Source organism: Rhinolophus sinicus, chromosome 7 (assembly GCF_057876585.1).
Source record: "Rhinolophus sinicus isolate RSI-liver-muscle chromosome 7, RSI-T2T, whole genome shotgun sequence".
In the NCBI taxonomy this organism is placed as follows: domain Eukaryota; kingdom Metazoa; phylum Chordata; class Mammalia; order Chiroptera; family Rhinolophidae; genus Rhinolophus; species Rhinolophus sinicus.
In genome coordinates this window covers 43,061,562-43,203,984 of record NC_142507.1, presented here as the reverse complement: position 1 = coordinate 43,203,984, position 142,423 = coordinate 43,061,562, and the positions used below count along the sequence as shown (strand labels likewise).

The 142,423-nt window shown below is 48.5% G+C and overlaps 3 protein-coding genes across 5 annotated transcripts; 1 reads left to right on the top strand and 2 right to left on the bottom strand.

Annotated features, from left to right (window-relative positions):
* The first annotated feature begins 37,320 nt into the window (after positions 1 to 37,320).
* ALX3 (ALX homeobox 3) lies at positions 37,321 to 48,245 on the top strand. Its single transcript, XM_019730571.3, has 4 exons — positions 37,321 to 37,927; positions 43,071 to 43,387; positions 46,562 to 46,690; positions 47,091 to 48,245. The coding sequence occupies exons 1-4, from the start codon at positions 37,651 to 37,653 to the stop codon at positions 47,397 to 47,399; spliced, it is 1,032 nt and encodes a 343-aa protein (XP_019586130.2). The 5' UTR covers positions 37,321 to 37,650; the 3' UTR covers positions 47,400 to 48,245.
* Positions 48,246 to 53,763: 5,518 nt separating this feature from the next.
* STRIP1 (striatin interacting protein 1) lies at positions 53,764 to 70,873 on the bottom strand. Its single transcript, XM_019730478.3, has 21 exons — positions 70,653 to 70,873; positions 68,214 to 68,283; positions 67,406 to 67,480; positions 66,903 to 67,037; positions 66,686 to 66,806; positions 65,841 to 65,909; positions 64,676 to 64,782; positions 64,439 to 64,566; positions 63,365 to 63,547; positions 62,832 to 63,049; positions 61,798 to 61,863; positions 61,610 to 61,673; positions 60,436 to 60,507; positions 59,910 to 59,984; positions 59,585 to 59,682; positions 58,222 to 58,348; positions 57,916 to 58,016; positions 57,158 to 57,224; positions 56,549 to 56,653; positions 55,722 to 55,926; positions 53,764 to 54,723 (listed from the first exon to the last, which is right to left on the bottom strand). Exons 1-21 carry the CDS (start codon positions 70,830 to 70,832, stop codon positions 54,476 to 54,478), a joined length of 2,514 nt encoding a protein of 837 aa, XP_019586037.1. The 5' UTR covers positions 70,833 to 70,873; the 3' UTR covers positions 53,764 to 54,475.
* Positions 70,874 to 76,432: 5,559 nt separating this feature from the next.
* AHCYL1 (adenosylhomocysteinase like 1) lies at positions 76,433 to 112,502 on the bottom strand. Of its 3 annotated transcripts, none has more exons than XM_019730479.3 (17): positions 112,100 to 112,502; positions 90,542 to 90,653; positions 88,148 to 88,291; positions 86,934 to 87,034; positions 86,426 to 86,528; positions 85,156 to 85,250; positions 84,463 to 84,569; positions 83,535 to 83,651; positions 83,214 to 83,277; positions 82,331 to 82,419; positions 81,801 to 81,871; positions 81,330 to 81,424; positions 81,146 to 81,244; positions 80,687 to 80,755; positions 80,474 to 80,552; positions 79,021 to 79,141; positions 76,433 to 78,493 (listed from the first exon to the last, which is right to left on the bottom strand). In XM_019730479.3, the coding sequence occupies exons 1-17, from the start codon at positions 112,217 to 112,219 to the stop codon at positions 78,487 to 78,489; spliced, it is 1,593 nt and encodes a 530-aa protein (XP_019586038.1). In that variant the 5' UTR covers positions 112,220 to 112,502; the 3' UTR covers positions 76,433 to 78,486. The 3 variants fall into 3 exon arrangements, with proteins under 3 accessions (XP_019586038.1, XP_019586040.1, XP_074175234.1); XM_019730481.3 differs by having other exon boundaries at positions 90,542 to 90,650; positions 112,100 to 112,300; XM_074319133.2 differs by lacking the exon at positions 112,100 to 112,502 and adding an exon at positions 102,435 to 102,633.
* Positions 112,503 to 142,423: the final 29,921 nt, after the last annotated feature.

Sequence of the window (142,423 nt, the reverse complement as noted above, 5' to 3'; positions counted from 1 at the left end):
GGGTGATTTTGTCAGGGATCCTCTCACCTCTCCCAGCTGGCTGTGCTCCGCTGCTGTGCCTCTCCTCTCCGCTCCCTCCACCCCTTCCTCCCTTACCCTCCAGCCTGGACTACACTTGAATGATACTGTTGCCAACATCCCTGGACTTTCCAGACGTTGCCAGTCCACGGCCCCTGGCCCTGAGCCCTCACCGGGGGTCGCTCCAAACTCCACCCCTCTCTTCTGGCCCTGGCAGTCTTGGATAGTGGGAGAAAACACCCACGGACACCACAAACTTAGCTGGCCGTCCCCTCTCCCCGTCCCATGCCCTCACTCTGGGCAGGTGATCCAAATCTAGTCCAGAGAGAAACGAAGCTCACATTTCAGGAATTCCCTGACATCTTGTCCCTTTTCTCACCTACCAGTGTGCTGCCCCATCCAGCTGCACCTTCCCCACCTTCCTGCTCCTCTCCTCTCCTCTCCTCTCCTCTCCTCTCCTCTCCTCTCCTCTCCTCTCCTCTCCTCTCCTCTCCTCTCCTCTCCTCTCCTCTCCTCTCCTCTCCTCTCCTCTCCTCTCCCTCTCCTCTCCTCTCCTCTCCTCTCCCCAATGAGCCCTCTTGTTATTTCCATTCTCCAAAATGCACAGACCCCCTACCTCTGGCTCAGAACTCATGGTTCGCCTTCTCCTTCCGGCCCCACTTCCTCTTGTCCACTCCTGCCGCAGCCAAAGGGGGCTTCCTAAACCAAATTGAGGTCAAGCCACTCCTGTGAGTAACATCGTCCACTTGAATCCTCTGCTTTTGTAATCATCACCAGCTCCTCAGCCCGGCCTCCAAGGGCATAATGGCCTGGTCCTGCTTCCTTCCCCAGCCTTCCTTGCACCCTCCACTCCAGCCACACCCACCTCCCATTTCCTCTACTTGCTCGTCCCCTTTGAACGCTTCCATTCATCCTTCCAAATGCTCGTGAAAGATCACCTCCTCCATGAAGACTTCCCTGCTTTCCCCAGTCCTAGGTGGAGGTAATCCCACCTCCGTAACCTGTGCAAACATAACTCCCCTTGAACATCCCTGTGTGGGTGCTCCCCGCACACAGCTGTGTCTCCCTCACTGACTCTCAGAGGCAGAAAGTGGGTCTCATCCATCTTTATCCCCACCTCCCACATATACAACCTGGTACATAGAAGGCCTCAAAGGCATGTCTGTTGAATGAAGAAGATAAAATTTAGACATGCAGAGCCATGCAGGTGGGTGCAGGCTGTGGAAAGACATATAAACCTGCCTGCAGCCTCTCCCTCACCGCCCCCCTTCTTCCTTAGAGAGATGAAAATCCAAAACTACATTAAAAATGAATCAAAATAATTCCAGTCTTTACCAAAGGATCTTCTATAGTATTCTTTAAATAACCAACTCCCTTGGTGCCTTGGAAATAAGATAGAATTTGCGGATGTGCACACAGTGTGTAGGGGCCCTGCGGACTCCATGACGGCAGGGCGTCTGTGCAGAGGGAGCAGAGGGTGCACGAGGTTTTTGCGCTGCCATCTGGGAGCTCCCAGCCTCTGGCGGGGAGGACCCTGTCGAGGACAAACCATGGGATGAACAGGATTAGGGAATATACCACGGGAGGCGCCCAGGAAGGCTTCCTGGAGGGTGGCGGTTTGAGTCGTCTTCAGCAGGAGAGGAAAGGGAGGTGAAATGAAGAGCAGAATCTGCCATCGCTCCCAGGCTTTGGGACTTCTGGGGACGGGGCAGGAGTTCTGAGCATGGAGGAAGATGGGAACCAGCCACCTGCCTCCAGTCTCTCCTCCTCAGACTGGTCTGAGTAGGACACTGGCAGCCATTGGGAAGACATGCTGGGCCGGGGCTTCTAGAAGCACATGAGAGCCACAGCTCAGGTTTGGCTCTCCAAGGCCAGTGGCTGCTTGTAGGCAGCTTCCTCTGTGACAGGGGCTTTGAGGGCCAGAGCTGCTGGGTCACACTTTCCAAATCAGGTTTCCTGGCTTAGAGTCCCGGTGTCCTACTGGACCATGAGGACAGATGCTCTGGAATTAGGGGTGTCCCAGGAAGCTGAGAGAGATGGTCACTACTTGGCCCCTACCTCTGTGCCTGGAGCTCACATTGCCCTCCCCGCGGGGAATAGTGGGGGCACCTTGCTGGGCCCTCAAATCATATTTGGAGCTTGGAAACGTCATAATTTTCCCTATGTTATTATTGCTTGCCTTAATTATAGAATTAGCATGAGAAAATGTAATTGTATAATCAGCCTGTGCAATCAGACAATGATTGCCATAATCAGAGGGACGATTAGCAGGAATGAGTGAGCGCTGCGACTTGAGGGCAAGGAATGAACGTGTGCAGAGAGAACGCTGGCTGGTAGTGGGCTCAGACCCCTCTCTAAAACAACTGCAAATGCAATCGGGTCATGGAAACAAGCACAGTGTCTGGGTGGAGGGGGGAAGAGGGGGTGCGATGGGACAGGTCTGTGAACACTCAGCTGCCTGCAGCTCTGGGCGTGCTGCTGGGGCCTGACTGGACGTGGGCACACTGAGGCTGTGACCTCCGGAGGATCAAAGCCAGGTGTGCAGCTGCCAGCCTGGGGCCTGCCTTGAGCAAGCTTGTTCCTTGAGTCTCATTTGCCTCCTCTGTCTCATGGGAGTGTGGTCACTGCTGAACCTCCATTGCAGGGCTGCTGTGAGGGCCAAAAGAAGCAGACCATGCCCCCAGGACCTAGCAGAGTGTCTGACCCCTAAAGACATTCACGGTGTATTTATACAAACTTGTAAATGTGAGCTCTGTCATCCCAACTGTCAGGGGAGACCCATGGCACCCAGAAACATGCCCAAAGTGTGATTCCACTGGGCCGGGGTGAGCTCCGCTTGCACAGGTAAGCAGGCAAAGCAGCCATCTGCAGACCTGGCAGCCAAGGGGCTGAGAAATGCTGGCTGACAGCGGGGTTCCAGGCTGCGGGGAGCCTGTGCTACTCCTGGGGTGCATGAAAGGCTCATTAGAAAGATATATTAGATCTCTGCCCACCTCACACCCTGGTCAAGTTTTCAAGTTATGGCCCTTTAATAACACCAGGCTGGCCTTCCAGGGTTGGTTTGGGGAGAAATCAAGGGACACTGGCAGAGCAACTGATGGAGACAAAGAGAGAGGAAGACAGACAGAGTGACAGAAACAGCAAGAAGGGAGGGGAATGGAGAACAGGAAGGCTGAGCACAGGAGAAACTTAGAAAGGGGAGGAGCGCAGAGGCAGAAAAGGGAAGGGGAGAGGAGGGAAGGCACAGGGGCGAGGAGCAGCACACGAGGCAGAGGACGAAGTTATAAACAGACACTGGGCCAGGAAAGGCAAGGTGGGGGAAAGAAGGAGCAGGAAGGAATCATGACTGGAAAATAAAAGGCACAATATCTCTGTAGGCCTCCCTGCTGAGGACAGTGCCCTGCTTCCCCTCTCTGATAGCCTGGATATGCTTCCCGGGAGAACTTTGGCGGAGAAAGTGGAGTCCAGGAAGCTGTTCATTGACAGGGGGGTTGAGAGCCTGAACCTGTGGTTCTGGCACCCCTGCCGCCTCCACCCCATGCCAACCCCACCATTCATCAGCATTTCCTGAGCGTCCATGACGTGTGGGCACTCTGTAAGACCCTGAAGGAGAGACCACTGACTAACCAGCAAGGGCTGCCCTCAGGCCCACCAGCATGCTGCCTGAGACCCCCATTCAGACTATGCTGCCTCCTGCAGCTGCCCCTTTAAGGAGAGGTCTCTCTGGGCTGCTGGGTGCTGTCTGGCCTAGTCCAGGACAGGACAGGCAGCTCCTTGGGCGGCCTCTGCCCCGGCTGCCCTCCAGAGTGCATGAAAGGCTCGTTAGAAAGATCCATTAGATCTTTCTACTATATGCCTGGCACATAGTAGGTGCTATGTGAATAAATGAGGCCCATACCCACCCCTCACCCACTGGCTGGCCCTGGCTGTCTCAACAGCTGTACCAAAGTGGCTCTGTGGCTGTTCCAGGTGGGACCCCAAAGCCCCCCTCCCCCCACGCAGGTCTGAGGGAGCTGAGGCTGAGGTGGATGGGCCTGAGCCTGGAGCAGAAGGGCAGCAGATGGCACAGGGCCACCGGAGTCATCCCAGCCTGCGCTCGCTGAGTGTGGCTGGCCCAGCATCTCTCCAGACCTTGGGCCCTGCACCCAACAACCTAAGTCCTGCTCTGCCCGGAGAAGTCGGACCCTCACTGGGGGTAGCTCAGAAGCCTGGCCCAGAGTCTATGGGAAACTCAGACTCCCACCTTCTGGAAAACCTCCTGGGGCTGCAGCGTGCTATGACCACTAGATGTCACTGGTGACCTCCCAGGCCGGCTCCCGCTGCTGACACCACCAAGCGTCAGGGCGCTCCCTCCCTCTAGGGGCCTGGGCACACAGAACTGGATGGGTCCAGAGGCTCGTTCAGCGCCGAGCCCCTCCTCTGCAGACTGCCAGTACCCCCTGCCTGCCCTCATGGGGCATGCTCCGGGCAGCCATACTCTGGGCACAGACCAGTGCCCGCCCTGAGCTGGGTGCTGTGCCAGGTACTGAGGTCAGAAGACAAGATAGTAAGACACGTCCCTGTGGTGGCGACACAGATAGGTAAAGCCATCATTTTCACCTGTGCATAAACCTGCCCACGGAGGGGAAGGAACTCCTGATCCAATAGGAGGCGGGGCCAGGTCAGAGAAACTTCACCAAGGAGGGAGGCTGATTGAGTCTGATAGAGGAGCTGCCCCAGTGAAGAAGGCGAGTAGGGCATCCTGGCTGAGGGCCCAGCATGCTCAAGCCCACCTGGAAGAGCGTGGGACGTGGTGCAGCAGGAGTGTGGTGGGGGACGGGATGGGCAGGGGGTGAGACAGGGCAGGACAAAACAGGCAGGGGCCAGTCACCTTCAGAGAAGTGTTCTCTACTGGGGACAAAGCTTCTCAGTTAAGCACATCACAGCCTAAATCCCTGAGACGCACACAGGAGTCCCGAAAGAGCAGCCCAGAGCTATGGCTCGTTCCCTCTTCTGCACACGCGCACACACACACACACAGACACGCACACACACTCTGCCAACCTATGCAGGGGCCAGTGAAGGAGCTTTCTTTCCTGCATTGTCTCTGAGCTCTACCAGGGCTGTGGCAATGCCAGGACTCCACCCAGTGCTACACTGCCAAGGGTGAGTTACCTTCTCCCTCATTCCTTCTCTGGCGGGCCCTGGAGGAGACGCTGCCCATGGTGTGGCTGGGGCTCATCTCAGTGAGGGGTACTTCAGCCATGATCCACATGGGGCAGCCCCCAGGCCCATTTGCATCCTGCGCTGTGTGATTCCAGCTGATGAAAAACAGCCTGCTTCAGCCTGTAGCCGTGGTACAGTGACGTTCACTGAAACATACTAAATGTACTCTGCACTTCAGGGTGATGGTCTTATAAACCCTCGGGGACTGCGACTCAGCAAGATGACTCCTCAGAGAAGGGACCATCTGAGTGTACTGGGAACCACACACACGTCCGTACTTGTGATCCACAAATATGCATTACACACTAAGTATGTGCCAGGCGTTTGCACTAGACTGTGGGCGAGTAATCTGCTCTGCAAACTACGCAAGAGTAAGAGGCCGTGCTCAGGCTGGACTTGGACATGGCAGGCAGGGCGGTGAGGGGGGAGAAGCACTTTTCTTCCGTCCTAGAAAAAGGGAGAGGTGTGTGAAGCTCTGGGGAGAAACTGAGGCAGAACCAGCATTGGCCATCTCATTCGTGTCCCTTGGGGTTGGACGGCGGGACTAACTACAAAGAACCTTGTTCCAGGCCAGCTGAAGAAAGTGCTCCAGGAGTCGTGGCAGCACCCACTCAGACAGAGCCAGAGGCTGGGGAGGGATCTTTGGGCCGACCAGGAAACTGCCTTCCTCCCTTGGGGCCCAGGAACGGGAGAGCTGAGGGGAGACGGACGTCCCAGGCCAGGAGGAGCGTTCTGGGGAAGATTCTGGTTCATTACGACTGGTGCTCTGTGACCACCCTGCGTTCTCTAGTTCCTGAGCACTATTTTCCCCTTGGTTTCCTCATAAAGTGCTTCCTGAAAAATCTATACTCGTCTCTGTTGCAGCAATAAGAAAAAAAACACGTTGTATTCACATCTAGGCCAGATTACGTGGAGAAGCAAAGCGGCTGCTGGGTCAGGCGGAATGGTGGCAGCTACAGAGATCCAGCTGAGGCTAGGGGGTTCCTGGAGGGACCTGGCATTGGCGGGTACCTCCCTGGGAACAGCTGTGATGAAGGCTCCCCTCACTCCAGGGGTGACTGTTCCTTTGAAGATTTGAGTCATCAATCAGAGTGGCAGGAACCCTCCACCATGCAGCAAAGATCAAACATGATGCATGAAAAGTGAGGACAGAGGACATACCCCCGGAGCCCGGCCCTGAATACCTCCTGCTCTTGCTGGTCTTACAAGTTCACAGCCAGGTGTGGATGGAGAAGCCTCTGGCCACTCTAAAGATGCTGCCACACTGATTCCACAGGACCAAAGGGGCTCCTGGTGGCTCCTGGAAAGATGCCAAAGCTGGTCCGTCATAGGGCAGGCAGCGTGTGCCATCCTTTCCGCCTGGCTGTTGGCCTAAGGCTGCGAAGGCCAGTCCTCAGATGAGACCAAGCTGGGTTCTTTGCTAGACAGGAACCAATGGCCCAAAACTGGGGTCTGGTGGGATTCCTGTGGGTTGGCAGATAGGCCCTTCTCTCCAGGCTGTTTCAGGGGGCACAGAGTGGTTGGTGCTAGAATCCGCTGAGCTGTCCCAAACCACAGTGTACCCTCTCAGGCTCCCACATATACCTGACCCATCCCCAGCCCCCTGCAAGGACAAGGCTAGGGAGACGGGTGAAAGGAGATCCGCGTGCAGAAGGATTTCGGATAATATTAGGGAGAAATTTCTGATATGAGGCTGGAGGCTGCTTCCTGTAAACGCTAGTAATAAAGAGAACAAGCCCTGTTTAAGAGAACCAATTAGCCAGAAGCAGGGGGATGGGCAAGATGACCTTGACCAGCAAATGACCTTGACAAGCCTTTGTGGTAAACTCAGGCAGGGGTGCCTGGACAGAAAGACCTCTGCACTTTTGTCCACCAGGCCTCACACTAACGCAACAAGGAAAGGCCAACTGAGGTGTAATTATAATGTTTTGCCCGACAAAGGAGGTGGGCAGATGAGCCTAGCCTGGGGACCCTGGGTTGTAGAGTCATGGATTGTCAGAGGGGAAAGAAGGCTGAAAGAGCAAATTCTGCCACGCTCATGAAGAAACTGGGACCCAGAGAGGTAACTTGCTCATGTTAGCCCTATTTTGGAGGGGTTTCCATGCCCATGAACCCCTGGGGAGAATGCCTTCCAGAAGAGAAGCTGGCACCACGCCCAAGGAAGTAAGACAGGACGACCGTGGAGAGCTGGGTTTGGGGAGTAGTCCCCCAGGCCCCAGACAAGTTTCTAGGCCCCAGATGAAGAGTGAATCACTGGTTCCCATTGGAGGGGAGTAGTCAGTCACTCCATAAAAGTTTATTTTTATACATGTCTGATCTATTTCACATCCGCTCTGATATTTTGACACACATACAGGAAATGTAACTCTCCCTCATATGGCAGTGTTTGGTTGGCCAGACCTGGGGAAACTCAATAGGGTCACAGAGGAGCAGAGGGGAGTTGCAGCATCAGGAAAGAATGCCAGAGTCCTGAGGCCGCGGTGGGCACCTGAGGTCAGCAGGCCAGGGATGGGGGTCATGGCGAGGTCAATGCAGAAACGCCCCTGCCTGGGAACTGGCCACAGGACCCCACGCCTGGGAGCCTCCGTGTGCTCTGTCTGCTGCTCCCCAGAAGGGACGGACTGAGGATGGAGCACATGCAGGAGAGGGCAAGCAGAGTGAGCAGCCCTGGGAGGGATGGTTAGAAAGACAAAGACAAGTCAGGAGGATGTGTGCGGACCACCTGGCATAATGCCTGGCTCCTGGCGTGGCCAGCGACCTTGGTTCTTTCCTTCAGTTCTAGTCAACAGGCGCCGAGCTCCGTCTAGAGGAAGAGAGAACCCATGGGGTCCTTAAATGAGGCTGACAGGCTCTGCAGGGGGTATAAGACCAGGACAGTCATGGAAGAATAGGGAGGGGACTCTTTCTCCTCTACATAGGTCAAGGAGGGTCCTTCTCAGCTCTTCCAGAGAGAAAAGTAAACTCACTCATGACACACTCATTTTGTGGGGCTTTTTTTTTTAACGTTTATATTCATGGACATCACATTCCTACAGGTGCCCCAGGGAGACAGGTTCATGGAAGGGCCTCCCTAACAAGTGGAGTCGAGAATGGGGGCTGATGCCCAGCTCTCCTCCCATGATCCCTTGGTGCTGGCATCAGACACAGGGTGTGGGTAACATGGGCCGTCGAACAATCTCTCCAAATGACACCTTTATGATAGTCCTAGTCTTATACCCTTAAAAACCACACAGGTGGCCTGACCTCTGCCTCCTGAGAGCTCTGCCTCTGTCTCCAGGGAACTCCTTCCGCCTGGCTATGGGCACTGCTGGCCTGGAATATGTCACTGCCTCAGTCACCACTGCCCCAGGGAGTGGGTTCAGGATCTCAAAGGACCAAGGAAGAGCCTCACAGTCCTGGCTTGGTAAGTAGAGTGTAACAGCCAAGAAGTTGCTAAGTACCCCCTTCCTCCCTTCTCCTCTGGACCCCCGGCTCCTCTGGGGAAGTGTGAGTAGGTGGAGGCTGTACTTGGCCTCACCTCACCCCATCTCCCCACCCACCTCCTGTAAATTCTGGCGACACAACAGGAAGGCCCTTTAACTAGCACATAAAAGTGCTTTGGGCTTTCAAAGGCCCACTCTGCATTTACAGGAGCCTGAGACTTTTATGGGCCACTTCCAGTCCCCTGCCTCTGACCTACTGATGCAGCTTGGTTTCTAGCTGTGGTGTGGGGAATTGTCCCAACCCAGGCCCAGTGACCACTGGGCAGGGAAGAAGGAGGAGACACCCCTGAGCCTGGGAAGTGAGGCTGCCTCCAAAGGCTAGGTAGGCTACCCACCCACCCTCTACAGGCCAGATCGTCTGTTGCATTCCCTCAATTGGCCCCGTGTCCTTCACAAAGGGCACAAAATAATGTCTCACTAAGTTATTTGACAATTGACTGATTTGCAACCACTGTAACTGCAGATCAGTCTTGGAAGGAGCCCAGCAAACACCTCTGAAGGGTAGTGAGGGTCTTGTCCTAAGAGACAGTCCCCCCATTCTGGGGGTGGCCAGGCAGGGGAGCTGTCCAGGCTAGGAGTGAAACAATGGATCTTTACGATCTCGTTTAGTCTGAAAGACTGTGAAACTAGAGACTTCTGAGTACTTGCAGGAAAGAATTATTAAGTATCTCTCCAATGCAGAACTAGAACTTCCCCAGGCCAGCAGCCTCACAGAAAGGCCTGTGATCCTAGCTGCTCTGGGGTCCTCTCTGGCTCTAAGTTGGGGGGCGGGCAGCTTCCCAGCCTAGGAACTGCCAGAAGCCCAGTGGAGGGGAAGGAGCCCAGAGACCTCAGCTAGAAAGAAATCCTAGCCCTACAGGCTCTCAAGGTAGACACCAAGACTCCTCCCAGCGGTCTGCTAGCTGTCCCCTCTCTCTGGGCCTTTCTCACCCTTCTCCACAGCCGCTCCATCCTTGACTCTCTTCTTTCCAGGTCTTTCTTTGTTTTTCTTGTTTGTTTCTGGTGGGTGTTCCTCTCCCTCCTCATTCTTTCCTTTTCATATTTTTTTTTTTTTTTTAAGATTTTATTGGGGAAGGGGAACAGGACTTTATTGGGGAACAGTGTGTACTTCCAGGACTTTTTTCCAAGTCAAGTTGTTGTGCTTTCAATCTTAGTTGTGGAGGATGCTTTTCAGCTTCAAGTTGTTGTCCTTTCAGTCTTAGTTGTGGAGGGTGCAGCTCAGCTCCAGGTCCAGTTGCCATTGCTAGTTGCAGGGGCACAGCCCACCATCCCTTGCAGGACTCAAGGAATCGCACTGGCAACCTTGTGGCTGAGAGTAGGCGCTCCAACCAACTGAGCCATCCGGGAGGCAGCTCAGCTCAAGGTGCCGTGTTCAATTTTAGTTGCAGGGGGCACTGCCCACCATCCCTTGCGGGACTCAAAGAATTGAACTGGCAACCTTGTGGTTGAGAGCCCACTGGCCCATGTGGGAATCGAACCGGCAGCCTTCGGAGTTAGGAGCATGGAGCTCCAACCACCTGAGCCACCGGGCCGGCCCCTCCTTTCCATATTCTTTACTAGTCTCATTCCTGTTCTCATTCTCCTAACCTTTCCATTTTGTTTTTAGCTTTTCTTCCTCCTCTTTCCTGTTCGGTCTTTTTATTTGATCTAACCATCTTCTTCCATCCTTTCTTGGACAAGATTGTCACTTAAGATCTGATTTAACAGTGAAATCACATCGTGTTTAAGATTCAATAAACACATGCCACACAGTATTAGGCACTGTCATGTTTATTATTACATTTAAACCTCACTGCCATTCTCTGAGGCTGAGTTTCCTCCCATTTTACAGGTATAAAACTGAGGCTCAGAGACCAGGCATGATTTGCTTAGAACCACACAGCTAATAGATGACGGATGTAAGATTACCTCCACTTGCCTTCAATAATAATAAGAATCAAGACTTCCAGTAGTAGCAGTCCACAGTACCGGGTCAGAATATAATACAGTATATACCAAAAAGATAAAATATTTAGTACAGTATACAGTACAGTGCCAGATACACACGTGTTCACAACAACCTTGTGAGGTAGGTAATTCTACTGCCCCCATTTCACAGATGATGAAACTGAGGTGCAAAGAGATTAGAGAGCTTACCCACAGTCACACAACTAGTGTGTGGCAGAGCAAGATGGAACCCACGCATTTGGCCTCCAAACTGCACTGTCGCTGGACGCTCCCTCTCCTCCATGCCCTAAAACGGGTGGTCCCTCCATCCGGAAACTCAGCCACTGGTTCAGACAGTAACAGAGTTCTCGGGGGCCTGTGAGTCCTGCCTGTGAGAGGAGAAGGCAGCCACAGTGCATGTGTGGGTTTGTGTCCTGAGGAACTCCAAGGCCAAGTGTTGAGGAGGGAAGTCATAGGAAGAGGTCAGCTGAGACAAGAGGATCCTGTCTTGTTTCCAGACTAGAGAAAATAAAGGCCTCTATTCTGTGGAGCCTCTGGCCCCCGCTTGGGAAGGCCCTGGAGAACTAGCCCTTCCTCCTGACCTGCCCTGGGAGCAGCAGCTGAATCTTGCTCAGGGAGGGGCCCCTCCACTATCATCAGGCAGCACCCCGCTTGGGATTGGCCTCCCTAGCCTCTGGGGGCTCCTTGGTCTGTACCTGGGCTGGCTCTCACCCCCGGCACAGCCAGGAATGTGCTTCTGTCATCCTATCCTCCCTCCCCGACCCCAGCCCAGCGCAGAATTGGATTAAGAACAAAAATATGAGCTGTGTTTGTTTTAATCAGCTTCAAGACATGGGGGCTTTTCAAGGGAAGGAGAGCAGGCCGGAGCTGGCCCCAGGGCAGGCGGGCTAGGCGGCACTGCCATCCAAGGGTCAGGAGCACGCTGAGCAGCGAGGGCATCTGTAGGTCAGATCCTGGGGCAGATAAGGGCTGAGAGGGAGAAGACCCAGGGGCTGAGGGCTGGGAGCAGGAGGGAGGGAAAGACACAGGTTTTCTCGGAGAGCGCCCACCATCCCACCCTGGAGGGAGGCAGGAGGGGAGGGGAGGGAAGGCTGAGGGTGCCCTGGAGGCTTGAAGAGCCAGCAGGACGTCAGTTTTTCCAGAGGAGGGGCTTTCTCCTGGTCTTGGAATTGAAGGATGATGGGAAGGGGGTGAGGGAGGATCACTGATGGTGTCCCCCACCCAACCCCAGGAAGAGCGCCTGACAAGGGCTGCCATAGAGCCCAGGCAAAGATGTCTGCACTTGAGCTGCATGCTCAGAGGGCACAGGTGCTAACATTAAGTTAAAGATGCGAAACCCAGAGCAACATGGGAAGCGTCAGGGGCTGGATAAGGGAACAAAACCCTGATGGAGCAAGAGGCTGAGAGAAAAATGCCATCCCTAGGCAGATTTCAGCTTTGGTGAAGACCTAATGGCTGTGGGGTGTGGAGAGAGGGCTCTGACGCGGGAGCCAGACACCTGGGTCCTCTGAGATCCTGGAACGCTTAACAGCTTCTTAGAAAGAAGCCCCTCTGTCCATACAACTGTATACTTGCTATATGAGTGGCTACACGCACATTAGCCCTGCCCGCCAAGGAAAGGGGCCCAGAGACGTTCAGGAACTGGTCCAAGGTCACACAGCCAATGAGAGAAGAAGCTGGTACAATTACCTAAGGCTCAGGTTATCTGGCCAGTTTGGCAACTCTTAGGAGTTGAACAGCCTTGGCTAGTTCTCAAGTCAAGCATTTTGATAAAAACAATGAGGGCAGGAGGGCAGAGCTCCCAGAGGCCTTTCCCACAACCCTCCTGCCCACCCCTCCCATCAGGCACCAGGAGAAGGGCTTGGATTGGCTCTGGCCACATGCCAATCACACTCCAACACTTTGAACCACCCTTGGGCAGAGGGGACGGTGAGGGGGTAGCTGGAGGTCTGGGCCAGTCCCTACTTCCCCTGGGGTCAGAGCAGGGGCTCCTTGGTATGCACCTGGGTCTTCTAATTCATGTCCACAGAAGGGTGTTCGTTCATGATGATGCTTTTACCTGTCTGAGGTGAAGGAGAAAATTCAGTGATGAATTCTTTGTATGGTTATGTTTAGTCAGCGTTGAAATTTGAAATATCATCCCTTTTCTGATGTAAAATGCTCTTTCTTGCTACAAAACATGATGAAAGTAGGCCTTCTAGGAAGTCTATTCTTGGCCAAATTAAAATTGTCAAACCTACATCCATTCCTTCTGTTAAAAGCAATTTTTAATTGGTCCGTCAAATCCACAAGGTTGGAAACAACTGTGTGTTGTTGTTTTGGAGACATTCGTACCTGGCCTGAGGCACAGTTCCGAGTTCTGATGTTACAAATGCTTCATAAATGAGGGTTACAGTCTGGGTAACAGGGCCTGGGATGGGGAGGTGTGGAGTCTAGAACCTGAAATGGCTGGAGGCCTAAGCAAAGTGCTGATGTTTCAGCATCAGTTTCCTCTTCTGCAAAGAGGAGGAGACGACAGGACCATCAGGCAACCTCTAAGATGAGCCCCAGTGGCAACATTCCCCAGCTCAAGGAAGGGCACCTCTGAGCTCCGGAAAGCAGAGCCGAGGCCAGTCGCAAGCTCTGAGCAGGCAGCTGTACCCCAGGCAGAAGACTTAGGGGGACGAAGGGGATACCCATGTTTGGCCGGCCCACATGAGAGAAGTCCTGGTAACAACAAGGTCTGCCGACCAAGACAAAAGAGCCTCACTGGACATGAGCTGGGACTTAGGCCCAAATCAAATGAGTGGCCACTTGCCCATTAGCTTAAGTCCCTTCATGCGTCTCTGTCACGCAGGGTATCATGCAGGGTTTCTAGTCCCGCTCCCCACATAAGAACACAGGATATGGTGAGGCCAAAAAGGAATACCCACGGAGCCATAGATAGGGGAGTCATACCACTATAGTCTCGCTGGCGACTGGGCTGGAGACACAGGAAGCAGGAGCCACACTGTCCGCAACCCTCACTGCTCCACTTGCTAGCTCAGCCACCATCTTCTTGCTAGCCCCCATTTTCTGTTAGCGTAGCCTCAGCAGTTATATTAGTGGCCAATGGCTCACTGGTTACAGCTGACAGCCAACTAGCCACAGCTGATGGCCATCCAATCACAGTTGATGGCCATTTACTACCTGAGCCAGCACCTTTCCACGTGAGGCCGAGAGCCTGGAAACTGCACTCCTGGCTCTGTCCCCACAGTCTCCCAGCCCCTCCAAGCTGGAATCAGTCTCAGAGCCTCTCTGTCACCATGAGTCGTGCCACCCCTTCTAGGTCAAGCTGATCCAATCTAATGCAACAAAACTTGGCTTGGCCCCTGCTTCGTGCCAAGGGTGGGGATGTGCACGCGTGATCCAGGAAAACAGTACATACAGTAGTGCTGAGTCATTTAAGTTTAGAATATGTGTGTTCATGTGTATCTACTGTATCCAAGCCTATTAAGAGGCGATTAGACTGAATAAAATATGACCAGTCTCTGTCCTCAAGGACCAGTCCTTGGAAAACAGCCCTACTGACCTGAGGGGGCGAGACAGACCCAGTCCTCTCCCAGGGAGCATTCTGTTATCATTCTGGTTATCCCGTGTCCTGCACAGAACCGGCAACAAGGTAAAACCAGAGGCGGAAGGCGTGGACTGTAGGCCATTGATGGGGCCTGGGATGAAGACACCTCTCTGAATGCTGGAGCCAGATCAGAATGGGGAGGGAGGGGCCAGGGCCATTCTGCCTCTTCCTGAAGCAGGGCCCTCACACCACTAGGGAAGGGAGCAGGACTCTGTCATCCCAGGCACTGTCTCCAGGGTGTGGGTGACTTTTCCAGCCTTGGTCTGGTTGATCTTTTTGTAGCCTTTCCTGGAAGCAAGAATGGTCCCTGGATGCAGGGGATGTGGGCACAACTGCCTCCATTAAATGTGGAAGGGACAGGGGAGCTGTGGGGGGGTAGCCCTCCCACCCCGTCGGGCGGCCCAGCTCTGCACAGTCTCAGCCCCATTCCCCAGACACCGAGGGACACCCGCTGCTGACACCATGGCATTGGGTTTCCCCTGGGCTGGCTCAGGCTACTGTCACCAGGCCTGCCAGGAAATTGCTGCTGACACTCAGGGAAGGGCCGGGGGAGTGGGGAGGCTGGGATCATGAGGCCGGTGAGTTCTGAGCAGGCTGGATCAGGGCAGACAGCTGTGGGTCTGAGGGCGATTCTGGCCCAGCAGGGTGGGGCCCTGACTCTCCATCTTGGTCCTGCGTCTCCTGGGCTTCCCCAGGCCAGGGAATCTTGGAACTTGTGGCCAGCCTGGCTTTGAGGGGTAAGACAGAGGGGAAGGGGCAGCACTGTCCGAGGGTCACAGGACCCCCCTCCAATCCCCACCCCCAAGGTTATACAAATTTGCCCCTTAGCATCCATCCAGGAAGAAACTGCACCACTCCCCCCCCCCACCCCGGACGAAAGCCCTCAGTCCTGGACTGTGGCATCTGCCATAGCTTTGATCCTAGATTGCCCGCCCTCCAACCCCATGCAGGAGGAAGAGGAAGGCCAGAGAGGGGAGTAGGTGCAGTGGGAGTGGGAGAAGGGACCAGGCCTGCCGGGGAAAAACTACAGGACAGCCAAGCCTGGCCACAGGATAAAGGCGATGATAGAGATGGGGCTGGGGGGCGGGTGGTGAGCATCTGTGTGAGTATGGGGTGGGGGCAGTGAGAGTCCAGCCAGGGCCCCAGAAGGCTATGGACAGGTCACGGTGCCAGGCTGGCAGCCTGGGCCGTTGACCTCAGCTGCCAGCACCTTGGAGCCTCTCTCTCAGGCAAAGACAGGCCTCTCTCCTCAAGGGCGGAAATGGATAGTCTGTGAGGAAGACCCATCCATCCATCCACTCATCAGCAGGTGTTTTAAATACCTTCATAGGCCAGACACTGCAACAAACATGCAGAACTGTCCCCAAAAGGCCGGCCCACTTCTCCCTCAATCTGGGAGACTCAGGAAGGCACTTCAGAGCAGGGTGAGATGGGGCGAGGGACAATGTCTAACTTGCTGGTCCCCAAATTGGGTATTAACAGACTGAAATTATAATTTAATGTTCTTACTTTTCACGTAGCCGAGTAAGGGTATTAAAGAACTGACAAAAGAAAGGGTTTTTTGTTTTTGTTTTTTTTTTAACATTTTTTCTTTTTAAATAAGGAGAATAAAAGAAAAGATAGTCCTTCTCAATATCAATGAGTGACAGAGGTTAAACTTGGGATTACTTCGGGGAAAACGGAAAGGGACACCGGGAGGCCTGGGGCACACTGGTCAAGGACTAGTTCCAGATCTGGGAGGTCATCATACAGGAGTGATATACACAGAAACGTGTTGAGCTGTACACTTGGGATCAGTGCACTTTGCTCATATCAGTTACACCTCAGTGAAAAAAGTCAGTCGTGACAGATTGGATGTGAATCTCATGGAATCTCATGGGCTCAGGGACCACGCTTCATAAATTCAAATTCCAGCTCTGCCTCTTGGTATCTATGTGGCTTTGACCAAATTACTTAACCTGTTTAGTGCCTCAGTTTCCTCATCTCTAAAATAAGAATAATAACTGGACTGACCTCAAAGAGTTTTTGTGAGGAGTACGTGAGTTAATACATGTGGAACCCCTCAAACAGTGTTTGGCATGTAGTAATTACTCAGTAAGTAGTATTCATTGTTATTAATATGTTCGAAGGAAGTAGAGTTACCAACTTTGTCCTGAAATATAAAAAGGGATTAAACAACTTCAAATAAAGAAGATAAAACACAAAATGACATTTCATAGTATAAATTATGTTATGTGATATTGCTTTCTTACACAAACTTATTATTTAGAGGCTCTATATTTGATCACTTATTCATTATTCAACAAATATTTACTGATGCCGCTAGCTTCCAAGACTGTTCCAGGCAGTGGGAACAAAGCAGTGAATTAGACAGAGGAAGTCCACGTTCTCATGTGGGAGACAGTACACAAATAAGCAATACAATGTATATAATACAGTGTCAACAGAGAACAACAAGCAGGGTAAACACCCAAAAATCTACACCTAGCCATACCACATTCAAACTTCAGAAAATCAAGACATAGCAAATCTTGAAAGAAGGCGGGAGGGGGTGGGGGTGTGGAAACGCTTTCCCTACAAGGGAACAAGGATAAGAATTACATCAGACTTCTCTTCAGAAACCAAGTCAGCAAGATGAAAATGGAACGAAACATTTAAAGTATCGAAAGGAAAAACAACAACAACCTAGAATTGTGTATCTAGTGAGACTGTCCTTCAAAAGTGAAAGAGAAATAAAGACATTCACAAATAACCCCGGTTAAAGAGAGAATGGTGGGGGAAGGTGCTAACTCAGGAAGGTCAGGAGACCTTGCCGAGAAGGTGCCATTTCAGTGGAGATCTGAATAAAGGAAAGCGGGGAGGCAGAGCTATGTGAGGATCAGAGAGAGCTCAGGGCAGAGGGAACAGCAGGGAGAAAGCCCTGAGATGGGAGGGAGTGTCGGAGCAACAGGAAGAAGCTAGCGTGGCTGGAGCACAGTAAGCTGAGACAGAGGGTGTGAAGGTGAGAAGGGAAAGGCACAGGGCATGGCCCCTGAGTCCATGAGCTTCATATCACTTCGGCCATGATTGACTTTTTTCACTGAGGTGTAATGTACATGAGCAAAGTGCACTGGTCATGGAAGGAGTTTGGATTTTGTTCTGGGTGCCATGAGAAGCCCCTGCAGGAATCTGAGCTGAGGGGTGACACAATCAGATTTATAGCTTCACGATACTCTGGTGTACAGAGTCTACAGAGAAAAAGGAGGAGCAGGGAGACAAACATGGTCCGGGCAAGAGATGGCGGGGGCAAAAGGGGTGGGGGAGTCACTGGATACTCGATACTTTGGGGAGGTGGAGCCAATGAGATGACAGATGGGTTGGATCTTCAGTATGAAGACAAGAAAGGAGCTGAGTGGGCTTTTTGGCCTGAGTAACTGGGGAGCACCGGTACCTTTCGCTGCGATGGGGGACCTGGGAGAGAAGCAGGTTTGGGGAGGATCAAGAGTTCCGCTTTGTTTGGACATGCTAAGTTTGAGATGCCTATTAGGCCTGTATGTGGAGAGGAACGATGGGCCACTGGACAGACACGTCTGGAACTCAGGGATGTGGGCAGGCTGAAAATATCCTTTGAGAATCCTCAGGAAGCAGGAAGTGTCACTCAAACACCCTGCTTGCTCCCACGTTTGGGCGCTTCTCATAACCGCTATGGAAAATTCCCTGTAGCTCTGCTAAGGAAAGTGGAAACAGTCTTTCTAGGGTTGTCTCATTAAGGTTGGAAAATCTGGGGCAACACCAGAGAAGGCGAGACTGGCTTCCGCAGGTCTCCAGCAACTCCATCTGTCCTCTCCCTGTGGGCTGAAGAAGATCGCTTGTGGGGGGGCATATCTGATGGCAGAGAGCCCCAGGGAAGGAATGGTCAGGAATGAGCTAATGGTCAGGATAGTTTAGGCCAGTGGCCAGGGAACAGTTCCTCCCAGGGAGACCCATTCAGTGCTCCTTGGCGAACCTGGAGACAGTCTTTGGTGGCGCCCTGAAGAGAGAGAAAATCATTCCTCTCCAATTCTCTTTCATATCTGATTACAAAGTGCCCTTGAAATAATAGGTGCAACTGGTCACTGAAAATATGGCCAACGGGGCTTTAACACGCTCTGACACTTGCTGGCCTTCCTGTTTAAGGCAAGAAAGCAAACCTTAGATTCCAAGGGTTCAACGGGCAGCAACTCTGGCTACAATGTAATCAGGTTGCTATGCTTTCATTTTATTTATTTTTACGGCTACCCTGTTTATGACAAGTGCTACTAGTGTTCCATTTATGGTAAGGATGTAAAATTTTCTCTTAAAAGATATTCCTGTGTGGGTTTGGGGGTGGGGGAGTGTACTGACTTAATTTAAAGAAAAATGTTACAAGTACAAATGACACTCAGATGTGGCCCAAATCATGAAGGTGCTACTCACATGACTGAAATCTGGCGGGGGTGTGTGTGTGGGGAAACATGGCTATAAAAGATAGAGATGAAATGAGAGCCCTGAGCCTCATATTCGTACACAAAGCTCATAATCACCCAAACCACCCCAAGATCAAGGGCGGGAACGTTTTCCTTTCCCTTCACCGTCCCTGCAGGCTGTGGGGGGATAACTCTCCCTGTTCCGTGCTGCTTTTGGGATTGGCCGTGATTGGATTTCACTAAAGGGGAAAATTCTCTGAACAAACAATTTCACCACCTCAAGGCTACAACATTGATTCTGTTACCAACGAGATCCCCCCAAACGCTGCCTTCTGAAGCAACAAAGATTACAACGTGCCCTTTAAATGACATCTGCATCCGGTCACACTTCTTCTGGACAACAATGTCCCCAAATGGTGCACTTGGCAAATATGAGGAGTGGATCTGGACAGCACATTGGAATTTGAGCAGCACCTGGTCTAAGCCAGACCTCAGGTGGTCCACACAGCACGGCCTGGCCGAGTCAGATGACAGTGGCTATATCCGGTCCACAGACCCAGGCAGAGAACAGAGCTCAGGGGGAACGAGGACAGACGGTATTCTATTCAGACACCAGTCCTGCTGACCTCGGGACTCCTGTAGAAGCCATCACACCCTTCCCTGGAGACCTTTTGGCCCAGCGATGTTATCCCAAATGTAGGAAGTGTGGGTCCTGGGTTCTCAGAAGCTCCAGCTGCAGCCAGGCTGAGAGAGGCACAGCTGTCTTGCCTGCGGCTGTGTCTCTTGTGAAGGAGAAACATCCGGCCAATTCCATCAAGAATGTCAGTCAAAACGCAGGGGAGGATTCAGTCAGCTCAGCCATCCTGTCCAGCCATTCTTGTGTCCTAGGAGCGGGCACGTGGTCCTCCGCAACCAGGCCACAGAGAGGCCCATCTCCCAAGAGCTGTGGCCTTTGCAGGCCCCTCGTCCCTACAGTACTCTCCCATTTAAAGCCTTGGGCTGGTGGCCTGAAGACTAGGGAAGGCGCAGGGATGGCAGGATGTGACCCAGGATATGGGGACCTGCAGGCTCCTTTGAGAGATATGCAGAGGTGAAAGGGCAAACCTGTTTCTAGTCTCCTTATCGAGAATGGCCGAGTGAAAGGGAAGTGGGCAGCCATGGAGGTCAGGCTGGGGGGTCATGACGGGGCCAGGGCTAGGCCCAGGGGACCAGAGAGGAGACCCTGCTGGGCAGGAGAAAGAGAAAGGGGGGAGGATGAAGGGAGAGCCAGGGAGGAACCAGCTGCTCGGCCCTTTCCCAAATGGAGCAGTAGCTAGGGCGGCCAACCGTCAGGTTTGCCTGGGGCTGAAGGGTTTTTCTGGGAGACAGAACTTTCAGGTTTAAACCCAGGGTCGTGGGTCACCCTAAGAGCAGCCCTGGCTAGGGGACTGTCAGACCGCTCCCCCATGGTCCCAGGCTCACCCCACCATCTTGTTTGTACACCTCCTTACTTCTCCCTACCCCGCCTTTACTCATTCAACAAACAGTAATGAAATGCCTCCTCTGTGCTAGGCCTGCTGTCATGCACTGGGGGCTCAGCAGTGAAATGACAGACAAGCTGTCATGCAGGGTCTCCGGTCCCGCTCCCTGCATAAGAACGCAGGATATAGTGAGGCCAAAAAGGAGCACCCACGGAGCCATAGATAGGGGAGTCACACCACTATAGTCTCGCTGGCGGCTGGGGGAGACACAGGAAGCAGGAGCCATAGGATCCGCAATCCGCCATCTGCCTCTCTGCCAACCGACCCACCTCACTTGCTAGCCACAGTCCGCAGTCCCTTCTCTGCCAACCAATCAACTCCACTTGCTAGCTGCAATCCACGCCTGCTAACCCAGCGACAGCAGTTATGATAGTGGCTAGTGGCTGATGGCTAACTGGTTACAGCTGATGGCTAACTGGTTACAGCTGATGGCCATCTACTACCCGAGCCAGCACTTTTCCACGTGAGGCCAAGAGCCTGGAAACTGCTCTCTGGAACTCTGTCCCCACACATGCCCCTTGCCGTCCAGAGCATGTAGATTCTGCATCCTTCAAAGCCCAGCTGGAATCCTCTGCCACCTGCCCAGTCTGCCCACTGCGTGCTACCTCCAGGCATGTTTCTGGAAAGCTCTGTTTTATCTATCACACCAAACTCCCAGGGTGCGGTCTGTGTCTAGTTCCTGGCTCTACCTCCCACTGAAGCGGGCACAGGGCCCTGAGCGGGACTGGTGCTTCTTATTCACCTTTGGATGGAGAGCAGGGTAGACGTGGGGACACCTCTGCCATCTGTGACTGACCAAAGCCCCTCACCCTCGCCAGCCCACAGCACACACATGTACTCACGTCTAGTCTTTGAACGGCATTGTCCCTGACGCAGCATAGTTGGACATGCAGTCTTCTCCCTGGGAGTGGGACGGGGAGACAAGGCCAGCTATGGGCAGACCCCAGCCTAGGAGCGGGGAAGGTGGTCCCGGAGATGAGGGGGGAAGGGAGCTGGTTTGTTCTCCTCTAGCTGAGAGGTCTCAACTTCTGGCGCCAGGAGGCTGTTTCCTCAGGGGTCTTACCTGCACGGAGCCCACAATAGTCAATGTACCCCAGATATGGCTGGGGGAATCATGGAGAGGCCAAGCCAAGCCTAGGCTCCCGTGGCCTTGGTTCTTGCAGCTGGAGAAGGCAGTGAGGACCGTGAGAGAAAGCCAGGCAGCTGGGACACAGGGGGGACTGCTGCAGGGAGGGGGAGGGTTGCTGAAAGAGGCTGGGATTCCAGTACCACCCACCAGACTCAGTTGCCTACTTAAGGGATAGGGAACTGTATCACCAAAGTCCCCATGGGACTGTAAGCTTCTTGCAGGCAGGGTCCCTATGCACTCATCCTCATCTACCAGGCAGGGCAGTACTTAGAGTGGGCTTGCGCACTCTTCCATGGACAAAGCCAAAATCAAGCCTGGCCCTCCAAGAGCCCAGCCCCATGTTTCTGTCCTGCCCCCTAGTGGCATTTTGTCATATTGCAATTCACGGGATACAAGAAAAAGCAAGGTGTGGGATTTCTGTGGCTGAGCTCAGCCCACTGTACTCCCCCTTCTTTGGGACCTGGTCTTGGGGTTTCATTAAGATAGGATCCCCCAGTGCTCTGGGAATAGCTGGAACCCAGCCACTTCCAACCAGCTGGGGGTGGGGGGTGGGAGAGCAGGATGTGGGAAGATGACGCAAAAAAAAAAAGGCAACCTGGGACCTAACCTAACCAGGAGCCTCAAGCATAGAAATCATACAATCGATCTTGGGATCTGTCATGCGGGGGACACTGCTCACTGTGCCATGTGTCACACGGGGCATCTTGTGGGGTTTCAGCTCCCGCTCCTCACATAAGAACGCAGGATATGGTGAGGCCAAAAAGGAACACCCACGGAGCCATAGGTAGGGGAGTCATATCACTATAGTCTCACTGGCGGCTGGGTTGGAGACACAGGAGGCAGGAGCCACAGAATCCGCAATCCACACTCCGCCACACTCCACCGCTAACTGTAATCTGCTCCTGCTCGCTCAGCCACCATCTTCTTGCTAGCCCCCATTTTCTGCTAGCGTAGCCACAGCAGTTATATTAGTGGCCAATGGCTCAGTGGTTACAGCTGACAGCCAACTAGCCACAGCTGATGGCCATCCAATCACAGTTGATGGCCATTTACTACCCAAGTGAGCACCTTTCCACGTGAGGCCGAGAGCCTGGAAACTGCTCTCCTGGCTCTGTCCCCACAGGATCTTTTAAAATCGAAACTCTTGTCCAGAGTTGGATTATGGCTTAATCGTAGTCTTTAATGCACAAGCACCTATGAACCAGGGATTTTCTTCCTTTTTAAGCAGCAGAGCCCCCTTCCTTTTCTTTCAGAGGACATGTCACAGGGAACCCCAGTACATAAAGTGTGGAACTGCTCTGACTGCAGTAGAGGTGGGGACTGGCTTGGCTGCCCCTTTCACTGCCCCAGCAGCCCCAGTAAGTTACCCCTTAGAATTCTGTACAACATGACCTGTACCTACAGTGCCCAGGAGAGTGAGAATCTCTCCTCCATTCCTATGCCCCAGTGCCCAGCGCATGCCCAGTTCAGAGTTCCGTTTCAGCAAATGTTGGGTGAAATGAATTGAATAAGAGAAAATTGCTCCATCAACTGCCCTGGTCAGAATTGGGGAGGAGACACCAAAAACTGCCTCTGCCTCCAAAAGTCTCTCCCATCAGCCTATCACAATACCTACTGTTCCCCATGACCTCGCAGTCTAACCCTGGGGTTCTCCAGGACCCCCAGAACACTGCCTCCTCCCTGAAGCTTTCCCAGATGTCCCCAGCCAGAGTCATCTTGCTGCCTTTGAACGCGGGAGCCACTTTATGACACCTCTCTCCACCAATTCTCACACTCACTCAGCCTGCAGCCCAAGCTATTTGCATATTTGTCTCATTTCCCCAACAATGCAGATGCTGCATTCCTCAAGGGTGGGACATGTTTGATTGACATTTGCATCCATCTCAGTGCCTCCGCTGTAATAGTCAATAAATTTGTTTGAGAAAGAAGGAAACTCTCCCCCGTCCTTAAGAAAGGACACTGTGTCTCCAGAAGGGCTTGTTAAAATTCTCCAGGAGGGGCACCTGGAATTAATTTGACCTACTAAGACCTTAGCATGGAGTGGTTTATCAACTCCACAAACTGTCACCAAGCAGAGAGCATGGAAGGGGATCCAGGAAAGGGATGTTTTGGTGGAAAAGAGACATCTAGGGCCCCACTCATGCCAGAGCTGTGAGTAGAGGAAGGTCCCTGGCCCTGAGAAGGAACCAGAAAGAATGGCCAAAGAAAAGCTGAAGGTAGAGGCGGCAAGAGGAGAGGAAAGCTGGAGGGTCCTGGGTCCCACAGCATTCAGTCTGCCTCCCCACGCCTGCCTCCAGTGCCACTGTCCCAGCGGCGACGAGTTCCCTTTTTCTCCCCCAGAACATCTGGGGCTGCATCAGGCAGACCGATCTGGTAAAGAAAATTGTTATGGAAATCTGTAACCGTGAGACGTTATCAAAGGCGTCTTTAAAGTCCCTTCTCAACCCCCAGCCTGGTGGAGGGAATTGGAAATTGGAAAACTGGGAGACGATTACAGGACCATCAAAGTGGCCGAAATTCAATCCAATCTGCAGGTTTAAGGACGGCTAGCAGACCCCTGCCCCGGCCCAGAAGGCTGCCAACCCACTGTTTAATAAACCAAATCAACGGCATCAGCAGATCCGGGTCTGGAGCAAACAAACGGAGCCCACAAAGGCTTCCCTGGATTTCCCTTGCGTTGGGGAAATCTGAGAAGCCAGGCCCTGGGGAGGCGCAAGCACTGGGAAGGCTCCCAGCTTCCAGGGCTTCTATCTTCTCCTCCCTACCCCACCCCACCCCCAGTCTGGGCTCTCGCTCTTTGTCTGTCTCTTCATCCCTCTTGAGGTCCTTCTACTATGTCTTTCTGTGTGTCCTCTTTCTCCTCTGTCTGTCTGTTTCTCTTCTTCTTCCACCTCTCTTCATCTATTCTTTTTCTCTTTCCTTTTTCTCTCTACTGTTTCCCTCTCATAATCTGTCTTTTTGTGACATCTCAGTCCTTTTTCTGTGTGTATAATTTCCATCCCTGTTTTGTCTTTCACAGCACAGTATCTGTCTCTTTTACGTGTTGTCCCCTTCCTCTTTCTTTCTTTCTTTCTTTCTTTCTTTCTTTCTTTCTTTCTTTCTTTCTTTCCTTCTTTCCTTCTTTCCTTCTTTCCTTCTTTCCTTCTTTTTTTCTTTCTTTCTTTCACACCAACAACCTCTTTTCCTTGGCCTCTCTTTAATTTTTCTGCCCTTTTTTCTGCTTGTGAATTTCCTGTAATTTCAGACTGTATGAGGTGAAATCCTCCTTGGCTGGTTTATTTATCAATGTGAGTCTTGGGTATTGCCCTCAGGTGTCCAAACACAAATGACCCTCCATGCATGCCTATCCAGGGACCCTCTCGCCACGTCTGTCACCAAGGAACTGTCCATCGTGGCAACATAACTGCCAGCACACACAGGCACTCAGAATAGACATGTGGTTTCACCTATGAGCAAGCTCCGCAGACGTGGAAATTTATGTCCCGGGGGTGGAATGCTACAGCACATAAAACTGATACACGCAGAGAACGTCCACAATTTACAATTCTTTTTTATGTGGGGTGAGAGAAAGAGACTATAATTTTGCTAGTAATAAAGTTCTCCATATTCATTCTCAAGATGTTAAGGGTTTATCGTCATTCACATTTCTCCTGGTCGTAACGTTACAGGCTGTTAGATTGCAATTCACACGTCTCACTGGAAACCTCAGGGAATTTCATTCTGACCTGCAAAATTTGTCAGGGACCACGAGGAAAAAGCTCCCTGTGGAGTCATTCGCCTTAGAAGAGTCGGGAACGAAAAAACACACGTGTGTTTATCGAAGAATGGAATTGAGAAAGTGCCGAAGAAAACGGAAGCAGACGCCCGCCAGCGCCGCAGGAGCCGGGGAAGGCGCGGGAGCCGGCGCGACGCGGACAACCGACCGGGTGCGGCGATCCGCTGCCGGCCGCTCACCGTGGCCTGTGGCCTGACAACGGCGGTCGCGAGTTGCAGCGGCGGGGACGGAGCAGCTGCTACTCGCCAGCTTGTCCCGCCGCCCTCCGAGCCGTCTGTCCTTCGCGGGCCCCGCGCGCCGCGCTCCCAGCTCCCGCATCTCGTCGGCTGTCGCCTCCCGCTCGGCGCGCAACCTGTGAGCTGCTGACGGTTCACAGGCCCCAAGTTCACCCGCACGGCGCCCGTTCCGCTCGCGTGCGTCCGACCCCAGCCGGAGAGAAGAACGCGCCGAGCGGCCGCGGACTCAACTCTCAGGGCTCGCGGAGTCCCAAGGCCCCCAGAGATCCCGGGAGAAACCAAGCGCCTGTTCCCTTTGATCTGATTTTATGGAGATTTAATATTGACATTAAACGTTGAATGCTTTTATCTATTTCAGTCTCTCTCTTTTTCCCGTTTCGAGAAGGGAGACTCCCGTGCCAGCGCGGCGAACGATCTCTGCGGGCTGGCGAGGGCGCGCGGGCGATACGCGGGCACCGGGAGCTGCCAGCCCCGCGGCACGAGGGTGCAGGGGGCGACACTGGGCGCAGCGCCTACCCACATCCACACACACATCCCCTCTCCCCCCACATGTCATTCCTTCCCGCTCTCTCCGAAAAGCCGGCGCGGGAAGCCGGTGCGAGAATTGAGGCGCGGCGGAGAAACGCGGGCTCGGGGAGGCGCAGGACGCAGAGCCGAGAGGAGCTTGGAGCCACCGCGGCCCCTTGGTCCTCCCACCAGGGCTCCCATACCCCTGCCGAGAGACTCAGTTACGTACTTAATAAATAAACCTTCCGGGGCAGGAGGCAAATTCTCAGGGGCCAAACTCAAATCAGTGGGCTTTGCATTCATAAAGAGGGGCTTCCCTAAAATCCCACACGGCTTTGGTGGCGCGAGGGGGGGGCGGGGAGGAGGTTCGCGAACAGAGGGTGTCTCTTCCTGGGATGATATTGTCCTGGGGGGACCCAGAGAGACTCTCTGTTCTGGGTACATCACATAGCAATCAACCATTTTTGGACTGAATCACTGTTAAAACGGCCAGAGCCCTGCAGCACCCCCCTCGGGAGACCCAGTGGAAACAGAAAGCTGTCTCTCCCTCCCTTCCCTTTCTCTTTCTCTTTTGTCTCCATCATCCATTGCCAAACGTTCTCTTGATCTGAGATTTCCAAACCTGGTTTTGCAACACTCCGGGGAAACTTCAATTGTTTCTAGGGCTTTGTGAAATGCTCAAAGTGAAATAAACTTTAAATTAACTTTAATTATTTAACTGCAGGTTATGGCCTCCTGATCCAGCAGGAGAAGCTGAGGTGGATGTTCTCGAACGAAACACACCATTCCAGGGGATCACAGCTCCCTGAAGGTGAAGAATGCCAGCTTCAGAAATTTCAGGGCTCCCGGGAAAAGAAAATCCAGCTCCCAGGAGGGCAGGGACTTGGTTTATGATGGTTTGGGGCCAGGGAAGACTTTCTCTGACAAGAGGGGCCAGGGTCTGTGTCCTGCCCTGGGCTATCTCTCCATCTCGGCCTTTGGAGTGGGTTTCTCCCTTCCTCCCCACTCTACTCCCATTTAAAAATCCATCAGTAAGGTCCAGCTTACTCTGGTCCCTTCCCTGTGTGCTAGGAAATTCAGACCAACAGAATTTTTGGATGAATTTCTCAGGAATATGATGTAAACATGCCATCTATTATGGTTTTACTCTTTCAGAAGAGTTACTCACCCCAAAGTCTTGGAGGGCCTCTCACTCCTCCTCACACCACTGACCTTCTCCTGAGTTCATGGATGGGAGCCCCAAGAGGTGACCAGATGGCCGTAATAGAGGACAACTTGCTCTCACCGCATCTGACGAGAGCCCACATGTTTCCCTTACAGAGAACAAATCTGCCCCATTAAAGCGTTACTCCGTAGAGGCAAACACTGATGCAATATTGAAAACATGCTGGGCGCACTGTGAGAGCGGAAGGAGAGGCAGGTCTTCTCAGGAAGGCAGCGTGAAGGCCAGTGGGCGAAACTAATCCTGCCACATCCACCCTCACTTGGCCTGGCAAATGGAGGGAGGGATTACTGACCAACACTGCACTGACCGAGCTGATGGGGCTGGTGGGGTAGTTACAGAGAGAGTATCTGGAGATAGACAGGGAAGAAGGTGCTGGTAACTTGCCGGCAGCTGGGGGTACGTGGCCTGACTGCCTGGGCTTGGGGCCCAAACTGGAAAGTCCACTTTCCAGAGACTGAACTTTATAGCAAATACCCTCCATTGTTTGGGCCGCTGTGACACTGCTGATCTAAATAGCTTATTAACAAATGGAAACTTATATAAACACGTAACAAGTGCCTCTAAGAAAAAAATTTATTAAAATCCCCCCCATGCTATTTGCAAACTAAATAGCTGAGACCATATGGGTGAGGAGGAAAGTGGCTGTGTCCTAATTAGCTGTATGCTCTTGGCAAAAGTTCCATCTCTGGGCCTCTGTTCCCTCATTTCAAAATGAAGATGACAGCCTGGATCAAGGTTAGATTGCTTCAGTATCACCCGGAAAAAAAATTTGTTAAAACAAAGATTGCTGGGCGCCCCCTCCCCGCCCCCCCAACAGTTTCTGGCTTCGTAGGTCTGAGGTTGGACCAATCGTTGGCCTTTCTTACAAGTTCCCTGAAGCTCCTCGGTTGCTCTGAAGACCACACTTCGAGAACCTTTGGACGGGACGATGTGTGCGGTGCCATCCAGAGCTAACCTTCTGTTCTGTCTCCAGGCCCCTGTATTTCTCCCACACCAAATACGAGAAGGGCTGATGTTTTTGGAACCACATATGAGAGGACTGATGTTTTTACACTCCAGTTTGTACCCGCTGTCATCAGTATAGCATAAATCTTTCAGCTGGCCAACAGGGGCTGGTCACCCTGCCCACGGAGGGATTTCTGACCTCTCAGTGCACATTTTCCAGTTTGAATTAACCCCAGCTGGCTGACGGCAGGGCCCGCATCCCCAACAGTGGCTGATGCTGGTTTTCCTCTGTACCAAGCAGGGCTGGGCTTAATCCCAGCTAAATCCCAAGCAGGCCTGTTGTGTAAAGGGTTGCCTTCAGAGCGGTTGGCAGGAGCCCAGGGTACATCTCCGGGCCCCTCGATGTGGCCTAGTGTCTGCCAAACACTTGTCCCAATACACACACATGGACACGCACACACTTCGCCACACACGGAACCCCTGGTCGTCAGGAAAACTCGTTTTACTTTGATGTACCTCTCGCTGCACATTTGTTTCAGCCCCTCTCTTGGAGCCATGGCCTTATTTATCTTCTTGGCATGGGTTCTTAGAATACTTCCATTCAGGCAGCAGCAAAATCACTCAGCTCCACCGTTTTACGAAGTTTATCAAACAGCAAAATATCCGGTCTCTTTGTCCAATGGATCTGGCGTGAATGTGCTTACAGAACTGCTTTTCCCCAAACATCCTGGGATCTGGGTGTAGTTACACATAACCTCCCCTGCACGGACCCCGCCAAATCCAGGGCTTGCCCACTTAGGCTGTAAGGGCCCCTCAAATCAGACACAGGGCTCTGAGGCTTCCAAGTAGGGAAACCCAGCCACACGTACTCCACACATGCACACACTATGCTCACACCCCACCAACAGAGCCTCCGACGCCCACAGCAGACTAACAACCCTCTACACCCTCACCCCTGTCCTCCAGCTGCTATAGCATCCTCATCCCCAAAGCAGGAGCTGCTTCTAAAATCATCACTGTCATTTCGGTCCCTAAATTTGGTACCTGTGTGGAGAGAGTCACCTCCCTTGCAGCTGAGGGCTTGGGCCCTCCCCATCCATGTAAAGGGACCAAGTGTTTCATAATCTCCACAGGTGGACACAAAACAGCCACAGGCCTGGTCTTCTCCACTGCTCCCCTGGACCCCAGCCCAAGCATCCTGCATGCTTACTTCCCAGGAATCATGCCAACCCCAGGGCTGGGCTGTTTACCTTTAACCCCACCTGAGGCCGCTCAGCCAGGGCTAGGGGTTGGCCCACACTCTGAGGGACCAGAGAGCCAGCAGCCAGGCCCACTCTCACTCAGCACCTGCTGTGCCCAGTGCTGTCACCGGGATGGCACCATCACAGGATTCCAGAGCCTGGCAAATCTACTTGGAGGTCTCCTCCCTCTGTTCCAAAGCCTAGAGAATAGCCTGGGGCTTCGCAGATGCCCTGACTTTGCAGCTGATGATGTATATTGAGTGAAGGACTCCTTTCTGGATGGAAATCTTCCTCAGAGGTTCAAAACGTCCCCTGAAAACCTATCTCCGTGTCCTTTCTCTGCTGCCCCCTTCTCTGGACTGCTGACTATCCAAACAGCCCCACCCAGTTCAGTCCTTCATCACCTTGTGCCCGGACCACTCTCACACACAGACTGCGTCCCCTTTTCCTATGTCCCCTGGATACCTTGGACAAGTTACTTACTTTCTCGCTGTGTGCCCTGTAAAGTGGAGGTAAGGAGTCTAGAACTAAATAAAATAATGTACTCAAAGGGCCTGCCTCATAGTAAGTGCTCAATAAATGTTAGGTATCACCATTACTGTTTCACTCTGCTCAAGCTGTGAACATTATCTTCTGAAAGCACAGCTCTCATTTTCCTGCTAAATAGTGATAACAACAACGATACTAATAAAGCGAAAATTGATCAAACATTTCTTAGGGACCAGGCCCTGTTCCGAGTGCTTCTCAACACTCTCCAATGGCTTTCCATTGCCTAAGAGAAAGTAGGCTCCGTTTTCTGCACCTGCCACAGTCCGGGCCTGCCCAGCCTATCTTTTGTTATGTCCGCTGCTCCTTCACAAAAACCTCTGCTGGAGGCAGATAAGGTCCCTGTGCCTGGACACGTCTTGTCCACTTGGCCCAGGCTCAGCCACTTCCCTCCTCTGCATCTGCACACATTTTGATGGCCTTTCGTATTTTCTTGGGCTACAGTTGGGAGATCTCCAAGAATTCTCTGTGATGGGAGGTGACCCCTTGCCTTGGTGCACAGGGCTGTGGAGTTAGGAATCCAGGGTTTGGTGCTGATATGCTTATGACTGCCCAGCCGTTTTCTTCTCCACCTGGAAGTGACCCTGGAGATCACCAGCCCTTCTTGCACCTGCGTGTGCTTCATCAAGGATAACCTGTCTCCTACTTAGCAAACGTCTTACTGGGTCATTGTTCATGTGTCCAAAGCTTGTCTCCCCACAGGGAAAAAATCTAGTAAGGAGGATCCACCCAGGCTTTGGAGTGGGGGTGCATTTCTAGCCTCCCCCCCATTCTGTCCCGTATAGCTCTGCCCCACCAACTGCTCAGATCCACTGAATGGCTGGAGAGAGAGCACGGCCCGTGTCTGTCTGAGAAGACAGGCAGCATGGCACGCTGGAGATGGTGCCAGCTTATGAGGCCACCTGCGGGGTGGGGGTGCGGTCCCTCTTGGTTCTATCATAGGAAGTATGTGACATGGTAGACAACTTAATTTCTCTGAGTTCTGTATTGTCATCTGTACAGTAGATATCACAGAGCTACCTCCTGAGCATATTATGTGAAATGTAAAAATGCAGAGTGCCTAGTTTAGACCGAACTCATCATGGGCTCCCAACACGCTCTTCCTTGCCTGTCATTCAGTTTAAGGTCCAAGGTCAGGGCTCCCTTTGCTAAGCTAACAGCAATGCAGAAAGGGAATTCTAATACCCGTCTCAGGGCAAAGAGGAATCTGCCTCCTTCCCTCACCCACATGAACGAAGAGCCTCCCTGAAGCCCTGAGATCAGCTCGCTGGCTGAGGGAACCCCCAGGAGTTTGCTGCTGTGACAACTGAACACTCAGGGTACAAAATAAAAAAATACCCAGGGCACAGCTTGTCCCCATTCTGAGACCTTTTCAGTCTTCCTCAGACAGGCAGCGTGGTTCCCACTGCCCTGTGGGCTTTGCCATTTGCCTGCCAGACACCATGTCACGCCCTTTCAGGTCCTCCTAACCCATCAACATGGCCACTCCTTTGGGTCCAACATTTGGCATTAAGACCTTCCCTTTGTCATCACGCAACGTGGGTTGGAATCCCGGCAACATGCAGCAGTGGTGGCACCCAGCGTATGGTAGCGGCCTCCATGAGGGCCCCTGAGGAGCCACACTGTGCAATTCTCTCCTACACGAAACCAGGACCGGCCTGCGTGGCCAGGAGAATAGGGCAGAAGGAACAGTGTGTGAATTGCAGCTTCCACCTCGGTCTCCTGGATCCGTCACTGTGGGGGGAACCAGCTGCCAGGCTGTGAGGACACACAGCAGCCTTGTGGAGAGGTCCATACGTGGAGGAAATGAGGGCTGCCGTCAACAGCCAGCACCAACCTGCCAACTATGTGAGCAAGCCACCTTGGAGTCCATTCCTACAGCCCATGTCGAGCCTTCAGAATACTGTAGTCCCATCAAGATCTGATTTGGGGTCATGAGACACCCCAAGACAGACCACTCAACCGTGCTACTCCTGAATCCCTGACCCACAGTCACTGACTTAGTTTGGAGCCACTAGGTTTTGGGATGCTTTGCTATGCCGCGTTAGATAGCTAACACACAGACAGGTCTGTGTCTTCATTGGTGAAATCGGAATACTGATATCAACTTGATAACCCTGGAAGGATGAAATGAGATGGTGTTGGCCTGCACATTGTAGGTGTTCTGTAAATGGTGGGTGTAATTCTATTATTACCCGTCCTATGCCTCGCCTTTGCTGGAGACTCCAGAGGAGGCTGGGCAGAGCCCCTTCCACCGTCTTCACTTGTTTTTCTCCAAGTCCCTTGTAAAGTTCAGGCCCAGTCCTGAATCTGTCCCTCCAACACGGGAGCAGACACTGGACTAACACGGATGTGTCTGTGACATGGCGGGGAGCTCCTTCGAGGATTTGGGGGTGGGTCCCACTCTCACTGCTCAGGGTGTTCAGTGGTGTGTGTTTGTATTTCCTCGGAAGGGCCCCAAATGTGATCATTACATACTTGTTAGCCCTGTAAAATAATAAATCTGGAATCTGCACTCTGGAACCAATGGATTTCCTGTTGAAATGAGTTCAAGGGGTACCCTGGCCAGCATTTCCCACTAAGAGCCAAAGCTCTGCTACGAAAGGCCGCATAGATCACCCACCCAGCCCGGCTCACAAGCTCCTCTGCCCTCTCCATACTCAGCTCCCGGCTAACAGATGGGCTTTTGTTGTTGTTGTTATTTTCATGTTTTCTTAATATCTGCCCACTGGGTGTGGGTTCTGGGTTCCCTCTTAGAGTAGGGGGACTTCTGGGGCCTGGGGCTGCCTCCTCCGTATCTCCCACTAGTGAATCCAGTGCTGGGCTTGGCAGATGCTGTGGACCGGTGCCTGTGGAACCATCCTGCCCTCCCCCTGGAGTTTCTCTTGATTCCTAGGGACTCCTCCAGTGTCATCTCTCTTCCTCCCAGCCCGACCCCAACTCTTCCTGCCCAGGCCCCAGCAACACTCAGCTAATCCCCATTCCCCAAACCTAGCTTCCTGTCTCTCATCTCTGGGCTGTTCTCTCTGGAATGTCCTCTCTCTCTGCCTCCCCCATACACCTTCCCCTGGTTAACCCCCACTCAGCTTTCAGGATTCAACTGGGAAGCATTCCATGAACAGCTGCCCCCAGCCCAAGGCTGGGACAGGTGCCCGCCTCACAGCCCCCACCTCCCACGTCATCCCTTGCTCTCCTACCAGTCTGAAAAAGCCCTGAGAGTACGTGGTCTGCGTCTCTGGCTCTCTCTTCACTGTGCAGCCCCACTGGCTAGCACATGGTAGGCATTCAATAAACGCTGGATGAACAAATGAATGCATACGATTAATTGATGAAAGTGTTAAGAAATCTAAACCTGCCCCTTTCTGTTTTACACCAAACATGAGTTCATCAAAAGCTCCCCCATAAAATGACTTCTCATGCTCCACGCTGGCACTTGCCACAGAACCATTTACCGTCGCACAAAGGCAGTGAGGCAGACATCAAGGCCACCCCGCCCTCAAGACACTGCCACATCCCAGACGTAGCTCCACCTCTCCACCCCTGCCCCCATTCCAGGGAGATGGGCAGAGAGAACGAGCAGGGAAACAGAGGTTCAGGGTGGAGTCAGGCTCAAGATATGTCTGTATAAATACCGTCTCATTCATTCCTCTAAAGCTGAACTACAGAATCATTTTTCCAGGGGAGTAACTGAGGTGCAGACAGAGTAAGTGGCTCTCCCAATGAAACAGCAAAGCAGCACAAGGAAAAAATAGTTTCCTAACTTCCCAGAAATTTTGCCCCAAATCACTGACTTCGGGCTGGATTGTCAGAACCACAGCCAAGGATTCTGGGTATTTACAGCACACAGCTCCCCCCACCCTTCTTTCTTTCTTTTAAATATCTTGGGTGAAGAGGAAGCACCGGATCTGAACGTTTATTTACCATTCCTTAGCCTGACCTTCTAGGAAGAATGTCACTAATGAGAAACAATCTACTTGGGCTCCCAAACCCAGAATTTTCATAGGGATCGATTTAGGATTTCAAAGTCTAAACAGGACGAGAGTGGTATCGACTGTCTTGCCTTCAAAGGCCAAAAAAAAAAAAAAAAAGGAACGAGTTTTTACTGACTGGAAGGAAGTTTTATATATGTCAAGCAAGGGCCAGAGCTGAGTTCCATCTTTCCCATTGTTCAGATCCCCTTTGGATCTCCAGTGAGAGAAAAAGGAGCGCCTTCACCTTTGTGTGGTGCAGGCTGAGGGAAGTCGAAAATGAAAGGAAAGCAGTGGTTGGGACTGACATTTCTCTCATTCAAGAACTGACCTCACAGTGGAGGCTAGAAGCCAGGCTCTGCACTCAAGAACAAATTCCATTCTCATTCACATCCAAAGGATGATTGTTTTCATTATGGAGCCCACATTGCCATTTCGGCCAAGTGCCAGCAAATATCTATCACATAGTAGGTCTTCCTAGTCAATGAATAAATTAAACAATTAGCCCACGTAAAACAGCTGCATAGGAACAGCCAATCAGTATCATTTCCATTTTAAAAGCAATTTTTCTCAGCAGGTGGAGAGATATTTTTCCTCAAGTTTTTCCAGGATAAGTCCCAGAAATTTCTGGTTCATCCTGTCAGCTCATCTCACTTAGCCTATGGACAAGACATCAGTGACAAACGTTGCTGTAATTCAACTGGTTATTAAACAGTGTGAACGGTGAACTTACAAATTCTCTTAAAACCCTGCTTCACATCTGGCGGTGTCAGTGGGTCGTAAAACCTCTCAGGTGTTAGACACTCTGTTTCATTTAGTCTCAGCTTAGCAGAAACCCCTCTGCACCTACTGCCGGATCACCACAGCTGGGCACTGGGAGGCTCCATGAATTGCCACTTGGGGTTCAGGAAAGCAGCAGTGAGGCTTTGTCTCGAAGCAACTCTGTCCCTGATCACTCTGGCCTCAACTTCTTGTCTTTCAGGAAGATGTCCCAACCTACCTTGGGAAACGGAGGGTGTGCCTTGAATGGTTTCAGCTTTGCTATGTTAGCGAAGAAGCCCTGAGAGAGTCGGTGTTGGGTGGGAGACCATGGGTCTGAGCATAAGTTCTGGTTCTCCCACTAAACGGCTGTGTCCACTGGGGACAACTAGCTCTCTTTTGTGACCTCAGTGTCTCTCTGTAAAAGGTTGTTGAGATGTTTAAATAAGCCAACGTACATAGACTATATGAGATAGTGCCTGGCACACTATGAGTACTATGTAAGTGTTAGCTATTGTTTTCACCTGTAAAATGAGGTTCTCCAGAACCTCTCAGCCCTCCTAAGAAGGAAAACTTGGTAATTCTGAGATTGCCAACTTTGCGTTTTCTATGCACCTGCCCCATCAAACTCTCTCCAGACCACATATGGATCAAGATGAGTTTGCACTAGTGGTTTAAAAGGGGGAGCAGCAAAGGCTCCTCTACAAACCCTGTTTTTCATGGTCCTGGGAGAAAAATCCTCCCAGGGGCAACTCCATCTACCCATCCAAGTTGAAGGTAATCTAGGGTGTCTGTTGCCTCAGTTCAATCGGCAGCACCATCTCAGCATGGAAATGGTCTGTTCAGAGAGTGGGACAATGGCAGGAGGCACTTTTGGGTTAGGGAAGGGGTGTGGGTCCCTAGGTCTCTGCTCAATGCCAGCCTCCGGCCCACTCAGTCCGGGGTCAGAAGCCTTCCACCAATTCAGTGACGCAGCCCAGAAATCCAGGCTGCTATTCTACATATCATCACATAACAATAATTTCTTAAATTAACGCAGTTCACCCATCAAAATGTAAGCGCTTCTCAAAAACCCCTTGCCCATGTGTGTTGCCCATTTTTATGATAAGCAAACAGAGGCTCAGAAAGGTTATCACCTGAGGCCAAAAAAAACAAAACAAAGCAAAACAAAACACTTGGCATTTCAGCCAGGCAGCCTTGTTTCAACTGTTGGTGGGGACATTTTTCCTTTGTCATACTTGCATCTTCCACAGTAAGCTGCTTGATTCCTTTGCTGAATAGAAGAGGTGTCTTGAATTGACACAGACTTCACTTAAAAAGAATGTAATACCCACTGTCCTGTCCCAGTAACTATTGAAAAACCTTATGAATGGGCAAAAGTAATCAACACAAGTTGGTGATCCAGAGCTGGGATCCACTGGATCCTGAAGAATGGATTCCCCAGTGAGGCCAAAGAAAAAACAATTCTGAGCTGAGCCTCCCTCTTGGCTGGAAATACCAGCCCCAGGTGCTCCCATCTCACTGCCTCAGTCTGCAGTCTATGATTAGGGGCCCTAATGGCCTAATGCCTCCAATGTGGTGTTTAAACCAATAAGGCTTCAGAGAAGTTATGGTATGTTTAATAATGGCTTAATGACTACTTGTGAGATGCAAGGCTTCTGGTTCCTGTTTCCCTTGATTTATAGCCCAACTCCGGCTGAGGACAGCCAAGAAACCCCCTCTAAGCCCCCAGCGGAAGAGGGAGGTGTTCACACCAGGCCTCTTGGATTCCTTTAAAAATTGAGAATTCAAATGAAATACAAATGATGTTTGACTCCCCACCCCTCTGTGGTCTCTTGAGGCATTGGAAATTAAAAACAAACAAACAAACAAACAAAAAATGGTGTGACCCAGACTTAAGTATTCCTCAGCACACTGACGTGAGCAGGGTCCTAGGGCCCTGGGGTGTACTTCTTCCCATATCTTAGGTAGAGTGGGGGATGCTTCTCTTTTCAGAAATTCTACGCTACTGTGCTAGTCCTATGCTTCCTTTGGGTTGGAGAGACCCAACTCTTAGAAGACGTGATTCTAGCCTCACCTCCCTGCAAAATGGCAGGTCTGGGGCAGCAGAGCCCTGAGGTCTGAGCTGCAGGCAACCTGTCTCCGGTGGTTCTCCAGGTACTTCCAGGTCATTTGCCCACTGCAAGGCATTCTCCATGCCTGCCGTTCAAAGGCAAAAACCCTCTACATATTTCTTCACCTGCTCCAAAGGTAGCCTCTGCTGGCCTCTCTCCAGTCCTGAGCTGGCCCTGCTAGTCTCACTGTCTGCTCTAGCCCTGTCTCTGCTTCTGAAACCCACCAGGAATATACAGACAGACTCTGAGGATTGACTCCATCCAACCTCCACAATTAGATGAGGACACCAACGGCTGCTTCAAGGTCCCCCAGCCAAGCAATGATAGTGCACAGGCCCCAGCTCCCCAGCCTCCATTCCCAGATCGGAGTTGTTTCTACACGACACTCCCAAGGACTCCTTTCCCGGTGAGAAACAAATCTCCACGGGAGGTGTTTTTTCTGGAGGCAACGGTTTCCCAGCTCCCAGCAAAGACTTAAGTGAAGTCCCAGCCCGTACCTGCCCCCAGCCTCTATCCCAGGCTGATGTCAGGAGACCAGGCCTACAAGTTGTTTTTTTTGTTGTTGCTTTTGCGGGGGTGGGAGTGGGGTTGGGGGGAGGAGTAGAGGGAAGGACTCTATGCCCGCCGAACTGCCTCACCCTTCTAGGGGTGAGAACCTCTAGACTGGGTATCAGGACCGAGGCTGTTGCTCTGAGCAAGGGACTCACCAAGATGGGCAGACAAAAGGTTCTTCTCCCCCTCTCCTCCAACTGCCTCAGATACGCGGGCTGGGGTGAATCAGGGGGCTCCCGGGCTCCGAGGGGTTAACCCGCGCGGGGCCGCACGTGACGTGGATGGTTCCAGCATTAAGTCAGAGGCGCTGGCCCCTCTCCTGTCCCCCGCCCCCCGCGGCGCACGCCGCTCCCGGGGGCTCTGCGCCCCCGCGCCCAGGTCCCTCCCCCTTGGCGGGCGCTCACAGGCCGCGCGGGCAGCGCGAGCCCCGGAGCCCCGGCGGCCTGTGCGCCCCGAGCCGGCATGGACACGGAGCGCTGCGCGCCTTTCGGCGTGGGGCCCGGGCCCGGCCCCTATGCGGCCGCGGGGGATGAGCCTCCGGGTGCCCAGGGGACCACCGTCGCCGCGCCTCACCTGCACCCCGCGCCGCCCCGCGGCCCGCGGCTGACCCGCTTTCCGGCCTGCGGGCCCCTGGAGCCCTACCTCCCAGAGCCGGCCAAGCCGCCGGCCAAGTACCTGCAGGACCTCGGGCCAGGCCCGGCGCTCAACGGCGGCCACTTCTACGAGGGCCCCGCGGAAGGTAACGCGCGGCGCGGATCGTAGCGCGCAGCCCGACCTGCTCCCCTTCCCTTCCCGGTCCGCCCCGGCCTCCCCGTTTCCCTCTCCCGCTCTCTTATTTCTCAACTTCATGACCCTCTCGCCCCGCGCGTGTCCAGGTTGGTCAAAGCCGGCGCGGTGCGGGAGGCAAAGCCATGCGTGCCTTTGGCGGCTAGAATGGAAGGCGGGAGGTAGAGAGAGGGTGGAGCGGCGACGGCCCAGGGCCCAGTCGGACCCGAAGGCGGCCGGAGCAGGGAAGGAGAGCTCATGTTTGGCCGGAGTGGCGCTAGAACTGACACCGACCCAGAAGCCCGGAAGGGGCCCAGGGCCCAGGCGCCACACTGAGCCCTTGGCCTCGAGGCCGGGAGAAAAGCGCGGCTTTTTTGTGTCTGGCGCCGCTTTCAGACCCCAAGCCTGGGACCAGACCCAGAATGTCCAAGCAGGGCTCCTCCGAGGGCTGCGGCCTGGCCTCCGCCGGCGTCTCTTCCCCAGGCCCAGCTTCCGCGGGAAAAGCGCTGCCTTCGAGTTAGGCGCTCCGCGGAATGGCCACAACTGGTCCCGCAGTGCCGGGGCCATGCTCAATATGGAATAACTGTGCTTTTATTTCTCAGACTAACCTGGCCTCCCCGTCGTTATGCACGGCGATGGCCACTCCTCTAGCAGTCTCGGCTTCGTCGCACTGGATCGTCACCGCTGGGCCGTCGGGAGCAGCCCCGGCGGCCCTAACCCCTGGGCGTCTCGGGCTCCTGGGCCGGTGCTCCGTGCGCTAAAGCCAGTTGGACCGCGCCACCTCCTGAGATCGCGCCTGAACGCCAGAGCCTGGCTGGCGTGTCCGCAACCCTTGCAGTGCTCGCTGCATGGGCGAACCTGTAGGAATCTTGGCGCCCGAGCCTGCCCCATCCGTGCTGCCACATCCCGCAGCTTAGGCCCAGAGCTGGAGCCTCCGAAATCCGTCCAACCCTCCTCTGCCCCGCTGACTCCTCCACCGAGTGGCCAAGCAGCTCCGGCCTTGGCTCAGCCAGAGGTGGGAATGTGTAGGGGAGGGCAGGAGGTGTGTGTGGGTCAGCGGAGGAAATGAGTGAGGCCGCGGAGCTTCGTGTCTGTGCCCTTTGAAAGAGGCTCTCCTGATAAAAACCACAGTTGGGACTTAATGAGAAGCAGTTGGCCTGGCTCCTCTGATCCCAGCCAGAGGCGGCGGTCGCGCAGCGCCGACAGCACCGCCGGGGACAGGTACCCGGCCTGGCTGGGCGCGCGGCGTCGGTCAGGACCCACCCCGCGGGCCCTCGTCCCTGCTGGGCGCGCCGGATCCCGCAAGGACGGCGGGGCGCCAGGACCGGTCCGGCGCCGAGCAAACTGCGAAGAGCACTGGGGCAGAACCAGCGGGGGAGGAACGCAGCGACGGTGAGGGGTCCACAACGAAATTCGCGGAAAGAAAACTAAAGAGTAAACAACAACCAGTAAGAGGGAAAAGGAAATTGAACAAAGCAACGGATGAAAGAAGCGAAAACGAGAGGTAGAGGCAGTCGGCAAGCTGAGCAAGAACGGAAAGGAAAAAATGAAGAACGAAAAAACAAAACAAACAAACAAAAGCAACCGGAGATCGAACGAAGCGGGTAACTGGAGACGGAGGGAAAGGACGAAGAGCGTAGGAGCAGACAAAACGAAAGAAAAAAAGGGACGGCTTAAAAGACCAGAGTGAACACAAGTGGGAGAAGAAAATGAACGATTCACGTTGAGCGGGGGGCAGGCCAAACGAAAAGGAGGCTCCGCGATTGCGAACAGAGCCTGGGAAGAGCCCCGGCCGCCGCTCGCCTCCAGGGTGCACGGACTGGAACTCTGCGGAAGGGCGGGCGCGCGGCCTGCGTCCCTGCGGCAGAGCCGGGAGGTTGGGGAGGAACGGCCCTGGGGCTCCAGCGGCACGGTCTACGTGGTGGGACGTGGCGGGCAAAGGGGGAACCCGCCTTATTCACCGGCTTTAAAAAGAACCGGCTCGGAGCGTTTCCAGTTCAGACCAGTGCGCGCGCAGCTGCGCCCCATCTGCGGCGCGATCTTGGCCGCGGCAGGGCAGTTGCAAGCCCCAGAGTCTGTCGCACCGCTCTCCTCTCCCGCCCTTGGAGAGCGCCCAGCCCTGCTCTGGACCCTGCCGAGTCCAGCCGGTGCCAGCCACCCTCGTGCCCTCTGCCTGTGCCTGCTCAGAGGCCCAGAGAGGTGCCGGGTCAGTCCTTCCTGCTCTGCCGGGGGCTGCGCAGTGTGTCCCCTCGTTTGGCTCCCTGACCTCGTAACGCGCCTGCCGCGGTGGAGGCTCGGAGCTGGTAACCATAAGCGCCGCGCTTCCCGGGCAGACCGTGGACCTTGAGTTCCAGCTCATACCCCCTTCCCTTCTCCCCACCCCCTTACCCCCCGCCGAGGCCTCTAGGTCAAGGCTGGGAAACTGTAGGGAGAGCACCAGGCCCCGCTAGGGTCCTACACCCGGTGTTTATGTCCACGCCGGCTTTGGGTCTTCAGCCAGAGCTGCGGGAGCCCAGGCCTCAGAAAGCTCTGTGGGTCGCTTGGGAAACGGCGCGGGCGCGGAGCAAGGCTGCCGCGAAAGCTCAAAGCCGGGTGGTTGGCCCTGCGGCCTCAATGGACGCCTTCGGTGGGGGCAGTGGGGCTCCCGGTAGGCGGCCCAAGCAGTGCCGCTCCACTCCCGAGCAGCCGCAGGCGGGGCTCCGAGGCAGCCCCAGGGATGGGGGAATGCGACGAGCGAGAGCTCAATCAGGAACAGGGCTCCTTCGCCGCCCCAGAGGTCCCAGTCCTGGCTCCTGTCTCTCAGGCCCACGGACTGCTGTGGGAGTACTGCGCGGTGTGCAGGCCGTGGACACCGGGTGCCGGGCCCCAGACCCCTAGTCTCCCACATGAGCACTCTCCCCTAGCCGCCCCGTGTCCGCACGAGCTGCAAGTGACACTTACACACCGCCTGTACACACCTCAACCGTGCCGCCCAAGCCTTACAGCGCATCTTTCTCCTACAAGCTTAAATTCAAACTGCTCTGCCTTTCCTTGATGGCTGCCCTCCGCGCATCCCACCTCCATCTCTTTGATGAGCACCTGTCCTCAGGGGGCTGCTTGGTGTTCTATGAGGTGTGCCCTTGTTCTTCAAAGCGGGGCAGTGCCAGCCTCTCCCTGGAGTCCTCCAGGGAGATGGGGAAGGTTTCAGGGCCATGGCAGTGAGGAGGGAGAAGTTCTCTGGTCTCCTGAGAGGGCTGTGGAATGGGCAGGCGTGGGGGCCAGTTGAGGCCAGTAGTCTTGGCCCTTTTGGGGGTAGTGATTCTGAGAAGTCCCACTGCACATTCATCCCTGACTCTGGCAGCTGGGCGGCTTACGGTCAGGAAGGCAAGTCCTAGGGTCCCAGATCTGGTCACTTCCTCTGGGCAGATCCTATTGGGACAGACACTGAGGGCAAAAGAGGCAGAAGAGCAAGCCCCAGAGTTTTGGGGAGCCCTCTGCCGTGATGCCACTGCTCTCCTGGCCCCCATCCCTGAGCTATTCTCACCCTTTTCTCCCAGACACCAAGACACCTCCCTCTCAGGCCTGCTACGTATGGTGTGTGTCCTTTCAGGCCCCCTGGTCACTTTCAGTTATTTGGTTCCACTTCCATGAGTCCTCCTTCCTAAATTCCTACCACATGGAATTACCCCTAGAACAAACAATAACAAAACATGTTGGGCAAGAATGGAAGCCAGGGGCCGGAGCTTTTTCTCCCGTGTGTTCCACCTGAGCTGTGAAGGAAACCTGGTGCTCAGGTTGTCTGCTCTGCACAGCCAAGGGCAGGCCTGACCTGACTTTCCCAGGCCTCCAGGACACAATGTGGAGCTTATTTCCCCGCCTGGGTGGTCCTGGGAGGTCCCAGACCACCTTCCAGCTGAGGGGCACCTTGCCCAACTTGTCCTCCCCACGCAGACAGGAACTCATCAGCCCCAGAACTCCAGAAGCCCATCTCTCCGGTCCCATCCTCCTCTGACTACAGCTGTGATCCTGACACCAAGCTCGGGGAAGAAATTGCCTCTTGGTGCCAGCTTGCTGGGCCTCCTGGGGGCCAGGCCCCCACTGGGGATGGGCCCAGGGCCAGGGAAGGGGCTGTGTAAGTCAGTGGGGCGTCTTTGTGGCGTCGCTGCTGCCATCTCTGCAGACTGTTGAGGGGAGATTTCAAGGCAGCGCTGCTGGGGGTCCTTGCCAGAGGGAGAGGGCGGGGCAATTAGGGTGACCTATTTTCACCATGTCCTGGTCCCGGCAGGGCTCCAACAAGCTTCCTGAGTGAGGGTTAGCACATTAGAATGGGGCTGCTGGGAACTGTTCCCAGTCTGCAATCGGGTCCCCTGTGCTTGTCAGAAACTCCTGGGGAGGAAGGGGGCAGATTCCTAGGAGAATGATGGGTTGGGGGCTGTGTCCTTTTTCCACATGAGTCACCCAACTCTCCTTCTCTGAGCATAGCCTGCGTCCTGCCTTTCTATAGCTGGAGCTTAAGTCCTTGGCCAAACATCACAATTTTGGGAGGAATAAGACAATCCCTCTGGAAGCTTCTGGCCCTTTGTACCCCAGGGATGGGAGATTTGACATAGCCCTGAGACCTGGGCTGCAGAGAATGAGGCACAGCCAGACCAGCCACAGGTTGTGTGAGCGTCCCTGTCAGCATCTACGTGGTGGGTACAAGGACATGGGGACCAAGGCCTGCAGAGTCAGACAAGGAGGCACTTCCTAGCAGGGGCAGGGAGATGTCAACCGCACCGTCCTCACCCCCTCCTACCGCCCACCCTTGCGCTAGGCCCTGCCATGGCGCCAATCCTGGCACCTCCACACACTGTGGGATGCATCACCACAGTGCACTTCCCCGAAATGAACCCCCTCCGGCCCCAGAGATCCGCCCAGACCACAGACAACATGGTTCCCCTGGGCCCCCTCCCCAGCTGGAGGCTCAGCAGACAGGCCTCCTAATGCCAGGCTCCCATGGCGGGTGGCTGCTGGGAGGAAGGAAAGAAAAAGGAAGGGCGAGGCGGGGACTGAGGCGTCAATATTTCCTCCCCTCCCTCCATTCCACCCACAAAACCCCTGGTTGGGTTTCCATCCTCCTTTTTGTGTTTCCATTGCAGCTGAGGAGAAGGCCTCCAAAGCTGCCAGCTTCCCCCCGCTGCCCTTGGACTGCCGAGGGGGCCCCAGAGACGGACCCTCTAACTTACAAGGCTCCCCAGGCCCTTGCCTGGCCAGCCTGCGTGTCCCTCTGTCCCCGGGACTCCCTGATTCCATGGAGTTGGCCAAGAACAAGAGCAAGAAGCGCCGTAACCGCACGACCTTCAGCACATTCCAGCTGGAGGAGCTGGAGAAAGTCTTCCAGAAAACCCACTACCCTGACGTCTATGCCCGGGAGCAGCTGGCCCTGCGCACGGACCTAACCGAGGCCCGGGTACAGGTGAGGGCACCCCAGGCGCAGGGCTCTCTGGCTACCTTGACCACCCAGACTTCTGGCCAGGCCATGGCAGGGCTGGGAGAGGTGGGCACGAGCGCCACACAGAGCTGCCTTTCCCAGGTGCCTGTCCCGTCTGCCGCTCCTGAGCGCGCCCTCCATGCTCAGCTCTGCTGTGGCCATAGGCTTGCAGCCCAATCGGAGGCTTGTGCAGAGGTCGGGGGTGACGGCCTCTGGGCATCAAAAGACCTGTGTGGGAGCTTGAGCTCTGCCACTTAGTGGCTCTCCAGGTGATTTGGGGCACGCCATTGAATCTCTCAGTGTTGGTTTCCCAACGTGGGAAGAGAGAATGGTAGTGCTACCTACTTAGGAAGGAGCTTTGAGGTGCACAGAGGGGGCAGTGGATGTGGAAGCAGTGAAATTCTGAATGTGTATCAGGAATGCTCCCCAGGTGGCTGCCAAGAATGGGGGATCCCCACTGGGTGGGGAAGGGTCTCAGCCTCAGTGATACTCAAAGCCACCCCGAGGCAGCAACCTTCATGTTCTGCCAACTCCCAGACCCTGGCAGGAGAGCCTGACCAGGAGCCCCTCCCCACCCAGCAAATTCTCCCCAGTGGAAATCAGATATCAGGCTTCTGGATGGGGCTGTGACCAGCTTCATGAAGGGTGGAGCCCACCCTGTGGAGATGCAGGTGGGGGATGGCGGGGTGCTGGGAACAGGGGAGAGAGAGAAGGGAAGGGAAATGCGTGTCCGAGGAATGTTAGAAGTAAGAATGAACTTGAAGCAGGCAAGCAGGGGGTGGGGTGGGAAGGAAGGAGTCTGGCTCAAGAGGAAGGCGGTCACTGTTGCCTGTTATGAACTGGCTTGGTACACAACCGAGCAGGAGGCCCTGGGAGAGGGGTAGGTGTGCACTTCTCCGGAAAGGTGAGGAGGTGACTTCTGGGTTGAGAAGACTTGGCAGGTAGGGGCAGAGCTCCTGCTGTCATACCCTGTGTAGGATTTCTCCATGGGGACTGGCAGGGCCAGTCTGTAAAGAGGCTGGCTGCCATCCAGCAGAGAAGGAACTGCCGCTAGATTCCACAAAGGACCTGAGGGGCCTGGGCTGTTTCCCCTTCTCTGCTGGGTCCTCCTGCTTCCATGTTCCACCCAGGTGACACCCAAAACAGACTTCTAGGACTGTCCCCCTGGGCTCCCCAGGGCCTGAGGCCATCAGGGTGAGATGGCCAGCATCACAACAACCCCAGATTATATATACCATGGAAGTTCCAGACGTCAAGTCTCCAGGGGCCTCAGCAAGCCTGAGGGCTGGGGTTTGACAGCTACTTCTATGGGGCTGTTCGGGGAAATGGACCACACTTCCCTACTCCTCTCCTGGGCCTTTTTTCCTTTCTCTTTCTAAATTTTATTGGGGAGTATTGGGGAACAGTGTGTTTCTTCAGGGCCCATCAGCTCCAAGTTGTTGTCCTTCAATCTAGTTGTGAAGGGAGCAGCTCAGCTCCAAGTCCAGTCGCCGTTTTCAATTTTAGTTGCAGGGGGCGCAGCCCCCCATCCCATGTGGGAATTGAACCGGCAACCTTGTTGTTGAGAGCTCGTGCTCTAACCAACTGAGCCATCCGGCCGCCCCTCTCTTGGGCCTTTACAACCCTGGAATTGTGCAAGGGTAGCCACAGAGCCTCCAGACCTAGTCCAGAAGCTTCTCCAATGACTGAGCACCTAGAGTAGGGATATTTTCTCTGACCGGAGCATGACACCCACCCAAAGGCCCTGCCCCATGGAGAGGAACAAGGCCACACACAGGACAATGCAGAGGGGAGGTCCAGAGTGTAGGCCTGCAGTGGGGACTCTAGGAGAATGGATGGTGACAGGGAATTCCCAGTCATCAGCTTCACTGGCTCCAGGGCCTTCACTGCCTGCAGGGACAGGAGAGTGGAGGAAGGAAGGTCAGGCAGCCTGCAGGTGGGGCGGCCCTTCCCTGGGCTCGTCCCAGGGCTATAGTGGGATCTCTGCAACCTGAGGCAGAGGGTGGGGGTTGCACCCAGCTTCTTACCTCAGGGCCTAACCTGTCTGCGTGAGTAGGAAGGACCATGGGAGAATGGGAGGGGCTGCGGAGGGCTTACTTTTACACACGCACACACAGCGCCTTCTGTTGTGGCTCCCAGCTAGTTCCCTGGGAAGCAGGGCGACAGTTTGGCTTGGTTTGGTTTTGATATTGCCAATGTCTAGCCTAGAGCCTGACACGTAAATATTTATTAAATGATAGAAATGCAAATGCATATACCAGTTCATATGAATGTAACAGTCCTGAGGCATATACCCAGTGACTATGCATCACGGATACGTACACAGATGTGCACAGCGCACAATACGCCACCCCCAGCTGCCAGGAGCTCACAAATCAATGAGAGAGAGACTCCAAAACATGGTGGTGGTAACAGGATGTGGTAAGTACAGGGGAGATTCTGCGTTATCCTGGAGCCCAGTAGAGGGTGCCCAGCTCAGATGTGTGCGGGTTAAGGAGACGGGGGACAGGGGACAGGTAACTCAGGCAGGGAAAACCTGGGCAAAGGCAGGAAGGAGCAAAGTAGCAGTGTTTAAAAGGTCAGCTGGGTGGAGGCAGCTAGGAAGAATGAAGCGGTGAAAGCTGCGGAGAGGGCCAGGGCCCAGGACCAAGGGGCCTGGCTGAAAAGCTGGGCTCTGAGCTGAGGTCTTCAGGAGGCCACTGAGAGTTTAAGCAGGGCAAGGACCTGAACAGAAATATCTTTAAGGTTCTTCAGATGCCATGAGGTGGGTGATTGGAAAAGATGAAGTGGGGGCTGGACACCCAACATATGTGACTGGGACACTTAGGAAGTGTCCAGTGCCTCTGGGGCCATGCACACCCATGGCACTGACCAGACACAGTCAGGCTGGAGAACGAGAGTGACTTCCCCACTGGGGTGAGAGGCAGGACGTGGGGTTAATAAGCCTGCTCCAGCCCGGGCCTCTCCGAGGCTCCATCCCAGGCCACTTGGGCCCCGAGAAGGGTGGATTTACAAGCTTCTGCAGCTCCAGACTCAAGATTCTCCAGCCTGGAGCCAGCTCCCCGCCCTGTATGACCCAACCACCACCTCTCCCCAGCAGGCTCCACTCCTCAGGGCCACTGTATCACCCCCTCAACCTCTCCCCTCTGCCCCCTTCAGGTCTGGTTCCAGAACCGCAGAGCCAAGTGGCGGAAGCGGGAGCGTTATGGGAAGATCCAGGAGGGGCGGAACCCCTTCACGTCTGCCTATGACATCTCTGTGCTGCCCCGAACGGACAGCCATCCCCAGGTGAGACCCCACCCCGCCGTGAGTCTGGGCCTGACTCAACACGTCAACGAGAATGTGACTTCTGGCTCCAGGAAACCTGGAACAGCATTGGGCCCTGTGTGACTGTGGGCAAATCACTTCTTTCTCTGCTCACGGGGGCTCTTACCCGTCTCCTCAGTGATGTAGGCAAAGCAGCTGACACAAAGGAATCACCAAGGAAAATCTCATTATGAGAAGCAGTGGCAGAGGCCTCCTGAGATGCCACTGCCAGTGTTAGGGTATGGGGGAGCAAATTCTAGACCTGGGCCAAATGGAGCTTTCTCAGACAGTGTCTACAGCCCGTAGAGCAAAGAAAGAGCCCCTAGGTAAGGAGACAGCCCCTGGGGCTACTGATTCATGGGCCTGCTTTCTCTCTTTTCAGCTGCAGAACTCCCTGTGGCCCAGCCCAGGGTCGGGGAGCCCCACTGGCCCTTGCCTCGTGTCTCCAGAGGGCATCCCCTCCCCATGCATGTCTCCGTATTCTCACTCACATGGGAACGTGGCTGGCTTCATGGGGGTGCCAGCCTCCCCTGGAGGCCACCCAGGCATCTACTCCATCCACAGCTTTTCCCCTGCTCTGGGGGGCCACGGCTTTGAGCCCTCTCCGGATGGCGACTACAAGTCTCCAAGCCTCGTCTCGCTCAGGGTGAGGCCCAAGGAGCCACCCAGCCTGCTGAACTGGACCACGTGATCAGATGTGTGGACACGCAGACTAAGTTGCCACCCCTTTTCCCGTTCCCAGCTGTTCCTACCCCACGCCGGCCTGGATACCAGAGAGGACACACCTGTGCCTCCAAGCCCCAAGTGGTTCCCTGAGGCCAGGCAGAGCAGCTGGGACTCTCAGCTTCCTGCTGATTCTTTTCCCTTAGAATAAGGCAGGGCTGCCCAGTAGAAAGGGGCTTCGAAGCTGGTTGGACACCTCCTACCACACACTGGGTTCCCTCACCCAAATGCTGGGCTGGAGGGAGGAAGATACTGCCTTGCTTCTTTCAGACTTCGTCCAAGTGTCACTGTCATCCTTCCAGCTGAAACGGATTAGTTGGCTCCTCATTCAGGAAACCCAGGAAAATGGGAGGAGAAGAACACAGAGAGGAGCAACTTGTGACTTCGGGAAACCAGTCTCATATGACCATGTAGGGTGGCCTCACTTCCCCATCCCACCACCAGGGGGCGTGCACCCAGCGTCTGGTGCAGACAAGGGCCTGGAAGATGGAGTTCAGTCTCAAGGGTTCCCAGATCTCCCTGCTCCAGCCATCCCTTACTTCTCCCCTGTGTCCCCTCCCCCAACATGCTATGGAGTCCTCTCCCCCCTCAAACGGGGCAGAAATTTCACCAGCAACCACCAGATATGGGGTTCTCTTCCATGGGGTCAGGCCAGAGCCATGCCATGGAAAACCGTAGGCTCCCTTGGTCTACACATTGAACGTTGGTAAGAATAAAATAGATTTCCACAGACTCGGAGGCCCTGAGATCCTGACCTCCACTTGTGTAAAGATGCTTTTGTAAAAAAAAGTGTGCTGCCCAGCATAATAATAAAGGTGGCAGTACTTTTCAGACCTGGTGATTGCGTATCCTCAGGGTTTGACCCTTGGTTGCTCTGAGGCTGGTCTGTGAGCAGGGTCCAGGCTGGGCCAGGCCCTCCGGAGAGGCCTTCAGGGATCCTGGAGCCTAGAGGAAGGTGAGCCTGCAGCAGAGCCCTCAAGGTTGATGCATGCCATGCCTGGACCTGTCACCTGCCAAGGTTTCTGTGGCTTTGGCTAGTGCAGGAGGCGGGACAGAGAGCCCAGCTCTAGGGTTGCTGGGCTCATTTAGAAGGGTAAATTGGGGGTAGGAAGGGGAGTGAGAAAGCTGAGATAAGCTTGTGGCTGAATTGACAGTGGAAGGGAGGCGGAATGGCAGACTAGGGAGCCCACTGAGGACTTTGAGCTCTCCTGGGCCAGGACCCCAGAGCTGTGGGGGTAGGGCAGCTCCCAGACACCCCAGGAGCCTGTCTGAGCTGCGGGGCAGAGACGAAAGCCAGGACTCTTTCTTGTGGTTTCAGAGTATTACCCATTCTATCCTTCATCCCCACTTTCTACCTTATCTCTGCAGCCTGGAAGGCAGGAAAAAGCAGTCCTGCCCGCCCACCCTCCCAGTAAATACCACCACATTGCTCAGAGGGCTCAGCCTCAGCTAGCAGCCCAGCCACCCCGACCCTGTGCCTCCTCTTCCAGGCTCAGAGAAAGCCAAGGACATATAGACACCAGTGCGGGCTTATCCGCAAACGGAGCAACTCCCCATCAGATCACATCTTCCCACCAAGAGAGTCGCTGTGACTAGGCTCCAACGTTCCCCCAAAGGAAGCCACTGTCCTCTTCATTCTGGGCCTGGCTTCCAGTGGTTTCTCTCTCAGTCCTGATGCTGGCTCTGAGGTCCAGGCAAGCCCTCTGTCCGGCAGGAAGGGAAGAGTCCAAGTGGGAGGCAGGGGCAGCCCCACTACCTCTGATGAGCAGAACTACCTCCACCAGCTGGTCCATGATGAACCGGGGCACAAACCCACTTTTCTGAGCCCAGGGCTAAGACCACTGCACTGGAGTTTTATTCACACAGGAGAGGTCAGCAAAATGTTGGACTTTCTGTCCCACAAAGTCAGAGAGATGCAGAGAGAGAGAGAGAGAGAGAGAGAGAGAGAGAGAGAGAGAGAGAGTAGTTTGTTTTACAAATACTGATTGAGCACCCACTCTGTACCAGGCATTGTGCTGGTGCCAGAGATAGAGCAATTGTCAAGAAAATCATGACTCCCTCTGTCTCACAGCTTAGGAAAAGAGGGAGGGAGGGAAGAGGAAAGGGATCTGGGAATGCAAAGGAAGCAGAAGTAGGGAGAAAACAGACAACAGAAGAAAACAGAGTCCGAGATCCCTGCAGCCAGAATAGGAGCGGCTGGCAGAGGCCAGGAGGGCCCCCGTGGGGGAGGGAGGCCTGGCGGGGGAGGGCACAGGGAGGCCGGAGACCAGCTACTGGCTCCCATCCAGGGGCATCTGCCCACAGCTCATATTTTTCTGTCCAGTGACAGCTAAATGAAGGGAAAGCTAACTTTACAACCGTCCGCTTCACACATAATGAATATGAATGGGCATCCCGGAGTCTGTTCCCTGGGATTATCTGTGAGCTGACGGGTTCTCCCACTGACTGGGCCATCCCAGCCTGCCTGTCCCCTGGCTGGGACACAGGCCGCCCTTCCACCTGCTTCCCATTAGCCATCTTCCCAACCCCCCTGCTCCACACCCTAGGCGGCTCTCCGCTAAGTCTCCAGATGCCCCTGCCCCAGCCTCACTCCAGAGGCGACCTCCGTCCTCAGCCTCGGCTGTGTTGTCCCGAGGCCAGGCTGGGGCTCTGGTCACCCCTTCTGGAAAAGGAAAGGGGCAGTGGCACCCCCTGGAATCCCAACTTGAAGAAACTTGCTAAGTTCAGTCTCCCTTTGCTAAGGCTCATCTCTACCCCACGGAGGCCCACAGAGAAGCCCCCAAATCTTGGCCCTGGCAGGGAGGTGCAGACACTAGGCCCAGAGTGGAGGGCCCCAGCCAGCAGGTTTTTCAGTCCCGGCTTCTAGCAGCCTCAGTCTGGCACCGGGAAATGCTTCTCATTAGAGGCATTCAATCTTCCTTCCCCACCTCCCCCAATCATTTACACATCAACCTGAATTACAGCTCTGAAGTGCAGACCCTCTGCAGCCCCAGACAGGATCCGTGTTCAGCATCACCAGATCGCCAGGAACCGGGCACTTCCTGTATCAGGCAGAGGTGTCCGTACCTCACCCCTGCCCCAGCCTCTGCCCTAGTCTCATCCTGCCCATTTTCACCAGGGGGACAATGAGCACAAAGCATCTGCTCTAGGAGCCCTTGTTCCGGAGGCTGGGGCCCCCTCCTTTCCCACTCCTCAGCTGCAGACTCCCCCCACCCAGTCTCTTCTCCAGTAGGAGGGCACTGGCTAGGACCAGGGGGACCTGTGTGGCCCTACAGATGTCTATCTCCGTACCTACCTAGCCCATTGCTGCTCTTATTTGCTTTTATGGCCGTCTCTCTATCAGCTGCAAGCTCGTCAAGTAAAGTGAGAGTGTGGTGTCCTATTCACCTGGACACTGGGGCACCTAGAATGGGACCTGGCCCATAACAGGCATTCAAGGTGTGATGGCAGGGGGTTGGGTGACTGGCGGACTCTTTTGAGAGGCTGCTGTATTCAGAGCAGTGAGCTAAGGATGAGTGATACAAAAAGGCCCAAGACATCTTTCTGGTTCTTAAAGGGGGTCTCTGTTTCCCAGGGGACACAGGAGATGGATGCAAATTCATAGAAGGTTAGAGTTGGAAGGGCCATTAGCAATACTAAGAATAGCTGCCTTTTATTAGTTGTGTTGTTTCTTGTCAGCCAGGTATGTAGGTCCATTTTCCATTATCTTAATTCAGGCCTCGTAGCCACCTTGCTGTTATTAAACCATTTTTACAGTGGAGTCAATGGACACTTAGAGCTTGATGGGCTCGAGGTGTCTCGGTGAGTAATGTCACAGCCTGGACTGAATGTCAGGGCTGTCTCACTCCCAGAGGGTGCTTGTTTTATAGCCAGGAGCCTGAGGCTAACTCTGCCAAGTGCCAAGTGAAGGGCACAGCTACTGCTTCTCTGAGCAGTCAGCACTTTATAGAAGACAGACAGGAAGCCCACCTCCCAGGAGATAAACCTAACAGGTATGGCAGAGGCAGCCACACAAGTCCTCTGGGACCTGGGAGAGAAAGACATTCAGGATCTAACAGAAAGGGAAGAAAAGGTAACAGCAACAGCTCCGGAGTGACCTGGAGGGGGGCAGCTGAGGCCAGACCAGTGCCAAGCTTGGATGGCCAGTTAGAGCCTAAAGCAACTGCCATCGGCCAAGAGGCTTCCCGCCAGGGACCACGCTTGAGCAAATATTAAGTCCTGACTAAGGTGAATAAATGAGCCCAGGAATGCTCTGGTGGTGCGTGCTGGGGAATAACAATGATTAATAGGAAAGGGTGTGTGGGGGGGTAGAACACACACACACATTGTGAACAGAGACCTGGCTTTGCATCCGGGCTCTGGCTTTCGTTATTCTGCGACCTTGGGCAAGTTCTTTACCCTTTCTGTGCCAGTTTCTCATCTGCAAAATAGGTATTGCAATAATATTACCTTTTAGGTTATTATAAACAATAAGACATCATACACCAAGTGCGTAGAGCAGTGGCTGCCACACAGTAAACATTCAACAGTTGTAAAACGCTGGCTACTGCGTAGAAAATGAGCTTTCAGGAAGCATCAATATTGGCCCTGCGGCCCAGTTGGCACCCAGTAAGTGGTAACTTTTTTTTTTTTTTTTAATTTTTATTAGTTTTAAGTGTGTTTTTCCAGGACCCATCAGCTCCAAGTCAAGCAGTTGTTTCAATCTAGTTGTGGAGGGCGGGTAACTCTTTTGATTAACAAGGGACAGTCCCCATCCTCAGTGATACAGTGACAGGGTAATCCATCCCTCAGTGGACGGAAGGACCTCTGGGCCCTGAGCCTGGTTAGCAATAATCAACTTTTGTGTAACTCAACCATTTACAAAAGGCCTTCACGTACCCTGCCCATCTTATGACCCAGATGAAATGTAAAGCCACAGAGACTGGGTGGCCACTTGCTCCAAAGGGTATTTCGGTATGAAGACCTGGGTTCAGATGGCCAATATGCCACGAGCACACACTCAATGATAAGGCTTGTCCCCTCCCAACTGGCCATGGGCCTACAGACATAGGGATCCCCTGGCCAGGCTCTGCGGCCCTTGCAGCTTTAATATTCTGTGTTCTTTTTTACACAGATTTATGTATAGTTACAGACCTTGGCAAACTAAGAGGAAAAATGGCACCTCTGGTTAAGGGCATCATCAGAGATTGGGGAAATCAAAAAAGGGGACGGAGAACAAAGCCTCAGGCAGGCAGGTTCAGTGGCAGCCTGCCTGGTGGAATAAGAACGTAAAAATCTATCTTATGCAAACTGAAACCTCAAGACACGCGTACATACTTCCTATAGGTCCTGGCAAGAAACAGCAGAAAATCCATCATGCACACAAGACTTGTATCAAATTCCCTTGTCCTGTACACGTTACTTTGGGGCAAAACACCAGTCAGTCGCAGGGACTTCCCATCTCACAGGCTGTGTGACTTGCTTCAGTGCACTGCTGGCCTCCACCCCTGCTGCTCCTCGCCACGCTGTCACATCAAGGCCTGGCCCCGAAACCCAGCTCAGGGCCTGGACCGGGACTAAGCAGGGCCCAGGCCAGGCAGACACTGAACAGAACCAACACAGGGGAGATTGCCCCAGAATCTGCTACCTTTCTAAGTCAAGACCTCTTGGAGACGTAAAACCCATACACATGGCCTACAGGTAAGATAAGGGAACTTCAAGAGGTTCTGAAAAGGAAACACTTCTTTTACCAGCGTCAGAATGCTGAGCTGCTCAGAAGCAGAGCCTCAGGATTGAGTGAGGAGGAGGCAGACGGGACCTGAAGGCCAGGTGTGGGCACCTGGCCTCACACTCACACCTACCGCAATGCTTTTCCTTGCTTCTCCCCCAGCCCTGGGGGCTCCTGGGCCCTGACACTCTTTTCCACCCTGAAGCTAACTCCTGATGGTCTGCTGGCCTAGCCTCTGGGCATGGAAGTTTCTTCTCAGTCCCAACCCCCTGCCCCAGCGAGGGCCCAGAGCAGCCCCGCCCTCCCTGCCTAGCACTGGTGTGGCTGAGGCCAGCTTAGGAGGATGACCCAGCGACACCGGGGGCCCTACTGCAGGTACACAAACGCCGTGGTGCAGGACGATGTGTCACTCCAGCAACCAGAGCCCTGGAGCTGGGCTGGAGCCACCTCAGCTTGATGCGAGGAGAGAATATTCTGGGTAAGTGCCTACAACCCCCTCTTAGTCCCCCCTCAGATGGGAAAGGTGGGCAGCTTGGCAGAGGACCAGGGGGCGACCTAGCAATGCTGGCAAGAAAACCCACGTGCCTGACTGTAGCCACATTTCCTGTAGACAAGACAATGGGGATTGGTTTTTGCTTCTTTTTAATGTAAACAGAATACACAAACACATTAAAAACCCCAACATGACACAAGAGAATCCACACAGATTTATATATAGATATTTACAGACGCTTGCAAACCAAGAGGGTGCCCTGGTTAAGGAAAGCTTCTCTTCCCACCCCAACCCTGTCCAAAACCAAAGTGCTGAGGCAGGTGCGGGAGCCTCTGCAACTCTTCTGGATGACACTTAGCTGGAAGCTGGAATGACATCAGAAATCCCCAGAGCAAAACCATGATTCTGAATTTCTGGCCCTGGCCCTAATCCTAAACCCTCCCCCTTGGCAAGCTGACCTGCTGAGGATTTGCATGTCTCAAGTAGAGTCCGTGTGACCCTTGAAATTCAGACGCAATGGGTTCCCATCCCATCCCAGCTTTTCCCAGCCTTGGGCTGAATGAGAAATGAGCTGCAACCATGTCCAGCGAGGAGGGCAGAGAGGAGTGAAGGACGAGAGGATCCCAAGCAGAGAGATGACTGCTCCTGAGCAGGCTGCTGGGATCCACGAGCGGCCAAAGCTTGACTCAGCTCAGTGGCAAGTGCAGAGCTGGTTGGGGAGTGCACAGCGGGGCTGTGCTGCCACCTGGCGGGCGATGGGAGCACTGCAGCGATGAGCCAGGACAGGTCCCGCGGCCCCTGGAGATCACCCCTTCCTTCCTCTTCAGCCCCCTGCCCAGGAGCCTCACTGAAGCAGCTCTTCCCAGGAAATGGGCTTGGAGAAGACCTCCCTTTCCAACCAGAGGTCGTAGTTCATCTGAAAGTCCTCGGGGAGGTCCACCCGCTGGCCCAGGACGCTCTGCAGGCAGTTGTCCACGGGCAGGAAGTCGGGGTTGCTGTGGGTGCGGTCGTAGCGCCGGGCATTGAAGCGTTCGATGTTGGCTCGGAGGGCACACTCCTCTGCCTGGAAGTCCCAAGGCCGGGCATCAAGATCTGGGACAAAGCAGGAAGATGCGGTTAGGAGCCAAGCCCTGGGGTCACTGCAGCTCAGGGCCAGGCCCACACAGGCTTGGAATGCTGATTGCGCACGGGGGCAGGAAACCTCAGCCCCAACCTCAGGAAGACTGACAGGACTCCTCTGTGAGATACAAAAAGAAAGTCAGGTAAAAGGAGAAAAGCCAGATCTACGGAGAAAGAGGTTACACTCCAGCCTATGTGGGCCCGGCGAGGGGTACAGGTGCAGCGCTTCTCTGAAAGACCAGAGGAGGAACCTGGAGAGCCTGTCAGCTCATTCTCTCAATTCCCGGACCAGGGACAAATTCACAGGGCCCTGGGAGTGCAGACGCAGTCACCTGGCTGTGGTGCGATGGGCTCAGGAAAGGCCGAGAACCCACGCTGCCCTGGCAGCCAAGGCGCTGCTCAGAGGGGCAAGGACCAAATGCAGATACAGAACAGCTAGGGGGGTGGGGAGGCACCCCGCTGGGAGAAGAACAGAAGTGGGGCCGGCCTGGCCAATGTAGGCCGCGGACTGAGTGCTCTGGGGGCCCAGAGCCCTGGGTGTGAGGGGCCCGGGCTCAAGAGCAGCTGGATCACACCGCAGAGGAGGCTACGTCTTGGCTCTGACTCCGAGGGAATCAGAATCTAATGAAGGGTTTTACTCAGAGGGGGAACCACCACCACATCTGCATTTTGATGATCATGGGGGCAAAGTCTGAGGCACTGACGGAGGGGAAGAAACTGGAGGCAGGGAAGCCAACAGGAGCTGTTGAGGATTTCAGTGGCCTGAACCAAGGCAGTTGCAGGAGGGGGAGAAAAGATGAGAGTCTTGTGACGATTTCTGGAAAAGGACCTGACTCTGAGGAGGGACAGGGATCAGGGGTGACCAGGCGCCGAGTCCTCCCCAGAGCTGCCATCCCGATCCTCAGAGGGCAGCTCGGGGCAGAGGGGACGTGTCAGCCCCCCCGCCCCCCCCACCCCGTGCCAGGCCTCACCGTTGCCGTAGGCCCAGTCGTCATTCAGCCGGTGCCGCACCTTCTGGTAGATCGCAGACATGGTCTTCATGTTGCTCTTCCGCCACTGCCGCCCCAGGTACTTGGTCTGCACCTTGAGCAGCTTCAGCACGTAGAGCTGCATCATGGCCTGTTTCACCTTCAGGGCCCGCTTCAGGATGGGGGCTGACTTGAACACCACCAGCATCTGGGAAGGGGCCCCAGACAGGCCACGTGCAGGGCGGAAATAAGTGCCCACACCACCACCCGGCGGCTCACTCCTTCTGGGTAAACAACTGTCAGTTTTCCCCAGACTAAGGGGTTTCCTAGGACATGGGACTGACCTCCACTGCTAAAACCGAGAGTCCCAGACAAACCAGGATCGTTAGTCACCCCAATTATGGATCATTCTGGAATATGAAGAAAGCTATGATCCTTCACCAGAAATACTGCTATGTGCGTGTACCTACGATTTCGGAGGATTCATGGACCTCTGCACCCCAAAGGCATCCACAGACTCAGGGTTACAGGAGACTCCCAGGACCCTGGTTATGGTACCAGTGGAGATTGAGAATAGAGAGAAATGCCTTTCGTAAGTGTGGATTTGTTTCAGGGCATAACTAAGCCTCTTCTAGCCTCCAGTTCAACTCGTCAAGGAACCAGGAATCAGCTCTTAAAATGCAAGATGTGGCTACAGGAAAGTTGGGAGAAGGACGTAGCCGCAGCAGCAAGCCCACCTGGGGACCCCTGCCCCAGGTACGGAGGTGGTACCGGGCGCGGCACTCTTCTTTCAGCCCCGGGTCCCATGCCTGTTTACCGCGCTCACTCACCATTGTTCTTGAATGCTTCCATTTGGTCAGCTTGTTCAAGATCCGAAGGAGATTGATACAAGAAAAGAGGTTCCTCCAGCAAAACTGGTTACTGTCACCTGCTTCCTGCAGGGCAAACCCGGGAACCATCACGATCCTCACAGCGGCAGGGAGCTCAGCAGTCCCACGGCACTCACGGGTAGGGTCTCAGAACTGCGGGTCTCTCTCTTCATGCCTGGACTAGGAACCTTCTCCTCTCCTCTGCCTCGGGGAACCTCCATCCCAGAAGTGGGCAGGGGTAAGGGGGGCTCTGCAGGATATTGGGGGCCGTGGCCTCAGCCCTCATAACCTGAGGCCCCACAGAGCTCCAATGTGGGGAGGAACAGCTCGACCAGGGGAGCTCTGGGTCAGCGAAGACTATGCTCCCAGAAAACTCATCCCTACATCCAAATCTTTGCACGCTGCAAGGCCGTCCCCCGGCCCTTCTATGCAGTTAGAGCGCTTTGAAAGCCAGGCACACAACAGTGACCTCACCTGTGAACACACCCCTCCCCGTATGGGGGGGCAGCAGGCTCTCTACCACCGACCCTCACGCCAAAGGGACAGCTGGGGAAGAGCCCCGCCACTCACCAGACTCTCGGCAGTCAGTTCTGGCAGTTCATGCACCACGCAGTGAGGGAAATCCAAGACAGAGATGCTGCAGGGACAAGAGGAGCCAGGCCCCCACCGTGAGCACAGGCAGGGGCCTGGCACCGCAGCTGCGACAGGCCGGCTCCTGGCTTTCCTCTTACTTGTCCGCACCACCCTGCTTTCCCCTTCGCTCAGGTGAGGAAATACCTGCTCCAACGTATCCCCAGACTCAGGGTTAAGGTCCCTCTGACCAGGGCGACTTGGAGTTTCGTAAGGGGTGGAGACCCTGTTTTCCCCACAGCAGTGAAATCTGGGGCTGGGTGTTGGTTTCTGAAGGCAAGTAATTTATGCCAAGCCCCTCCTGGGGACAGTGTCTGACTGTCAGTCATGCTGTGACGTACCACACTGATACGCAGGCACTATGACACACAGCTGGCACCAGGAGCGAGGGGTAGGGGCTTAGGAGTCAGCAGACAGGGCTTGACAATGCACATGGCCAGTCTCCTCAGGGAAAAAAAAAGCTCAGGAGGACCCTGAGGGCAGGACAGCACCGGAGCCCAGGATGAGATGCCTGTCACTAGACAGATTGGACACCCTGGCGCTGTGCACAGGCAGGGACCGTGTCGCAATCATCTCGGTGCCCTGATGCCTGGCAGAGCGCTGGCTCGCAGCTGCTGAAGGCGCTCAGTGGGAGGGGCCAGCTAGGAGCCCTGCCACCCGGCCACACCCGCCCCTTCCTCATCTCTGCTGCTCTTCACCTGTTCTTGGCAGTGATGTAGGACATGATGTTTTGATTGAAGAACTTTAGGATCAAAGGGATGCAGTTGGCAAACACGAGGTGCTGGGCCATGTATTCAAACTGAAACCAACAGGAAAAAATAAGCACGCCCCTTGGGACCTTACCCTCTTTCCTCCCTTGCTACAAGGCCCTGGGGTTGGAAGTCTTGGAACATTCACGCGGAGCTCGGGGGGCTGACGGCCAAGGCCTCTGCTCTTCAGGGTGGGAGGGACAGCACTGCTTCCGGCCCTGGCCCAGGGGACACGAAGGAAGGCCCTGCAGGTACCTGGTAGACGTGGTTCAACTTAAAGTGCTTGAGCAGCAGCAGCAGGACGGCAGAGATGGCCTTAACAATGACCTCTTTGTGGCGGTTCACATCCACCCCCAGCTTCATGCTCTGCAACACGGTGGTGCTGGAACACAATTACCTGGGTGAGCCAGCAGGTGCTCAGATTCCCGATTCTTCTCTGAGCAAAGGCTCCACCTCAGCAGGCGCCCACAGACGTCTGAGGGCAGGCCCACGGCTCCTCCACCCACTTCCTGAGCAATCTGGCTCAGCACAACTTATTTCTCCCTTGTGATGCCCCAGACACATTTTTATCCTATTTCCCTGCTTTGCCTCCAATAATTAACTTCTCCTCTTCCAGGTCTCCTCGAAGCTTCTGCCACCATATGAATGTGTGAGCCTCAGAGCGTGTTCTGTAGAATACCAGTACGTTGAGATGTCTCAGGTTATGGGGGAAAAGGGTTTCAGAGTCAGATAAGTTTAGGAAGCACTGAATTAAATCTTCTTTTTAAATTTATTTTTCAATTACAGTTGACATACAACATTATATTAGTTTCAGGTGTACAACATATTGATTAGACATTTAAATCAGTTTCTTAATCAGGACTTCTCATTTTAAATCTTTAAAACAGGAGACATAATATTTGACTCTGGAACCCTGTATTCAAGGACCATCACGCTGGACCAGTGCTCCGTGACACCACCTGCGGTATTAGCCACGCGTCCTCCCTCACCTGGCCCAGCCAGCGGGAGCTGGGCTCCGAGCTGGGCGGTTTGGCAGGCAGGCGGGAGATCAGGCAAGGCCAGCTCCCTCTCACAGCAGAACAGATCTCGGTCTATATTCTCACATCAAATAAATGAGCTCAGTGTCCCAGGGAGGAAGACTCTCTAAGGTTTCATGATCACCCTGAGACATTCACAAATACCCTCTCCGTGCCAGTTCATTGGCGAACAGGAAAGAACCCACGCCCAGCTCAGATTTAGCTGCTGGCCGGCAGGTTGTCCAGAAGCTGAACCTACACGTCCTGGGTGTCCCAATCACACAGCTTTCGAGGGAGTGTTTTGGGAAATGTCGCACGCAGCCCGACTCACTTCACAGAGGAGGAAACGACTTTCCACGATTCACTAAGTGGCAGAGTGTACACTAGAATCCAGGCTAACTGTACTAAGCCATCTCTCCAACCAGTGAAACTAAATATTTAATCCAGTAATTCTGAGCCAGGAATACTCTCAACTTAACCTACAGAGAATTTGAGCCAAAAAAGAAACCAACCTAGCGAATGGTGGGACTGAAAGGAAAGCACTTCCCTTTCCCCCTCTACTCTGCTGCCTGCCCTGCTCCGTTCACAGGAATGATACTCACGGCATCTCCTCAGGCAAGACGTCTGCTAGGATGTTGATCGAGTCTGTTTTGGCTTTTGAGGTGGGAGCTGCGGCCAGCAGGATCTTCAGCAGTGCGATCTGGTGGGGAGGGGACACGGAGCCAGCTTGGATGAGCGCCCAGGCGCCGGGCTAAGCCCTGAGAGGTGGTCCTTCCGGAGCGGCTCCGGCGCAGGAGGGGCTGGAGGACACTGGCAGGGCATGCTCTCACAGCCAGGGGTGGGGAGGGCGCGCCCGTGGCAGGGACCCATGCTGGCCACCGAGGGGTCCCCGACCCCGAGCGCTCCTGAGGAGGGCTGAGCACGCACCATGTACTGAGGCAGGCTGGGCAGCAGGCCCTGGTAGAGGGTTTCTGCGGGGACTTGCTCGACTTCCTCTTCTCCCTTTGAACACAGTGGCACAGATCCAAACCCAGTCCCGACCAGTCTCCGGAGCCAGCTTGCTAGCTGGCTGGGGAGAGTCTGCAGAACGGAGCTAAGTGGCGATGATGACAGCAGACTGAATAATGACTAATGCCAGCTGACAGGCATTAGTAACTAGGTTAATTCTTACCACAACTATGAAGAAGGTACCATTATTATTCCCATTTTACAGGTGAGGAAACTAACGCACAAAGAGATCCAGTCACTTGCCTAAGTTGTCACCTACTAAGTGGTGGAGTCAGGATTCACGGGCAGGTGATTGGCTCAGAGTCTGTGCTCTTAACCCCTGCACCAGTCATAAGCCACCGCTGCAGTGGGAGCAAGACTGGGAGCTTTTGGAGGGCAGGGCCTGGGGCAGCGCAGCGCCTGGGAACAGCTGGGGACCCTGTGGGCGAAGACGCCTCCCGCTCACCGCCGAGAGAGGAGAGCGGAGATACTCCTCCTCCATCTGCGCCTGGACCTCTGCGATCGACGTGTACTTGTGCTGGGGACAGAGAAGGGAAAGGAGGCACTGGGGGAAACTGCTCCTTCTCTAGCCAAACGCCCCACACGCTGGCAAAGACCCCATGGAAGTTTCTTCCAACACACTCTCTCAAAGAGGGCTAAGTCACCGCAAAGATCTCTAACTAAAATCCCAACCCCCAGGTATTTTTCTACGTGGGCACAAGCCTCTTAAAACCAATATAAAAGCACACAATAGATTAGAAAAAAAGCAAATTAAGGGAGAGAAAGGGGCTTTCAGGTAGGTGCAGCAACAGGAAACAGAACTAAGGACTCAAGGACTCAGAAGCAAGTACTCAAGGACTCAAAAAGCCAAGCAGCACGAGGCCCACTTAGTACTACCAACTTCAAAAATGTATTTCAAACACAGAAACACGTATGCTCCAGATACACTGTTAGGGGAGCCACCTCTTCCCCACTCTTGATGTGTCCTCCCCTGTGGAAGGACGTACACGTGCCCGACACTGCTGGTCTCTCTGGCCCTTCCCACACACTCACTCCTCCCCTCAGTAACGGGTGAGTGAGTGTGGGAGGAGGGACAGGACGTTCTTCACCCGCCCTTTCTCTTTTCTCTTTAAAAACAAGAGAAAAGCCTGTGCTCTCTTCTGCTCCTCGACCAGGCACAGCAAGGTGCCAGCACTGCCCGGGTCTGGGTGGGTGAGTCTAATTCTGGAAGGAAGGGATTAGGACACCTATTGTCCCGTGTTCTTATGCCTCATCGCCAATCGCTCTCATCAGCAATAAAGCTGGTGTTTCGATCTCCACCTACCAACTCCTCCATCTCAATTGCCTTAGAACTTGAGCAAGGAAAAGAGGGGACTATTTCATGGGCCCCTTGAAAACTCCAACCACTGTCAGGTAACATAATCTTCAATAAACCACCAGTAAATCCACAATAAAAGCTCAGCTAAAATAAGGAAAACTTATGAAGAACTGGTTTAAAAGGTACTGCCCTAGCCCACCCGTTCCTCCACCCCAGGTTCCTTCAGGCAGACGACAGCCTGAAACGGCCTCTGCCAACGGGCTGGTCTCACTTTCCTCACTTGGGACCAAACTAGGCCAAAAGCTCACCCAAAGCCACCTACCTGTTTCAGAGTCTTGATGCTTTCGTGGATTGGCCGGGGCAGCCCCACCACTGTGTTTGTGTCACTGGAGAATAAAGAAGGCTCTGTGTTAAGCCTAGCCATTAATTCACCTGGGTCCCCAAACACCAAAGGCCAGGAGAGTGAATTTCCTGTTACCTTTCTTCAAAAGGAACTCAGATCACACTCACCTGCCTAGAGTATAACCTATGAATTTGCTACGGCTGGACTCGAGGAACATCTCAATGTCTTTCTCTCTGCCAAAGAAAGAGAGCAAGGTTTTTATTAAACGTTACTGCAAGTGTCCTGGTTAATAAAATATAGAACGTCCAAAAATTGTAAAGCCAGAAGGAAAAGTCTCCCAAAATTGTTTTTCTTTTTGGGAAAAAAGGAAAACTGAAATCTTCAGACTATTTTAATGTCCTTCATAAAGTTGTTGGATCAAAAACCTGAAAAGATATTATGTGTAACTAGTTTACTTATAAAATTAAGGTGATACAACAAACTTAAAAACATATTTATTCAGATATTGATAAGTCAACAGAACTTCTCAAATATTAAAAATTTTTACAACAATTAGAGTTATAAGCTACTGATTTTTTTCATGACTCACATTTTCCTGTCTGAAACAATCAGCATTTGTATTCTTTGACGACCTGTTTTCTATTCTCACCATGGATCACTAAAAACTGGGGCTTTATCTGGATCAAGAAACTGACTTCTAGAGCCTTTCACATGTTCATCTATTTCTTAAGTTGGTGCCTTTTCAAACAGCTACCACTTACAAGTACCTTCCCAACCAGTGACTCATGCACATATATCTCAAACATCTTAACTATGAGTCTAAAAGAACTCTTCCCTAATCTGTAATTTTTCTGTTAAAAACCATATACAACCCTAGGGTGGGTGGGGATAGCATCACTTAAATGTCCTTGCTTTAATTTTCCCCATCCCCCTTTGCTACCATCATGTCTAACCAAGAGGTAACTCCTATTACTGATTCAAGAGCTATAGAGGGTCTCTTTGTGCAAGGTCAGTAAGGCCAGACCCGAGACCCCAGGCAAGCACAGCGCACTGAGCGAGCCTTACCCCAGAGCCTTATCCCAGAGCCAAGGTCGGCTTGCCCTGCAGAGGACCCCATGTGGTGCTGCAGGCCAGGGACAAGCCTGTGGGTGTGAAGGCTCTGGTTTCAGAAGCCAACAGTGCTCTAAAGTCTGACACTCACCTGACTTTGGGAGCCCATGGGAGACCCTTTGGGCAGGTAAGCCTGTCGATCTGGGGGTGCTGGAGTGGGGGAGGCATCACCTCATCCCGCTCAAGGGGGAACGTCTCTCCCTCCAGACTGTTGTCGTCATCATTCTCCTCTTCCTCTTCCCGAGAGTCATCGGCTTTGTAGGGGTCCCGCTCATTGAAGGCATCCAGGTTGTCCTGCTTTATCAGAGCCTGACACAGAGGGAGGGACGAGCAGACAAAAGAGCCAAGTGATGGACCAGGAAAGGGCAGGGAAGCTAGAGAGGCTGTAACATGGAAAGGAGGTAGGTAGAGAGCCAATCACGTCAAGGTTGGGCCCAAATGACAAATCGTTTCTTGCCGTAGTCCCTCAAAAGTGCCACCCCTGAGTAATCCCGATAAACCAGGCCCGGGAGGCCTGCCTTCTGACTCGCTGATCAGAGACAATTCCCACTTGTCCAGGGACCAGGCCGCTGCACGTGTGTGCCTTGAGAACCCTCAGGTCGCAGGGACCTCTGTCACCCTAACCTTGTGCTCCCGTCGGCCCCTTTTCTGCTGCTGCTCGATCAGGTCCGAGGCAGATGCTGGCGGAGAGGCAGCCCTCATGTTGCGGATCACTTTGATACTGTCCTCGGGCAGCGGGGGGAGACCCAGGATGGCGCGCTTCTCGGCCTTCATGCTCTGCAGGTCCTCAAAGCCACCCAGCGTGCACTGCGTCACACACAGGGTACAGAGCCAGGGTCAGACGTCACGAGCAGGTCCCTGATCACGGCGTCAGGCTTAAGAGCACCCATGACACTGCGACCCACACAACTTCTGAACGAGGAACTAAATCCACCCACAGGAGAGCTCCGTGACATCAGGAAGGGAGAGCAGAAAACAGTCTGGCGGAGCCTGCTGCACAGACACACCAAGCTCTCTCTGCACAACAGACTCTTCAGCAAACAAAGGCAGGCTGAAGAGCTTAACCCTTCAAGATCCTAGAAAAGTCAGAGACTCACATGCTTCAAAAGCTGTACCTGCCAGTCTTTCAAAGTCCAGCTGCGCCTGGAACAGTGTGAGGGGTGGGGTGCCGACACCCAGCGCAGTTGCAAGTCCACATGTAACTTAAATCAGCCCTCCTTACGTGTGGATTTAAAACCACAGACTGAAAATACAGCTGACACCTGAGCAACAATGGTTTGAACTGCGCGAGGCCACTTACATTTTTAAAATCTGCATATAAATGGACCCGTGCAGTTCAAACCCGTTATTCAAGGGTCAACTATATATTGTTAGATGTTCAAATAAAAAATAAAAAAGAAGCTTCCGCTAAACAGCCCGCTAGAAGCCAAAACCACAGCAGTGTTTAGCCATTTCAGGCCACTTTGTCTCACTGTTTCTGAGCAATTCAGCTTTCCTCTCTGGCTTCAGTGGGGCTTCGTGAGGAACCAAGAGGAAGTGTGGCCAAGATAAAATGCGCTGACCACTCGAAGGGGGTCCTAAACTCACTGAGCCCTGGCTCCACAGAGCTGGCCTATGAAAGAAGCGCTGGGAAGCCCCAGGGAGAACAGGAGTCCGAGCTTCCCCAGCCCCTGAGGCCCCCTTTAAGGAAATGCTCACCAACACTGTCTTCCAAAGCAGCAAGAGCACCTTCTTCATGGGGAAGTGAGGGGCATGGCCGCTGCAAAACTTGGTCACCATCCCAAACAGCATGATGGCAAATGGCTCATTGTTGTACAGCGGGGAACCTGGAGGCGACACCAAGACCTCAGGACCACAGGCAGGAACAGGAGCTTCCCGACGCCCGCCAGCTGCAGCTCCCAGAGGGGCCTCGACACAGGATCCCCAGGGTCCTACCCAGCTCGGCCCTGAAGGTCTGTCGCATCCTGCTCCACTCGGCCTTGTCACCCTCAGCCTCCTGGTGAACGGTCTCCACAATCAGGTACATGATGTTGACCAGGACCCTGAGGACGACAGCAGAGCGGACAGGGGTTCAGGGAGCACCTGTGCTTCCTGCCTTTGCAGCTACCATGAGAAAAGCCTGTGTACAAAGGCCGGCTGACGGGGGTGGGCTGGAACGGCTGCAACACTGAGCGAGCGCAGAGCGCCTCTTGGCGTTTCCTCCTCTGCCCCGTGTGGCTAAGGGGGGGACCAGATCGGGTTCTGTTTGTATCTCTAGTGTCTAGCAAAGTGCTTACTCAAAGCAGGTGCTGAATAAATGGTTGCTGAATGAATGAATATGAACAAGAATGGCTGGGCCAATCGACTGCCCTAAGCTTCCTGGAATGACAAACACAGAGGTGGGAGTGAGCTGGGGAAGGGGGTGTCGGGTCCACCAAGGCAGAGCAGGTGGAAGTGAGAGCAAGAAGGTGTTTACCACGGTGGAGTGGAAATCGGGAGCGAGCAGGGTGACGCCCAGGGACTCTAACGACAGTGGGGAACACCACCAACCCCCAGTCTGAAAACCTCCAAATGCACAAAGAGACATTCGCATCCTCACAGAAATGGGAAGGTGATCTTGTTGCTCAGCAATTGCTATTACTTGCTGTGCAGCCACGAAGCATCAGGAAGCTGTCTGGACCAACCCTCCACAGTTGGGGGGTAAGCTGTACACGAGAAGGTGGGAGCCCAAGGAGCCACACTGTGTGTTTCATCCAAATACAAAACGCTTCACTGCCAAGTTCTCCGCAGCGTGTGGACAGGAGGCCACACTTCACGGTGGCTCTATTCTGGGTGGCTTCACCCTGGATGTCTTCTGACAGTCCCAACCCAGAGTCCCCACAGGGAGAGCCCTCAGCAAGGCGAACTAATCCCACACTAAGCCCATCACACCTGCAGGTCAGTGTGTGCAGAAGGAATGTGCACACAGCAAAGAACGCCCCGTCTACTCCCCACCACACACACACACACACACACACACACACACACACACACACACACACACACACCCCTACCCCCCCGCCTCCTGCGCGCAATCTTACTCTCTGGCCAACACTCAGGCAGCCCATACTTGCGGCCTCACCTCAGATCTGTGCTGTCAGCCAGGGAGATGGCCGGCTTCCTCACCGCACTGCTGCAGGCGGCACTGTTGCTGCAGGAGAGACTGGAGAGTCAGTGCCTTCCCCCAGGAGGGAAGAGAAGTGGTTCCCCTCACAAGTGCTGCCCAAGGGGGAATGAAACGCTACATGTACTTAGACTGCACAAGAGGCCACAGGACCCAGTGGGTAAGGACGCAGGCCCCGGACCAGGCTGCGAAGGTCTGAATCCTGGCTCTAACACTTACTAGCTATGTGCCCTGGGGGTAAGGTACTTAACTTATTTGTGCCTCAACTTCCCCATCTGCAAAATGGGGATGATAATAGTACCTGTGTTATTGACATGAATTAGTACATGTAATGTACTCAGAACAATGCCTGGGACATACATGCTCTCAGTGAGTGTTCTCAGCTCTTTTTATTGATGGTGTTATCCCTAGACGGGCAGCAGCCGACCTGTCCACTGAACAAAGGACTAGTGGTGACAGAGGCAGGCTTTGGCTGAGCCCACGTGTCAGACTGCTGCCTGGCCTCCTGCTGAGGGGAACTGCAGTGCAAGCACAGTGCAGTCTGCAGGTTCAAAAGGGGGTTCAAAGGAGAGGCCTCCTTCTGAAGGGGCCACAGGCCTGGGCAGGACCTGCACCGTCTGGTGAAATCTCCGGTGTTAGTGAGCGGCAGGGACCCCTCATTAGTCATCAAGGTTTGGGTGAGCAACTCCCGTTATTCGAACTGGCTGGTCAGAACGGAGCCTGGGACCAGGTAGTTCTGTAAGCTCTGTCCCCCTACCCCGTGCCCCTGCCTCCCCTCCCTCCTCAAGCCCCTCAGAACTCACTCTATTTCCATGTTCAGAAGCTCCACCAGAGCATTGAACGTGCCCACCTCCAGGAGCAGGAAGACATTGTAGCGCATCCAGGACTGCACCTCAGCCTCCGAGCTACACTCCCCAAAGGTGCCTGCAAGACAGGGCGCGCTCACTGAGCCCCTCCTGTATCTGACTGGACTACGTCACTGACGGACGTGCCAGGGGGCCGTGGGGGTCCACTCAGTACCTTGGGCGACGTAGAGAATTGCCCGGGCCACCTTGAGTCGCTTCTCCCTGGCTGTGACTTCTAAGCCGTCCAGCAGCCTCATGGCATGGGTGCGGTGCTGGTTGGTGTCCAGTTCAGTCCACTTCTTGTCTGTCACTGCAGGGAAAGGGACCACTTAGTTACATGTGAGCCCAGAAAACTCCTCACAATGGAACGAACACCACGTTAAGGGATACGGTCACATACTGCTGCGCTATGAATTTGAAGTTTCAGACCGAAACATTGCTGTTTGGTGCAATTTTCATCACATAAAGTTTCTTTCCCCCCCCAATACGCACACTCTGAAAAGCCACCACCAGAGTACTTGCAAGCCCACCCTAAATGTCACATCTGGAATAATCATGGCCGAGCAGGCTTCACAGGCTACTCCAGGATGACTCGGGTCATTCAGATGACTAAGAGAAAGCCTGCATCGCTCGTGATGTGGGCTGAAAGAAACCAAGAAGTGGAAAGAATCGTCTCACCATGGATCCGGAAGTCCTCCTCAAAGCATTTTCTATTCAGCAGGAACTCTGGCCCTTCCGTGTAGCTGTACAGCTCTGTCAAGAACAAAGTCTCTCAGCTCCCAGTCCATAGTCCACGGCAGGTTTCACACGTAGCAGAGAAAGTAAGGCACTTGCCTCTAGGCTGAACTCTGCCCCTGAGCCACAGTCACTCCTGGACTATGTTTTCTAATTACTAAGGGAGCCTTAGTGCTGATGGACACGACGGAGAGAATGCCGACTCCCCTTGGAGCTGATACCCAGAATGCCAGTGACACGTAAGTCCAGGCACTTCCAGCCTGTGCACGTCGATCCCACCATGCCGCGCCAGAGGCTGACTGCCACCGCGAACATGTGTCTCTCAAGTGACTGCTACCTCCGGAAGAAGACCTGCGCTATGGAATCTAGAGAAGCAGCTCAGGCTAACCTGTCACCTATGAGCATCAGTGGCACTGACGGATGTGCACACAGGCTGGCATTCCTCGCGACCCACGGCTCTAGGACACACCAGTGTCAGGGGGCGAGCGTACGGCCAAGGAGCACCACTGTCTACACTGGGACGGTCTCAGGCAGCTGAGCTGAGCACGTGAGATGCTTCATCCAAGTAAAGGACAAGCCAAAATGATGAGATACACAGGCTGGAATCCAGTAATTCACAGGTTTTATTATATCAATACTAGAACTAATTCGGGGGAAAAATACGAAATCCAAAATGACATTCACTCATAATTTTACTAAAGACCAGTAAGGAAAACAGCACCCCCGATAGAATGACAGTCTGTGCTTTTACCCGAGAGCTCTGCAGTCCACTTGTCAGTGTCAGCGTACTCAAAGTCGAGGTCTGGGGACTCCGAATAGCCCTGTTGAGAACAGGAGAGAGTAAAGCCGAAGATCACTGTGAGTGTTTCCCAAAGGAAGAAACACGTGTTTCCACAGGTACTGTTGTTGCTACAGTACATCACTGCCTCATTTTTTCTGATGTTTCAGCGCAATATTTTGTCTCCTGGTTCAGGTCTCTCAGAGCACCTTGCACTTTTCCTTCCGAGCACTTATCATAACTTGTAATTATATACGGGCATGTGTATTTGTTAAGTATCTGCCTCTGTGAGACTGCAAGTTCCTTGAGAGCGGGAACTTTGTCCATTTTGCTCACCAATGATTTCACAATGCCTAGCACACTACTCGGCATGAATGAGTGAATTAATGGTCTATACTCAAATAAACACTTGTTGGATGAATGAACACAAAGCTTCCATGTATTCCGTGCAGTGAATGAGCATTCCACACGCTGCTAAGATTCCGGAAGCCTACTTCCTTCTGGCTAGTGAACTAGCAACAGCTCAGGACAGAATGACCTGACACCCTCAGCCTTCCTGCCCTTCTCTCCAATTTCAGTGAGAATGGACAGAGAAGGCCGCAGCTGAACAGAATGGCTTCTTTCCCACCCACAGGAGAGAATGTGACAAAGAGAATCTTTTTACTGCTGGAGATAGGTGATCATTGAGAACACACCATCTTGGAAGCCTTGTTCTGATAAGAGAGAAAAAGTGAAGAAATATGTGAGGACCTCAGGCTTAATTACAATCTGCTTGAGAAGACAAACGTCACCCACAAAATGAAATAACATACCCACAGACACTGAATAACACAAAATGAAATAACATCCACAGACACTGGGGATGACAAAAAAATCTATCTTGAAGGTTTTTAAGGACCAGTCGAAATTATGCAGCACAGTGTGGACTCTTATCAAGTGTCAGCCTCCCTGGCCTCCGGGCATTGCTGAGGACCCCAGCCCAATGATTTCAGCTATGATTCCAGACAGAGCTGAGCACAGCATCAGGATCTCTAAGAAAATGAATTTAGACAAGTCTCTCAGCTTAAATGTCCTCACTGACTGACCTCCCACGTGTTGAGTCTATATAGAAATGAAAGGGTTGAAAGAGAAGTTCCAATGTATCAGAGGTTATTTATTTGACCATTCATGACTACTTCAGAAAATGTAAAACTCTTTTTAAACTATAACTCCTCTCATGATGGAGGCAGGTTCCCCCCTGCCACTTTCATAATCTTCCACACGTGAAAAATTATTAAGAAGTCACTACTGATGTCCCATCACCCCACCATACAAGGGCTCCTAACAGGTCGGTTTCATTGCTTTTTTCAAATAATTCACTTCCAGCTCAAAGTATGTCTACTTTGGACTCGCCAAGTTTTGACGTGTTCTACCAAAGGTTTGCACTTGCCAACAAAAAACAAGAGCGTGAGAGGAACTGATTTCACGCGTCTAAAGCCAGTATTATCACGCTGGTATGACCTGGTACATTACGCCCGGACAGTGAGGAATTCCCTCTCATTAAGTGCCTGACTGACCGGCCTGGGAGTTGTTTCGAGTAAAGGAGATCTTACAGTAAGTGCTCTGGGAACCTGCTGATTAAGAAGCCCTAAAACGCTGCGACGTGTGTCTTCATTCATGAATTCTACGATTGGAAAGCAGTGGGAGGAATTCTTTAACTCGGGGTGAGGTGACTAGTCGGCTCCAGACTCCGGTGTCTCCGGAACAGCCCACTAGTAAGAGAGGAGGGAATGCTGAGCCCTAACTCACGCTTACAATGTGTATTTCTGATCTTGAACCGTTCAGCATGGGCGCACTTGGGTACACCAACCACCAGCACTGTCAACTCTGCACTGGCTCAGGTCACACTGACCAGGGAACGTCCCCCTCCTACTCTCACAACCTCTGGGCGCCGTAGTACCTTTAGTGATAATTAGCTCCGACCAGCCTCCAAGTACCTCCCAAACAATGGTCAGTCTCTTCCCTGCCCACACGCGCTGCGGAACCCACAGGACCAGAGGCCGGAGACGGTCAGGGATCAGGGGTCAGCCGCCAGGCCCCCTGGAGCGCAAGCGGACCACTGACACTTCACATCCGAACTGGGGCCGCGAGGCCGCGTCCACAGCTCCCGCCCCGGAGGAACAAACCAGCCGTCGGTCACTGGCTCCCGGCGGTTCTCCCGGGCGGCGGAGCTCGGGTCTGAGTCCCCGGCATCTCACCCCGGGCCCGCGGGGAGCAGCCTACGCCTCGCTCCTTTCGCTGTAAAATGACAATTCCCCGGCCAGGCCCTGTTGAACCCTCTGGGAAACCCATCGTGGACCCGAGACGGCCCCGGGCCCGGGACCCTGCCGCCGCCACCGCCCGGTACTAGCCTCGCCCCCCGAAGCTCCTGACCTCCGAGTCTTTGCGCTGGTTGCGGTTGAACTCCCGTGCTTTGCCCCCGGGCAAGAGGCCCCCGCCGGCCCGCGGTGTCCCGGGTGGAGGCTGCGCGGTCGCTGGCGGCGGAGGTGGCGGCGGCTGGGGCTGCTTGTTGTTCATGATCAGCGGGCCGGGGACACCGGCTGCCGGCTCCATCTTGGCTGCTCCACACCCCCGGCTCAATTCGCGGACAGTAGCCGTAATGCAACTCTCGCGTAATTTCTTCCAGGAACGCTCCCTGGTCGCCATATTAAGTGTGGCGGCAAGTGCTGGAAGCCATCTTGACTGCCCAACACCTCGCGAGATTCCCTCTGCTTGAGATCTTAGCTTTCTCAGTCTTTTTAGTTAATACTCCTTTTCAGTTCCAATTTAGATGTCGTTTTATCTGTGAATCCTCTCTTAGCTCCTTCAGTCATTTTAGTTGCCCCCCTCCTTCCTTTAATATTTTTTTGCGCTTGCCACTTTTACAGTCCTGTTCAAATCTTGGGATGTAGTTAGTGAACAAAATGGACACATTCCCTGTCTTCACAGAATTCATGTTTACATGGGGAAGATATGCTGAACAAATGAATCGATCGATAAAACAGTTACAGCTGTGACATTCATTCATCATTCACTCAACAAACACTTAAGGAATGTCTCCTGTGCTCCAGGCAGTGCTATAGAATGAGGAACAAATCAAGTTCCTGCACTAATGGTGCATTACATACTGCCTGGTGGGAGAGATAAACAATGAGCACACAGATATAATAGTGGAGAAATAAGTGCCGAGAAGAAACAAAAAGAAGTGTAAGGGAGTAGGAGGTGGCAGTGGTGATGGGGGTGGGGGGATCCTGGCTATGTTAGGTGGGCTGCCCAGGGAGGGTAGGCCTGAGAGTCAGATTTTGAGTGAGTTCGGAAAGAAATGAGAGCCATGCAAAGTTCCATGGAGGCCACGAGGGCAGAGGGACCAGCTCACTGCAGAGACCCTGAGGTGAGTGTGGCAGGAACTGAATGAGCCAGGGGAAGAACTATAGGAGATGAAGGCCAGATAATGGTGGGGTCAGATAAATGCTGGGCCTCGAAGGGCGTGGAAAGGAGTTTGCATTTTATTCTAAGTGAAATGGAAAACCACTAGAGGTGTTAACTAAGGAGGTGTTACAGTCTGATGTTTAAAAGACCAATCTAGCTGCTTTTGGAGAAGGGATTGAAGAGTTGCAAGAGTGGATGAAGGTAGGCAGTCTAGACTATATAGACAGAAACGATGATGGTTTGCACCAGGGTGGAGCGCTGGGTTGATATATTTTTATATAGTGTGGGTAGATTTAACAGGATTTGCTGAAAGGCTGGACTCCTATCAGAATAGAGAGGAATAAAGGATGAGTCCTAGATTTTTGGCTTGAACAACTGGGTGGGTGGTTGTATTGCTTATAAAAATAGGGCTATCTGGGAGAAAGAAAAATAGGTTTGTGGGGAAGATCAAGATTTCTATTTTGGACATGTCAAGTTTGAGATCCCCATTAGGTATCTTAGTGGTGATGTAATAATTACCTGTTACTACGCTGTGAAATCCGTAAAGGCATTTTATCCATCTTTGTCTCTCAAGAACTGCATCTTGGCTGCTCTGCACCCCCAGCTCAACTCTCAGAAAGTCTCTGTGATGCAATGTTCGCATGATTTCTGCCAGGGTTCCTCTTAAGCAGGTGCTTTAGAAGTCTTTGTTATAAAATAATGGGGAGGTCCAAAGCCACCATGTTGCTACTTCCTGTGTATCTTCCTGTCCGTAGCCCCCGTTCCTTCTCGTATCCAGTAACACACTTTGTAATCAGCTTTCCAGCCAAGCTGGGCTGGTCCGAGCTGATAGGAAAAACTAAGGAATTTGCAGGAAAAGGACTAATAGTGAGAGGCTTCTTAGATAAAATCAGCAAATCCCATAAAACCCATACACAACTGACATCTACCGTGTTTCCCCGAAAATAAGACCTGGCCCCAAAAAAGTTTTAATTAAAAAATCAATTGAACATAAATATATGTTTCTGAAAAAAATGGTAGGGGTTGCAGCATCTTCATCCTCATATTATTTAGTGATATCTTCATGATTCATTTAATTTTGAGGAGAATTAGAAGAGCGAAGACCTTGACTAGACATTAGCAAATCCACTGCACAGATAGGAACAGCCACAAGTGCTGGTTTGCTCCCCATTGTACATATGTGTGACAATTCCCTTTTCTTACTATTAGGCTTGAGGAAAGTCTTAACTCAAAAAAAATGTACACAAACCCATCCCGTTGACAAACTTCCATGAAAGCAAGCACCAAGAGGGCATCTAGAGAAGGCTGTGCTCAGCTGACCTTCCGTAGGGCCGCATGCTAGTATTTATCCAGTTCCAGCTCCTTAGTATACTTCCCCTGACTAGAAAACACCTCTAAGTGAGCCTTCGGAAGTAACATGCCCAGAGAGAAACACAAAGGCAAGAGAATCATTGAAGAGAATGGACCTTTTGTTTGGTGTTCATACACTGAAATAGTGGAATCAGTAATGAATGTGTGTGAGACTTTTGTGATTTAAAAACAACCAAATCCAGAGCACAAGGGCCCAACTGCTCATCAGTGTATCTTGGGGCCCCCAGAGTGGGTAAATAGACCCAGTTTGGCTCTGGCTTCGGGAAGCAGAGCTCGGTGCACCAGGAGGCAGCAGCTATCCTAGGTTGTCAGGGCTTTCACTCAGGAAGCATTAGGGAAGTCATGGCATCTGTAGAATGGGTCTTTTTTCCCCTTCTTCCGCCTCCCTTTCCCTAACTCCGGTTCAAGCCGTTGTTTCTGTCTAGTTGTGTAGCACACAGCTCCCTGGTCCATGCTGGTATTATGAGCCTTGTGCTCCCCCTGGCTGAGGCAGTTGGTTAGCAGCTGGCCACTGGCCGCTCACAGCAGCCCAGCTCTGGAGCTGTTGTTCGCAATCTTAGCTGTAGAGGGCGCAGCTCGCTGGCCCATGTGGGAAGCAAACTGGAAACTTCAGTGTTAGGAGCACGGCGCTCCAACCACCTGAGCCACCAGGCTGGCCCTGTAGTATGGGTCTTCGTGTCCATGCTGAGTTTTTTCTGGCAAAGAATCTTTGCTGAGAAATGAGAACCATGGGCAAACTGCCTGAAAGTACCCTTGGAGAGCCTCAGAGTGACTTAGAAGGGCCACAGGGAGCCAGAAAGACTGGGTTCAAATCCTAGCTCAACCTATCAATTGCTCTGGAGAGAGTTTAACAACTCTGGAGAGATAGTTAACTTCCCATGGTCCCGAGTTTTGTTTCATTAGGTCTGGGACCGGATCCAGGAATTTGTATTTTTAGCCAACCCCACATGTGACTCGACACTAGAACCCTAGTTTGGGGCTGTTTCCTAGAAGCGATATTGCCCATGTCAAGCATGGACCCTGGAGCCAGACTGTCTGGGTTAATTACAGCTTCTCCAATTTAGGAGTTGTATACCCTTGGGCAAGTTACCTCACCCCACTGTCAATCTTCCCATCTGTAAAATGGCGGTAATCGTAGTACCTATCTCATGGGATTACTGTGAAGATTAAGTATGCTAATTGTAAAAGCATTTAGAATGGAGCCAGAAACATAGCAAACATCTTACATAAGTATTACTCGTATTATTCCAGAGTTGTAAGCCTTTATCCATGACTCCAAAATTTTTTTTAAAGATTCTAAAAATCAAAAAACTTTTCCTGAAGTTTGGCACAAATTAATTTGGCAGCAAAACCTGATGGGAGGCCATTAATAGCCATTATTTATCCCTTACTCTGCAAATACTAATAAACTTAATTGAAGAAATATTAACACCTTTGTTCCCCCCCACGGAATAGGTATTACATAATATACTGTATAGTCGTGTACTTTCCTAAAAATCTGAAATATTCTCAATTTCATAACACGGGGGGACAGAAAAGGGATTGTGGACTTAAATTTATTATCCTTTGTTGGCCAGAGACCCTGTGTGACAACCACACAGAGAAAATTCGCCATCTGGTGGCTACAGTGGAGAACCGCGCTACTGGAAGGCAGGATGTGGGGAAAGGCCCCTAGGATCAGACAATTCCTCTTTGGTCCACAATCCAGAACAATTTCTTTTAGAGGACATTTAAAAATGTGTTCAAAAGCTGCTATGTAGGCAGGGAAGAGATTTCTTCACTTAAAAAGAAATGAATATTCCACTTATTAAAGCAACAAATTAAAAACATTACTTAAGTTTTTTAAAGTTCAGCTTATAGATCTTATTTATAAAGCTAGCAAATGTTAATCACTCTTAAGGAGTCTTCGAATATCCAATTTATAAGCTTAAACTCCTTTAAACATTTCCAAATGCATTTAATATATTTGATTTCCTCTTTGGGGTACTTTCTAAACCAAACGGAAACAAAATAAAAAGCAAAATATTATTAAAAGTTCCGACAGTGTATAGTTTCCAACACTACGTACATATGTGTGCATATACTGGGGGTGCCAAAAAAATGTATACACATTTTGAAAGATGTTATCTACGCTCAAGCAGTAATTCGTCATAATCAGAAGTGTCTGGACGCTGATGGTAACCACTTTGAGCACCTCTTGTAATTGCGGAAATCAAACGTGACTTGCATTCATTTTTGTTATCAGTATATACTGAGTATTACAATTTTAATAGTTTTTTCCTTTCTTAAAATGTGTATACATTTTTTTGGCCCCCTATGTATGTATGTGTGTGTATATATGCGCACTCATATAACATATATATAATTGACTGCAACGCAAAGTTGATTACTAAGTCTATATTTATTACTCAATTACACATTCTAAATTGGAATCGCAAATTAAAATAATTTTTAAGTTGCTTTATCAGTTTGCAAAGATTTCCTAACCCCAGAGTGACTCTTGGCCAGGATGCAGGTGGATTTAGCATCTGCTACCTAGGCTAGAATTCTTTTTGTTCAATATTCTTTACTTTCTAACACTTCCATTCTCTCAGACTCCTTCTTGCCTAATGGAATGCAAACCAAATGTCCTCCAACGCATCCTTCCCTTAAACCTAATACAACCTTTATGCCTGGGTCAGCAATCCACTGCTGTGAAGGGCCAGAGAGTAAATATTTTGGACTTTGTGGGTCACTTGGTTGCAACTCCTTAACTCTGCAACTGTAGCATGAAAGTAGCCATAGACACTATATAATGAGTGAGGCAGTGTTTAAAATTTCATTTATGGACACTGGAATGTGGATTTGGATTTATGTGCATGGATAAAGCCTCACAGTTAAAAGCACTCATTTTACCAGTCCGCATAGAAACCATCAACATTGTTTAGGGCCAATTTAACAAAACTGAAAAGGTATTACTTGCGAACAGTATTACTGATACACTGCCACGTCAGAAGACACGGAGACGACATCAGAGATGGGAGGAGAGCTTCAGCCCCCGCCTTTGCATCGTGGGAGGGGGCTGAAGCTTACACACTTTGGAGACATTAAGGAAAAGAATTAGACACAGGGTCTGAGAAGGGGACTATGCAAGTGAGGAGCCCGGAAGCTCAAGTAGCAGGTCTGCTTCTTGAAGGACGTTAAGAGTGGAAGTGCCTTGGCACAGAGCAGGCATACAGAACTTAACATATTACTGAAAAACCGATTCTGGCCTATTCCTCTACATATTAATCTCTAATAGATACTGCTGGCTGACCTATGATTTGTCCCGCTGTAGAAAACACATTCTAATGTAGTTTCGCTTCAATCAAGAATGACACAGACTTCCAATAAGGTCTTATTTTAATTGACTTTAATGATTATTGCTCATCTGCAAGGATTAATATTGCATTCATTAAAAATCATTCAATACAAAATAAACTTGTTCCTTCCAAGTTGCTCTCCACATGCTCCCTCTGACGCCAGACATTTTTCCACAGTGTCCTGCGTTCCATGGCTTGACAGAGACGGAGCCCTTACCTATTATTCCTATGGACACAGTAATAGATACGGGAGCAGGGGGCAGGCCAGAGGGCAGCAGAACCTCGGTTCCTTTCCTCTAGCATAGCTGACATGATGGATACCACTGATGGCCAGGTTACCTTCCCTAAAGGATGTGGTGTCCTGATTGGCTGGTTACGTGCCCTGGGAAAAAGGGCTGCAACCTTTTAGCATCTACAGAGAAGCAAGCATGGTCACACTGGCAAGGAGGGGGAAGGGACTGGGTGGGGAGAAACAGGAAAGGGGAGAGAGTTTTGGCAAGACCATTGTTCCCTGCTAGGAAGTTGCAGGGTGAAAGCTTTCCTTTTTTATATTCCTGTTTTAATGTCTGTCTCGCTAACCAATGGCAATAGAGAAATGAGAATGTCTAGTACCTAGCACTAACGCCTGACCCGATTGCGAAGAATCAGAGCTAGAACAAGTTGAGGATTTTAGAGTCCTGGATAATTACGTACTTAAAGCTCACGAGCATCAAGCTCACGTGACCATGCAGAAATGCTGGTAAGCAGGGCGCATGGCAGGGGAAGACAGCCTCTGATCTCTGAGGGAACCTAACTGGGGAATTCTTTCAGAACGTGAGCTAGGACACACGGGTCACTTTCTCTCTCACAAACTGCCCTTTAAGATCTCAGTTTAGAAACTTTTTGTGACCTGTGTCAATCAGAAGTTTTTACCGTTTCTGGAAACTAATGTTATATGGGGCCTAAAGTCCCAGCAAGTTATATGGACTTAGACTTCCCTCACCATGGCCCAAATGTATCCTTTCTCTTCCCGTCCACATCTACCTCCCTTTAAATATTTCAGGTTGCAGAAGCATAGCTGACCAGAAATTTGCCCTTGAAGGATAAATCCTAAAGATAGAGCTCAGTGCTTTATACTGAGTAATGGCTCAAGAAATTTGCCTTCAGCATAGCTGTACGGGGCAGAGCGAGAGAATTTGCTGTTATGGCCCCAGTTCATCGAAGCTATAAACTGTGGGCTAGAAACAGAGGGATTTACCAGAATTTGAGACCAGCATTTCTCTAGACTCAACTCTGCACGCTTAGCTCCAAAGGTTCAAAAGAGAAACTGATATCAACTAGCCACTCAGCTTCTCAGTGTTAACACTAAACATTTTTCTTTGTTTTTTTCTTTTTTTTCCTTTTTTTTTTTTGTATAACAGAAATAAATGCTACGGGACAAAATTCAACTTAACAGAGTGCAGTCTGGTTAAAAACCTAAAAAATGAGGTCTGGTGGGGGTGGAGAAAGGGCTGTACTAAATCCAAGTGGGCCTACTGGATCTTAACAAGCAACACTCACTAATACACATCTCTGAACCAGACATGTCACCTTTACACAGGAAACAGGGCTTGGAACATCTAGAGGAAATGAACATGCACTGCCTACATCTAACCTACCTGGCTGGTAGGTACCATCTCTGCTCCTCTGAAGAAGCCAAAGAGCACTGATTTTAGCAGCTAAGAAATGGGCTCTTTTAAGGCAATTTAGACATTGCAGATTGTTCCACATCGAAGGTACCTTAGCATTTCCTGTTAATATGGTACCCAATTAAGACTAAAGTCTCCAGAAATGGTAAAGAAAGAATCACCTTTCTGGGCTGGGAGAGAATCCTTCTTTAGTGACTAGGGTGAGGAACCTTGAATCTCAGTTTCATCTAAAGAGCCATGAAGCAAGTTCCTGTGTGGTCTGCAGAACTTGGATAACAAGATTGAAAAACAAAACAAGAATGAAATTATAGAAAAAAAAATCAGGAGGAAAGGAATAAGAAGAAAATAAAAGTTATCTTAAAAAATGTTTCTTTTCGAATTGTGTGGTTCATGTGCACTGGTCCTTGGTAATATGGTCCATTAGTATCTGTAAAGAGAGAGATGGATGGGATTGCTTAGCACTGTGTCTTTCGCGTGAGAGCTCCAAGAGAAGAATCAGAAACAGACACTCCCCCGGGGCCCTCCCCAGCCCAGGCTGGGGATCCCTGCAGTCACTCCGCAGGGGTCATTCTTCCCTATGTTTCCACAGGGCTTCTGACAACGCCACTTCTGGTTTCATCTCCTGCTCCTGGATAATATGAGTCAGTGGTTTTCAACTGTGGCTGTACATTAGAATAATCTGGGGAGCTTTTACAAATAAGCCTGGGCCTCATCCCCGACGAACTGTATCAGCAGCTATGGGGGTAAGGCCCAAGCTCCAAGATTTTAGAAAACTCGTACTTCTTTACATCTTCTACTAGATACACAATTTCTCTGCCTACTCTATTAGTTTGGAGCCAAGTTCTTGAACTCTTCCAAATCAGGTATAACATTAGCTTTCCTTAAGAAAACTGGCTAGTCAGCTTGGTTTAATATTGGGGAAAAAAGCTTTTCACTTGCTTTCCCCCAAGTTACCTGTAGTAATTGGGCTTGAATGGCCCATTTTTGTTGAGTCCCAGATATTTTGCTTGGTCATCTGTCAGCTCTGTCAGGTGGGCATCAAATGATGGCAGGTGCAAGCTGGCAACGTACTCATCTGAAAAGAACAAAGTGGCAGGGAAGCAGACTCCATTTCAGCTATGCCTCTCCGGGCATAACCTCCCCCGATTTTCAACTGAAGCTTTTTGAGAGAGAGGGGACAAGGGATGGAATAACTTTGAAAGAATCTACAACTTGCAAATCTGCTTAATTAAAAAAGCCCTCGACACTGCCTTTCGAAGCCGGGTATTGCTCCCAGCACATCCAGCGTGCACTTAGAAAGCCATTTATCAGGGGGGCAAACACGGGTGCGCTTGTACTTCCCCCCCCTTCTCTAGCAAAGCTTTCAGTTTCACCTCAATGGCCAAACTGCCAGGTACTACTCTCACCTTCCTGCAGCAACTTCCTTAACTGGATTATAGTCACAGTATGAATCAAAGTGGATACCAGAATGCTCAAAAGAGCCTGTGTCATTAACATTTAGAATAAGATCCATCAAGGCCTCAAATCTTAGGAGTAGGGATTTCTAAGTCAGCTGGCACAAATTTATTACTTTTCCATAGATAAGCTTCTTGGGCTTTACCTTTATGAAAATGAATTTTTTTTTTAATTTAAATTTTTTAACTGTGTTTTTCTAGGACCCATCAGCTCCAAGTCAAGTAGTTGTTTCAATCTAGTTGTGGAGGGCGCAGCTCACAGTGGCCTATGTGGGGATCGAACTGGCAACCTTGTTAAGGGCTCCAGCTGAGCTAACTGGCTGCCCCATGAACATGAATCCTTTAAAAAACACAAAACAAAACAATCTGAGGTAAGCTGTTGGAGGGAATGAGAACAAGAACTTTCTTTAGCTTTAAGAGGACAGGGGTTTGGGCTGACCAATTATAGATGGGCGGTGGGCACCACTATTCAGAAAGGTCATGAACTAGAGACGATGAATTATGTCTCATGAACAAGCACAGCTGTCCCCTGGAATGACAGGAGGCTGTTTGCATATCTACACAGAAGATGGACACTAAAGCCCGTATGTGTTTCTCGTTTCCTCCTTTCGGTCCCCGGCTGTGCTCAGTGGTAGAGGGTAGTTTGCTGAACTTCCGCAGGTTACACAGGAGAAGAACATCTACCCTAATCCGTCGTGCTAATAAATAAGCTCTTTGCTCAGCAGCCGTAATTCTTACTACAACTCTGCAATGTGTGTGGTGTCAGTCTCATTTTACTGATAAAGAAACTGGGGCTCATGGAGATTAGAACTTGTCCTGAGGTCCAAAAACCACTAAGTGTTAGAACAGGGATTAGAACTCTGACTCTAAACCCAGTCCGTTTCACGATACTCATTTTACCAAACCATGCGGCAGTCTGGGATCAATACAGGCTTCTACTGTTTCTCACTCACCCATTTTCTTAGGAAGCAAGTATACATCTTGTTTGTATCGTCCCTCAGGTGCATTATAGAGCTCTATCAGTGCCAAAGCCTAAGTTGGGGAAAGAGGGTCAGAAAACACAAAAACGCTTCTTAGGGACAGAGCAGGGCACACTGTCAGTGGAACTGATCTAGGGCCCGCTCCACGAATCTCAGTGCAGGATGAATAGACACGTTGTCACGTACCTGAGTGGTCGCTGTGATGGACAGAACAAAGGTGGGAACTGTAGAGCAGCTCAGATTGAGCAGACGACCCTGGAAGGTAAAGAGAGCCCTGGCATGAGCTGTGTTATCCCTCTGTCTCAGAGTCCACTGTCACACCAGGCAAGCAAATGCAGGGAAACTTTATACCCGTCTGGACTCAGCTGGCAGAGGGAGAGTCACAGTTCCAGATGAGGACTCTGGGTTTTATCTTATTTTCTACAAGTCTACCCAAGTCTGATAAGCCAAAGACTCAGTTGTGATCAGGAAATGGTATGCTATTTAGTAAAAAGTAGGTATTTTTTGAGTGATTCTATTTTGGGGACCAGACCATTTGAGAAAGCTATCTCTAGGAAGTATAGGCCCAATATTTGTTCCCAGCCTCCCTCTCCCTCCCCTCACTCCATGGCCTGTGCTACAGGGCCAAAGCCCTTCTCTGCGTACCTCTGCCAGGAGGACGACACGTTTGCCATCTGGCCAGATGACATGGTCCACCTGAGAACGGACTCGCTCCCACGTTAGCTCCGGGGTGCGGAGGCTGGTCTGCAAGAAAGACGGCACAGATGGCTGTGGCTATCACGGAAGGAAGAGGAACAAGGCCTAGCAATAAATGAAGGAGAAGCCTCACCACATCGATTTCCGTGTTGGAGTGGCCCATATTGCATACAATACAACTGTTTTTCATGCGGTCCAAATGCTCCCGCGTCACTACATTCTTATTTCCTACAAGGAAAGGAGAGTAAAGGCTGAAGAAAGAGATGCCAGGGGACAGAGGCATCGACACGTTTCTCTCCTGGGAGAGAGGCCTGCGGCCATTATACAGCATGTATACGTTGTGTGAAAGGAAGTGTGCATTGCATCACAGCTCTTTGGGCTCAGTTATTTGGTTTTAAGATTCAGCAGTATAGAAAGCCGTCAGGGAAAAAGGCCCTTTGCTCTGGCAAACATGTAAGGTTCTGCCAGCTCACTCTAGTTCTGAGAGTCTGACACTCAGCACAGGTCTTGCTTAGTTTCTATGAATGTCAGTCAGACCACGTTGAAGGCTTAGGTCCCGAGTGAGCACCCCTCCACGCATGCGCACCCAGGCACTGACACCCACCTGTGCAAGTTATCACCACATCGACTTGCCGGATGACTTCATTGAGCTTTACCACCCTGAAGCCATCCATGCTGGAAGAAAAAGAGGACACTGTGAGCAAAGCAAGGAGGCAGGGGAACGAAAGCTGGTCACAAAAATGAGACAACTAAATTCCCTTCTCAAGTCAGATCCAATGCTACCTCTCAGGGATGGTAAGTGACAAGCTGTGCTAAACTATGTACATGGCCCTCTTGAGACTCCCCAAGGTTCCATCCAGGTAGAGAAGACGCCAGGAAGGTCTAGGAGTGCCCTGGGATGGTAAGTGACAAGCTGTGCTAAACTATGTACATGGCCCTCTTGAGACTCCCCAAGGTTCCATCCAGGTAGAGAAGACGCCAGGAAGGTCTAGGAGTGCCCTGGGATTCCAATGAAGGGAACAGAGCAATCCTAGCTTTCTCCTTCGAGAGACTTCTGCAAAGAATGGTTACTATAATCAATCATGAACGCTCAGAAACATCAAGTACCTGGAATGAATCAAATACTGTTCTTACCAGGCCTGCAGAGCACAGATAGGGTCGATTTCTGTGATGTAGACGATTGCTCCGAGGGCCTTGAGAGCAGCACAGCAGCCCTTTCCCACCTGCAGAGCATAAGGAGGAAGTCAGGTGGTCAGGTCCATTAAGGCATGGGTATTGGGGCTCTTGGGGGCACGGGAATTAAACTCCCCGAAACCACCGATCACCTAGCGAGCCCCAGCAGGGATGCCCCAGCCCAAGCAGAACCAGATCCCAATGCTGTGACCCTTAGTCAGAGAAGTGATTTAACAGACATTCCACGTTTCATAGCAAGGGCTGGGGCTTGGGAGAGTAAAAGGGATCAAAGGAATCAGAAGTGTTACCATCAGGGAAACGAGGCCAAGGAAGGGCGATTATAACCTCTAGTTTCTTATTCCAGAAAAACCTGGTAGTAACTTTCATTTGAGATGCATCTAACTCAAGGACAGGACAACCTAGCAGCTCAGGAACTTCTGTGGCTCATCACTGATGACAACAAAATCTCCTTCAGCTCTTGTACTTTAGAGACCGTCACCAATATGCCACTCCAGACTTCACTCCCCTGCAAGTCCCTCATGGGGCTAAAATGCCACATATTCATTTGAGTTACATCTCATAAAAGGTTATTTTGCTATAAACGGGGGGAAATGATGCCAACGTTCCAGTCCACAAGACAAAGTGGTGAAATCTGAAAACTCAACTCATTCTGGATGTCTGTGTTCAGAAATCTGAATAGTCGACTTCTGCTATGATTTCAAGATACATTAGCTAAAAGCGTATTTGAAACCTTGCATCAGTGACTCCGCTGACAGCACAAATCTCCACGCAACATTTCTGATTAAGTCTATGAAAGGACAGACACTGAGACCCAGCTATTTACCTCACCATAGCCACACACCACCACTTGTTTCCCACCAAACATCACATCTGTGGTCCTCTTCAGGCTGTGGAAACAAACAAGGGCTCAACTCAAACATTAGCTCAAACACAGTCCCTCCGCACAAAATCCAAAGTGTGGGACCATGCTCCATGAGAACTCCAATTGGAAGCTGGCTGGGCTCAGTATGAAATGGACCCCTCTAACTAACTTTTAAAGCCAAAGGAAGAGCAGGGGACAAGACTGGAGTGATACACACAAACACTGCAACCCGACCCCAATCGACCACCTATTAAGCTTGAGTATCTGTACAGTTCAACCTACCCGTCCAAAATGGATTCTCGGCAGCAGTACAAGTTATCAAACTTCTGTTTGGTAACAGAATCATTGACGTTCATGGCTGGAACACAGAGCTTCCCAGCTTTGGAGAGCTGATATAGCCTAAAATAAGAAGAAGCCACAAAAACAAACGAAAAAAAAGTTAGCTGGCAAAACACAATAGGTGGCAAAACTGCCTAACTCTCTTCAAGCTCCACGCCACCCTCCTCAGTCTTATTTATTGCCCAAGGATAGAAGTAAACAATATGATTTTGTCATCCCTCCTCACTTCATTTTCTCCACCACCCTTTTATTTTGGAAGGAAAAACAAAACAAAACCCTTTCAATTGAAGAAATTTACCTCTCTTCCATAATAGGGGATATATTTCCTTAGACCAGCATTTTCTCAATCTTTAAAAAAAACCCACCCTTACTTCTGATAAACAAAGATTATCAATCATTCTGATATAGTTCCTTTTGTGTGTGTGAGAGCATGTACGATGTGCCCCCAATTGAGAAACGCTTTTTCAGGTATCTTTTAGGTATTCTGACAAGCCAAGAATACTTCGCCCAGTTTCACTTTTTGTAGTATGTATAATGCATAGTTTTACAATAGAATTTTTTCCTATTTCAAATATAAAATTATAATGCAATACTGAATACAGTTTTTCAAGGTGTAGTCACTCCCTGCCTCCCTACCCTGATCGAGGATCACAGTGGAATAAGTGGGAGAGAAAAACGTGTGAGCTAGAACCTGAAATAACTTCCTTTTAGGGTCTCACTGATTTTTCAAAAGTAAAAACACAAAAGTTTTATCTAATGAAGACACTCCCATTTAGTCACTACGAGTCAGAAACACAGCCCTAAAGCCTGAGAGACCGGAAGAATCTGCTGAGGCAAAGACACAAGGGGCGGCTACTCCAGAATCTGTTACCTGTGAACACCAGTCACGCTCTCTTCCACAATGCCTCGGATCTTCTTAAACACGTTTGGATACTTCTTATAAACCCAGTGGGTTAAGTCTCCCCCATCATCCAGGATCTACAGAACAGCCAGAAGACTTCTATGGGAATTCAGGCTGCTAGAGCTGGGGGGTACTTTGAACCCACTTTTTGTACTAGTAAGAGAGCCCTGTATGTTTTGGAAGAGCACTCCTCAGAGCTCGCGAGAGCAGCTTTGGACACAGTCTAATCGGAAACAGTCAAATTTGTTGGTGTCAAATGGTTAAAAGGATTCCTAAGTTTGTTCTAGGCTCTAGTGAAGAGTATCAGGCCAATACACACTTCTTTTCAGTCTAGAGTCTTGAAACATACCGCCCCTTTGAATGTAACAGGAGAGCTGGGGCAGGAAGCAAGAAACCAGAATCCTACTCCATAGAGGTACCGCATCACTTCCTTCCATTTTATTCTGCTGTGTTTGAGCCACACGTGTTCAGTTAGTCTTACCCTGCCCCCACCTGTCCATTCAGTACTCAGACCCATTCTGAACAGGTATCAAGCTAAACATTTTGGCAACAAAGTAAGTGCATAAAACCAAACATCCAAAACATATTCAGGGAGCCATGTTTTGAGGGAAAAAAAGGAAACGAATCTATTGTCAAAAGTGTAGGGTGAATACACATCCTTACCATGTTGGCTTGCCACCCGTCCATGTTCACACAGCGGTCAATACACCACCAGAAGTCATCTTCCGACTCGCCCTTCCAAGCAAACACCGCAACTCCTGGGGAGAAGAAACACATCAGCCGAGTCCTCCTTTGGGGGGTGTCTCATACCAGCCACTAGCACTTTCTGAAATCCATGTGAAGAGTAAAAGGCCACAGAAACTAAGTTGGGAAGGATGTTTGCCCTTAGGAAGGGCAAAAAGTCAAAATAGCACCTTTAGTTCAGAAATTGGTTAAGAATTTAAGGCATTTTTGTTTCCAGAAGTATTTTGGAACCTTAAAATGTTCTTCTCTTTGGCCAGTTTTATACTTGGAACTCCTTCCTAAGAAGAAAAAATGCAATGGAAATCAAAACAAAGTTGTTCACTGGAACATTATTTATATTAGCAAAAATTCTGAAACAAGCTAAATGTTCAACATAAGGACAACAGTGAAGTAAAATCACATGTCCCTGTGACTGAGTACGACAAATGACCAAGTCAAAGTTTGCAGTGACGTGGAAAACTACGTCTGATAATGTTATATTTAGGTTATAAACCTGTACGCATACTGCGATTTATTCCATCTCTGTCAAAAGTGAATAGAAAAAAAAATTGTCAAGTATTACTCTACGTAGCAGGGTTGTTTTTCTTTTGAACCTCCTAAATTTTCTGCAATAAACACCAGAAAAGAGTACAGGAAAAACAAAAATGTTACAGTTGCTTTCTGTGGTTCCCGGGAAGATGGGGGATCCTGAAACAAACTTCATGGTGATTTTCTTTTGAACATTTTAACAATAAAAATCATTTCATGTTTAACTGAACTCACAAGTGGTCCATATATTTTCAAAGCAATATTGAATACCAAATTATCTAATGAACTATCAACATAGAAGGCACTTCTTGTGTTCTCTCAAAAGTGATCAGACTTTTGGTGAAAGGAGACCAGCTGAGCTCATACTTATGTACTTACGTAGCTCATATAGTTTAATATTCTTCCTTCATTTGACATTAGAATTGGGCATTTCCCCGTGTAATTAGATTCTTTTCAAAGATCACTGTTAACAACTATATAATATTCTATCATGAACAGGGATCATTATCCATTTTCTTCCTATTGATATTTTTATCGTCCTCCAAATTTTATAGGCCCTAGACAGACACGACACTGTAAACACAACTGTAATACATAAAGATTATGTTTGGATAATTGTTTTGAGGCAAAGTTGGCTGGAAATAAATAAAGTCGAACTTACCAGCCTCTGCCAGTGCGGCAGCCACTTCATTCTGAGTGGAGTAGATGTTGCAAGCAGACCAGCGGCACTGAGCCCCCAGCGCACAGAGAGTCTCAATCAACACCTGTGTTGACGTACAGGAAGACAGGGTGAGAAAGGAGGGCCAGACACGAGTGGTACGTAAGAGAATGATCCCCAGCAACCGCACAGCAACAGGGGCTACTCTGGGAAGTAATCAGAGGGTGTAATCCAGCTGGGTAGCACATTGGTATCTAACGTTACCCAAAAGATATGTTCCTAGAAGCCTTAGTAACAGTTTTATTATAACAATCGGATTTTTGGAAGGTTTGTTAAAAGTAGGTTACACCTATACGAACAAAATAGAAAACCCCATTATTGAGTACAGGGAGGTCCCACATAATAGTTATTTAGCATTTAGAGGTAGGATAGATAGGGAAGAAAAAGCAAGTTAAAAAAGTTTTTTTCTGCCTCATCAGAAGGCCCTTTCTGTTTCTCTCAACAAACTCACCGCTGTCTGGGCTGTGATGTGTGTACAGCCCACTATCTTAGCACCAGCCAAGGGCTTCTCCCCCTGAGCACGTTTCCTGAGTGAAATCAGAGCAGACATGTCTGTGAAAGAACAGAGGATTTGAGCTAGGTCTGCACTAGCAATATCATCCATTCTTGCCCCAGCAACAGCTAGGGCTGGTCTGGATCTGTTGAGATATTGTGAGATAAGTTAGAAAAACTCTAAGCACATTTCTGTGATAACTGGCACCTTCAACAGCAAAACAACAGCAAAGGGTTTTCACCCAATCACTTAGAATTTCTCTCTTCCACGGTTTCAGCCTTTATATGCAGAGGACTGAGTAGAGAATGAAGTAAATCTCCTAACTGATCAAATGGAGGGTGCGTCTCACCACTCATTTGGGAGGAGAGGGAAGTTGTTATGGCACTGGCTAATGGACTCCTATATATAACCCTCACGGCAGGAAGAAAACTCTACCCTCAGCAGAAGCCACTGCTTCTGTTTTTCTATGCTGTCTAACCCTATTCTGTCCATCTTTTTGGTTTTCATACTCCCTCCCAGTGCAGGACATGCTTCAATGGCAAAACAACAAGAGTCAAGAGACCTTACTGGGTGTGGGGTGGAGAAACCAGATTTAACTGACTGTTAGTCACTGGTACTCTTGCTCCAGCAGAGGGTGCTCAGGACCAAAGACCAAATGAGACCCTAGGTCACCACATCTGGAGCTAAAACCCTCCCACATCTGCTGCTTCTGTGAAATCTGGGTTTCGGAGACTGGCAGCTGTGGTGGGATCCCGCAGAACTAACCACCATGCAGCACTGATCCAGGGCTGGCTGACTGTGCAAGATCTCGGAATATGGTAGCACGGGGGTGGGGGAACAGAAAGTACTCTCATTACCACATGCTGAGAACAGGAAACAAGGGAGAACAAGAACAAAAACCCGAAGGCTCAAGCTCCACACAGAGAGATCTGCTTGTACAAAGGATACTGGATTTTCCCAGGAGACTCTTTCTTTCTTCCTTTTAAACATTTTATTTATTTTTATTAAAATTTATTGGGGTGACAATGATTAGTAAAATTATATAGGCTTCAAGTGTACAATTCTGTGATACGTCATCTAACCCAGGAGACTTTAAAGCCTTAAGTTGTCTGCGGATCCTGGTGACCAGCAAGCGGGTTGCTTCTGGGACCCTCCGCATGCCCTTTCTTTACCTTGCTCTGCAATCTCAATCTCCCGGCGTCCGAATTCTGCCTGCTTGATGTTCTTCACGCAGAAATTGCTGCTGCCCTTCGAGTTGGTTTGCTGCTTCTCTCGGGGGGAAACCTCATCATCAGAGCTATCGGTATAGGACGCGGCTAGAGCCAGGAAAGAAAGAAACAAGGACAGAAAAGCCTCAATGGTCCCCACTCCACTGAGCGCGGTCCCCAAGGGACTCTCGTTTAAGTGAAGCCAACACTTAATTGGAGTCACCTTTTACATCACTCAGTTCCTCTCCAGGGTTTATTTACTAAATGGTATGAATGACACTGCTGTGGATCTTTTAGGCCTGTGGCCCTTTTCCCACTCTGATGACACTTAGCCATTAGTCCCTATGATAAGGGGCTATTGAGCCCAATCTGGCACCAGCTCTAATGAATCTCAGATAACAGGGGTACTTGGTCCCATCCTGAATTGGAACCAGACATGGCAAAAATGGAATAATTTAGGGTACATAAGGAATGCTATTTCTGTAGATTACTGGTTTCAGACTTAAGCATCGAAAGCATCTAACAGAATCATGTGGAAGGTTTGTTAAAACACGGTTGGCCAGGCCCCATCACCAGAAATCCCATTCAGTAGGTCTCAGGTGGGACCCAAGAATTAGCACTTCTACCACGTTCCCAGGGTTGTTTGTTATGCTGCTGTTCAGAGGACCACACTTTGAGAACCACTCACATGGACGAAAGTGGTAACATAGTCTTACAAGGGGTTTTATACCAGGTTGTGCTCAAGGGATGTAGAGGCGGAAAGAAAGGACACAAAAGGTGAGCCATGCTGGCTCCACTGAGAGCCTTCAGATCACTCAAGAGGTTTGACTTTGCAAAGCAGTTTCACACAGAATCTGCATGTGTCCTCTCAGACAGATTTGCAGGAGGACGTACGGTAATCACTCCTTACCGCTCAAACCATTCTTTACTCTCGGGATCGAATATTTCCCTGATCGCTGTGTATCAGGTCTCTCGCGCTGACTTCTGTATGCGGCTTAGCTAACAAGTACTTCTGTCTAGATAACAAAAACACTGCTAAAGGTATTTACCTCCTAGGACAATTAGACGATATTACTAAGCTTTTAAAAATGCTCAGTTCCCCATAACACATGGCCATCAAGATCTTTGAAGACCTTGTTAAAGCTTTGTTCGCTCATTCCACCTGTCTTCCTCTTACAACTCAATCTTGCACAAGCAATTCTTTCTTAGCTATGATTAGCCTGCCATCCACCACCTTTGTGTCTGTCACTCCAAGACACCCTGTCATTTGATAGCCATTATGTTTGGAACCTTTTCTTGAACACAGGCTCACAGTCAATCTGTATGTTCATTTATTTCAGAACGTAGCCCTGCAGACCACCATTTGCTCTTGTCTGCCTATTTTATGTATATTGGGTTGTCAATGGCACAGGGCAGAGAATAAGTTTGTAAAAATGTATTGACTTGTTTGTTTTTTTGTATTCCTTGCACTGCAAGTCCGTATGTTAACAACATAAGGCAAACAATATTCTTGCAAAAGACAATAAATGGCTTTTGGTACAAGTCTCTTTGACACTAATAGCAATCTCTGACCTTGGGCGAGCCTCTTAATGTTTTAACAATGTTTCCTCAGTTGGGATTAGAGGCTCCTGTGGCTCTTTCAGTGTTGGGCTCCTCCAGTACTCAAGTTCTAAGATTCCATACCCTTTTCCGTGTTAATTTTGTAGCACCCCCTCTAAAGCTACGAGGGGCACAATTCAAACCAGAAAAGAGACTACTCAGACAGTTAAGACAGAGAAGAACCAAAAAGAAACAGAGCTGGAGCCACATGACAGTTCCACTCTTTCCTACTTCAGAGGTTAACAGGGGAGGACATGTCAACATAAAGAGCAACCTCGTACATGAAAGGAGCCAAATACTAATTTTTATTGTCACAATTGAAGCAAAGCATGAAAAGGGTAGGTAGTAGGGTCTATCTCATATAAAGGAATTAGAAATTACGCTTCCAAAGTACATACACTTCTTTTTAAGGCCAGTTCTGTCAGCCAAAATACCATTGATTTTTTTCCTTCTGTGACATGGGCAGATAAACGTGGGAATGGGAACCAGCCCAGAACTACCAACCAGGCACTGGCCACAGACCACACACAGAGACAGCCGGAAAAGAAAGCCTCAAGATGACAAAAGCTTCCCCAGCTACAAGGCGGGCTGGGAACATTCCCACTGCCCAACCACTAATTATCAGCTTTCAGCACAAAGACGGGCAGTCTTGACATGAGGTATTTTCAGATTCTAGATAAGTGAGCCCTGGGGAGAGAACCAGCTTAAGACTCTGAGTCAGGGAAGAGAGGTCAGAGGGGACATGAAGCCCACACTCACCTGAGCTGTAGCTGTCGGTGGAGGACTGAGAAATGGAACGAGACAAAGACCTGCGGCCAGTCTTGGTGGGGAATCTGGAGAACTCCTGCATGTCATCAGCAAACTGGATCTGCTGTAAGAGGAAGACAAAAAATGGAAAACTAGCAAGGATTCTATAAAATGTTCCATTTTTTAAGGCCATACACTGTCTTCACTAAAAGTTATCATGTGGTTCCTGCTAAGCCAGCAGTTCTCCCACCAGAAATGAGGGTGGGTGGAACCTAGTTTCTGACTCCTTCCCCAGTGCCAATTACTGCCTCAGCCCAATTGTTTCAGCAGAACTTTTTGGGGGGCACGGGGTGCTTAAGACCCAATTCTTTTTGCATCTGTCCAATTTCACAAGTTTTCCTTCCCACAGTCCATAAAGTTTCCTTTCCTCTTATAACCTTGACACATTAAACCCTTTACCCTTCCTCCCAACTCAATCAAAAAATAGGCATAACGTCATAGTGCTTCTGCGTTTTTGCTTTTTTCCAGAATATTCCCTTGCAGCACATTCTTATCCTGAAGTTAGTGACGGTCATCGTTTTTTGAAAGAATTATGAAGAGATGCCTTGAAACGGTGCCGAGCACCGGGGTGGCGACGTCAGAGCCCAGTCACGTACAAAGCCAATGTGGCAGCCCCAGAAACGTCCACATCCAGTGAGATACCAGAATATGCAATTGAGGAGAAACGAAAAACACACACACCGCAGTCAATTCCAACTAATTTGAAGGAAGGAGAAAATAATGACTTGGTAAACTCTGCTTTAAAAACTTTCTTAAATGAAATAAACCCAAACTAGGTAACTGTTTGAAAGACACTTGGAAAACTGGCTTTATAAATAGCAAATAACTTATAATTAATATTATTTGTAGACAAACTAATGGGTGTTTCTAAAGGGCATGAAAGTACTTTCTTCTATAAATGGTTTAAACTTTCCTCCTGAATTCCTATCTAAACCCCGATAAACTCTTTCAACTTCAGCCTCCTGAAAAACAGAATGGGTTGGGAATCTGAATTGAGATTTTCCTCACAATCTGACTAAACCTGAAAATGTTCCCACAGAGAACGCATTAAGCTAAGTCTTCATCAAATATCTCTGGAAATGGAGCTATTACAGATGATAATCTCTCCATAATATAGCCACTTTGAAGCTAGGTATACTCTGTTTCCCCGAAAACAAGACCTAGCCAGGCCATCAGCTCCAATGAGTCTTTTGAAGCAAAAATTATATGACCCGGTACTATGTTATATTATATTATACCCAGTCTTATAGTAAAATAAGACCATGTCTTATATTAGTGTTTGCTCCTCAAGACGCATTAGAGCTGATAGGCTGGCTAGGTCTTATTTTCGGGGAAGCACGGTGGTACACTGCCCATTAGTTAGTGTTCCCCTCCCTGTCACATGTACCCTCCAGCTAGGGTAGCATCAGCGGGCAGCGTAAGAATCAGGCTTAGATGTGCGGCCTGGGCACAGGCAGCTCAGCTGGACGAATGGGTTACTGACTTCGCAGGACGCCACAGGCAAGGAAGCAGTAGTCAAGGGAGCGCAGGTTTGTTTCCACACCAAGGATGAAAGCAGAGACTAGCCACGCCATAAATACCACGGCTGGACAGCAGGCCCGGGAGAGAAACCTGAGTGTACCTCCACTTAAAACCCACCTGGCTCAACATCCAACTGCGCAAGCTTTTTTTCTTTGGGCTACTCTGTGAAATGAGGGGGAGGAGGCAGAGTCCACAGGCTGTTTATGAAGTTTAAGGAGATCCTGAAGGCATGGAAGAGAAGGAGCCGCGTACCTGGGCATCTAGCCCAGGGCTCCGCACAGAGAAAGCGTTCAATAATTATCTGTGATTAAGTGAACCTTTCAAATTTCTTTTTTTTTCTGTAAAATCAATCAAATTTCAAAAACAAATAAGTAAATAAAGGCTCAAGCTAAACAACATATACCACACCAAAATTTGATTAACAAGTATCTTGTACATCTGCAGCAGCCTTTCAGTTTAGGTGCTAAAACTTTAAATAGCTTAAATGTCAAACACACAACTTAAAAAAACACACAAAACACCCCAAACCACTCACTGAAGTGGTTACATATCAGCACTGCGCTCCTGCACAGGACTTTCCAGCGCATCTTCACACGACTTCTGCAGCCGGCAAAGCTAGTTTTACTGAAGAGACTACAAAAGGACCAAGGTAACGACTTTCAACCCCATATGCAGTTATTCCGGGGGCAGAAGAAACACACAGCCAAGAGACCTTTTAACCCTCCCCAGGCAGCCCTCCGTCCGTCAGCCTCCTAGCTTCTCACATGGCAGCCTCCTCGGAAGCTGCTCTCTTTCCATGGCTGTTCTGACTCCCTCCCTTGTTCATCTTTTTTCAAAAGGTTTTGGGTATATTCCCAGACACCACCTACCTGGGGGTGGGGGAGGGAACTGCAATAACATTTGCAGTTGTTTTAAATAAAAAATAAGAGGTGGCTGTGGCAAGATAGAAACGTGCTTCTTCTGCACCCTGAGAACAGCATTAACAGTCATAATCCCACCTTGTACTAATAAAGCTCATCAGTTGCCTAAAGCTTAGCAAAATCTTTCCCATCTAAAAATATTACCCTGTGTCGCAAGCAGCTTACGAATCACTGCAGTGTCCCAGCTCTCAAATAATGAATACTGTCCACGCTTGAAGTGGGCAGAAGTGAACTTCAGCCAGGACATGGGGGGGTGGGTGGCTGTCTATTCTTGCAGCTCTCTGATACTTTCACTGATTATAAATAAGGTGGGCCAGGGACACAAACATGCACGATAACCTCGTCTTCTCTCCCACCCCCAAACCTACACGCTGAAGAGAACGTGCATCCCCAATATGGCTGTGGAATGCAGCTGCTCGGCCAGCTTCCTCCTGGCCTGCTGGCTCCCCAGCCAGGCGCTCTATCTGCCTCTTGGCCAAGCACCTCCTGGAGTGTTGTTCACCTTCACATTGTAACTAAAAACACTGTTGCCAAAAGCAATTTTTGGACATCACTAGTTTTCTCTCTAGTGAAACCAGATCTCAATTTAACAGTTGCCTTCTAACTGGGTTGGTCTCACTGCATTTAAGCCAAATATGGTCAGGTAAAAAACAAAATCCAAAGACTGCAAAGTTGTTCTGTTTCCATTACTTCCCATTATCATGATTTCTTCCAATCATTATTAAGTCTTAATTGGTGTCCTTCAGTGTTTCTTCGAATCCAGATCTGTAAGGAATGCTAGGTCTAAATACGAGATAGGGTGGGGAAGAGGGAGAGGGAAATGCAGATAGGTAGTGAAAAGTCCCAAAGTATCTGAAAATCAGAAAGTCCTGTTAAAGAACTACTTTGCGTTCGGATACTCCTCACCCGTTAGCAGCCTCACCCGCAGCAAGCACACTAGTATCCCTCCCTCCGTGAATGCCACATTTCAGAAAGGCAAGGCGGAGTGAACCCAGTCTCCAAATAGCACATCCAAACACAGCAGTCTATTTGCTGTGCCTTAAAACCTCAAACATCAGGCCAATTTAACATGCTATTTTAGATCCCCTCTTTAAACGGCTTAGGGGGTACAAGAGTTGACTCTTCCCTGTGATACTGAGAACGGTAAAGAAAAGCTCTACAGAAGAAACAATGTGGGGTATGGTAACCTACCACCTAGTGGTTAAGTCTGGTGTCAGAGCGAGCTGAAAAACTGCTGTACAGAACTTACAAGAGAAAGGGATCGGGGGCAAGCCAAAACAGCCGTCAGCCTCCAGAGAAGAAAACCTTGTATACCGCTGGTGTAGTTGATCCTAATTGACGCCTTTTCCCACTAGAAGCTGAGAAGCTGACGTCCACACATGACCTGCTTGCTTAGGTGTTAACCACCCAGTTCTGCCTTCTAGCTCCCGACTCACAGAGAATCAGAGGCCGCCAGACTTCCATTCCACTACGACACTACGGCCAAGTGACGGTGGCCAGGATAATCTTCATGGAATAGTATATTCTTTTAGTCAACACATTTGGTAGGCACCAATGCACCCGGTGCCTGCCATTCCAGGAACATTTATGGAAGAAAAGATGGTCCTTTCCAATCTGTACACGTGTTCCGACACACAGTGTAGTAACCAAATGGTTTTGTCACTGAATTTCACTGCTTCTTTAGGAACAGCTAGATACAAGCCTTATCTAGATGGTTTTTAATTCAGGCCTCCAAAAATCAGAGGTCAGGCTAGGAGGCTTATTAAACCGGTTACTTCACACGCCTATCTGACAACTTTTAATTTCCTCAGAAGGGTTTGCTCCTAAGGGTGAAGAACTTGACTCAAAGGTAAACAGCAATCATCGGGGAAAAAAAACACTAAGAAAGCGCACTGAGAAGTGGGTAGCGGGTACTGTCTGTCTCACTGCTGATTATCTGAAAGGGCCAGCATCCCTTTCTATTGACTTTCTGAGACAGTCCCGAATTTATGTAATCTCAGCAGGTCCTTCTTCCTGCTCTCAAGTCTTTAAGTTCTCAGTCTCCCCTGATGGGGCCTGAGTTTCTGTGGGGGAGGGAATGGGCAAGCTGGCCGACACAGCACACATGTTCCTCTTGACTCCACCGTCTGGCTTCTCAACAGTGATAGGATCTTGATCTCGATCTCTCCATCTCTCTCTCCCCCCCCCCCCCCCCAGAATCCAATTCCAGTCAAAAGAAACTCCTTTCAAAATGGGATTCACCTTGATCTTTCATCAATGTTGGTGGGAGGAAGGGGAGAGGCAACACCAGGGCCCACCCACATTGCTGAGTCACGGAAGAAACGGGGAGGAAGGAACATAAAGCTTGGAAAACTCTGCCAAAGAGCGGTTCTACCCTTATCAGCTTCTCTCTCTCTTTTCACAGGAGACAACACAGTTTATTAGCTTCTATTATCTCCTAAAATGATCTAGTAAAAATGAGTGATCTGGGCCTCCAACTGCCAACTAGAGGTAAAATTAAGAGGTTAAAAAATGGCTACAAGTAGGACAGGAAAGAGTTTCCTAATCCTTTGAAAACCACAATTTACAACAGAACATAACACACATCTTGACTATGTTTCGATGCCCACTTGGCTATCTCCCTGTCCATACTTTCCTCATCCTTGCCCACTGCCAGTGTTACATGAAAACGTGCCAGTCATTCTTCTTTGCTCCTGACATTGAATTATCATCAACTCTTGTCAAAATGTTTTTTGGAGTACAGGTGACTGAAGGAATCTAGGTTCCTGAAACATACCCATGACATCAGTGATACACCAAAGGTCTCCCCATCTCACCCCCCCCACCACTGTTGCACTTTCTATTTATTTTTCCAAGTTTATTATGATCACTTTCAACATACAAAAATTTTAAAAGAAGAGTATAACGAACAGCTGTATACCCTGCACCTAGACTGAAACTTTCCGTTTTCTGTATTAGGTTTCTCTCTGTATATGTGTACATATGTACACACACATACTTTCAAATGGTCCTGAATGAAAAAAAAGGTTGCAAACACACAGATTCACCAATTCTTCAGAATGCATCTTCTAAGAACAAGGATATCCTCCTACAGAATCATGCTAATATTATCATAACTAAGAATATTAATAGAAAAATATTGATAATTCTCTATTATCAAATATCCAGTCTGCATTCAAACTTCTCCAATTATCTCAAGAATGTCTTTCATAGTTGTAGACCCAACGGCCTTCTTCCAACCCAGGATGGAATCAAGGTTAAGTGCATTTGGTTGTTAGGTCTTTAGTGTTGCTATTAATCTAGAATAGTCCTCCTGTTTTCCCCCAACCCCCCACCCCACCTGCTGTGATACTGACTTTTCTTGAAGAGCCCAGGCCAGCTGCCTTATAGAATCTCCCATATCCTGAATTTTTCATTCTGTTACCTTCCTGTTAACTGGAAGTTTAATTTTGAGGTTTGATTAGAAAGAGGTTAAAATTTTGGCAAGAATATTTCAGATGATGTTGTATACTTCACTTTGCATCATATCAGGTGGCACATAACATCAGGTTGTTCGACTCTCAGTGACACTAAACTGAGCCCTTGGTTAAAGTGAGGCCATCAGTGTTTGAAAGGTATGTTTTCTCCTTTGCAAGTAAAGGGTAATTTGTGGGGAGATACTTGTCAGCCTGTTAATAGCCTGTTCCCTGGTGACTTCACCATCTGTTCATAATCCTTGCCTGAACCAGTTATACTGGGGGGCGTGGGGGAGGGTGGTTACAGAATCATGAGGGTTTTTTTCTATTATTCCTTCTGTATGTGTTAGCTGGCACTCTTTGGTAATGAAAAGCTTTTCTTCTCCCTCTCTCTTTCGCTATCTATTTTTTTTTTAGCTTGTCATTCATATTTTTATTTATTCAGTATGTTACACTCAATTACCCAGTGAGTGCACAGAATGTCCCAATTGTCCCCAAGTGGGCCAGCGGCAGCCTCCTTCCAGCTGACTCTTCTGTCCTTTTGACGTGACCCCATTCGAGCACGTCCTTCCTTTCTGACATAGGAAGACATACCGGGCCCACCTTCCCCTTGCTCTTCTTCTGCTTCAGACCAGGAAACAACCGTTTCTCCATGGAGCCCCGACTTCCTTCAGTGGAAAATGGTATTTAGAAACTAGTATCTAGGTATAAGGTGAGCTAATTGCTACTAGAAGCGTCAGTGCTTCCAGGTTCTTTCAGTGGAGAGAAAAACAAATCCTTGTTTTACTCTTGAGTTCATACTGATATTTCCATTTCAAATTTAACATGACTGTTTTTTTTTTAACTTTTACTGTCCTATTTGTATCTCTTTTCTCTTATGTTGACAATCTTAGTCTCTAATAGCAATAATATATTTACTTGCTTTATTCTATAATACATATAAAATCATTCTTATTATGTAAGACTAAGATTACTAACAATAATCTACAGAGCAAAGTGTCGAGATTTCATTGAAGTTCTTTTTGTCCTTCGAATATATTTCACAAAGGCTGTATAGTCGAAGTACTGTTTTTTGGGTGACTATATCAATTTGATATATAGTTCATTTGTTTATAAGCAATTTTAAGGTTTCCTTTTCTCCTGTTTAATTTTATTTTTTGATATATAAAACATCTCCCAAGTTTAAAAGGTATATTCAGAGAGGTCTCATTTCCTTTCCTATCCCCCCAATCCTGCCCCCCCCCCCATTTTCATTGGTTTCTGGTTTATGTTTATTTTTGGAGGTAGAAAAAAGCAAGTATGTATTTATATTTTTATTTTCCCCTCTCTTTCTTCCTCACAAGGTAGCATGCTAAAACATTCTGCACCTTGTGTTTTTTTCCCTTGGAAATCACTTTGTATCGGTTCAGAGAGTGTAAGAATCAGTAATTTTTGAATGTTGGGAAAGACAGAGCCAGGTTACTATTGTTCACCTTACATGTTTGTAATAAAAGTCATTAGCCTTCATTCACAGTCGTTTTTAAAGCCAATCTTGACTTTAAATGTAGCTCAGCTCATAAAAAGTTAACTGGAAAACTTTACTGCAAGGTGTGCTGGCATGTTCTTTAAGATGAAAACTTGTCAACTACTTACCAATAGGTAAATCTGTATTCTTCAAGTTAATTTTTATGAAAAGAAAAGTTAACACCAAAAGCAAGCGATCAGTGGACAGCTTTAGAAGATGGAATCTCTCTGGCATTTTGAAAGGTGGCCACACAGACGGAGTAAATGCCTTATGTCTTAGCCTACCAAGAAGGAACAAGATTGGAGACATATATATAAGAACAATTCTTCTTTCCTTGATCTGGAAGTCTAGCTTAAGTGAAGCTGAAAGCCAATTACATCTTACAAATTCAAACCCTCTTCTATGGTTGCTTCAGTGATTCCCACCTGTGAGTCAGCTCAGTATTTGGGAAGGCCGTCTCTAACTACAGGTGAAAGACACAAAAGCACTTGCCAAATAGTATTAATATATGGCAGAAGAATTATTAATATAAGCAGGGCCCAATAAGTGGCTGCCGAGTCTATGCTGGCCAACTTTCTGAACCCTAGACTAACACCCCAAAAGGCTAATGAGACGGAAACCAGGTCAGTTTTCTAGTCACCATCCACCGCCTCCCATGAAGTCTAGACTCAAGGGAGGAAAAAGCCATCAAAACTCAACATTAAATACAATAATCTGACTTGAAAGACTTAGTGTTAAATAGTAGCTATGTAGTAACAGTATCACGAGTGGAAAGGACCTTTCAGAATCCATGCTGTAGTGAGAATGGATCATGTGAAGTTCAAAGGACAAGGTGAAATCACCTTAAAGGTCAGCTGCAGCTGGCTTTAGTCTCCCAGCTCTTAAAAACAAAACAAAATATTACGCCTCTAGGAGGCGACTAGAGACACAAAACATGGATAAGAGTCTATCAAAGATAATCAGGCACGTCAAAAACGTAATTGTATTTTTCATTCTAGAGAGGCAATATTTACCTTCTTGACTTTCTAACTTGAGATGCATATGTTCGATTTTAGATAAAATTCTCAATATAAAATCACAACCTTAGCTCATAAGAAACAAGCTGGTTGCAAGGAATAGTTGGCTGCACCTTCTTTGGGGGCTATTTAAAAGGAAGGGCTACCTATTGCTCCAGAATGAATAGAGTACAACCCCCCCCGCCCCCCACCTCAGACCAAAACACAAAGTTTCTTGACCTATGACTTTCTGAACAGCCATTTTTTAATGAGTGGCGAGGAGAGATGCACAAGGATAAAAAGCTCTTGCTTTAGGTCGTGTGGCAAAGCAAAAGTCAAAATCGAATTTTGTATAGGAAAAGTTACTCAGCAAAGTGTACCAATAAATAACGCTGCTAGAGTATCACTGATCTATATATTTTTCAAACCTTTTGCTTAAATCTTGGCATACAAATACCAAGTAAAATCACCAGTAAATCAGGACTTTTACTTAAAGCTGATTAGAAGTGTGAAATCTACACTTGCTAGTGTTGTGAAAACCAAGGCCGGAATGCCTCGATTTCTATGACCCTCTAGTTTAAGCAGTCTGCCTCAACATTAGTGGCTTGCAACTATGATTTCCTTCTGCTAGACGATTTACTGCTGCTTCAACTTGAAAAGGGTGAGAAGAGCCCAAACACGCATTCTGGCCTTAACTTCCACTGTCTTTTGGGGGTGGACTGGAGAGAATGTATGGGCAGTCTAATCCTGACCACTTTACTTGGAAGAAAGAAATGACCCAGAATTTCCTATTGGCATCAAAAGCAATTTAGCAATTCTACCTGGATTTATTTATACAGGTGGTTTTCAATTTGGTATGGTTAAAACTGGCCAGTGATTTTTTTTCTTTTGGTCATCTGAGAAACTTGCTATTTTCATAAGAAATGACCATACTTTAAAGCATGCAACAGAGAATGTATTTTAAATGTGCTTTTAAAAGCAGTTTATTCAGCCTACGCAGAATGGTAATGGGGAACTTTTCTTTCACATTATCAGAGAATATGCCCTTAAATTGAGAACATTCCACTAGGTTCCTTCCTCATCTGTCATGTGCCACTCAACCAGTACCGCTCCACGCCACCTTGCATCTTATGTCCGAAAGATCTAGCAACATTGGAGCTTTCCAATACATTATATTAAATTTGGGGACCCCAAGTAAAAAAATTTTTTTAAAAGACATTTTGTCACTGATGATTTCCCACGTGCTGGTACCAATTCTCTGACTCTACTATGACTAAAAATAGTATTTGTGAGGTTATTAATTTTATTGAAATATTCTGGGGTTAAGTAGTATATGTGATTACTGAATCTTTGTTTTATATCCATGGTAGACATTTATTTAAAGTACTCATTTAATGAATGAAGAAAAAAACTCTGGTTATATGTTTTTTAATAGAATTTTTAAAAAACAAGCTGAACAGAACCTCAAAAGAAATCTAAACAGACCCAGGAAGAGAGGTCTGAAATTCCTTCGATCATTTTGAAGGGCTTCTTTAAAACTAGAAAATAAAAGTCATCGGTAGTGTTATTATTGTCCCTTAGATTGGGTAGCGTTGGCTTTAATGCATCATTGAACAATGAGATGTGCTTGTATCAGTAGCAGATTGGAAGAGTTCACAGCAGAATAGTCTGTCCATCCGCTGGAGAGCAGTTACACACGGAACCAGAGAAACGAGCACAAGCCTGCAAAGACCCCCCCAAAGAGGTGTTGGCCTGTGGTTATACTAAAGCCCAGATTTCAGGGAGGTAAAGGCAGAACTGGCCGAGGACTCTGCGTGTGCGTTGTGCTCCAACCTCTAAATCTGGTCGTGATTTTTCTACATAATTCTTTCTCTCCGCGTCCCAAACAAAACTTCATTCATGTTTCTATAGCACGTTACACATTGTACTAACCCTGAGGCAGGGTCTGGCCATTCATTCAAGTCAAACACCAACTCTTCCAGGAACAGAGACATACTGACATTGAAGATATATAAAACAAAGCCTTATCTGCCCTCCCGTTTTAATTCTGTGTTCTGTTCGATAATAAAGCAAAAGTGACAGACCCCTTCAGGACCAAAAATAAATCTCTTTTTGTCAGGGTCTCAAATTCCCTCAGTGTGGCTTAAGGAGGTAGCTGCTGTCCTGGTGACCCGAGTGACCAGCTCAGCCAACTGTCTCTCTGGGCTGTGCCTTCCTTTTTTCCTATCATCTTTCTGCAATCTTTGCTCTTTGGCTATTTCCTTAGCCCCTCAATCAACTCCTTTTGTCATTTCCTCGGTTTTGAAGCCAGAATTTCACTAAAATGCTCTCACATGATCTTTATAATTTTACTATCACCGTTAGTCAAGAAATTCACAATGTAAATTATCATGTTAAGGAAATCCTCATTTTCTGAGGAGATTTTTAATCCATTGAGTCCAAAAAGCTCAGCCAACCAGAAACTAGAGGTGGGACTGGGGACAGAGGGCCAAAATCATTAGCATTTCTAAGGGAACACAGAGTCAAGAAATGCTTTTGGCTTAGTGGAGGCCTAGCCATTCCTCATAGTTACTTTTCCTAGAGACACCCTCAAGTTCTTTGCAAATTTCTTTGGCTGTACACAGGAAGAAACTATAACCAGTCCGGTTAGGAGATAACAGTCACAAACACCCAACTCATGGCCTGGCTTTCCCCAAATCACACTCTCAGTTCTAGGCAAGCATTCTAGGTGTTCAGCCTGGAGTCCATGGATGGGCCAATTGCTATACATACGTACATATTTCTGGAACGTGACCACAGCTCTGACAGAGCTCCAAGTCCCACATGATTAAGAACAACGACACTAAACTTACATGACTCAAATAAGAACGTCCTAGGAGTATAAGCTCCTTGGGATATGGACCTCTGTCTTGTTCACTGATGTATCCTGAACACCCAGCACTGGTCCTGGGACACAGGAGGTGCTCAACCCTGAGCTGACAGGCCTGCACGATTTCTGGCCTGGCTTACTCAGAATGCCCTGGAAAAGAAGAGTGAGCATAGGCTACTTTCAGGACCTGAACACTGGAAATCTTCACATGGGCACAACGTTTTTCCTCAGGGCCAAAGTCATCCAAGATACGTGGTAGCTCATTACCACCCAGTGCAGATTTCATAACAGTTTTGGCAAGCCTCGCTAGATAACCTAAAAGAGTGGCTCTAAATCTGGGATCTTTCAAGTTCGAGCTATTTCAAAATGCACATACACCATCCCATTTTCCACCTGCCCCTTCCCCTAAATCCCTCCCCATTTTGATGAAGTAGGTCTGGGTTAGGGCCCCAGTCATGAATATTTTGAAAAAGCTGCTTAGGTGACTGATACTGTCCCTTCCTTCCCACTGCATGAGAAGCACTGATCGGACATAATCTCAGCAGGATCTGAAAGAGCGAACACAAGCATAACGGGTTTACCAGGCTCTTGAGAAAGCAACTCGAGGAATGCAGGAACAAATGGGCTGGCTGCGGCTGGTTTGGAGACGCAACAGTAAGGCAAAGGAAGTAGAAAATGTGCCTCTAGTTCCAACTCCATCTGTCAGGTACAGGCAATTCATCAGATGGACGCACAAGGACTTAGGAGAACATGACGCAGAGCCTGTCTGAGAAAGACACTGTATTTTCACAGGGGCTTGATCCAAACTCAGCGGAAACTGGCAAGGTGCTCTCATTCCACACATGCCCAGCGCTCAGCTAAACCCCTCCCTGTGGAGTCAGCAAAGAATGTGCCGAATTCCGACCCTCTACTCCCCAGAGAGGAGGGGCTCCTTCCCCAGAATGCAAGCCTTGAAACTAATCTCACCTCCACTCCCAATTACAAACGCAGTAGAGAAATGAGGGGCCTCCCAACAAGGGCGCTCTCCTAACCTTTATGATTTGTAAATGGCCTTTACCCCATCTCACTAAAAGCCAAACCTCTGCCAACCTCAATTCATTCCCAATTGGCAAATAAGAACAGAAACCACCCCCAGAGTAATGTTTCCCTCTGGGAAATCCTGGGGAAGGGGTGCAATAGGGTCAGTCCTTCTAACAGGCATTTTCCTTGGGCTCCCAACAGTTTGTTACATTTAGAACACCATGTTCCCAACCAGCTCCGTCTCTTTTCTGTTATAAACCTGAAGTAAACAGATTCTACAGCAGCTACCCGTCTGTTACCAAGGCCACTGTATTGATCGGTATAATTAACATTCACAATTCATCTACTCCAGCATGACAAGCCAGCTGGGCCGCTCTCCCTAAGAACTGAACATTGGGAATCTTCATGTCTTGTTTGCTAAGAAGTCTGGTGCTCGGAAGCTGGGCACTAAAAACTCAAGCACTGAGTAAGGAGTTAGAGACCACCTGGCCACCCACAGGAAGCTGAATTAGTTACCAGAACGACTGAACACAGCTGCCATGTAAAGCTGCAAAATTCTGAAGGTCTCCCTCCCCCTGTACCCTGCCGCGGTCACGTACTTTAGGGAGACGTCACACATAAAACCCTCAGCGCCAATTAGAGCCCGAGTTCCTGGTTAGGACAAGCCCTGGCCCAATTCCCAGAAGCCGACCTCTAAAGAAGGTGTATTTCAAAGACAAGGGCGTATATACAAAGCTTTTGAACTTGGAGCTCAGCCTTCGGTTTCAAAGGGGCAGCTGGGGTTGCAGAACGAGAAGCAGCAGAAGTTTGCCCAGCACTGCTGGGCAGAGCTGTTGGTTGCCACTTCCAGGACTCCAGCACACATTCTAAAACGAAAGCGTAGGAAGCCTCTGTTCCTTAAATCAAGCACGCGTGTAAACCAGAATACCAGTTTCAACTTTGGGTAATGTCCCTAAGGCTAAGGGTTTATAATGTAGTGGGAAGTTCAAGTTCCCTTTCCCACGATATCTAAGGATACCCCTAAGCTTCTAGCCTCTTGCCCTGTGGTTCCCATGCTACCGGGCCACATATTCTCAAGTCTCCTCCCGCACCTCTTATTTCTGGCAGTACAAAGGGATCTACTATGATGCTGGCCATTCTCATCAGTCTCTCACCTGAAGTACTCCACTATCACCCACGTGGGAGGGGTGTAAGTTAGGAAACCAACCCGTGAAGGGGAAAGTGAGCCAAAGCCATCAAGCATGTCCAGCTCATTTTCCCCTAGGGATCGTCATCCCACAACGGTTTTACTCAGTAAACAATTACTGACAGTATTATGTGCCAGGTACCACGCACTATACGTATGTGTGAGATACGGTCCTTGCTCTCAGTATGTTTGGACTAGAGAAATCAAATGAAGAATAAGATTGAGATAGCAAGTCAGTCCTGAATACAGTCTGAGAAGTACTACCCTAAAATCAGACCGATACAAAACACACGGGAGCAAATTACTTTGTTTAGTTTTGGTACCCAGTCTCCCTACTCTACGTGAGCTCCCTACTCTCAACACTATGGGATATTTAGTTAAAATCAGCCATGGAGCTTTAGGGGCACCCACAGTTCAGATGGAGGGCACTGGAGATAGTATAAAACCACCCAAAGTTGCTGGTTCCAGTGTGCGTAAGTTCCTGAGTTGAACCCTCAAGGCACTGATAATGAGGCTCTTGGGAAGCTGAAAAGCATCCCAAAGAGGGGGTGACAAAGAACGCCAACAACCTCAGCTTTTTTCTAAAGATAAACTACATCTGGAAACTTAATCTCAGCAGTTTCTGGATCCGTAAAAAGAACGAGATATTATGGCTAGAGGCCTGCCCTTCCAAATCAGGGTTTTAAACCCAGGATCCATGGATGAGTTTCAGGGAGTGCCATGCTGTCTTCTGAAAGTGTATGCAAGTGTTTGCGCTCCTGAACTTTCCTGAGGAAAGACTCACGATTTTCTAAGATTCTGAAAGGGATCTGTGACTCAGAAGATTAAGAACCATTGTTCTAGAGTCTCTAATCCAGTGACTATCTCAGGAGCAATCCCTCCAACTGGCAAAAGGGACACTTTAAGTTCTCTCCTTCCCCAGAGCTCTGTATCCTTGCTGACCTCTCTTCTGAAATAACAGAGACGGGTTGCGCGCTTTGAAAATTCAAGGTGAAGAGCTCTTCAGCTCCTAAATAAAGCTGTCGTGACAGCCCCAATCGGTTTTCCTTACAGCCTTTGAGGAAGGAGATGGGGTGGAGGTGCTCAAAGAGGGCAAAGCAGCACCTCTGTCCTACTAACTTTCCTGATAGGTCCTCTTTTTTCATGTCAGGATCCAGAGATCATAATGGGAACAGGTCACAGCCCGAAAACTTTTGACTTGTGGTCAAGCCAGCCCTGGGGGAAAGGGAGAACGTCATTCCCATTACACCCATGAAAATCTGCGCCCCCAAGATTCACCTCAATACAATTAACTAAAGTACTAGGAGAGTTGGAGTCATTTATGAAAAGCAGGACTCCCCGAAACCCTGACATTACTCAGCACAGTGATATGAAGAGCTTCATTCAGGAGGCCAATGAATGAAACATGGTTACACTCATCTCCTCCAGGCTTTCAACCCCTTCATTCGGCCACTCACCAATTCACCATCCAGCTCACTGTGCCCATGGAGATTGGCACATGAGCATTTTCCTTGGCACCTTGAGCACAGAGGCTCAGTGAGATTCCAGTGGTGCCATTGTACACACACAGGTTCAGGAGAAGAGAAACTCCATCAACAGCAGGGCTTGCTCTGGCTGGGCTTCTTCAGACTGTAAAGAACTAAGCCTGAGGCAGGTCCAAGCTGAGCAGCCTAGAACAGTGGGCAGTCACCAAGCCCTCCTGTTTAAGCCTCACTCTAGCACACAACTGAGTACAGGGGGACCATTTTAAAAGAAGTGAACTGGTTTGGACTGGTAAAGAACATTTTAAGCCAATTAAGCCCTACAGGTGGAATACAGAGGCACATTAGCTGAAGCACTGGGGCTTTCACGGCAGGAAAGCAGGAGCGAAAAATTCAAATGTATGATTGCACGTATACCGGGGGTGCCAAAAAAATGTATACACATGACTTGTATTCATCTTTTGTTATCAGTATACATTGAGTATTACAATTTTAATAATTTTTTCATTTCTTAAAATGTGTATAATTTTTTTTGTCACCTTCTGTATGTGGAATCGAAAATACAAAAGAAACAGACAAAACAGAAACAGACTCAGATACAAAGAATGAATCGATGGTGATCAAAAGAGAGGGAGGTGGGGAGATGGGCAAAAAGGTGAACGGGATCAAGAGGTACAAATTCCCAGTTATAAAATAAATAAATCACGGGATGTGATGTACAGCACAGGGAAACCAGTCAATAACGTAATACCTTTGTACAGTGACGGATGGTTACTACGCTTATCGTGGTGATCACTTCATAAGGTATGCAAATGTCTAATCACCATGTTATACATCTGAAACTAATATAATGGATGTCAACTATAATTTTAAAAAATGAAAGAGGGAAGGAGCATGCTCAGACAGTCCTAGGTCTGTGGTTCTGTCAGCGTCCTTTCCAGTCTCTCCCCCAGCACTCCAAACACTACCTTTTACAGGTAGTTCATCCAGCTCTTTTACTTGGTGTCCTGTTTGGGCAGGAAATGATTAAGTCCCACTGTATACTGCTAAGCCTACCAGTCATTACATATATGGAGATTAAAGCACCAGAATCCTTTAGAAAACTGAACAGAGGCAGGAATAAAAATGAAAGCAGTCTGAGCGTCGACAAATGCCTGGGTGTTCCACTCTAAGTCTGTAATTGCTGTGAGCAAAGGCCACACATTTCTGCAGCAGAAAATCAGTTATACATAATTAGGAGCAGGCTGTTTAGAGGAGAGAGAAACTGTGCCTGGGGGAGGGAGTTTCAGTACACAGGGATGTGATCTGAAGGTGACTATATAAAAAGATAAAGTCACAGCTCAGAGGAGGCTTTGGAATGGTTTCATGCAATTCACAGCTTCTAGTTTGGGAAGACTCCCAAACAACTGCAGATTGAAGAAACGAACTCCTGGACTCAGCCAGACTAGTGTCTGATAAACACCCCATTCTGTGGGTGCATGTGTGGTCTGGAGGACAGGGTGCTGGCAGGGTCAGGTAGAGCGTATCCCATTTCCATCACAAGCTCTACGTTCTCCCGTTGTCTATGTACCTCCTAGAAATCAGCAACTATTGTAGTGTTCAATAGGTGTAAGCTCTACATAAAACAACATCTTTGTCAGGTAAAAGTTTTTCCTGTTAAAAAGACGTTCCAATAGAAACATCTTTGTTTTGGCTCTTTAAGAATATTTCAAATAAGCCAGGCTCAGCAGGATATATGGTCACCCTAGTTATAAAGGAGTAAATACACTAAGCAGTATTTACTAAATGTTAACCTTCTCAACAGTCCTGTAGTCCAATTATCATCCCTCGTCTTACAGATAAGAAAATGGAAGCTCAAAGTCCACGCCCCGGACCACTGTGATATGCAGTCTTAAAAAACTTAAAAGTAGCTGGGGAAAAAAAAAGGTACCCTACAAAGAAATAATTATAAAGACTTTTATTTAGTGATAATTAAGACCGGGACGCAATGGAAAAATACCTTCAAAGTATTAACAAAAATAACTGTCAACCTACAATTATGTACCCAGCAAACCTATCTTTCAAAAATGAGAGAGAAATAAATTCACTTACAGATAACAGAAAGGAAGGAAGAAGAGAGGGAGGGAGAGGGAGAGACGAGAAGAAAAACAGAGACTTAGCTAGGTTAAGCCACCCATCCAGTCATACAGCTATTAAGTGGTAGAGACTGAAAGTAAACCTGACTCCAAAAATCAAGTGCTTGACTCACATTGTACTACTCACAGTTTTAGGAACAAAAAGGAAAAGTTAAAGAGGTTTCATGTAACAGCCAAGCAACAGTGGGATAGCAGAAAACTACCTGAATGAAACAAAGGGAAATACGGAAACAGAGGAGAAAAGGTGACCACAATTCCATGTGAATTTTTAACTGCTTACCATACGCAAGGCACTGACAGTGTTGACAAGACCTGGAAGGGCAACTTGTGCTATGAATTCGTCTTTAACTCTGGATGCTCAGATTTTAGGTTGGAAAAACCTCTGGTGAATGCAAATGTGTTGTTCTTCATACATGATGGGGATGCTTCTGACCCACCTCAATATGATGTGTTCTAACTCACAAAATTTTAATACTCATATTCCCAAACTTGAGAAAAAGATAGGTATAAATGATTCTACTTTACTGGCCAGTTCCTTTAAATAAGAGCCCTAAGAGCGCATTTCGGTCCTTGTTTATAGACCATAACTACTTGAGGTGGCAGAGTAAACTTATGAGGAATCACAGGCAACTAAAGGTCTACATTCTATGTATCAAAATACATTAAAAACTTTACAAGAATGTTATATTGGGTAACATACTAAATCCACATGATACTCTCCTGATAAAACAAATGGTACACATTTACAATACTGCCAGAAAGGGATCTAGGCAATGAACAGATTGGTCTGTTACAAGTTAAACATCTAAAGGAACTTAGAACAAAGTAATATGGAAACTAGTATCAAACTAACTAAACAGAATCAAGTAAGAAAAAGAGAAGTAATCAGTATCTGTGGAGAAATCTAAACAAGATAGGATCTTCTTACATGTCTGACTCTTGTTCAAAGACTGACGCTAAAACAGAAGCCACTCTAGAGACTCAAGAGATACTAATGATGTGGAGAAGACAGGAAATGTCAACCTATCAAATCTCTTCTCAGTGACTGAGAAGTATGGTGTAAATTCTGCACCAAGAATTAGCTACATAACCCTCAAGAGGTGCACCCTGGGTTCCACCCAACAGGCTAACATTTACCCAGTACTCACCCAGGCTCTACCTAGTATGCTTCCTAAGTCTCAGCCAACCCCTTTGATGAATTAGTGCAATACATGCTTTATTCAAATAAAGAATATCCTACGATCAAAAGTAATTTCTTTTGCGTTCTTTCTCTCCTTCAGCTTCCTGTGCTGGTGGTACAGGTACATAAATCCTAGGTCAAATGCCGAATGCAGCACTCCAGAGAGCCTCCCCCATGCCCCCACCACATGTTCAGAAGTGCAGAGAACAGCAAATGACCTGACAGACCTGCCAGAGAAAGACGTCTACCGTAGGAAGTTTTATCAACAAGATGGAGATTTGGGTTTACCCTATGGAATAAAAAAATCAACTTGACATAATGTCAATTTCCCAAGGCCCAAGGTGGCTATCACCCCTGCAATACAAAGTAGCAGAAAAGGTATGTCCTCATCCACCTTATTCACTGGATCTGGCACCCTCCAACTTCTGGCTCTTCCCCAAGGTCAAAATGACCAAGAAAGGTAAACGTTCTGAAGCGATTCAGGACATCGAGGCAGCCACGACAGCGCAACTAGAGACACTCATGAAAGAGGACTTCCAGAACTGCTTCCGAAAGTGGCAAGAACAACTGGATAAGTGTGTTTGAAGGGGGGGAGAATATTCTGAGAGGGATTAATAGGAATATGTCTTTTATTGTAATAAATTTTTTTAAATTTAGACATTCACTGTATTTTTTGATTACACCACATAGCACTGTGGTAGACAGAATACAAAACTGAGTAAGTTGTGATTATAATTGAAGAATCTCAGTATTTATTGATGGACATCCACTCTTCCCCAAAGTAAATAAAATTTCACCAGTTACACTGGAAACTGATCTGAGGACCGTCAAAGTCACCCTGAAGTAACCTATACCCTCTGACCGGCACCAGAAATGTCCTCAATTCCCAAGGGGCCTCAGGGCTTGGTATGCTCCAAGAATTAATTGGTCTAGCGAGCCATACCAGAATCCTCACAGGTGAAGGACAGCACCATTTGTAGAGGCCTTTTTCTCACACCATTCAGTACACGCGAAGCTACATTTTTTCTCTTACTTTCCTCATGCTTTCTCACAGTATTAACGCACGGCAGAGGTACAAAAGTGACTCAGGTCAAAATATCCAATTCCGCCAAAGTCCTGAAAAAAATGGATCACCTAGAACTTGCTGCTACATGACCTTGATTAGTCCTCAACCAACTCATTAACTAAATAAATGCCTTTTATCATCATTAGGGGAAGGGTAATTAGTCATCATAAAGCACTTTAATACAAAGTGCTGTGTAAATGTTACACAATAAAAGCTCAGAAAGAGCAAGATTAATAAGAAACACGGGGATACATTTACCAGCAAATGGAAACTTCCACGGGGTCTTCCCCACTTCCTAGCAGAGACTGCTTCTGTCAGCTAATGGAATGAATCTCTAAAATCATTAGCACTTGGCCTGACAATAATACATTAGCAATATTCCTCCTGGGAAGAAAAGAGGAAAAAGGATTATTTATTCCTGGTAGGCAGCCATACAGACATCTTAATTACTAGTTAGCCAGGCGGGCACTTATTTGAGTACCTACTATATGCTAGGTACAGATAGAGCTAGGCGGAATGCATACAATGGTGAACAAGAGTCCCTGCCTTTACGGAGTTTACAATCTACAATGCAAACTTTGTCTTATTAATAGCAGCATTTCCAAAAATAAAGGTTTACTAACAAAGGAGGGATAGGCTAACAGGGAAGAGGAAGAGTTCAGGGAGTCAGGTCCCAGGGATTTCCCAGTTCTTTTCCCTAACTCACCACAGGCACTGCCCTTAAGCATTCTGCTTATAAAGGCTGTGTCTGTGTCTCCATACAATGCAGATCACAAAGGGTTACTGCCCAACAAAGCAGTCAGCTGAACTGAGAGCACTAAAAATAAGGTTCATCAGGCTCCTTAGAATCAAGGGTTTTTCTACGACCTTTTCAAAGGCATTCTACTAGTAAGATCTTAATTTCGTGAGAAAATGGAGTTAAACCACAGAATCGTGCCCTGTCTTTTCGATCCTGCAGTTGATTTCTGGAGAGGTGGATTCATTTCCTTAAAAAAAGTTTTGTCTCCCATTTATGACAGCTTAACTAGTTCAGATGAAGGAGCCTTAAGGATTGTTAACCATTCCTGCAAACCTGGCTTTGTTCCGCTTATACAAGCACTGTATCCATCAAACGCTGCAGGCAGGGACAGCCTGGAAACACTTTTTATACAAGAGGGAAATATTTATCCAGGTTCTCGCTGGTTTCAGAAAGGTCACCTCTGCAAAGGTTCCCTGGTGTACTGTTAAGTGGATGCCAGGTATGTGGAAAGTCAAGATGTGGTTGGCAGCAAATGCTCAGAAAGCACCAGGAATCCTAATTCCACCATTCTGAGAGCTAGTTAGACTGAAAGCTCCAAAGGTTGCCATTTAATCTTCCACGCACGACAAGAAAATGAGAAGGGCGTCCTTTGAGCTCAACCCACAGTACAATAGAGGAAACTTGTTCTGCCTCAATAAGTGCAGGCAAGAATGAGCAATCGCTCCGTACCACCCACCCGTCCAACCCACCCTAGCTCCCTTCTCAAGAAAAGCCCAAGTGGTCTATTCACATGACTGCGATCAACCTGTATCCATGACAGTGTCTCCCGTCACCAAGCTCCACACATTCATTTTTTACGTGTGTCGAAGCAACTGGACTGTAGGTGAAAAATCACAGTTTTCTTTTCCATCTCATGATGCCCTCATTGCTTTCACCTGCATAAAAGAGCTAGCTCCACGCATTTTCCCCGCTTGTCTCCAGGCTAGCACGCAGTTGTTGGATAAACCGGCCACTGCTTCCAAAGATTTGCCTACAGAAGCTTTGCCAGATTTACCCGCTCACTTGAAAGGAGATTTTCTGGACACCCCCATCCCCTGGGGCTGGCAACAAGGGTCAACTGAGTTGGTTCGCCCCCTCCCACTCCCGTCTTCGAGGCCCTTCACCCAAGAAAAGTCACGGACAGATTGAAGGCCCAGCCCTGTCAGGTTTCAACAAGATCCCGGAGGACTGGGGCCGAGGGACAAAGGAAAGTGAGGTCAGGGGCGGCCTTTCCAGCTCGGGATAGGCCTGGGGCCGCTCACCCGCCACCTCTGCACCATCTCAGTCGTCCCCGATCCCCTCGCCCCAAAAGTCGCGAACTAGCTGGAGCCCGGGGCTCGCTCGCGCCCCGTCCGCGAGGCCCCAGTCCGGGCCCCCGCCGCCACCCAGAACCCCCGCACCTTCTTGGGCGCCTTGGTGACGGTGGCCATGAAGGAGTACTTCTCGGCGTCCTCAATCTCCTTGGCCTGCTTCAGCTCCTCCCCGACCCCGGGCAGCGGCATCGCGTCAGGCATCGACATCCCCCGGCCGGCCGGGCCCGCGGCTGATCCGCCGCCCCCGCCTCTTTCCCTCTCGGGCGTCCGCCCACCCGCCCGCGCGGAGCGCTCCGACACGCGCTCGCCCACCCTCCCGCCCGGCCCCACGCCGAGCCGCGTCCGGTGCCGAGGTGCTGGGGCCGGCGCCTCGTCTGCTCGGCCGCCCAAGACAGCCGGACAGCGCGGCGGCGACAGGAGCCCCAAAAGCAGCAACGCCGAGCTCCGACCAGCCCGCGCAGCCACCTCCGCCGCACGCACACACGCACGCAAAGTAAGGGTAGAGGGTGGTGACGCCACGTCAAGTACTGGCAGCTCCGGGGCGGGGGAATGGGCGGGGAGAAACGGCGCTAGGTCATGACGTCACCACGCAGGACTGGGCCGCTGGAGCCACCCCTCCTACTTCCCAGCTCGCGGGTGAAGCTGCCAGAGTGAGTCGGCCCCGTGGCGCCGCCAGGTGGCGCCATCAGCCCTGTGAGCGGCGCGTGGTTCCTGCAGGGATGCCGCAGAACTGGGGAGACTGGGCTGTGGGGTTCCCGGCAAGGCCTCAGAACGGCGTAAGGGGGTGCTTGGGATCAAAGAGCAGAGCCCCACACGACACATCCTGCAGCCAGTCCTAGAAACAACGGGGCCTAAGACAGCCCACTCACTCACTGCCTCCGACCCAAGTCCTTCGGACCAGAAGTCCCTTCCCAAGGGGCAGTGTTTGCCTCTGACTCCGTAAGAGTGGGCAGAACAGACTCAGAGCAATGTGGTTTCTGCACAACCTTTTGTGACCTCCTCCACCGCTGTCTCCGCTGGGCCTTGCCTGTTTACAGACCTTTAGGCCACAGAGCTGATGTTATCTGGCCATTGGGATGGGGCTAGTGGATCAGAGGGGTGGAGAGCAGGAGCGGGGGAGGGGACAGTTTCGAGACTGAATGGCTTTCCTGCTTCGCGCCTCCCTCCCTGCCCCCCATTAGATTCTGTCAGCTACCAGTGTGGCACCCAGGGCGTTCATGGACCATTCACATGTTTTTACTGGGCCCTACTACGTCCTGTCCTTGTTCTAGACCCTGGATAGTAAAGATCCGCGTGATACATTTTATGTTTTGCAAGGCTTAGTCCAGCTGGAGAGGCAAAGCATATCTGTAACCTAATGTCACCTAAGGTTGCCTGTCCTTGGAGATTCAGATGACATTGTCTTGAACTCCCATGTCCTGTGGAAAGTCCAAGGCCCTCCCCAGGATTTCACTGGGGGAACTTTGATTTTCCTGGTTACCTCCGGCTCTAGTTTTCTGCCTCATGCGAAGTGTTATTCAGTGTTCTGGTCTTGTGGCTGTTTCTTTAGTTCCTGCTGTCAATTCACATAGGGAACACAGCCCCTGTTCTTTCCAACCCCCACCCCCTATTCCAAAACAACCACAAAAATAATGCTATAACATGTCGTAGAACTTTTAATGAAAATTTGTTGGCCACAGGGGAGAGATTACATCATACAGCAAACAATTTAAAAATCACATTTCTGAAATGTTCTGAAAAGTTATTTTGGCTATATCGTCACCTGGGATTTCTCGTTGGCCACACCACCCCACAAAGCTCCCTAGCCCACTGTGTCTAATCTAGTTTCCTCCTGTTGCTCCCTTCCCATCCCTCCACCTCATCTCCCTTCCTTGATTGTCTCTGGGAAGCCTGCTTCCTTGTATTGTGATGAGTATTCAAGTTTTCCTAGTGCTCTTTTCCTAAATTACCACCACCACCCCCGGCCCATCCCCCAAGCCCACCTTTTTATATCTAGAAACCCACTAGCTATCTGACAGGGTCAACTCTTTTAAGAAAGAAGTTGTGGTTTTCAACACTGGTTTATTTTCAAGGTTGGGAAGTGTGAAATACTTGCCTCTGGGGCCCCAGAGGTCTTTCTTAGTCACAGAAGCCCATGTTCCAAACACCCAGCCCCATGAGGCTGTCTGTTTAAAAATGGACTATGGGGCCGCCTGGTGGCTCAGGCGGTTAGAGCTCCGTGCTCCTAACTCCGAAGGCTGCCGGTTCAAGTCCCACATGGGTCAGTGGGCTCTCAACCACAGGGTTGCCAGTTCAGTCCTTCGAGTCCCGCAAGGGATGGTGGGCTCTGTCCCCTGCAACTAGCAACGGCGACTGGACCTGGAGCTGAGCTGCACCCTCCATAGCTGGGACTGAAGGGACGGCAACTTGAGGCTGGGCGGAACCCTCCACAACTAAGATTGAAAGGACAACAACTTGACTTGGAGAAAAGTTCTGGAAGTGCACACTGTTCCCCAATAAAGTCCTGTTCCCCTTCCCCAATAAAACCTTTAAAAATAAATAAATAAATAAATAAAAATGGACTATGGAAGCTACTGGAAAGATGCACACTTCTGCAAATCCTGATCTTTAACGGTTAGGATTCTCTCATTTGCCCACTCTTCGAAGCCCCTCGTCTCCTCTCTCCGAGATATTCCTGTAGCAGCGGGGACAGAAAGTTGGGGGACCAGAATACCAGATTCATTCAGAGGTGCCACTGGTACCTATCTCTTCGTCTCCCAGCTGGAACCAGGAGTCCCCCTGCCCACCCAGGATCCTTTGGGTGTACAGCTTGAAGTAGGTTTCATCCTGTACGTTTGCCCAAACTGTCATCAGAGCCTAGAGACCGGAGCTGCCTGCTCAGAGAGCAGAAGCAGAGCCAGTTGGAACAGAGGTCAAACTCCACATCTTTTGAATAGGAAAATACGTGGTTTAAGTTAGCTTGTTTTAAAAAATAAAATGAAAGCACGCATGTGTCTGTCCTTTGGATTTGATTTTCGAAACTCCCGTTGTCCAAGAGCTTAGTCTCTGCCCTGCACATTAGCATTCAAACTCTGAGATTCCTCGAGACTGAAGTTCAGCCGCTCTTTTACTCTTCAACCAAAGTAACAGGTTTCCCGTAATAGCAGGCTCACAGAATTGACTGTTGCTGAGGATGGTCAAGACAGGGCCATGCCTAGAGCAAGAAATGCCTCTGCGGTTTGAGCCAAGAAGGAGACCAACAGGTCCAACTCCACTTACCTGAATGCCTGGCCCACGGGAGGCCGGGGAGGCTGACTTAGGGACATTGGAAGTGCTTAGACTGGAAGGCAGGCTTAGACTGCCCTGGTGGAAAGGCAGCAGGCCTGTGTGTCAGGCCAGAGCCAAGGGCATTCCTGGAAACCAGCCTGCTCTAGAGGACATGGATGCCTGCCATTCCCGGTACCATCAGTGGACTGGAGATCAAAGAGCTCGCCCAGCCAGAGAGTGTGATGACATATCAGTGAGAAACACTGCGTGTTGCCCCGCTCCTAGATGGCCCCACATGGCCCCACTAAGGGGGTTGCCTCTCACGGAAGACAAGAACTGCCTGTCTTCAACACCTCCCCCCCTTCCCCCCCCACCGCCCCACATCTACCTGATGACTCAGCACCTGTGAAACGGGTCAGGACGGTGTGTCAGGGCTCACTGTCCTGAACAGCATAACCCTCACACAGATCCGAGAAGAGACCAGGGGCCAGTGTTTGAGAAGAGCAGGGACCAAGGATCGGTGTACTTGTTGTGTGTGGTGGGGGCCAGGCCTCTAAATGGCCTCAGGACTAGAGGGGACCCTGCTCTAGAAAGGAATAGAAATGACTTGGAAGACATTGTTATCAGAAAAGTGGTGGCACTGGGGTACCACATGTGGGCTTGGTCTGGTTAATCAAATTCAACCCCCAAAATTACCTTCCACATTCACTCATTTTTTTTTTTTTTAGTTCATAAAATATACATCAAATGCTAAAGATATGGCAGGAGCAGCACTAGATCTTAGATTACAGGGACAAATGAAGTCCTGAGCTCTACCTGGGGACAAAGGGTAAGGGTGGGGGTGAAGGGATGAGCAAGAAAGGCTTTGTAGAGGGAGACGGTGCTTGACCTGAACTCTTGACAGATAAGCAGCTGGACAAGGTAAGGAAGGGATTCTAGGCTGAAGGATTAGCATGACAAAAAGCAGGCAATGAAACAGCTTGACATGTTACTGGGAACTAACTATTTCAGTATGGGTGGGGCACAGGGTGCAAAGTAGGGCAGAGCAAGGGCTGAGGCCAAAGCCAGGTCCTGCAGAGCTTGGTGAACGAAGGGTAGATAGTGGTGACATCTGCCAGGATGGGGAACACGGGAGGAGAAGCAGGTCAGGATGGAGGGGCTGCTGAGATAAGGAGCCAGCTTAAGGCATGTTGACTTTGAAATGTTTGTGGAGTTCACTGTCCCCAAGTCCCAGGGGAGCCTAGGTTGGCAGCTCTCCCACCCATCTGCTCCCCGCCAGGCTGGCATTCCACAAGAGTAAGGCTGTACTCTCCCTGTAGCCCCCTCACCTCCTGTGGCCAGGTCCCTCTTTAGTCCTCTAAAATGAAAAGTGCAGAAAGATTACAGGAGATCTTGGGTGACCATAGAAGTAAGGAAACAGGTAAATGGCTCTACACCCATCCAGCGGATGCCCTCCCATCTTCTTCCTGTCCCAGAACCACCACACACTCTGGGTGGCACCATTGGCATTGTCATTGAGGTGAAGGGTGACCCTTGAGCACGATTCCAGATTGCCAGTCTGCCCTGCGGCTCCCCAGGGGCTCCCAGCAAGGCGTCCTCAGGCATGCCGGGTTCCTCCTTCCCCAGCTCCTTGGTTCCCCTCTTCCAGCTTCCCTGCCTCCCCTCTCTGCAAGTCCAGCTCTTTGGAGAAAAGGAGCAGTCCCCCAGAGGCCAAGAAAGACTCCTTCTCTGCCTCCTCTGCTTATTATGACATTTATTATTTATTGTGCTATTTATCATTATTTCAACATAATCTTTATCGGAAAAGAAAGCCTGTGAAGATAAAAATCTCTTTATGTATCTCTATGTTCACTTCTGATTCTTGTTAATTTGCAGGTATTCACTTTTACATACCTGTGATCAGCATGTCATTTGTGTTCTGCTTTGATCAAATTGCAATATTTCAAAATGCATTACCACAGAGATTGTTTGCATACCTGTCGTCAGCATTTCCTAAGTGCTCCATCATATTGCCATAGGAATTTTCTCAATTGTTTTTTTTATTGTGGGGCATTTGAGTTGTTTCCAACTTAATGCAATATAAATACAGTGTGTGTCAGGGTAGGAGTCAGAGTGGGAGGGGCTTTCAAGCCAAACAGACAAGGTTGGATCACAGCCCCAGGTCCTGCCAGAGAGAAGGAGCAAAAAACGTAAATAATGGGGCCAATTATCTTGGCTATAAACAGCGCCCAGGGGAAGTTACCTTATGGCTGTAAGGGGACATGAGGTGCAGTGCCCCCGGAACTCGTGATGGCTGACTCATGGGTAGGCTGCATGGTGTGGAGGGAAGCCAGGCATCGGGGCAGACGAAAACGTGGCGTCAAGTCTTGACTCTGCTACCAACTAAGCTGCTGGGATCCTGGGCCTTTCTGGGTCTGTTTCCTCATGCAAAACAGGGTGATTGCTCCTCTTCTGGGGCTTATGATGATCCCGTCCAAGAAAATAATAAGTATAAGAGAGCTTTGAACAAGTTACAAGTATTGTGCAAACATAAGTTACTAAGATGTGGTTCCAGACTGAAAATCTGGAGGGGAAAGGAGTTTTTGTCGTGAATTTGGAATTCTCTCCTTGCGCTGCTTCCCAGAAGGACAAGAATAAGCAAGAAAGGATTGTCATCGCTGGTACTGAGCGCTTGTTTACGCTGGGATTTTACTTCCTTGAAAAGGAGGGCTGGAACTGCCCCAGCCATGAGCCACGGCCCAACCTGGCCCCAGGTCTGGCTACTGTGTGTCCAGCAGCCCCTCAAAGCTCCCTCAAATGCTTTCTTCTGGGTTGGACCTGAGAGCCTGATGTCCAAGGTGTGATAAAAAAAATATGGTGAATGTTTAAGTTAAAAATAATTTATTACAGTAAAAGATACATTGCCATTAATCCCCTTCAAAATACTCTCCTCACTTTGAACACACTTATCTCATCATTCTTGCCACTTTCTGAAGCAGTTCTGGAAGTCCTCTTTTCGTGAGTGTCCAGCCACTGTCGTGGCTGCCTCGATGTCCTGAATCAATTCAAAATGTTTACCTTTCATGGTCATTTTGACTTTGGGGAAGAGCCAGAAGTCAGACGGTGCCAGATCCAGTGAATAAGGTGGATGAGGACACACCATAATGTTTTTATTTGACAGAAATTTCCGTACCAGAAGCGATGTGTGACATGGAGCATTGTCATGACGGAGGATGATTTACGGCACACTTTAAAACACACCTTCTTTCAACTGTAGGTCACACCTGACTGACTGCACTGAACAAGTAGAAACTTGTCACACACTGTTACTGAGGTTTGGCGCACCACTTCACGCATGGAAGATCCTGCCTTTCCGTTGGATGGCACTCGGCAGCACATCCATCGTAGTTTTTGATCACAATGGAAAGGCTCCCTGTTCAGATCCACGTGTTCACCCTTGGAGTTGCCCTGAATCTTTTACAAGTTTCTGAAATACTGTCTCCCTGGAAGATACCCTGTCTCAAGACAGTAGAGAGTGGGCTGGTGAGGTGAGGTGCAGTTTGCTGCGATCAGGTACTGTATTGCCTGCCTGTGCCTGTCACAGGTGTGGCCTCTCCCCCCGCTGCCTGCCACCTACTGCTAGGACTAGAAACGGTCCTGGAGTTGGCAGAGATGAGAAGTTGGCCAGGCTGATTAGATACCCTGTTGAGGGCTAGCAGAAGGGTTTGCCTTGACTGGAAAGGCACTGGGGCTGGATGGAGTGGGACAGGCAGAAGCTGTAACTTGCCAAACCTCAGGTGACCAGGGCCTTGCCCCTTTTGCCCCCCAGGCCCTGCCTGCCCTGTGGCTGGTGTGTTGGAGCTCGAGGAGGGAGAATGGTCAGCTGCTGGTTGTGCGGAGGCTGCCGCTGGGTGGGAGCCTGCCTTCCTTACCCTCTCTGGTGTGTAGGGCGGGCCCCATTGCATCACCCTTGGAGCCTCTGTTCCTAGCTTTGCAGCCAGCTGGGCCCCTGGAGGAGGGACTCTCCCTGTTTTTCAACAAACTTTTAACCATTTCACCCTCCTAGTTCTTCCGATGGGCAAACTGGATTCCTAAGGCTGACCCTCACGCCTGTCTGTCCCAATCTTAGAAAACTCCCTTCTGCTCTATGATACACAGGGTTCCACCTGGGCAGCCTTTTGAGGCTTGAAGGCTCCGCTCCGCCTGACCCAATGCCAGCCTGGCCTCTTCCCCAGGAAAACAGTTAACCTCCCACATCCCCACCCTCAGCACGTGTCCCATTCTGCAGCAGTGAGGGAAGACGCCTCAGCCTCTAGCATGAGCTCATGCCCCTTCCACACTCCAAACAGAGCGCCGACAAAGGGTCAACACAACATTTTAGACCAAGAGCAAGAGTGGGGCCCAAGCTAGAAACCAGGCGTTTGGACATTGGTCTCTCCCCACAACCCCTCTAGCTATTTCCTGCAGACCCACTTGGGCCTCTGCCCTCTTTAGAGGGGCTCAGGAAAGGAGAGGGCAGAGCGAGGGTCCTAAGGGGCCTAAGGGTGTGATGGAAGGGAGTCCCAAGTACACAGTGTTTCCTGCTCTTGTAAGGGCTGTGCCAGGAGGAGGGGGTGGGGCGAGGTGGGGTGCAAGGCGGTCTTCCAGTCACTAAAGCCCAGGCCACATTCCCACTCAGGCCTCTTATCTCCCACCTCCAATATACTCCTCACCTCCCCACCAGTTCCAGGGTCTGAAACAGCCTGAAACTTCATCCAAGCCTAGGCCCAGGGCCCACTTTTAATTCCACAGACTTATTTGCCTGCACCTTAACTTGCCGAATCCTGGGCTGAGTTCTGTGGGGGATACAGAGATGAATGAGGCCCAGCCTCTGCCTTCAGGGAGCTAGCAAAATGTACTCTGCTGGCTGTACTCAAAGACATAAAGACGCCTGTGGAAGAAGATAGCAAGACGGCTTCCTAGGGAAGGAATGGGGTGGCCTTGTGGAAGAGAGTAGTTTTTGTTGAATCCTAAAGGATGAGTAGGATTTCCACAGGCAGACATGAGGTGCACTTTTTCTGGGGGAATAGCAAGAACAAAACTATGGAGGTGTGAAACAGAGCAGGTTCTGAAACATTACCTACCATCTGGTTTGACCAGAGCACATGGGAAAATACTGAGCTGCTTACGGTTTCAGTGGGTATGTCATTAATGTACCGAAGGGACAAAGACGTTTTGGTTCATAGAACTGTATAAGACCAGAACATGGAGGCAGAGAAAGGTGAAGAAACTTACTGGGAGCCATAAAGCACATGAGTGATTTAAGTGAGTGCTTAGTGATTAATGAGTAATTAGTGACTAGTGAGTAAGGACTAGAACCAGGGTCCCCACCCTTATCTGTCTTGGGCCAGGTCACGTCTCTTAATCCAAGGAGCTAATGCCACGGAGCTGACTGACCCGGCAGAGCTTGCCAACACTTAAGGGCCAAGAAGATGTTCGAAGTGAAGAGCCAGTGATCAAGGAAGAACACAAAAGATTTCGCCGCGTGAATGTCCCTCATGCTGTTGCATGCAGTGAGGAGTGACTAGCTCCATGACACTTGATGGGAAAGAAACGCCGATTGTCTTTATTTTTCCAAGTTTATTTATGCGTAGTCCCAAACCCTATCCACCGTTGGTGAGAATTTTAATATCATTATTAGGGCTTCCTCCCTTGGCTCATTGGATTGTACAAACAAAACAAAACAAAACAAAACAAAACTCCCCGGATAAGCAAAGGGCTAGATCTTGTGGAACTGGGGCAGCTGGTCCTTACTCCATGGAGGTAGCCACAGTTACGGTTGTTCATTGTGCTATGTATTGAATGTTGGTCCTTCTGTCTGTGAGCCCTGCTTCTCCAGGCAGTCTGCTGAGCTGCCCACCCACAGTGGCCTCTCCCAGCAGCTGGCCACTAGAGGTTTTCTCCCAGCCTCCTCCTCACAGCCGTCTCTATACCAGGTTTTGCCATCCTGCAGGGTCGGGGGATGTGCGTATTCCAGTTGGATCTCAACGTCTGCCACTTGTGGACACTCACGATGTCCCACCCTCTTCTGCGGGACTGGAGGTCACTGCTCCACAGGTACGGCGGCTCCCACTCCCCAACTGGAAAACCAGCTCCAGTCCTCTTTGACCACCAGAATTGGAAGCCCTGGAACCCTCCTGGGAGGATGTGGGAAAAATACTTCACATTCTTTCCTGAAGAGTCCACAGTCAAGAAAACCAGATATAGCTGATGTCTCAACCAGGTTATTCTGCCACATTAAATATTCAATTAATCACCCCGTTTCACTTCCAACAGCAAAAGAAATGGTCAGCAGTCCGCAACCAAAAATATGGTAAAGGCCATGTTGTGCAACCAGGAAGAAGAATGTTTAATGACACGGAAAAAGGGTCATGATAAAATTACTAGCTGAAAAAGCAGCTTTGAAAAACAGCATACGGTGTGACTCAATTTTTTGATAACCATAAAAATTATATATTTAGACAAAGAAAAAAAAAACTGGAAAGGTAAACCCCAAAATGCTTGTTTCCTCTGTATGGTAAGGTTATAGGTCATTTTTATTTACTCATTTGAGCTTGTTTTCATTTTCTAAAAATTCCACAATGAGGGCATGTTACCCTTTTTTGATGCATATTTGAAGAAAATTTTAATTTTAAATGATAAAAGTAATGCATACTCATAAAAACAACTAAGCAAACAGATGTATGTGCCACAAAAGTGAAACTCCTCTTTACCCAGGCTTAGCATGGGGAACCTCACGCCCTCATCATATTTTCGTATTTTCATATGTGGATTTATTTTTTTATTGCACAAATAGGACTGTCCATGTTATTCTGCAACCCATCTTGTGACCATTTCCCAGTAAAATTGAGATAAGAATGATACCAGCCTTGTTGGGGGTTTTGTTGCAATCAAATGAGTTAATATATAAAGCACTTAGAGTGGTAACTGGCATATATAAAAGGCACTTCGTGAATTTTAACTCTGACTCTTTTAATGCATTATTTAATTTTCCACTCTGTTTCATAGGCATCCCTTTACATTAGGACTACATTAACTTAATACTTACGAAAAAATTTATTTTTTTGAAAATGAAAACAAAATAAATGAATAGCTGACTTCTCATCTTTTCCTCCCATCGCTTGGAGAGGGGCTGCCTGATGGGAAGTTCCCTGTTCATCTACTTTCACATTGATGACTAAGCCTGACTCTTACCATGGGCCTCAAATAGGTCATCTATTCAGCCAAATGCTGTGCTTACCTAGAGTCTTGGGGTTATCTGAACTACCGTAATCCCCCCTTGTCCTCGAGAATATGTTCTAAGACCCCCAGTAGATGCCTGAAACCACGGAGAGTACTGAACCCTACATACACAGAGGGTGCCAGGAAAATGTATACACATTTTAAGAGATGTTATCTATGTAGCAGTAGTTCACCGTAATCAGAAGTGCCTGGCAGCTGATGGTAACCACTTTCAGCACCTCTTGTCATTGCAGAAGTCAAACATGACTCTATATTGAGTACTACAATTTTAATAGTTTTTTCATTTCTTAAAATGTGTATACATTTTTTTTGGTACCCTCTGTATTTAATGCAAACAACCACACGTGCATATATATATATGTAAATGTATACTAAATGTAAGATTTCATATATATACCAGGGGTGCCAAAAAAATGTATACACATTTTAAGAGATGTTCTCTTAAAATGTGTATACATTTTTTTTTTGGCACCCTCTGTGTGTGTGTGTGTGTATACAATGTTTTTCCCTATACATACATACCTTTTCACTTAAAGGAACACTTTATGGCTTCTCTTTAGCATATTTGAATTGCCAGCATCACTACTCTTATACTTTGGGGTCATTATTAAAATCAGGGTTACTTGAACATAAGCACTATGATACCGTGACTGGTAACTGAGATGGCTACTAAGTAACTTAATGGACCAGTTGCATAAGTAGCACAGAAACATTGGACAAAGGGAGGATTCATTTTCCTGGGCAGGACAGAGTATGATGGCATGAGATTTCATCATACTACTCAGAATGGTGAGCAATTTAAAACTTATGAATTGTTTATTTGTGGAATTTTCCATTTTATATTTTTGGACCACAGTTGACCTTGTGTAACTGAAACCACAGAAAGAGAAAGCATGGAATACTGTATTTACACCTTTCTGGAGGAGGAGTAAGCAGAAAGGCCCTAAGCCCCCTAGACATCTACATCGTTGTGAACTGCACAGAGGCCTTAACTCCCCTGGCTGGTAGAGTTTGTCTCATTCTAGGTGTGGCTGTAAAACAGAAGAAGAGAATAAGACATCCATTGACAGTGCAGCTGTAGGAAAATAAAAGTATTTGTGTCATCCATCATTGAAAATGTGTCAGCAGGGAAGGCCAGTTTCAATAATTAGCAATAAGATAGTGATATTACAAAAGTCAGTTCTCACCACAGTCAACCTAACTACCATCTGTATTTTGGATTCAGGAGCCAACATAAATAAAATTATATCCAACTCACAGCCCAGTGAATGCCACTGGCTCAGAATCTAGGAAGTGTCTTCACTAAGATGTTCACAGAATCCTTATCATTTCTTAGGTTTTATCTTTTTTTAAAATAAAGGATTGGTCTATTAGGATATCATTATACTCAAATCAGAAATAGACATCACAAGAAAAGAAAATTGCAAACTAATATCTCTCATGAACACAGACTGATTTTAGGACTTACTACAAAGTTACAATAATCAAAACAATGTGGTATTGGCAAGAGGAGAGACATATATATCCGTGAAACAAAATAGAGAATCTAGAAATAGACACATGCAAGTATGGCCAATTGATATTTTAGAATGGCGTAAAGGCAATTCATTGCAGAAAGGATAGTTTCTTTCGACAAATTGTGTTAATACAGTTGGACATCCATATGCAGAAACACAAACCTCACACCTTATACAAAAAATTAACTCAGAGTGGATCATGAATTTAATGTAAAACATAAGAAGAATGAAAAGACAAGCTACAGACTGGAATAAAATATTTACAGTTTTTATGTCCGACAGAGGATTGTACCAAGAATATATAAAGAACTCTCAAAACTTGACAGCAGGAAGGCAAATAATCCAATTAAAAATGAGTAAAAGACTTAATTATTTTACTAAAGAAAAACACAGCAAATGAGCACACGAAAGTATGTTGCACATCATTAGTAAAATATGTATTAAAACCTCTGTGAGGTGCCGGCCCGGTGGCTCAGGCGGTTAGAGCTCCATGCTGCTAACTCCGAAGGTTGCCGGTTCGATTCCCACATGGGCCAGAGGGCTCTCAGCCACAAGGTTGCCAGTTCAATTCCCCAAGTCCCGCAAGGGATGGTGGGCTGCGCCCCCTGCGCCCTCCACAGCTAGGACTGAAAGGACAACAACTTGAAGCTTACCGGCACCCTCCATGGTTGGGATTGAAAGGACAACAACTTGACTTGGAAAAACGTCCTGGAAGTACACACTGTTCCCTAATAAAGTCCTGTTCCCCTTCCCCAATAATAATAAAAAAAAAAATCTTAAAAAAAACCTCTCTGTGAGATAACATGACGTATGATGGAATGGCTAAAGTAAAAATACTGACAGTATCAAGTGTATCAAGTGCTGGTGACAATGCTCTCAAACACAGGAACATTGGTCCAATATGTTGCTTGTGGGGATGCAAAATGATGCAGCCACACTGGAAAACAATTGGACAAATTCTTATAAAATGAAACATAAATTACCATATGATCCAGCAATTGTGCTCCTAGATAGTTACACTAGAGAAATGAGAATTTATGTTCACACAAAAACCAGTACAGGAATGTTTATAGTAGCTCTATTCATAATTGCCCCAAATGGAAACAATTCAAATGTCCTACAACAAGCAAATGATTTTTGAAAACTGTGGTTCATCCATATAATGGACTAAAATGGAACAAACAATTGATACGTGAAATAACTGTGATGAATCTCAAAGACATTATGCTGAGTGAAAAAGAGCTACGCCTACTCTCTCGATTAGCATTAGAATGGTGTGTCATTCCCCATCCTTTTACTTTTCATTTATATTTATATATAATCTATATTATGTTTAAAGTGGGTTTCTTGTAGACAACATATAGTTGTCTTGTTTTTTGATCCACTCTGATAATCTCTGTCTTTTAATTGGCATATTAGAGCATTGACATTTAACGTGATTATTAATATAGTTGGATTAATAGCCATCATATTTGTTACTATTCTATTTTCTATTTGTATCCTTATTCTTTTTTCCTGTTTTTGTCTTCCACTCTTTTCCCGGCTGTTGTGGTTTTAATTGAGTGTTTTATAGTATTCCATTTTTTCCCTCCTTTCTTAGCATATCAATTATACCTTTTTTTTTTTTTTTAACTTTTGTTTAGTGGTTGCCTTAGATTTTGCAATATACATTTACAACTAATCCAAGTCCACTTTCAAATACCACTGCAGGACTAGTGCAAGTATCTTACAATAACAAAATACTCATAATTTCTTCCTCTTGTCCACTGTATCTTTACCGTCATTCATTTCACTTATACATATGAATGTATTATACATACATATGTTATATGGTTATATATTACATATACAAACACATAATCAAACACATTGTTACTATTATTTTTTGAACAAACTGTTATGTGTTAGGTCAATTCGAAAAAGAAAAAGTTTTAATTTAACTTCACTTAGTCCATCTCCAATGGCTCTTCCTTTTTTAAAATGTAATTTCAAATTTCTGAACTATATCATTTTCCTTCTCTCCGAAGAACTTTTTTTAACATTTTTCGCAGGTCAGATCCACTGGCAACAAATTCCCTCAATTTCTGTTTGTCTGAGAAAGTCTTTTATTTCTCCTTCACTTTTGAAGGATAATGTCACAAGGTACAGAATTCTAGGTGGGTTCTTTCTTTTTCTCTCTCAACGCTTGAAATATTTCACTCTACTGTCTTATTGCTTGCATGGTTTCTGAGAAGTCAAATGAATTCTTATCTTTGATCCTCTCTAGGTAGGGTGTTTTTTTCTCTGGCTTCTTTCAAGATTTTTTTCTTTATCTTTGATTTTATGCAGTTTGAATAGGATATACTTGGGTGTTTGGGGGGTATTTATCCTCCTTGGTATTCTCTGAGCTTTCTGGGTCTGTGGTTTGGTGTCTGACATTGATTTTAGGGAAGTTCTCAGTCATGATTGTTTCAAATATTTCTTCTGTTCTTTTTCTTTTTCTTCTTTTGGTATTCCCATTATGAGTTGTTGCACAGTTCTTGGATATTCTGTTCCTTTTTTTTCAGTCTTTTTTTTCTCTTTGATTTTCAGTTTGGGAAGCATCTATTGACAGGGTCTCAAGCTTAGAGATTCTTTCCTCAGCAATGGCCAGTCTACTAATGAGCCCATCAAAGGCATTCTTTATTTCTGTTACCGTGGTTTAGATCTGTAGCATTTTTTCATTCTTTCTTATCTTTCTGTCTCTCTGCTTATATTACCCACCTGTTCTTGCACGTTGTCTATTTTTTCCATTAGTGCCCTTAGCATATTAGTCATAGTTGTTTTAAATTCCTGGTCTGATAATTCTAACATTCCCTGCTATAGCTGATTCCGGGTTTGATGCTTGTTTTGTCCTTTCAAACTGTGTCTCTTGTCTTTTAGTATGACTTGTAATTTTTTTGTTGAAAGCAAGACATGATGTGCTGGGTAAAAGGAAATCTGGTAAATAGGCCTGTATTGGTGTGGTGGTGTTGTGTGTGGGGGCTGGGGAGAAATGTTCTATAATCCTGTGATTAGGTCTCACTCTTTTAGTGAGTCTGTGGCCCTGAGCTGTGAACTTCATGAGTGCTTCTCAGTTTTCTGTTCCCTTAGGTGGGATAGGATGGCTAGAATGGACTGGAGTTGGGTATTTCCCTTCCCTCAGGTTGATTAAACTCTGCTAAAACCCCAGCAGGTTAGACTCTGGTAAAAATAGTTTCTACTGAACACAGGTCTTGTTAAGAACAGAATGCTCTGGTATACTTAAAAATGGTCACTTTTCCCTTCTCCTGCTGGAAGCATCAGGGGATTTTTCTCTGATATTCTCTATGAGAACCTGGTGGAGTTTCTGGAGCTAACACTCACAAAAGCATGACACCCTCCCCCCACCCCCACCCCCACTCCGCCCCAGAGTTTTAAACTCTGACCTGTCCACACTGAGCCTCTAGCAATTCATCAATTATAGTTTAGGTTTTCCACCCCAGTGCTTGTTCCCATGAAAGTTTCTGCTCCAGTAAGTTGTGATTGTCTGTATCTGGCTTTCTGTTTCTCCAATTTTGAGGATAGCAGTTTGTCCTGTGACCTCACTTGTCTGATGAACCCAGAAAAAGTTGTTGATTTTTCAGTTTGTTCAGCTTTTCCCTTGTTAGGATGGAGTAATGATTTCCAAGCTCCTTCCATGCTGGACCAGAAACCAGAAGTCAACTTTATGCTCATTAAAAAATAAAAGTCTCTTAAAAATGGTTAAAAGGTACAGCATGGTACTGGCATAAAAATAGACACATAGATCAATGGAACAGAATAGAGAACCCAGAAATAAATCCATGCCTATGTGGTCATTTAATCTACGACAATGGAAGCAAGAATTTATGGTGGGGTAAAGACAGTCTATTCAATAAATGGTGCTGGGAAACCTGACACATGCAAAAAAATGAAGCTGGACCACCTCCTTACATGATATACAAGAATAAATTCAAAATGGCTTAGAGACTTAAATGTAAGATCTGAAACCATAAAATTCCTAGAAGAAAATATGGGAAGAAACTTTACAGACATTACTCGGAGTAAGATTTTTACTGATATATCCCCTCGGGCAAGGGAAGCAAGAGAAAATATAAACATGTGGGATTATGTCAAACTAAAAAGTTTTTTCACAGCAAAGGAAACCATCAATAAAACAAAAAGGGATCCTACTGAATGGGAGAAGATATTTGCCAATGATATATCTGATAAGGGGTTAATATCCAAAATTTATTAAAAAACTCACTGAACTCAACTCCAAAACAACAACAACAAACAAACCAATTAAAAAATGGGCAGAAGACATGAAGAGACATTTTTCTAAAAAGGACATACAGATGGCAAACAGACATATGAAGAAATGCTCAACCTCACTAACCATTAGAGAAATGCAAATAAAAACCACAATGAGATACCACCTCACCCCAGTCAGAATGGCTATCATCAATAAATCAACAAACAACAAGTGGTGGTGAGGATGTGGAGAAAAGGGAACCCTTGTGCACTGTTGGTGGGATTGCAGATTGGTGCAGCCACTATGGAAAACAGTATGGAGGTATCTCAAAAATCTGAAAATGTAACTACCTTATGACCCAGCAATTCCACTCCTAGGTATATATCCAGAGAAATTCAAAACTCTAATCCCCAAAAATTTATGCACCCCTATGTTTATTGCAGCACTATACACAATAGCCAAGACACGGAAACAACTGAAATGCCCATCGGTAGACGACTAGATTAAGAAACTGTGGTACATTTATACAATGGAGTATTACACAGCCATAAAGAAGAAAGAAATCTTACCATTTGCAACAACATGGATGGATCTAGAGAACATTAAGTGAAATAAATCAGACAGAGAAAGACAAATACCATATGATCTCACTTATATGTGGAATCTAAAGAAGAGAATAAATGAATGTACTAATCAGAAACAGTCTCAGAGACATAGAGGAAAAACTGAGGGTTGTTAGACGGGAGGGCGGTGGGGATAAGGGGAAAGGTGAGGGGATTAGAACGCACAGTCAGTAACCACAAGATTGCCACGGGGATACGAAAGTCAATTTGGGGAATGTAATCAACATGTTGTAAAGATTTTGTAGGGTATCCGATGGACACTTGTCTCATTAGGGAGACCACCTCAGGGAAGATGTAGATGCCTGATCACTGCACTGTACACCTGTAGCTGAAGCTGAACAATAATGAATGTCAACTACAATTTTATATATATATTTTTTTTTTTTACAAAAAGCGGAGTACAGCATTAGGAATAGAGACAGTGGAAATGTAATGGCTGTGTGCAATGTCAGAGGGTTAGTGGATGGGGGGAGGGGGGTTGACACTGTGTGAGGATATAAATGATAAACGTCTATTACATTGTTTTGTGCACCTGAAACTAATTTGAAAAAAAAGTAAAAAAAAATGGTTAAAAGGTAAATTTTATGTTATGCACCATTATGTTATGTAACACCCCAACCCATGCCCAAACTATCTCCTATCTCCTCCAAAGCTACCTAAACTCTAAATTTAATAGCTTCCTAATAACAATAATATATATAAAAAAAAAAAGAATGAGAAATTATAAATGGGGAACAGGGTGTAAGAAATGAGATGATTTTTCGAAATGCTTGCAAGCTATTGCTACCTGATAATGCCACCAGCACCTCAAATTCAACATATTTTGAATTCTTTTTACTTACTTTGCCTCCTTGTTCTTGATTTTCATCACAGGGCCACCTTTGTATTGGTCACCAGTGCTCCAAACCTCCCCTGGGACGGTGCCCTCTCTCCTCCAGTCTGTCAGTTGCCATGTCATGTCTTTCCTTCCCTCTTGTCCCTCTTCCAGTTCATCACCAGTGGTCAGGACTTTTGAAAGTGCTTCCTAACATCTCGTTCCCTTAAGAATCAGCTTTGGAGTCAGACCCACCTGAGTTTAAATCCTGGCTCTGCCACTTAACCGCTGTTTGACCTTCATTATTTAATATTTAACCTCTTTGAACTCTGCAGGCATCATCTGTAAAACTGAGGTGATAATCACATTCAACGCACAGGGTGATGGCGAGGATTGGAAAACACCATGTGCCCGGCACGGAGTCGTCAATGCATCATCTATTGCTTTTATTGAACGAGACAGTGGATATAAAGCAGTTGGTGCTGGATACATACTCAGTTCTCAACCATTCCTGGCTACTTTCTATGATTCTTCACCTCAGTCCATTTTAGGCAATACTGTCAAATTGTTTCCTAACGAGCAGTTTTGATTATGTCCATCCCTTGCTTAAAATCTTTCTTTGACTCCCTTCTGCCTGTTCAAATAAGCCGACACTCATTTGCCAAGTATTCAAAGACATCTGAGGAGTTCATCCTACCTTCCAGATTTTATCTCCTGAATTTCACTACTCACTGGACACCCCAACCCGACCCCACCCCCTACCACACACACCTCTGGTTTTCCTTCCTCTGTAGCTTTGTTTAAACTGTTCTCTCCCTGGAATGCCCTTCCTCCTCCCATTTTGCTCAGTAAATATTTGTTGAGTAAATAGATGGTGTCCTTTGGAAAAGCTCCTCCAGAGAAGCCGGTTCTTATCCCTGCCATATACCCCTCCTGTGGTGGAGACACACAGAGCAGGTTATGTTTCTTTTCAGCAGGACTCTCAGTGGGGGAGACATATATACAGAGAGATTTGAAAGAAGTCATCCTCGCTCCACAAGCCCCTCAACCCTCCTCGAATACTGATGCTACATAATACTGATGCCAAGAGGTGATACCGTTCATCTTCTCCTGTTCAGTGAACCTCTCAGTTTAGAACACACTTGTCGAGTACCTACCATGTGCTCTGCAACTTACTGGGAATGTGGGGGTCAGAGCACCTTTTAAACCGTCTGGCTGGTGGAGAGAAGGCTTGTGTAAAAAATGGCCAACAGTGCCCGGAGAATTCAGAATCAGGTTCTAAGTTCTGTGATGCCGAAGTCAAGTCCCCGATGAGCTCATTTGAGCCCAATGAGCGTGTGCACGAGAGAAGAGGTCAGAGGCAGCAGCCAGATGAAGCTTTGCAACAGCCATGCCTGGGGTGAGTCTCCGTGTCTTGCATGCTTTGAAAATGTATGGTATGCTAAGGCAAACATCTGCTATGTGCTGGGGAAATGCAAACCAATGAAATTCCTGTGATAAGCTAGGCTCAGGGCAGTCCCCTAAAGGCAGCTTTCCAAAAACCACTGGTAACTTGCTGCTGTTGCTGAAACAGATGCAGGTGGAGATTCTCCCCCACCCCCCAAAAAAACTAGCTCTCCACACACAGTACAGTCCCTTTGATCCAGCACAAGCTCGGTTGTTTAAAATGCTAAGACATCTTTAATGACAAAGCGGTAAGCATAGGTTGATGGAAAATTGGGCATATGTAGCCTTGCAACTTTACTCAGGACCTTAACCCAGCTTAACTCACTATTTAGGATCTTGACAAGTCTGTAAAGCAGGTTTTATTCCCAGAAGATTTTCATTTCTTGTGTTATTCAGAATGGGATAAAAAAGTTATGCCTGGAGCACAAACTTTGAAATCAGATGGATTTGGGTTGAACCCAGCTCAACCACTTCCTAGCTCTGTGACCTTGAAACTCAGAGAGGTGCTCATTTTGACAATTGCGCTGATACCACTGATGTTGAGGTTTGTTGTAAGTATTTAATGAAATGATGTGTGTGGAGTTCCTGACAGAGTAGGTGTTCAGTATCTGATGGTTATTATTACCATAGTAACTACTGGACAGCCCGCCCATGACACTCCATCCCATGCCCAACCATCTCCTCCAAAGCTACCTAAATTCTAAATTTAACAGTTTCCTTTTTATTTCCCCTATGCCTCCTAATAACAATAATAGTAAATAATAATAAAAATAGTAACAACACAGCTATTATAGAGGGCCTACTACATGCCATGCCCTATGGGGGGACTTTCGAACTTTATACGCGATATGGCAATTAAGACCATGAACTCATCCCAGAAAAAGTGCTACATACCTCATTGCTGAATATCACTATGGTCACCTTCCAAGTACTCCTCTTTGGGAAGCTATGCACTGACGCCAGCGCCTAGTCCACCCTTCAAAGCAGTTTTGGAACTCTTTTTCTGGAATGGCCCTCAGAACTGTCATTGTATTACCCTTGATGTCCTGAATGTCGTCAAAATGTCTTCCTTTCAATATTTCCTTTATCTTCGGGTAAAGAAATAAGTCATTGGGGGCCAGATCAGGTGAGTAGGGAGGGTGTTCCAGTAGTTATTTGTTTACTGGCTGAAAACTCTCTTACAGACAGTGCTGTGTGAGCTGGTACATTGTAGTGATGCAAGAGCCATGAATTGTGGGTGAAAAGTTTAGGTCGTCTAACGTTTTCATGCAGCCTTTTCAGCACTTCCAAATAGTAAACTTGGTTAACTGGTTGTCCAGTTGGTAGAAATTCATGATGAATAATCCCTCTAACATCAAAAAAGGTTAGCACCATGATTGCAACAGGTTCATGAACTTAATTGTCAGACCGCATATATATATAAAATTTTCTCCAGAATTGCTCAGATCAACCTGCCTTCCATGACCTCAGTTGCTTACTCAGTGGAATGCCCTGGCCGCTGCCCTCATTGCCTTGATCCCAACAACCCAGCCTGGCTTATCATCCAAAGCTGGGCTAGGGCCACAGTTGCATTGGTACCAGATCTGGAAGGTGTGACTCTCCTCTCTTTTGGACTCAGATGAAACACTGTGTCATGGGACATGGGATCTGGCACCCAGAAGTGCAGGGCAGCCAATGCCCTGTGGGACAAACATTGACCTACAAGAGACTGCAGACGGGAGGGAGCTGACAGATAAAAGCCTCTCCTCCCCATTCCCAGCAGGCCCACCCCTGACATTGATGTAGCTGAGCAATTGTCTGTGTTTCTTCGTGAAGCTGTGGCCAGCTCCATCTAATATATACTTTCCTTTCTTTTTGCCCTCACTTCCACTTCCCCCTTCATTTTTTTCCCCCCAAAGATTTGATTGGGAGAGGAGAACAGGACTTTATTGGGGAACAGTGTGTACTTCCAGGCCTTTTTTCCAAGTCAAGTTGTTGTCCTTTCAATCTTAGTTGTGGAGGGCGCAGCTCAGCTCCAGGTCCAGTTGCCGTTGCTAGTTGCAGGGGGCACAGCCTACCATCCCTTGCAGGACTCAAGGAGTTGAACTGGCAACCTTGTGGTTGAGAGTCCACTGGTCCATGTGGGAATCGAACCGGCAGCCTTCGGAGTTAGGAGCACAGAGCTCTAACCGCCTGAGCCACCGGGCCAGCCCCTGCCCCTTCATTCTTGCTGTCCTGAGCTCCCCCAGTAAAGCATGAGCATGGAAACTTAGTCTCAGCCTCTGTTTCCGAGGGAACCTGAGCCAAAACCATGTATAAAGAACTACCTGGTAAAAGACAATATGAAATAACCCAGTAGAAAAGTAGGCAGATATGAATAAATAGTTCACAAAAAGTTAGCTATAAAAGCAACTATCAACAACTCTTTTAAAAATGTGAAAAGATTATCTATCTCACTCATAATAAGAGAAATACAAAATAAAATTATGACATGTATTTTTTTCACTCATCAAATTGAATAGCCTGATAACATATGTGTCATCAAGGTGTGGAAAAAAATAGGTACTCTCATTGCTGGTGAAATATGTATCGATATGTAACCTCTATGGAGGGTAGTTTAGCAATATATTTAAAAATGAAAAAACATGCACATACTCTTTAGCCCAGCAATTTAAGCTCATTGTTGTTTTCTTTGGGAAAAAAATTGGAAATAATCTAATGTCCATCAATTAGAAACAGGTTCAGTAAATTATGGTACAGCCATTAAAGGGACAATTGTGTAGCTATTAAAAACAAGAAAGAGGAGATTTTTAAATGTACTGATATGTAAAGATCTTTGATTTATATTAAATAAAGATATCTCTAGAAAGATACACAGGAAGCTGGTAACAGTGTTTGCCTCCGGGGTGGGGCAGACTTACTTTGTGCCATTTGCACTTTTTGAATTTTGTACCACGTGGATCTATTTATTCCTTATCAACTTTACTGAGGAATCAAGGAATGATTTATATAGCGTTAAACCACACCCACTTAAAAATGCACAAATGCAATGAGTGTGGAAAATTGCATATAATTGTGAAACCACCACCACAATCATGATACAGAACATTTATATAATCAGCCCCAAATTCCTCACGCCCCTTTGCTGTCCATTTCACTCTGCCCTGCCCCTCCCCCAACCACTGGACTACCTTCTGTCATTAGACTTTACTTTGCATTTTATATAAACGGAATCATACGGTATGTACCCTTTTGCATCTGGCTTCTGCACAGCGCATAGTGATTTTGAGATTCATTCATGTTATGGGTATCAGTAATTTGTTCCTGAATAAAAGTCTATTGCATGGTTGTACCATATTTTATTCATCCAGCCAACGGTTGATAAACATTTGGGTTGGGTTGTTTACAATTTGGGCTATGTGTAGAACACTGTTGTTAATCTTTGTGTATAAGTCTTTCAATGGAAATATGCTTCCATTTCTTTTGAGTAAATACCTAGGTGTGGAAAGGCTAGATTGGATGGTATGTGTAGGTTAACTTCCTAAGAAATGCCAGTTTTCCAAAGTGATTGGAACATTTTCCATTCTCTCCAGTACTGAATGAGAATTCCAGTTGCTCTACATCTTTGGTGCTGTTGGTCTTTTAAATTTTATAATGAGTATACAAGTATATTGGTGTATTATCTATTTTTAAAGATACATTTAAGATTAAAAATAAGTAAATAGTTAATTACTTACAGCCTTTCCCCCCTCCCAGATCTGTAAATAATGTGATAATAAGAAAATTGGGTGTTAAAATTTTGAGAAGGGATGTGTATTCATTTTCTATTGCTATGTAACAAATTATCACAAACTTAGCAGCTTAAAACAACACGCATTTATTATCTCACGGTTTCTGTGGGTCAGGAATCCTGGCGAGGCTTTGCTGAGTCTTCCACGCAGGTTCTCACAAGACTACAATCCAGGTTTCAGCCAGGCAGTGCGGTCTATGTTCTTTTATTGAGCTCAGAGTTCTCTCCCAGCTCACATGGCGGTTGGCAGAATTCGTGTCTTGTGACCATAGGGCTGAGGTCCCTGTTTTCTTGCTGGCTGTCATCTGGTGCCTGCTCTTAGCATCTAGAGGTCACCCACGTTTTCTGGCAGGTGACCCTTTTACAGGCTCTTATAACACGGCAGCTTACTTCTTCATGGCAGCAGGAGAATCTCTCTCTCCAGTCCTCTAAGATAATCTTATATAACACAACGTAATCACAGGAGTGTCTATTCTATCACCTGTGCCATTTTCTATTGGTTAAATAAATGCAGGTCACAGATTCTGCCTACACTCAATAGAGAGAATTACTCAAGGACATGACTCATTAGAGGATATTCTACTGTGTGTTCAACACAGGAAGCGTATGTCAAACTTGGACAGTGGTTCTCCAATTGGAGTGTGCGTAAGAGTTTCTGGGGTCCTGTTAAGATTAAGTCAAGATTCCTGGGACCGATGCTCAGATTGTCTGACTCATTAAGTCTGGATGGGGCCCAGGAACGTGTTTTGTTAGGGAGCAGTTCATTTCTCAGATGCTTCTGAAGCAGGTGGTCCCCAGGCCCCATCTATAGAAACACTGTCATGGAGCTTATTTCACACTATGGAGAGGGGCAACCTTGGACCTGAGCCTCCCCTTTGCCAAGAAGCAAGTGAGATTGACCGATTCCATCTTCTCTTCTTGAAGACCAAAGGAGAGGCTGGGTACTGCTCATCAGCAGAGCCCTACAGAGGCAAAGGCCATAGCCAGGGACAAAGGAATCTACAAAGCAGCAAAACCCTTAGGACAAAGTAATCCACTAGGACACTCATGCAAGGCAAGGCTAGTGAATCGAAGTGCCACCAACTGGTAACATCACATTTAATAAAATTTAAATTATGGTTCTATCACTTACTAGATGTTAAACATTGACAAGTCTCTTAAAGTCTCTTGGCTATGGTCCCCAAGCCTCAAAGTCTGCAAAATAAGGATAATAATACCTATTTCCCAGATTTGGTACCATACATCAATGAGACACTGTCAGAAAAAAAATAAAAAAAAAAGCCTACATTCAGATATCTGCTAAATCCTACTGAAAAATTAAAATCTCAAAAAGGATTCCAGACTGTCAGAATATTACCACAAAGGTTGGTACTTCTGTTTCTCCACAGAGACAGCTTAAAGAAAACAGGAAAGTTAAAAAAAAATGCAATAAAGATAAATACGAGGGACAATGAAGGATCATACAAGTTTATCATTTATATTACATGTCAAGGAGATAAACTTCCTCATGAGGAGAAAATAAATTTAAAGATTAGGTTATAAAATAAATATAACTAGTTATTAACTGTAATAAAAAATAATTAAAATCTAAAGACTTTAAAAGAAGACTAAAATGATGAGAATATTTTAAATTTTCTCATGACTGTAAAACCATGATACCCAATAAAACAGATTTTACAGTTACAAATATTAAGGGTAATAACATACATTGAACAATGAATGCCTAACAAGTCTCAAGTTTTAGGTTTTACATAATGTAATAATAAAGACATGCAAAAAGCTGGTAAAAATCAAAGAGGAAAACAAAAATATAATTGCATTTGGACTCCTTGGCACTTCATGCCCGAGTTAATTTTCGTTTTAAAAAGAGAGAAAAAGGAGAACAGTAAATCATGAATGAAAGAGAAAAGCAATTTTAAAGCATATAATCCTATTTTTAATAGTCGTGGAAATGACAGTTAATAAAGTTTTATATTTAATTCTTAAAGCTTTGAAATAAAATGTGGAGATTTTTATTCTTTGATGAGAAGAACTAAGTACTTCTTCTGAAGAGCCAATACCACACTTGCTGGAGATGTACAATCTCCTTGACTTGAAAGCAGGAACAGACGGTCACACAGCACCATTCTTTTCAACATGGCTTTGGAAACACTAGTCATAGCTATTTGGGAAGGGCATAAAAATATAGGGATAAAAAAATTACTGCTTTTTTGTAGTTGACATGATTATACCCCTGAAAGTTCCAAGAAAAGCAGCCCCTAAATTACTAGAAATAATAAATGAATTCAGCAAAGATGTAGCCAAAAGCTACCCACATAGAACAATTGCATTTCTATCCGACAGTGAACTACAGCTGCATATTAATAAAACAAAATAAAAATAAAGATTCCATTTATAACCACAAACCAAAAATAAATTTACTTGAGGATTTTCTTTGAGCCATGAGATTTAATCCAAGAATATTATTCAACCATAACAGGAAAAGTAAAGGAGGATGTGAACAAATGGAGAGATATACGAGATCATCATTGAAAAAACAAAATTGAATAAATGTTACAGTGTTTTCTAGGTTAATAGATGTAACGCAATACTAGTTTAAGGCCTTATAAAATAATTATAGAAGCTGAATAATTGACATCAATTTTATGGAATAATAGGAAAAAATAAGGACTCTCACAGGATTTAAAAATGCCTTGCAAAAAAAACACATTTATCAAAACGATAGGTCTGCAAACAGAAAGAAAATCAGTGGAACATCTCCATTTGGTGTAGCATCTTAGGCTTAAAACAGGATCAATTCCAAACTGCAAACTCTTCCTGCTACAGTCTGACCCATCTCAGTAAATGGCAAAACCACCCTTCCAGTGGTCTGGCCAAAGTATGTGCAGTCATCCTGAGGTCAAAAATAGACCCAGAATCGACCACTTCTCACTGCCCTGCCAGAAGCCACCCTGGCCTCTTGCCTGCCCTACTGTACAGCAGGGACCTCCTGACAAATCTGCGGGTTCTGCCGGGCTCCTGTGGACTTGCTCAGTACCACAGCCGCAGCACACTGGGCACCTTCGTCCTCAAGGAGCCTGATGTACCTTTACAACTGCTGTTCTCTCCACTGGAACCTTCTTTCCCCCAGATATCTGCATGCTTGTTCCCTTCTTTCCTTCAGGTCTTTGCTCAAATGTCATCTCCTTAAGTTCCCCATTGAAAATTCCCACTTTTCACCCCCACGCCAGGCTGCCTATCATTCTTTCCTACCTTGCTTGTTATGTATCCCTCTATCACCTATTTCAAAAATTTGTCTCCCGGGCCGGCCCGGTGGCTCAGGCAGTTGGAGCTCCGTGCTCCTAACCCCGAAGGCTGCCGGTTCGATTCCCACATGGGCCAGTGGGCTCTCTCAACCACAAGGTTGCAGGTTCGACTCCTCGACTCCCGCAAGGGATGGTGGGCAGTGCCCCCTGCAACTAAAATTGAACACGGCACCTTGAGCTGAGCTGCCGCTGAGCTCCCGGATGGCTCAGTTGGTTGGAGCGCGTCCTCTCAACTACAAGGTTGCCGGTTGGACTCCCGCAAGGGATGGTGGGCTGTGCCTCCTGCAACTAGCAACGGCAACTGGACCTGGAGCTGAGCTGCGCCCTCCACAAGTAAGACTGAAAGAACAACAACTTGAAGCTGAACAGAACCCTCCACAACTAAGATTGAAAGGACAACAATTTGACCATTGTTCCCCAATAAAGTCCTGTTCCCCTTCCCCAATAAAATCTTAAAAAAAAAAAAATTTGTCTCCCTCCCCCAACTCCTCCACCAGGATGTTTGTTTTGTTCACAGCTGGAGCCTTAGCCCCTAGAACAGTGCCTGGCACATAGTAGGTGCTCAATAAATATTTGTTGAGTGAACAAAACAAAACAGAAATTCCCACAGCACACATGTTCTACGTTATAAACTTAATTTACAACAAAGGAGAAACAATATAACGCAGAAAGATTCCATTGCTCACTAATTGTTTGGGCAATGGGATGGATAATAGACAGGAACTTAATTACTTTAGAGTAATACATTACATCATGTTGAATAATAAATTGTAGATGGGTTAAAACACACTAATGTTTTTAAGAATGGGGAAAATATAACATGGCATGGCTATCTTGTGTTTGAAGGGGTGGTAAATGTCTGACTATTGAAGAAATAAAAAAATATTGTTGAGGACGAGATACTGCATATGTAAAAATTGTTCTGAAATTTATGGTAGATACATATAAAACAAGGTTATAGAAATAAAAACTATGTGAAAATATAGCTATTAGAAGTTTATTTTAAAATAGGAAAGAACTGATATAAATATATAGTTTGTGTCTGGATTTCACTCTGTAAGTTGCCAAAGGAGATGAATAGTTTACTCCCAAATAAAAAGGAAAAACAAACATCACATAGAAAAATATACAGCCTTGGAAGCAAGAAAAGCATATCCAAACAACTTTAACATATCATTCTAGAACTGTTAAACTAGTAAAATAAAATAAAAATGTTAACAAAACTTTGGGGAAATTGCTTACATGTTGCTGGTGACAATATGAGTTTGTGTAATTCCTTAAACCAACAATCAGATGATATATATCAAAAGCTATAAAAATGTTCTTATCTTCTGGACTACTTATTTCATTTTAGGAAACTTATCTCCAAGGAAATTAATAAACCAACAATTAAGCAGACAAAAAAGTAATCTATTTTATGCTGTGTAGAAAAGTGAAACATAGGAAATGACCCAAGTACCAAATAACGAAGGAATTCCTAAGCAAACTTTCTTATAATAATACATTGAACAATTAAAATGGACAACGTAGGGACTTTTTGAATGCGAGACAATGTGAATAGCAGCACAGAAGAACTACCATCCAAGACACTATACTTGAAGTGTGATCTTTCTATAATTCAGCCGAAGTCACTTTTGGCATCACACCTAAGCTTTGGGACAATGCACCATCCAAGACTGATCGTACCAGACAAAGAACGACCTTACACAGGGTTACTCCAACTCTTCAGAATGAAAAGATAAGAAACTTCCTGATGAGGCTTCAGGCAGGAAATTAGGATTTAATTTAGTTAGCTCTTGGGTTCTGTTAACTCGGCTTCATGGATACACTTGTCCTGCAGTGAATGGAGTGGAGTACGGCTGGACAGGCAGAACTGAAAGCTCAGAGGCCGAGGCCAGCCTCATCGGAGACTGGGCTCCTGCTGAGGAGGAAGCAATAAACCATCATCTCAGAAGCCCCGAGCTCCTGGAAAGGAGAGAACTTCACAAGGAGCTCGGCCCTCAGAGGCCACAGGTGTGGAAGGGCTTGGGTGGGAAAACACCAGAATCAGGTTCCAACATTAGGGAATTGTGGACCCAGAGCCTTCTGTTTTTATGAGGCAGGATGCCCGAAATCCTAGGTAGGACACATGGCAAGGTGGAGTTCAACTCACAATCCAGGTTATTAGGAAGATGAGTTTTGCCGAACTGTGCCAGCCTGCCAGAATGTGAATTGTGATTCCACCACTTATTAGCTGAATGCCTTGGGCAAGTCACTTAAGCTTGCTGTGGCTTTCTTTCCCCCTGGGAAACATGTAAGATAACGGAGTACCTACCTCCCGGGATTGGTGTGCGGACTAACTGTGACAAAGCTGATAAAGCTGCATTGGAACTCTTGTTGTTACTATATACTCAGGGTGACTTGCACGCACAGCGAAGCTCCCATGAGCACAGCTTGGAGACTCAGAGAGGGGTGGATCCCGGCAGAACATCAGGAATTTATAAGCAACAGTCACTGAACTAAGTGAGATTTCACCCAGACTCATTTTTGGGGGTTGATGATGTTAATTTGGGAGGAGGATGAAGGGAGGCGTTCAGGGTGTTTGCACTGGAGATACTGGGCTGGCTTGAGCCTTCGGGCCTGGTGGGCAGCCAGACAGGTCTCTCTCCTCATCAGAGGCTTCCTCGGAACCAGCCTTGGGGCCCTGGCTGCAGGAATTCCCCTTCAATGGTTTTTTATGACACCAGGCTGGTCCCAAATGTACTCCAAATAGGACCACTGGGGACTAGACATGGATGCCTCACAGACACGCTGCAGCAGACAGATCCAGGAACACACCCAAGAATTTAGGAAGTGGATAGTGCACCCCCCGTCGCCCCACCCCAGTGATAGCCTGCGATTGGTTGAGAGTGGGTAGTGTCAAAATTAAATCCTGATGTTCATGCCTTTTCCCTGGGAACAATTACAAATTTGGCTGCCTGGGGCAGTGGACGGGCAGACATGTGGAGAAACTGAGTGAAGGGGCCTGGAGGAAAGCTAGACATGTCTCTAGGGCACTTCTAGGAAGCTTTGCTATGTAATGTGCTGTGTGACTGACTCATCTTTTAAGGCTTTTTTGAAGTTAGATTTAGATTTCTTTGGAATGTTTTTCTGTGATGGTCCTTAAGGCAGAGCAGTCCATAGACATGGGATTATTTATTCACATAATTATTTATTAAGCACCTACTGTGTATGAGGCACCATATCAGGAGCTGAGATATAGAAGTAAATAAGGTACAGTACTTGCTCTCAAGTTGCTCACAGTGTGCTAGAGAGCCAGGCAAGTCGACAATTAAAAGGTAAATTGTTAAGTGTCACGATAATTGTGGTAGGCTGAATAATGCCTCCTAAGGATACCCACCTCTTAACCCCTGTGAATGGTACCTTATCCAGATGGGCCTAGAATCACACATGTCCTTAAAAGAGAGAGGCAGAGGGAGATTTGACCACACAAGAAAAGGTGATGTGAGGATAAAAGCAGAGCTAGGAGATGGAGGAAGAAGCCACAGGCCAAAGCGTGCTGGTGGCCTCTAGAAACTGAAAAAGGCAAAGAAAGGGGTTCTCCCTTCAGAGCCTACAGAAGGAACCAGCCCTGAGGACACCTTGACGTTAGCCCAGTGAAACTGATTTTTGACTCTGACCTCCAGAACTGTAAGAGAATAGATTTGTATTGCCCTGTTTCCCCGAAAATAAGACCTAGCTGGACAATCAGCTCTAAGGCATCTTTTGGAGCAAAAATTAATATAATGCCTGGTATTTTATATTACATTATATTATATTATACCTGCTATTATATTATACCTGCTATTATATTATATTATATTGTATTATATTATATTATATTACATTACATTACATCTGGTCTTAGATTATAGTAAAATAAGACTGAGTCTTATATTAATTTTTGCTCCAAAAGATGCCTTAGAGCTGATTGTCTGGCGAGGTCTTATTTTTAGGGAAACACGGTGTTTTAAGCCCCATGTTTGGGGTAATTTGGTAAGGCTGCCATAGGAAATGAATACAGACTGTGAAGTGACCTAAGGGACAGAATGGGATTGACTCCCTATTTTCCTGTTGACACATAGTACATACAGTCATCAGAAGGGAATTCACAGAGGTGTTGCCATTGACTCTTCCAAGTTGGGGAGGACTGTTAAAGCC

Bases quoted from the DNA above. Each gene is read 5' to 3' on its own strand.
- AHCYL1 (XM_019730479.3), bottom strand. From the start codon at position 112,219: ATGTCGATGCCTGACGCGATGCCGCTGCCCGGGGTCGGGGAGGAGCTG. The intron at 85,251-86,425 runs GTAAGTTCGACT...TCTTCTCCCCAG, and splicing joins TGCCGCACTGGCAGAGGCTG to GAGTTGCGGTGTTTGCTTGG. The intron at 81,872-82,330 runs GTAAGAACAGTA...TTTTTCTTCCAG, and splicing joins ATCTGTGCTCTGCAGGCCTG to CATGGATGGCTTCAGGGTGG.
- STRIP1 (XM_019730478.3), bottom strand. From the start codon at position 70,832: ATGGAGCCGGCAGCCGGTGTCCCCGGCCCGCTGATCATGAACAACAAG. The intron at 66,807-66,902 runs GTACTGAGTGGA...CCTGTCTTGCAG, and splicing joins AATTCTCTACGTCGCCCAAG to GCACCTTTGGGGAGTGTAGC. The intron at 61,674-61,797 runs GTGAGTGTGATC...TTTATTCTCCAG, and splicing joins ATAGGTTATACTCTAGGCAG to TGACACAAACACAGTGGTGG.
- ALX3 (XM_019730571.3), top strand. From the start codon at position 37,651: ATGGACACGGAGCGCTGCGCGCCTTTCGGCGTGGGGCCCGGGCCCGGC. The intron at 37,928-43,070 runs GTAACGCGCGGC...TTTCCATTGCAG, and splicing joins CTACGAGGGCCCCGCGGAAG to CTGAGGAGAAGGCCTCCAAA. The intron at 43,388-46,561 runs GTGAGGGCACCC...TGCCCCCTTCAG, and splicing joins TAACCGAGGCCCGGGTACAG to GTCTGGTTCCAGAACCGCAG.